Source organism: Microtus pennsylvanicus, chromosome 10 (genome assembly GCF_037038515.1).
Source record: "Microtus pennsylvanicus isolate mMicPen1 chromosome 10, mMicPen1.hap1, whole genome shotgun sequence".
Lineage (NCBI taxonomy): Eukaryota > Metazoa > Chordata > Mammalia > Rodentia > Cricetidae > Microtus > Microtus pennsylvanicus.
Genome location: NC_134588.1, coordinates 29,432,386 through 29,564,047, shown reverse-complemented (window position 1 = coordinate 29,564,047; position 131,662 = coordinate 29,432,386). Strand labels below are relative to the sequence as shown.

Below are 131,662 nucleotides of genomic sequence, written 5' to 3'. Positions count from 1 at the left end.
TCTGTACAACATTTGGTTCTGTTTGTTTTTCGAGACAGGGTTTCTCTGTGTAGCCCTGGCTGTCCTGGCACTCGCTCTGTAGACCAGGCTTCGAACTCACAGAGATCCTCCTGCCTCTGCCTCCCGAGTGCTGGGATTAAAAGTGTGTGCCACCAAGCCCTGCTAACACTTGGTTCTTAAGGATAATAAAGTGTAGTTCAAGTGGGCAGCTTTTTAGTTTTAACATAGTTTCCTTCCTGTCATATCTTCCTGATCCCAAATTGTCCTTGACGTTTAAAGGTGGTAGATGGAGACCTGATAGAAATTCTATTGAGGGCTCTATGGATTTGTCACAATAATTAATATAGATATATTGTAGTCTGGCAGTGGTGGCACACACCTTTAATCCCAGCACTTGGGAGGCAGAGGCAGGCAGATCTCTGTGAGTTCGAGGCCAGCCTGGTCTACAGAGTGCCAGGACAGGCTCAAAATCTACAAGAGAAGCCCTGTCTCGAAAAAACAAATACATATGTATTGATTTTTAAAATTTATTATGTATACATTGTTCTGCCTGAATATATTGCCTGCTTGCCAAAAGAGGGCACCAGATCTCATTCCAGATGGTTATAAGCTACAACGTGGCTGCTGGAAATTGAACTCAGGACCTCTTTAAAAGCACTTAACCTCTGAGCCATCTCTCCTGGCCTACAGAGTAACTTCCAGGACTGCAGGACTGGCTCCATAGCTACTGAGAAACCCTGTCTTTTTTTTTTTCTTCCAAGACAGGGTTTCTCTGTCTCACTATGTAGACCAGGCTGGCCTCAAACTCACAGAGATCCGCCTGCCCCTGCCTTCTGAGTGCTGGGATTAAAGGTGTGAGTCACCACCGCCCGGCGAGAACCCCTGTCTTGGAAAACAAAAAACAAAACAAAGCAAAACAAACAAAGAAAAAACCCACAAAAGTCTTCAGTGGAAGAAAAAAAACAAGCAAAAAAGTAATTTTCCCTTAGTAAAATCTTTGCCCTTTTTCTTTCATCTAGGCACATGCTTGTCTGACAAGCAGAAAAATGCAGAGTTATTCAGGAATTGTTTGAGAGCTGAGCATCACACATGTAAACCCATACTCGGAAACTAAAGCAGAAGAGAGCACATTCGAGGGCTGCCTGGCCTATATGGGAACTCTGTCCTAAAAACAGTAACAACAAAAGCTGGAAATGTAGCTAGCATGTGAGCGGCCCAGAGTGGATGGAGGTAGCGGGGTGAAGAGTGTCTTTGGGTCTTAACCGTTTATGATAATCTGAATCTCTAAGGCTTCCGGTGCAATGCAGGGCCTTGTTCTGTGTCTGTGGGGGAAAAGGGCCCCTGGTGAAAACTGCAGAGTCTGGAGTTAAAAGGATTAAGAGCCAAGACGGCAGAGTCTAAAGCATTCAGGGAAATGAGTAACAGGGCTTGTAGCTGGGATGATGCATCCAAGCTAAATATATAACAGGAAGGACAAGGCTCTGGGCCAGCGACGAGAAGCCATCTAGTCCCCCGAAGCCCTTGAGGAACAGATGTGAGACACGACTGTCCTTTCATGTGCTCTCTGCCAAGGCTGCTAATTGTAATAGACTAAAATGTAAGTAAAGATGGCTGCCAACCATAGTTCCTACCTAGGAGACTACTCAGACCACCCCATACACAAGGACCTCAGTAGGAGGTAAACTTGAAAGAGTACAGCTGCTTTGGGGGCTGTGATAGAGCTAACTCTCTGCGGTGGAACAGCTACGCATTGGTTGTGCAAATGTGGGAACAAGGAGAACATAGTCTAAGTAAGCAGCCAGCCAGACATCTGCAAGGTTGGGTCCGACCAGCTAATAGCATAAGTCAGAGACAGACCCCTAAAGGAGGGGTGCAGCTAGAGACTAGATAACATCATCTCTGGCTGGGTCTGGGGTGAGAGAGGGGCGTGCACAGAGTATGAGGGCCCTCTACTGGCCTGGTCGGTAATAGCCCATAGAATAGCTAAAGGTTTTTTTACTTTGTTTTGTGTTTTGTTTTGTATTTTGTTTCTTCCTCTCTTAGAAACCTCTCTCTGTCTTGGGAGTTTCTCTACCTTTTTCTTAGGTTCTCATTTTTACACTTTTATACAATAATTCTTTATAAAGCCTTCTTCTTTTGCATACGCCCACATGAGTCCACACCATCAGTCTCCATTTGCCTTAGACAACAAGAACACTGTCCCAGGTTGATCTCTGGTGACCATAAGTGTCCAACATCTTAGGTCACTGGGTCATGAAATTGGTCAGCGAAAGGTTCCATCATTCTAGAAAACCTGCATCATTTCTGAGGTTCTGTTTTTTTCTTAACTGAAAATGAACAGGCTGGGGTGTAGCTCAGGAGAGGGAGCATACATAGGACCCTGGATTTAACCCCTAGCATTGGCATAAACTGGTCATGGTGGCTCATGCCTGTAATTCCAGCACCTAGGAGGTAGAAACAGAAAGATGAGAAGTTCAAAGTCATCCTCAAGTTCAAGACCAGCCTAGACTACATGAGGCCCTGCCTTTGAAAATAAAATGGAAGGCCAGGCACCTTTAATTCCAGCACTCAGGAGGCAGAGACAGGCGGATCTCTGTGAATTCAAAGCCAACCTGGTCTACAGAGCAAGTTCCAGGACAGACTCAAAAACTACACAGAGAAACCCTGTCTCAAAAAAAAAAAAAACAAAATAATAAATAAAAGTAAAAAATAAAATGAATAGTGTGCTATTTGCTTTTTTCATGGCAAAATGCTTGACAAAAGTAGTTGCTAGAAGGATTTCTTTTAGCACCCAGTTTAGGGTGCTCTGTCATGGCGAGGTAGGTTTGGAAGCAGGAATGTGGAGTAGCTGATCTGTTACATCAGTATCAGGAAGTAGAGAGAGATAAAGGCAAGGTTCACCTGCTTTCTCCTTTTTATTCAGTCCTAGGTTCCAGCCCATGGGATGCTGCTTCCCATAGTCAAGGTGGGTCTTCACACCTCAGTTAAACTCTCTAGAAAAACACTCTTGACCAGACAGCCTAGAGGTTTGTTTCCTATGTGATTATAAATCCCGTGAAATTGACAGGGTTGTCACAGATGACCTATAGAGCAGATTTTTTAAAAATATTTATTTATTATGTATACAGTATTCTGTCTGTGTGTATGCCAGAAGAGGGCACCAGATCTCATTACAGATGGTTGTGAGCCACCATGTGGTTGCTGGGAATTGAACTCAGGACCTTTGGAAGAGCAAGCAATGCCCTTAACTGCTGAGCCATCTCTCCAGCCCGAGCAGATTTTTTTTTTAAACTAACCTATAGTTTGTGTCTCCTTTTCTATTTACTTGCAGGAAAGGGATAGAGTCTGATTCTTAGTGCATACTCTTGGCCTGTAAAATGATAATTTGTTCTGTTGTCATTGCCAGACTCTAGGCAGGATTTCTCTGTGTAGCCCTGTCTGTCCTGAGAGTCACTCTGTAGAGCAGACTGGTCTTGAACTCATAGGAATCCATCTGCCTCTGCTTGCAGAGATCTAGGATTAAAGGTGTGCACACCAAGCACAACCCCCATCCAATGTCATCGTTCCCTTCTATGGTGCCTACCATGTAACAAGTAATAGAGATCCAAGGATTACAAGGATGAGTAGGAAATACATAATTGGAGGAAGAAGGCCATGGTTTCTTGCTATCAGAAATTCTTATAAAAACAAACGAAGATACTCTAGTTAGAAAAGGAATTTTTAAGTGATCTGAGTTTTTTTTTAAGACAGACTGTGCTTGTGCGAGTTGGTAAGTACTGAGTGGACAGGTTAGCCAGGGAAGCCAAATAATGACTTTTGATTGTCAGACCTTGGTGCTTAGTCTCAGGCATGAGTCAGCGCCATGTTTGCCATGCTCAGGCCTGTTAGAGAGCCCTTCAAGATGACAACAAAATACCATAAAAGCTTAAAGCCAAGTTGTAGGAGGTCTGAGTACATTATGCAAGGTTTATGGGGGATGAACTTAAGGTTGATATTTGCTTGATGATTAATATTTATAAATTCATAAGGTTATAATGATCCATTCATGGTAATAAAATGTGGCTTAAAATATTTGTCTAATTAAAAGTATGTCTAATCATTTATGCCTTTCAAACTTCGTTAGGCATTAACCATTGGGAGAAAGTCATAACAAAAACAGTCCAGTTTCCCCATGAACTGTATCTATGGTTTAAAGTTTATTTTGATGCGAGAAGAGTTTCAATTCAAAAATGTAATTTTTAAGTTCAAAATCTTTTTTTTCTTCTGGTTTTTCAAGACAAGGTTTTTCTGTGTAGCCCTGGCTGTCCTGGAACTCACTATGTCAACCAGGATGTCCTGGAACTCATTCTGTAGACCAGGCTGGCCATGAACTCATGTAGATCCACTTGCCTCTGCCTCCCAAGTGCTGGGATTGAAGGTATATGCCACCATCACCCAATTAAGGCTCAAAATCTTAACAGACATAAAATGATAAAACCTAATCTTATATTTTTGGTTGTGAGCCTAGCCTTTAATGGCTGAGCCGTCTTTCCAGCCCTAAAATCCTAATCTTATGAATTAATAATTTATTGTAAACTTTTACCACAAAGATAATCAAGACATAAAAGTTAATGATTAGTTACATTATAAATGACCTGATATGTTCAATGTACTTAGAATGTATTTGTAGTCATGTTAAGCATAAATGTAACTTATTTATTTTTTATTGATATTTATTGAGCTCTACATTTTTCTCTACTCCCCTCCCTTCAGCCCTCCCCCAAGGTCCCCATGCTCTCAATTTACTCAGGAGATCTTGTCTTTTTCTACTTTCTACTTCCCATGTAGATTAGATCTATGTAAGTCTCTCTTAGTGTCCACATTGTTGTTTAAATTCTCTGGGATTGTGGTTTGTAGGCTGGCTTTCTTTGCTTTATGTTTAAAAATCACCTATGAGTGAGTACATGTGATAATTGTCTTTCTGTGTCTGAGTTACCTCACTCAAAATAATGCTTTCTAGTTCCATCCATTTTCCTGCAAAATTCAAGCTGTCGCTATTTTTTTCTACTGTGTAGTACTCCATTGTGTAAATGTACCACATTTTCCTTATCCATTCTTCGGTCAAGGGGCATTTAGGTTGTTTCCAGGTTCTGGCTATGACAAACAGTGCTGCTATGAACATAGTTGAGCACATGTTCTTGTGGCACGATTGAGCATCCTTTGGATATATACCCAAAAGTGGTATTACTGGGTCTTGAGGAACGTTGTTTCCTAATTTTCTAAGAAATTGTCACACTGACATCCAAAGGGGCCCTTTTCTCTCTGTGGACTCATGGGAAAATTAGCCGAAATACTTCTTATTGGGCTAATTGCAATAGTTCTTCAGGACTGGACTATGACACAAACGTTTACTAGCTTTGCTGTGTCTAAAAATAATAATAGGTTTATAAGAAATGACCCAATTTCCTGACTAAGCATACAAATCACAGTTAGCGCTCATAAGTGATAAATACAAAGGACGAACAATCCCTGGTTTCATCGCAGGTTCCAGGGGTCCTCTTGTGCTCCTAGGTTAATCATCAGGCCCTGCTTAATTGATTATTACACAGTGCCTCTCCTTCATGAAATTAAGGATTCCAAAGTCAAAGAAACCAGCAAATGAAGTAATGAAAGTAAGCCCATCTTGGCTGACTCCACTTCGTATCTACTTAGACGTTTTCACACTCAAACAGTCATGGCTGCCTCAGCAGCACATTGGGATTGTCTGTGATCCTAACCACGGTCCAGCTGTATTAACCAAAATAATTAATGTTTGAACAAACTAAACATAAACTAACTGACAAAGGTATGAATCAGAATTAATGGGCATGTTATGTGTGAAATGACTGCTATGTCTCACCGGATGTTGTGAGTTTACCCTGGCCCTCATCTAAGCTTGATGTAATTGTGGTCTGTGTGGTCTTTTGCCTTTAGAAATGCAATATACCCCTTGCCGGGCGGTAGTGGCACACACCTTTAACTCCAGCCCTTGGGAGGCAGAAGCAGGCAGATCTCTGAGTTTGTCAAAAAAACAAAGCAAAACAAAACAAAAAGATGTTTGGGGGCTGGGGTGAGATGGCTCAGTGGTTAAGAGCACTTGTTGCTCTTCCAGAGAACCCTGGTTTGATTCCCAGCACCCACATCGCAGCTCGCAACTGTCTGTAACGCCAGTTTCAAGAGATCGGACACCCTCACACAGACATACATGCAGGCAAAACACCAATGAAAATAAAATAAATGATTAAAAAAATACTGTACCCCCGAAGTAAGGCACCAAGAGCCTTTCTGAGGCTTTAGCTCACTCTTGGTCACTGACCAAAAATAAAGAACTAGTGTGGCCTTATATGCATGGTGTACTTTATCACTGTGTGGATCTTACACTGTGTTCCTCTCCCGTGCTCGTACGTGGGTAGCACAAACCCATGACCCTGTGGAAGGAACCACCTCTGGGTGAGACGTGAAAGAACTACTAGTTCCGAGATAGCACTTAGATCCCTCCCACACAGGAATTTCTCCAGCTAACCCAGAAGGTTGCAATTTCTAGGAAAGAAGAGATAAGAAATGGGAAACAAACTTGAAGAAGGAGCAAGCATTCCAGAGGGGGTGGGGGAACTACCCTTTGCCTCGTAATCTACATTTGCCTTTGGTATTTAGGGCAACTCAACCTGCAAATATTTGAAGAAATGCTTTGATATTCATAACTAGTTTTAATTGTTTTGTATGTAGTAAACTACAAGTCTCAGGTAATGAAACAAACTATAACGAATGTACAACCTACTTTAACTGGAATTGAAAAGGAAATAAATTATGAAACACACACACACCCATATGAATCCCTGTCCAAAAAACCCAAAAGTTTTAGAGACTGGATGCAAAAAGAGATATGGGAGCTGGGGAGATTCCTTGATGGGAAAGAACTGAGTTTGGATTCTTAGAGAGAAAAAAAAAAGAAGTTGGGAGTGGTCATACTTGGGAATAATCTCAGAACTGTAGGTGGAGGGAGAAAGGAGGATTACTGGGGCTTGCTGGCCAGCCAGCGTTGCCAGAAAAATGGTGAGCTCCAGGTTCAGTGAGAAACCTTGTTTCCATGGAATAGGGTAGAGGGTGATGGGCTAGGACACTGGCTGTTATAACTTAAAGATGTTACAGGTTTGTAGAAAGTAAGCCAGATAAATTGCTCTTCTGATAAATTTTATTAGAATTAGCTTCATGGCTGCCAGGCGGTGGTGGCACACACCTTTAATCCCAGCATTTGGGAGGTAGAGGCAGGCAGATCTCCATGAGTTCAAGGCTAGCCTGGTCTACAAGAGCTAGTGCCAGGACAGACTCCAAAGCTACACAGAGAAACCCTATCTTGAAAAAAAAAAGTTTAGCATCATGGCCATAGGCAGCCATGCTGAGGCCTTCAAAGAGAGCAGGCCATTAAAAGAGATTCATTAGCAGAAACAGTCATCATGGACAGCATTCCTGGGGTCTTAAAGAGAAATAAATAGCCTTCTATTCTTTTCAGTTTTGGGATAGTAGGAGAGTTACAGCACCACACCATAGGAGCTCAATGGGGCCCTGAATGGAGAGACAGACCCTTCAGTTCCAGGGGACAAAAGGGTTTCTTGTTCTCATAAGTTTCCTGGAGTCAACAGGGATAGGGATGTGGGGATGTTGGTAGCAAGGCACCTAGCCTACATGGTAGATGTCACAAGGCAATGATAAAAGTCAAGTTACAATTCAAGGTTGTTTTGAGTCTGGGCAGTAGTAGGGTCTGCAGCTGCGGGCAGGGGGTGGGAAGTGGGGGTAGGGATACTGGAAACTGTGAGAGCTGCAAGGTCGCAGCAAACTTACCAACTCTAGAGAGGGAGAGACTGGGGTGGGAGGTGGGAAGTGTGGTGTGATTTAGGCAGGCGAGCAACAGCTATGATCTCCTCTCCTCCTCCAGCCTCCACACACCGTGACTGTGATGGACTCAGCCTCTGAAATGGTAAGCAAGCCCCCAGCTAAATAATTGAGAGTTGCTTTGGCCCATCCAAGCAGGGGTGGAGCATGCCTTTATCCCAGCACTGGGGTGGAAGCAGGTGGATCTCTGAATTCAAGGCCAGCCTGATCTATGGAGTCAGTTCCAGAAAAGCCAGGGCTACACAGAGAAACCGTCTTGGGGAAAAAATGAAAGAAAAAAAAAAAAAGAAAATTGCCTTGGTCATGGTGCTGTCTCTTTACAGTGACCAAGACACACCCCACTAAGTAAATAGTTTTTAAAAAGCTAGAAGTTGGCCGGGCGGTGGTGGCGCACGCCTTTAATCCCAGCACTCGGGAGGCAGAGGCAGGCGGATCTCTGTGAGTTCAAGACCAGCCTGGTCTACAAGAGCTAGTTCCAGGACAGGCTCCAAAACCACAGAGAAACCCTGTCTCGGAAAAAAAAAAAAAAAGCTAGAAGTTGTATGAAACTAAAGATGGATTCTGAGAAATCTAGCTTCTCTGCTGCCGTCTGTCCTTGCCTTTCGGCTGTATCATTCCTTCACTCTTCACTAGTAATCCATAGAGAACAAAATTCCATCGGTGTTGAAAGGATCGTGTGGTTTCTTTGAAGAGGGGGAAATGCCTCTGCTAGTATCTAAATTCCTGGGGCAAAAAAAATTATGAGGTTTCCTGAGTCATATCATCACTCCGGGGGTTTGCTGATGAGTTTCTGATTACCCTGTTGACCTATAAAGTAGTATTCCCTGGGCCTGGAGAGATGGCCTGGTGGTCAAGTACACTTACTGCTCTTGCAGAGACTTAGTTTCAGTTCTCAGTACCTACATGGTAGCTACAGCTGCCTGTAACTCCAGTTCCAAGAGATCTGAAGTTGTCCTCTGACCCCCACAGGCTCCTGCACATATATACATACTGGTAAGGCACTCATAACTTACCATAACAAATCTAGAAAGTATGCTTAATAGGACATTCTGACTTGTATTAAAATTTTCCATTTGTAAAGGAATCTTCCTCTCAAGGACAAGCTCTACTGATTGGCTGCTATGTTGCTTGTGTGTGCATGCCAGGCACTGTGTTGGGTGAAGGTCAGGTGAAGGCCAGAGGTAGGAAAGAACTGACTCCCACAACTTGTCTTCTGACCTCCACACCTGTGCCGTGGCCAACCCTCACCCCTAATCTTTAAAAAATTAGAAGAGACAAACTTAAGTTTTGGGGACTCTAACTTCTTAGCTCTATTCTCATCTTTCTTTTACTCTTTTTCTCCAGTAATCCATAAACTGTCTTGAAGTCAAGTTTTCTCCTGCCATCTGGCTGGATCATGGCACTGAACTCAAGTCATCAGGCCTGACAAGCACCAACACCTACTGAGTCATTTCTCTGGCTTTGATTAGCTCCTAAAAATGGAGTCTATGTCTGCAAAACAAGCATCAGCTTTTGTCGTATGCATTTCTACTTGGTTTATACTGAGTGCTGTGATTTGATGTAATTGTATCTTAAGTTCTTTTAGTTGGTATTTGTAGAAATCGTTGACTTTTAAATAATTATTTATGTACACTGGAACTTCTGGAGCTGGAGTTACAGACAGTGGTGAGCAGCCATGTGGGCCCTGGGAATTGAACCCAGGTCCTCTGGAAAAGCAGGCAGTGCTCTTAACCACTGAGCCATCTCTCCCGTCCCTCACACTCATTTTTAAATGGCTTAACTTCATCTGTGTGAGTTGGCCAGAGGTCATTCCTGAGGGGGCACTTACCTTGTTTTCTGAGACGGGATCTCACTGGGACCTAGGGTGCCCATCTGGGCTAAGATAACTGGCTGGTGAGCCTCAGGGATCCACCTGTCTCCTGGTCCCTGCACTGGGGTTACTTCTGCAGCTCCATGTCCTACTTTTTATATGGATATTTAGGCTCAAACCAGATCCTCCTGGACTTCACCAATTAAGGTACCTTCCAAGCCCCTGCTTCATCTTTCAAGTTTTAACATAAAGGCTAGCTCATACTATCTCTTGGTATTTGTTATATGGCATGCTCACATGACAAAGTACCCTCACCCCAAAAAGATTTGATTCAAATTGACTTAAAAATATTTAAGGACTCATGTATACCTAGTCCAAATTCTCTCAGTTTGTAATGTGATAGGGATTTTAGTGCAAAATCTCCAACTGACAGCTCTTCTGAGCTTGGCCACCTGTCTCAATGTGTCAAGAGTTGGGTAACACTGAGGGCCGAAGAGGAAATTTCAATAGAGCAACGTTGGGAGGGACAAATGAAGGGGCCCAGTGGCCCCCAAGTCCACTGTGAGGTACTGATGTTTTAAATTTGAGTAGAGAAAAAGAAAAAATGGCACAAAGGTCAAGAGCTATACATGAGACAGTCTTAGTTGAGGTATGGTCTTGATCATTGTCCGAGTTCTCGTCCTGTGAGGCCCTAAGAAGTCCTCTGCTTGAGGAGACAAGCTGGTTCTCGAAGATGTCCTCTGTCCCAGGATGCAGCTGCATCTTCGTAGATAATTGCCCTCATATGGGGGACGGTTTATCCTGGGAAGCTTTGCTGTCCCTGGAATCCAAGGTGATGACAGCAGGTTTAAGATAATCATTTGCTTTCATGTTTTCATTAAAATTAGCAACTCAGCGGATTAATGTACTTATATATTAATGGCATCACATCTGAACAGGATTAGATGTTATCTGAACACCTCCTTCAGAAGGACAGAAACATCTTCCTGCTACAGAAATGTTCCTGAGAAAAGAGAATACAGAATGAGACAGATGCCACACTTTAATGCTACTTCGTTCTGCTTTGTGAACCCAAATGAGAAGTCAGTGCTTTTTAGCAAGGTCAGTTTCTGAGTGCCTGTTATCTAAGATTTAAATCTTCAACAAATTAATCTAAATTTGTTGATTTCTGATCTACCTACCTCTGAACTCCCAAGTGCTGGAATTACAAACAGCATGCTTACAGGAAACCACGCCCAGTTTATGTGGTACTGGGAATTGACCCTAGGATTTCATCCATGCTAGGCAGGCACTCTCCCACCTGAACAAACCCCATTCATGTTGACATCTTTTGCCTGTACTGCAGATCTAGATTGTTATGAAAATAAAGTAACTTTGTTAAGAAAAAACAAAACACGTTTTAAAAAATGAGTGTAGCAGTACATGCCTGTAATCCCAACATATGCCTTTTAAATAAATACACAGCAAGTTTGAGGTCAGCCTGGGTTACAGGAGACCCCAACAAAACAAGAACACTTTTGGAGAAGAAAGGTTTTTTTTTTTTAAATATTTATTTATTTATTTATTATGTATACAATATTCTGTCTGTGTGTATGCCTGCAGGCCAGAAGAGGGCACCAGATATCATTCCAGATGGTTGTGAGCCACCATGTGGTTGCTGGGAATTGAACTCAGGACCTTTGGAAGAGCAGGCAGTGCTCCTAACCTCTGAGCCATCTCTCCAGCCCCCGAGAAGAAAGGTTTTTAAAGCTGTGAACTACTTCTGTCCTAAAGAAAAGAATTTCCCCCATAGATGGAAAAGGTGAGGACAAAACTAGAAAGTCAAAGTAGACTATAAAACATTTGTGAAAGATAAAACTTATGATCCCAGCACACAGGAGGCAGAGACAGGCATATCTCTGTGAGTTCAAAGCCAGCCTGGTCCACATAGGATTTTAAGCTTGAGTTACAGTGAGACGAATTTAAAAAAAAAGGAAAAATCCCTGCTGGTACACACCTGTAATCCCAGCTACTCTTGAGGCTGCTGCAGAATTAATGGGGCAACCTGTTCAATTTAGTGACACCCTATCTCAAAATAAAGAGTAAAACAATTTTTTAGGTCAAAATTAAAAACAATGATAAAGAAGTTCAGAGTTCCACAACCAGATTGGCAGGAAGCAGAAATAGAGACACTGGGCCTGGCTTGTGCTTCTGAAGCCTCAACACCCATGTCCCCCCCCCCCTCCATTTCCTCCAACAAGGTCACACCTCCTAATCCCTGTCAAGTAGCACCATTCTCTAAGCATCAAACATCTAAATATGTGAGCCTATGGGGCCATTCCTATTCAAACCAACACAAAAGTAAAGCCCAACATTCTACTTACACTAAATAGGTATCTTTCCATTTAAAAACTGAATTGAAGAACAAGAAGTCTGTTTTGTCCCTCTCCCCATGGAGCATTCAATACCTGATGATTAAATTTTATCCAAGTATTTCCTAGATAAGGATAAAAATAGATCTCAATCTAAATTCACATGTTTTCTGATTGGGAGGAAGTCTTCCCTTGTCAGAAAAGCTATCATCAAAGCAATATGAAAAAAATATATTACAAAGAATTATTTAATTATTTATGGTGCTGGAGAGACAGCTCAGTGTTTAAAAGTGCTTGCTGCTCACTGGCTGCATCACAAAAGCATTCAACTTCAGCTTCAACCTCAAAAAAGAATAATTTTTAAAAATTGGTACTGGGAGCTGGGTGGTGGTGGCACATGCCTTTAATCCTAGCACTCAGGAGGCAGAGGCAGGCCTGGTTTACAGAGAGAGTTCCAGGACAGTCAGGGATATACAGAGAAACCATATCTCAACAAAACAAATTGGGACTTGGGGCTGGAGAGATAACTCAGCGGTTCAGAGCACTTGCTGTCCTTGCAGAGTGCTTAAGTCAGGTTCCCAGCACCCATGTGCTGGTTTTCACACATATGTAACTCCAGCTCCAGGGGATTTGACTCCCTCTCCTGGCCTCCCTAGAGACTACATGTACATGGTGCACACACAGGTAGATAAACACTCATACACATAAAATAAAATCTTAAAAAATAAATTCTCAAGGTTCCTATAGTCTAGTTAGCAAGAATTTAAAAATGCTTGTGTTGGAAAATAGATGAGCAAGTATATTAGAGCCCCATTTTCTTTTCTGATTGTAGAATGTCATGTTCACAGAACCTATAGACTCCTGTCTATACTGGTTTCCTGTCTGTATCTTTGTCACTAATATTTAGCATATAAGGAAAGAACAATTTTGTTGGGAAAAAATTAAAAATACTAAAATTAAAAACTACATTGTCTGATTTCTGTAATGTGATTATTTATTTGCTTCCTGCAACCAGAATCTGATGTTAATACCAACAGGACGAATTATTAGTCATAATCATCTGTGCATTAAAGACCAATGTTTCCTAAAATTAGAACTGGCTACTTCTCATGAAGCTCTGGTTATAGAATCCAACTGGCCATTTGAAAAACTAAAACAATAATAAATTATTTCAAATACTACAAATAGCAAATAAAGCATTTCACAGAATATAAATGACAGATAGCTAGGGGACCCACACTCTGGATAGAATATTACTTTTACAGGGTGTGGTACATGGCTGTAAACCCAGAACTCAGGAGGCAGAGGCAGGAGAATCCAGCTTGAGGCCTGACTGGGCTACGTGGTTATGCAGATCTGGCTAGAGTGAAATGGCTTCTCCTTCTGTCTTTTTTCATCTTGCTGTGTAGTCCTGGCTGACCTGGACCTCACTATGGAGACCAAGCTAGTCTCAATTGATAGCAGCCCAGCTTTTGCTGCCTCCTGGCTGTGGGAATGAAAGGCATACATCACCATGTCCCCCTCGTCCTTTTGGTTTTAATTTCTATCTCCTGGATTACCACTTGAGACTAAGAAACATTTTGTTTTTTGGTCTACATGAATTGTTTTTCTATTTTTGTTTGTTTGTTTTGTTTTGGAAACAGGAGTTATATAATCTTAGCTGTCCTGGAACTCACAAAGATCCTCCTGCTTCTGGTGTGCTGGGATTTAAAGGTATTACCTTTAATTACCACATCTGGTTAAATTGTTTATTTCAAAAGATGACTCGTCCTCAGTTGTACCAACTTTCACGTGAACACACTGTAACTTACGGCTCGGTTGGCTGCTCATTTGCTGAGAATTACCACTAGCTTACGCCACACAATGAACAGAGCCTCTTAATCAGGTTCAGTAGAATTCACAAAGGTATCAAAGACCATCAATTACCCTTTGGTGAGACAATCACATCAAATACAGTGGGCTTTTGTGGGCGGGGTATGTGTGAGGGAGTAGAGACATGCAGGCCAAATGACACCTCAGGAGTTGTTCTTCAACCATGGTCCACTTTTTTTTTTTTAAGACAGGTTCTCTAGCCTGGAAGTAGCTAAGTTAGGCTGGCTGGGAGTGCGGGCAGTGATCTACCAATCTGTCTCCTCAGTTCTGGGATTACAAGAGCATGCCACCTTTCCCTAGTTTTATATGTCAAACATTGAACTGACTGAGCTATTCTCTAGCGGGACACCTCCAGTCGGCACAGCAGTGTCTGGGTGGTGATACTGTACTAGAGATCAGAAGCTGGAACTGAATTGTGCTTATTCACTGACCACAGAGTCTGACTGTCAGGATGATTCAGATTTGTGTCTCAGTAGAAGCTGGAATCATCTCAAGCTTCAATTCTCTGGAGTTGTGAGCAAGCAGTTGAGACAATACACGTTAACTCTTTGAATGCCAAGCGTTGTCTGTACTTTCTTTTATTATCATAATAGTCTTTGAGTCAAGGTACATAGCAATGATAGCAGGTTTCTTTTTAAAGCTTAGTATTAAATATTAAATATCTTCCCCATTTTAATTTTACATTACTCTGCCAAGAAAAAAAAAAGGTTTTAAACTCAAGTTATTTGAAGCCTGGACATACTTCCATGATTAGCCGGGCTACATCAAGGCGGGGGCTTTGTTTGTCCTGCCATATAAGCAGGTCTAGGCCCTAGAAAGACGGGACCAGGTTATAATTGTTTTTGAAAAGTGTGCTACAAAAACGGATGGCCTGTTATCAGCCAGGTTACAAAGTAAGGATGGGGGTGAGGGAGGGATATTTTCTTCAAGAAAAAGCAAAACATAATTTCTGAAGAATCCCAGTTCATATTTTTTCCCCCAAAATGGCTGGAGGAATGGGTGAAATCTCAACATGAGCTTCACAGTCCTATCTTTGAAGGACCAGCAGTCCTTGCTGAGGGCTGCTGAGGAGGTGGCTCCCAGCCAGGGGATGGGAAGGGGAGGTTTATTGCCCAGTGGCTGTGACACTGAGTTGAAGCTGACTGGTACTCACTTCTCTAAGGTTTCTTCTAGAAACAGACAACTCAGACTCTCCCTCTTACTTCAGCAAAGAAGTTATTTTTAAAAGCACTTGGGAAGTTCCTCCTCCACCCTCAGTGGGAAGGCTCAGAGAAGGGAGTCGTCTGTACAGCCACCTTCCAGGCCGTAACGGAATTCCTGAAGGTTGGAGACCCCATAGAAGTGGACGAAAGCCGCTGCCACCACCAGGACGTGGAAAATCTGATGAGACTGGAACTGCGGAAGTAAACAGAGAGCCACCTTAAGGACTGAGAGGAGTGGGAGGAGCACCTGTCTCTTCTGGTCTCCCCTTAAAAACTGTCTGACATCACAGAAGTGATACTTGCTATAGAACATTACAAAAAAACTATGTGAGAGACATCAGGGTTAATTCAGGTTATCCTCTTCCTTCAGACACAACACACAGTCAAATACTTCATGACCCAAATCTCTCAGCATCTTTTACTCAGAGCTTTGGCCTTGGGTCAGTCACTCACCATCACAGGCCCTGCTAAGAGTCTTACCCATATGTCAAATTTTCCAGGAAAGAAGCGCTCAGGAATCCGAGCAGCATACAGGCCAGCTCCGGTGATGTACATCACAGCCATGAGGAAGAACCAGCCCATCTGGCCCACTGTGGTGGCCTTGACAAAGCCCTCAGCGATTGTAAAGTGCATGGTGGGTACAACCCCACTCAAGCCAAGTCCCAGGAACACGCCTGAACAGGAGAGACAGGACTGTCAAACAGGAATCACTACATGGAAGGCTGCTTCAAATCTGGAATTTATGTATTTATAAAAACTATTTTCTGATGAATATTACAAGTTTAGGGAATGCTGGCAAAGAGGACTAACAGTCAGCAGACAGCTCTTGTAGGCTGAGGGGATCCTGTGCCCTCTTTTGGCCTCCGTGGACACCTGCACACACATGGCTGACAGACTCACACATATATACAAATAAGATAAACAAGGTGGAGTGGAGCTAGCTGGTGGTGAACTCCTTTAATCCCAGAACTTGGGAGGCAGAGGAAGGTAAGATCTCTTTTAGTTCCAGGCCAGCCTATATATATATTGGGTTCTGGGCCAGCCAGGGCTACCTAGTGAGATCTTTTCTCAAAACAAAATTTGAAAACATAGACACACACTCATACCCAAGGTTCTGTCAAAATCATCTGATGGCTGACCGAGTACGGATCATAGATGGCTAGACTCAGAGGCTCCAAAGTCAGAAGAGTAGGCTTTCCAGTAAATCATAGAAGGATTTAGAGATGGCTCAGTGCGTAATAGTGTTTGCTGCTCTTCCAGAGACTTCCCAGTTTAGTTCCCAGCACTGAGGGTGGGCGACTCACAACTGCCTAGAACTCCAGCTGCAGGAGATTTGACATTCTCTTCTGGCTTCCATGGGCACAAGTACACACTAACAGAGACTTATAATCATAAATAAATGATCTTTTTTTAAAAAAAGATCATTAAAACACCTGCACAGGATCAAGCCAGTCAAATTTCAGCATGGATAGGAGAGAGGCTCCCAAGTCCCACCACGGAGAAGCTGTGACAGTTGACGGACACTGGTAAAGGCAGTCAGCTTTCTTTAAGGGGTGCAGCCACCGGAAAGTTGTCTAGGCTTCAGTGGATGGCCACATACTCATGCTCATATGGGCACAACTAACTGGACTCAACATGCCATTTGAAAAAACAAAAAGAAAGGAAAAAGAGGATGTGAAGTTGAATGGGGGACAGGATGGAGAAGGTCTGGAAGGAAGCTGGAGGGAAGAATACATAGAATCAAAATACACTATATACAAGTATGAAATTCTTAATAAAATTTACATTTTTTAAATTTGTTTTATCTTTGTTTTTTGAGACCGAGTTTCTCTGTGTAGCTCTGACTGGCCTGGAACGTACTCTGTAGACCAGGCTGGTCTCAAACTCAGATTTGCCTGCCTCTACCTCCCAAGTACTGGAATTAAAGGTGTGCATCACCACTGCCCAGCTACAATTAACATTTCTCAAAAATCATAAAAAGACTGAAGTAACCAGGTTATCTGAGCAGAGAGAAGTTCCAGATGAGCAGCTACCTGGGGCTGCAAGGACACACAAGTAACAATGAAGAATGGGCACTGTCCCCATCCTGTACACACCAGGGCGAGGACTGTCTTCTCTACTTGCAGATGCCCTTGTTTAAACAAAGAGTTGGTGCTCAATTAATATTGCTTGTAGCTGAAGATGAAAAAAACAGCATATGCTGGACAGTGGTGGTGCACGCTTTTAATCCCGGGACTTGGGGGAGGGGGGGCAAAGGCAGGCGGATCTCTGTGAGTTCAAGGACAGCCAGGTTTACAGAGAAACCCTGTCTTGAAAACTGGAAAGAGAGAGAGAGAGAGAGAGAGAGAGAGAGAGAGAGAGAGAGAGAGAGAGAGAGAGAGAGAGAGAGAGAGAGAGAGAGAAACAGACAGAGAGAGAAGGGATGGTTGTAGAGAGATCGCTCAGCAGTTAAGAGCACTGGCAGCTCTTTGAGAGGATGAGGATGTCCCAGTACCCCGCATGGTAGGTAGTCCAATCCTCTTCTGACTTCTACCAACACCAGGCATGCAAGTGGTGCATAGACATACATATGGACAAAAGAACCCTACACGTAAAATAAACTAGAAAAAAAAGTTAAGGGTTCTGAAAACTAATAGTAACGGAAAGACTCTAGATGAGGCAACATAAGGAAGATGTCTAAATGCTTGTTGCTATTATATTAGTTGCTACTAATCTTTATGCTTAAGATATTTTATTCACAATTCGTGGTAAAATGCCCCATGGTATATAAACTTTTTGTTTGTTTATTTTTTTCAGACAGGGTTTTTCTGTAGCTTTAGTGCCTGTCCTGGAACTAGCCCCCCCCCCTTTTTTTTTGCTTATTTTGAGACAGAATCTTGATCTGTATATAGCCTACACTGCCTAGGAACATATACAATCCTCCTGCTTCACCCTCCCAAATACTGGGATTATGGACATGAACACCACTCTTGGCTTGGGTATGTCAAATTTTCTTTTCTTTTCTTTTCTTTTCTTTTTTTTTTGGTTTTTCGAGACAGGGTTTCTCTGCAGTTTTGGAGCCTGTCCTGGCACTAGCTCTGTAGACCAGGCTGGTCTCGAACTCACAGAGATCCACCTGCCTCTGCCTCCCAAGTGCTGGGATTAAAGGCGTGCGCCACCACCGCCCGGCTCTCAAATTTTCATTTCCTTGTCTGAGTGCTTAGAATTCAGTCATTAAAATGACTGTGCTTGATACACATTCCAAACATCCCCCCACCCCAGGGTTTCTCTGTGTAGCCCTGGCTGTCCTGGCTTGCTTTGTAGATCAGGTTGGCCTTGGACTTCTGATCCAGGCACATCAACCTCGAGTAATTGGGGTTAGAGGGGTTACAGTAGTGTTTTTGTTTTTGTTTTTTTTTTTTTTGGTTTTTCAAGACAGGGTTTCTCTGCGGTTTTGGAGCCTGTCCTGGAACTAGCTCTTGTAGACCAGGCTGGTCTCGAAATCACAGAGATCCGCCTGCCTCTGCCTCCCAAGTGCTGGGATTAAAGGCGTGCGCCACCACCGCCCGGCTTAGAGTAGTGTTTTTCAACCTGTGGGTCAAGACCCTTTTGGGGGATGTTCAGCATTACTTTCTCATAGGTTACCTAAGACACAGATATTTATATTATATTTCATAACAGTAGCAAAATTACAGTTGTGAAGTAGTAACAAAAATCATCATCCCCCTCTCCCCCCGAGATAGCGTTTCTCTGTAGCTTTGGAGCCTGTCCTGGAACTCGCTCCTACAGAAATCTGCCTGCCTCCTGAGAGCTGGGATTAAAGGCGTGCGCCACCATCACCTAGCCACAACAAAAATCATCTTATGGTTGGGGGTCACCACACATGAGGAACTGTATTAAAGGGCTGCAGCATTAGGAAGATTGAGAAATGCTGGACTAGAGGCATGCAGCACCAAGCCCAGCTGTACTTACCCGCTCTTGTCTGCCGGTGCTTAGGAGTGGCAAACCGATCCCACTGTGCCACAATGATGGCAGAAATGCCCAGGACACAGACGATGGAGAGGTAGATGAGCCGTGGCTGTGGGGAGCAGTAGAAGGAGTAATAGAGCCAGGGGACAAAGCTCCCCATGATCAGCAGAGCAATCCCTGAATAGTCCAGTCTAAAAACAAGTAACAAAAATCAAGCACATGAACGGGGGAGATGAAGAATCCTATGGCTCATTGCATACTGTTTCCACTGCACCTAGACCAACCCTCTCCAGTCTCCACCTTCTCAACCCTACAGGGGGAACTAAACTGGACTCAACAGGTCATTTGAGGGGGGGAGAGAAGGAGGGAGGGAAGGAGAGAAGGAAGGGAGGGAGGGAAGGAGAGAAGGAGGAAGGGAGGGAGGGAGGAAGGGAGGGAGGGAGGGAGGGAGGGAGAGAGAGAGGTGTGAAGTTGGGAGAGGACCGTGGGGAAAATCTGGAAGGAAGCTGGAGGGCGGAATAGATAGAATGAAAATATACAAGTATGAAATTCTCAATAAAATTTACATTTTGTTTTTTAAGACCAGGTTTCTTTGTGTAGCCCTGACTGTCCTGGAACTCACTCTGTAGTTCCTGATTCCACAAGGTTAAGCACATTTTACTTTCCAGTAAAAAATTCCCTAAGAAAGCCAGGCATGTGGTGCACACCTGCAATCCTAGCACCTAGAAGGTGGAGGCAGAGAATGGGAGTTCAAGGCTACTCAGAGGATTTAAGGCCAGTTTGGGCTGCAAAAGACACTTCTAGAAATTCTGCCACAGCACAGCTGGTTCCCAGCATGGCACTCAAAAAGAGCTCTGGGTTATTTCCCCAGTCATAAAATCCTTAGATAAGGAACACGGGGGGATTTTTGTTGTTAGGTAGCCTATGCTGGCCTCCCATTGACTCATTCTCCTGCCTCTGCATACTGAGTGCTGACTACAGTTATGTGCCACCATGCTCGGCATAAGATACTTTTATGTTTTGTTTTGTTTTTTTGAGGCAGGATTTCTCTGAGTAGCTCTGACTGTCCTGGAACTCACTCTGTAGATCAGGCTGGCCTCAAACTCAGAGATCCACCTGCCTCTGCCTTCCAAGTGTTGCGGTCAAAGGTGTGTGTCACCTCACCCAGCTGGTGCTGATACTTTTGCCTGTCCTGTTCTTACTGACTTTTCCCTTTAAATTATTTATTTGTGTGTATGTCTGAGTATGGAGACTAGAGTTGGCTCTTACTTTCTACACGTGGGTCCCAGGACTGAACTTGGGTTATGGTGGCAAGTGCATTTATCCACTGAACCATCTGACCAACTCTCCTTTGGAGTGAGTCTTGCTCTCTATCCCCGGCTGACCTGAAATTCATGATGTAGCCTGAGCTGGCCTGAAACTCCCAGCATTTTCCTGCCTTAGCCTCCTGAGGCTCCTTTAGAGGAGTTCAGGCTTGTCTCAAATTTCTGTGCTCTCATGGTCCTCCTGTCTCAGCTCACTGAGTGAGAACAATCCCACTTTGCTTGGCACTGACCTAGTGTTACTAAGAGAAACAAAATAATCACTAAGAAAGCATGAACAACCACCACTACTCAAGTAAACAGAACCCCATGCTGAGTTGGGGACAGTGACTGAGCCTGACAGGCAGCAGATCTGATGTGTCTAGCAATGCCTGGCCAGCAAAGATAAGCTTTTCGGGGGGGGGGGGGCACTAGTAGTATGAAGCACAGACTGCCTGCCACACACCACAGGCTGAGCCAAAGATAAGCTAGTGTTATGTACACGGTCTTGAGAGCAACCCAGCGACACCTCAAGTTTCACAAAATACAGCACTGTTTCAGTAGAAAACCTATCCCAGGACTGGTTTCCATCTGCTGGGGATGTTGTGGGAAGTTTATCATGAAGTTTTTACAAGAAAAACTTCATCATCTTGTCATAACAACAGACGAGGAAACTTCACTTCCTTGGGCACAATAGGGATTCATTAAGAGTTTGTTACGGAGGCTCCAAGTACCTGCTCAGCACGGGGACAAGATGTGACAATAATGCACATGGTTTTCACTACTGCTCTTTCAACTTACTTAGAAAAAGTCCGTGAGACTTTCTCTGAGTGACAATAGACGGTGTGGAAGAGCCAGGAGAAGCTGAGGCAGAGCACCGCGCCGAGGAAGAACATCCCGAACACCACCTTCTCCTGCAGAGGAGCCATGAAGTACATATTCGGTCTGAGCATGGTCAAGATTCCCAAAAAGAGGAAGAGCACGAAACCTGCACAAGGGAAAAGGAAAAACAAACCTGAGGAAAAGTGGAACACAGCAGCATGACAGCTGATGTGTCTATAGTAAACAGCAGCATCAGCCTCGAGAACTGCCGTCAGGACAAACACAGCTCATTTTTATTTTCATGTGGTTTTTTGAGACAAGGTTTCTCTGTGTAACCATGGATATCCTCAAACTCAGAGATCCACCTGCCTCTGTCTCCCGAGTGCTGGGATTAAAGATGTGGGCCACCTGGCAAGACATTTTATCTTTGAGAGAGGGTCTTGTGTAACCGTGGCCGGCCTCCAACTCCTTATGTAGCTAAGGATGCTCTTTCTCATCTTCCTGTCTCCAACTCCGAGTACTGGGATTACCAGCATGTACCACCATGCCCAGTGTACTTGGTGCTAGGAATCAAACCCAGGGCTTTTTGAGGCCAGGCATACCATCAGCTAGCATACGTTCTCAGGTCACGAAAATACCATTCTGTGAGATGTTGGCATTTTGTTTTTACAGTGGCAAGTTAGAAAAGAGGAGTTCTCACCACAAGAACGTTTTACCAGGAATCCAATAGAACATACAGTATCATTTTCTCCTGTTTTGGCCCTTCTACCCTGTTGTAAAGATCAGCAATCAAATGTCAATTAAGGTCAACGGTAATTTAAAGGCAAGGCTCCTGATATCAATTATTCAGAGAAACTTTATTCTCTCCTCGTGGACAAACACTACAGAATTCCTTGGCACGTAATACTTTTTTAGTTGTTTTTTTGTTTTGAGACAGGGTATAGTGGTTTGGAAGAAAATGGCCACACTGGCTCTCAAGGAATGACACTATGAGGCAGTGTGGCCTTGTTGGTGGAGTCTCAGATGCTCAAGCCAGGCCCAGTCATGCTCACAATCTCTTCCTGCTGTCTGTCTACCCAGATGTAGAACTTTTGGCTCCTTCGCCAGCATCATATCTGCCTGTGTGCTGCCATGCTTCCCACTATGATGACAATGGATTAAACCTCTGTACTGTAAGCCAGTTCCAATTAAATGTTTCCCTTTATAAGAGTTGCTGCAGCCGGGCAGTGGTGGTGCATGCCTTTAATCCCAGCACTCGGGAGGCAGAGGCAGGCAGATCTCTGTGAGTGAGGCCAGCCTGGTCTACAAGAGCTAGTTCCAGGACAGGAACCAAAAAGCTACGGAAAAACCCTGTCTCGAAAATAAAAAAAAAAAAAAGAGTTGCTGCAGTCATGCTTTCTGCTCACAGCAATAGAAACCCCAACTAAGACACACATCCGTAATCCCAGCACTTTAGTTTCTGTGAGTTTGAGTCCAGCCTGATTTACATAGGGGTTTTAGGCTGACCAGAGTCACATGGTGAGACTCTGTGTCTTAGTTACGGTTTCTATTGCTGTGAAGATATACCATGATCACAGCAACTCTTATAAAGCAAACGTTTAATTGGGTGATTTACAGTTCAAAAGTTCAGCCTATTATCACCATGGTAGTAAGCATAGCAGCACACAGGCAGACATGGCGCTGGAGAAGGACCCGAAAGTTCTACATCTGGATAGGCAGGAAGAAAAGAGAATGTGACAAAGGGCCTTGCTTGAGCATCTAAGACCTCTAAGCCCACCCCCAGGGATATATTTCCTCCAACAAAACCACACCTACTCCAAAAAGGCCACACCTCCTAACAGTGCCACTTCCTGGGAGTCTGTGGGGCCATTTTTTAAACCACTACAGTATGCACCACCACCAATATAAGACTAGAGTTCTTGCTGAGAATGTTGCTCAGTGGTACAGCACTTGTCAATAAAAATTGGATTTTTTTCCCTCATCTGAATCACTCACCAAGCAGATGGGTCCAGATGTTGCCAGTTTCTGTGTGGATGCGGAAGATGCTCTTGAAGCAAGCCCTAAAGGAGGGCATAGGTGGTCTGTGGCCGTGTAACAGGTAGTCATTGTCTTTCAGCCAGTCGGGAAGCACATCATACGGGATGACTCTCCAGCGCCCCTCCCAGACCTGTAACACACACGGCACCTTTAGATGGGCCACAGGGAAGGCTGGGCTTTCTGAGAATACCACACTGCAGAAGAACACGTCTAGGAGGCTGTCACTCAGGCTTCCGATGGTCCCACGTCACAATAAAATAAGCCTGGACTTGGAGATCCCGAAGATGGACAAAACACTACTAGCAGGGTACTGATTCATATTTTGACCAGTTTATGGTGAACCCCCTTTAGGCCTCTTGAATTTTCAAAATTATTATAATGGGAGAAAACAAAGAAACTATAGACATGGTTTTCATAAACACAAATCCTCCCTCTGATGTTTTCCCAGAGAGTAGTCCCTTGGTCTTCTGCTCCTCTGTCCCCGTTTATATTCTAAGTTCTTGCAGGCTAATAATACATCCTATAAAGCAGGAATTCTTTTGTTTGTTTGTTTTTTGAGACAGAGTTTCTCTGTAGCTTTGGAGCCTGTTCTGGAACTAGCTCTTGTAGACCAGACTGGCCTTGAACCCAAAGACATCTGTCAAAGCAGGAATTCTTTCTTCTTTCAATAATGTATTTAATTTGTATGTATGTATGAGGGCATACACGTTCAAGAGTGTACATGTGAAGATCAGAGGACAACTTGTGGGACTGAACTAAGGTCAGCAAGCAAATGTCCTTCAGCCCAGATAAGCTTGCCTGTTAGAACCATCCCAGACAAGCCTGATCCCCGTTTCCCTTCCCAGGTCTAGGCTGCACCTTATATACGAACTCCTCCATCTTCTCCATGGCATGGTGGGCTTGCAGAGGAAGTGTTAGTACCCGCACCTCCTCCTCCTCTTCCTGAGGCACTGGGCATGTCTGTTCTTCTTCAGCCTAAGGACGACAAACACACAATCTAGACATCGTCTCTGAACCTGAACAATTTCTGAGGAGGTCCAGAGCAGCTCAAACTCAAGGCATTCCACCCAGCCTCTTTGTAAAGCCAAGGCTTCCTCTCCCAAACATGACACTGCCTGAGACTCTTACTTCGTCAATACTAGAGTGTAAGCTCTATCTGGCACAGACAGAGACTGGCCTTGGAAGGACACAGGCTTAGTGCACTAGCCCTAGATTGTATTCATCTTAATTTAATCTCATTACTTAAACATTATTTCAGGTACATGTTGCCTTAGATATATCTGTTCTCTTAAAATATATTTTTTTATTTTAGTGTGTGTGTATGTACACATGTCAAGGCATACAGAACTCAAGACAACTGAGGGAGTTGATTCTTTCCTTCTGCCATTTACGTTCCAGGGGTCAAACGATCAAACTCAGTTCATCAGGCTTAGGAACAAGCACCTTTACAGAGCCATCTTCCAGCCCCCATTCTCTCCGAGGACAAGTGGTCCACAACTTTCCCTAATTTCCCAAATAGTCTTATCTTCCAATCTACTAATAATTTATCTATCTATCTATCTATCTATCTATCTATCTATCTATCTATCTATCTATCTCTCCTTTTCTTTCTTTCTCTCTCTCTCTCTCTCTCTCTCTCTCTCTCTCTCTCTCTCTCTCTCTCTCTCTCTGATAGGGTTTCTTTCACTATGTTGTCCTGGCTGGCTTGGAACTCATTGTATAGGCCAGGTTGGCCCCTCAACCCAGGGTGATCCACCTGCCTTTGCTCCTAAGAGCTGGAATTGAAAGTGTACACAATCATGTTCAGCTCCAGTCCACTGACTTTCAAAACAAAACAAAAAAAGATGCCTTAGTGATTACGTTGACAATCTTATTTGTTGCTCTCCGATCACTTACTCTGGGACTGCTCTCATGACAACTGTGGCCAACTGTGACAGCATATACTTTGAATCCCAGAACAGGGAGAGGATCACTGTGGTTCGGAGGCCAGTCTAGTCTACAAGGTAAATCAGTAAGCTCCAGGCCAGTAAGAGCTACATAAAACAACAACAACAAAACCAATAAAATAAAAAGGGGAAATGGCTCAGTGGTTAAGAAAACTTAATTGCTCTTCCAGAGGACTGGAGTGCAGTTTCCTGGCATGGCAGCTCACAAGTCCTGTAACTCCAGTTCTAGGGGATCTGATACCCTCTTCAAGCCCCCAGTTTCTTGCATGCATGTGGTGTGTGTACGACACACCCACCCACATAAAATACATATTTTCTTAAAAAGTCAAAGTGTCAACCATTTTGAACCCAAAGCAACTCCCAGGCATGTGGGGCCTCGGATCTGGTCCACTCATTCCTGGGCCAGCCAAGCGCACCCAACACAGCAAACTTTACTTACTTACTTACTTATTTAAGGCAGGGTCTATGTAGCCCAAGCTGTCCTGGAGCTCACAAAGATTGTCCATCTCTGCCTTCTAAGTGCTGGGATTAAAGGATTAAAGGGATGAGCCATACACCTGCACAGCAATTTTTGTTGCTGAGGCTATTTTTGAGAAAAGGTCTATATAGCCCAGGCTAGGCTCAATTTGCAATCCACCTGCCTCAGTCTACCAAATTTTAAAATTACCAGCATATGTTACCATGCCTGGCTCCCAGGATAGTACCTGCCTTTAAAAAAAAAAAAAGCCCACCAGTATTCAGGAGGCAGACGCAGGCAGACCTCTGGGTTCGAGGCCAGACTGGTCTACAGAACAAGTTTCAGGACAGATAGGGAAACAGAGAAACCCTGTCTCAAAAACAACAACAACAACGGAGTGAGAAAGGGAGAGGGAGACATTGATGGGGTCTGGCTGCTCACCCTCTGGGATGTCCTCACTTTCCCTGTGTGAAGACCCTAATCCCTCTTAGATTCTACTGTGCAGATTACAGCCTGCTCACCCCAACATCCATTTTCCTCTTCTCCTAAGGAAGAAAACCCCTAGGTTAAAGGGTGGCAATCCCCCTAAGACACGTCCCAGCCCTCCCATGAAGAACATAACTGAGGTCTGCCTGGAGGGCCACAAGGTCTTTCCCCTTATTCTTTTTTTTTCTTTCAGGTTTGCTTTTTGAGACAGGGTTTCTCTACGTAGCTAGCCCTGGCTGTCCTGAAACTCACTTTGTAGATCAGACTGGCCTCTAACTCATAGAGACCCCATTTGCCTCTGCCCCCCCTCCCCCGAGTGCTGGGATTAAAGGCCTGTGCCACCACTGCCTGGCTCCTTACTCATTTAAAGAGGAAGGAATAGAGCCATTCCTCTCACTCCCCTTTCCTCCTTCATGATGCAGGAATGTTCATGTGAAGGGAGACACTAAGAATTAGGACTGATCTGGCAGTGGTGGCACACGCCTTTAATTCCAGCACTTGGACAGCAGAGGCAGGAGATTCTCTGTGAGATCAAGGCCAGTTTGGTCTACAGAGCGAGTTCCAGGACTAGGAAGAGGAGAGGGATGTGATGGGGAGCCTCCCCATCAGCTCTGGACTGGTTACTTCCAGGATCCTTCTACCCGAAAAAGTTCCACTAGTCAAGCTTGACCCATGTTCACTTAGTGATTATTTTATTTCAGTTCTGCTGGACATTGGGTTTACAAAGGTACAGGGTGCTCTTCTGGGAAATTAACTCCCCAAAGTTCACAGTGAAATAAAAATATCTATAAGTGAGCACAACAAGGCTTGCACGGAGCTATTCCCAGGGTGCTGTGGTTACTGTAGAAGTAAGGTGAGATCTTAAACGATAGGCTGATGAGGCTCAGGAGGGCGCTGGGCAAGGCAACAACTCTGGAAGCAGCCTACCTTTGCTGGGCTGGTGGCTGCCCGCTTGCCTTTCTCCTCCAGCAGGGGTCCCAGTTCAGCCAGTTCCACCGTGTCAGTTTCTCTGTTACCAGAAGGAGCCCCATTGCCCTGTGCCACCGCAGGCCCTTTGTGGGAAGACATCTGGCTGGTACCTCAATACCCTGCAGCTTCAGCTTGAGGAGAGGTTTGGGTCTCTCAGCCCCAGGGGGCAGAGATCTTCCTGTGATGGTAGACACTGCAAACACAAACATGAGGGGTGTTGGCAGCATGGAATTCATTTCTGTAATTAATTCTACACTGAATATGACACAGCTAATCAGCGTAGCTACACTAATTGTAAGGCTAGCTCGCTGTTTAAATGAAATCTGCTGTCTGCTTTAGAATATTATGCTTCACCAGGAACGGTAATCTCAGATCTACACATATATAAAATCTCATATACATTTATAATCTCATTATATACATAGTTTTCTTTCCCTTCACAGGTTTTATTGTTACTATACCAAACTGTCACCAACACAAAATGGGTACCCACCCTGAAAGGCTCTCCCATAGGAACAGCGCACATTTAAAGAGAAAAGAAATGCCCACCACTGCTCAAATTCTTTCTCCCCATGAAAGGGCTAGATGTGAAATCAACAACAAAAATAGAGATTTGCCGTAGACTATACCCGTTACTGTCTAACTGGTTGTTTCATTGCAATGTACTCAATAAATCCATTTTCTTCTTTTGGGGGTGGGGGGCTTGAGATCAGCCTCCCTGTGTAGCCCCAGTTAACCTGGAACTTGATATGTAAACCAGGCCAGTTTCAAACACAGAGATCCACCTACCCTTGCCTCTGGAGTGCTGAGATAAAGGTGTTTGCCACCATGTCTACTTTTTTTCTCTTTTATGTGAAATACACATCTGGCTACAATTATTAAAAGCTCACACAGGTTTGGTAATGGATTAAATGCCAAGTGAACGCCTTTGGCCTTTACATACACCTGCACAAGTGTGCCGTGCGTGGCTGTACTCAGGATATGCTCACTGGTTGGTTCTTCTGCAAAATCTACTAATGTTTAAGGTTACAGTCAGGTTCCAGGCTCTAATAACAAGCTTTCATCACACTTCTCTAACAGCAAACAATGACTTACCTGGAAGCAGGAAGCCGAAGACGAGGAGGCACCCCAAGTTCACCCTCTGCCACACACATACCTAATCACCAGCTCTGCAAGAGCGTGTCCCGATCACCAGAGCCCATAAACTTAAGCCCCACTCAAATGACTTTTTTATAAACTAGATACAGCATTCAAGATCATTTAAGGAAATCAGAACTCAGTCTTCCCAGAAAACTCAAACATCGTAGGATTTTCTGCACTGGACTTGCAGTGTTTTCAAATTAGGCTTCAGGGAGATATAAATGATATAAAAACGGAAAGGAATGTTTCCAAAGATTCCTACTATGTTGTAAATTACCAAGCCTTCCTTCTTCCAGAGACAAGGGCCCTTGTTACTCATAGCAACAGCCCTAGTCAGAATAATAATACAGGACAATGTAGAAAAAACAGAGTGGGTTGTATGATGAGAGAGGAATTTAAACTTAAGAGCCTGACTCTTTCATGTTGAGACATAAACATGACTATTCCCCAAAGACACACTGCTTCACCCATGGCAGCTCACTATATAAACAAACATCTTTGGCATCTGTATTAGTTTTTACCCAAGAGTAATCTCAGCTCCCTCCCAGAGATTATAATTAGGTATATGTAGGGTATGGTAATTCTTAGGTATCAACGACTAGATTAAGAAGCATCCAGATAGTTGGCAAAGCATTCTTTGGGGTGCTGGGTTTCAGAAAGACACTGCCATTGAATTTAGTGACCCAAGAAAGGAAGACCTGCTCTCACCCTTGGAAGGGAACATCATCCAACTGGCTGCCCCTAGGCAGAACAAAACAGAAGAAAAGTGACCTTTTGAAGGGGTATGGTGCCTTTAATTCAGCACTCGGGAGGCAGAGGCAGAGGCAGGAGGATCTGGGTGAACTCAAGACCAGCCTGGTCTACATAGAGTTCCAGGCCAGCCAGAGTTACACAGTTACACTCTCTTAGATAAATAAATAAACAAATAAATTTAAAGTGTTCTCCTTTAAGTGATGGAAGCTTCCTGTAGGCAGTCAGAACTCCAGGCTGGCCTTTGGACTCTGGGACAAGCAGCCTCGGCCTCCAGCATTCAGCCTTCATTTGGTAATCACACCACTGCATTCCCTGGTTCTCTAGCTTGCAGATGGTCTATTTGGAGAGTTAATCTCCACGCTCAAATGTCTGTACCTAACTACCTGCCTACGTGCTTCCTATTGGTTCTGGAGATGTCTGACTAATATTTTAATCTGCCCTCAGGTGAAGGCATCCTCCGAACTCATGTATCATCCTATGCTTAACACACACACAAAGCTGAAAGAGTCAAATCTAGTTACAGTAAGACACAAACAATAACTCACTATATAGCACACCTTTATGTCAACACAGCCAGTTCCTCCCCCTTAAAGTGTGCAAGACTGTGACAAGACATTTGCCAACATACACACAATCGCAATCAACACTTGAGCTCAAGAGGAACAGGAAACTGGAGGCCCCTGGAAACCTCAGTGGATAAGCAACTCACATGAAAAGAAATATTGGGAAATCGTAACTGCTGATCTCAAAATATACTTCTTCAAAGGGAAGTCCTACGGAATAAACAGTTCTCAGAGATCAACTCATAACACTGAGTAGCAAACAACAAACAGCTTCAGTCATCTTTGAGAAGTCTGAAAAACAGGGCACACGAAACTACCAGTTACAGCAGGCAACCAGGGAAGAAATTAAAACAAAAGAGCCCACATTCTGGAACACAATAATACATGGGCCCTAAAATGATCCAATTTTTTTCTGAATCTGTATTTCAAAATGAATGAAGGGGGTACAATACAGCCAACCAACATGTGCTTTACCACCATACCACTGGTCAAGGTTCGTGCCTTTTTTCTCTATTGTGGGGCTGGCTTCCTCTCATCCTCTTCCCCAGAGTAAGCCTTCTCATTCACTGAATACTTAACAAACTTATTTAGTAGGACAAGGTCCTGTGTAAAACAGAAATTGAACAGGTTCTATCACTGTCTTTGGTATAATCAGATGGCTTAAGTTAACTTGTGACATGTCCACATTAAGTGACATGATCTCACCGCTCGAGAACAATGGTCACACACTTAATTCAGTTGAGTGCTGTTTAAATCTTCCACAAGAGGCACAAGGATAATACAAACTTTAAGTTGTACAGTAAAAGTCCAAAGATCAGAAACAGAATCCAACTTGGTGGTTTTACTAGTTTCTTTAATAGACCATAAAAAGTTTTGTGGCTTCAAATCCTTTGGACAAAATGTTATTATCTTTTCGTTTCAAATCACTTGATTCTACTGATCCTGTCCAGCTCCTCTGTCACTAGCCGCTAGCCCCTTCCATCTTCTTAGTCTTGAAACCTGACAGCCATCCCAGTGAGCTCACAATGAAGCCCTCAGCCACAACTCATCATACAAAATATATCATCATACATTAATGTACATACAATGAAGGTCAATGGAGATCATGTCAGCATAGTGAGAAAAGTCCATTGTCCAGTTTGGTCTTCTAAACTGTAGCAACACAGAGACAGGTAAGGAAGAGAGGGATCTGAGGTCTGGCAAGAAAAGAGAGCAGTAACACTACGCCTTGAAAATAACATTGCTGTATGGTGGACCAGTCACCAACAACAGGGAATTAGAAGTGTTTTAGTCTGTTAATTTAAATTCAACACAAACCCCTAAGGTGCTAAGACTGATTCCAGGAGACTTAGGAGAACCAAGATGCAGTTCAACTATCTGTCTGCACTCTATGTCCCTTTGCATTTTAGAGGAAACACCTTTCCTCTCAAATGGGCCACACCCAACACAGCAAATTATAATTGAGCCAAACTTAAGAGTGCATTTTTGTTGGGATTTCTTCAACTCAAGCTAATAAACTTTACCACTAAGCTTCCCAACTGGGTAAACGTAAGCTATTATAGAGTAAAGCTGTGGAGGAGAGGCATTTGTGCTCCTACGAACAGGATAATCCTGCACCAAACTTGGGAGAAAAAGTTGAGTTTTAATCACCGGCCAATTAGCTGGAGAGTTTCCCTTAGAGATTTGACAATAATTCTCTGAAGGCAACTTCCAAGTTTTCTAAGCTATGACACACACTTTCCCTGCAGCCAAAGGCTCAGGGGAGCCAGGAGATTTGACCTAAGGTTCTAGAAGACCAGCCTAGCAGTCCAGCCAGAGACCCATTTCTCCTCTAAGTCGTCTTTGTTAGGGAGGTTAGTAGTATCATAGCTCTACTGGGGAGAAATGAGTCAAGGCGAAGGTCAATGCTTTGCATTACCAACCACAGTAATGGGGCCTGCTCTTCATTTGATGCCAAGTGTCACTGACTCAGAATCCGAAGGGGAAGCAAGTCACAATCTAACTTCCTCTGTAGCTCTGCCAGTTAAAGCTACCCCAACGGAAGAAAACAGGTCTTTTAAATCTCAGAGACAGGTAAACTTTCCCAAATCCAGCTCCAACCAAAGGAGGAGGAGGAGGACCAGCTGGGGGATTTTCATGTCACCACCCCAACTCTTTTGAGACAGGGTCTTGCTAAGCAATCCTGGCTGGCTTGGGACATCCTATGTAACCTAGAGTCTAGGTCTAGAAACACTGGTAATCCTCTTGCCTCAGCCTCCTAGATGCTGGGATTACTTACAGGTATGTACCCATGCTCGGCCAGGTGCTGTTTTAGAATCAAGCACATTCCAAGTATTTGGTTAATACAGTTGCACAAGATAGCACGCACTCTAACCTGTGCACCCGCAAATTCACTTTAAACAGTGCACCCCTAAAAACCCACTGAAGCACAAGGAAACTGGTTGGCACTTGCTACCACTCATCACCTGGAACTGGTTTGGCTAGAGAGTATCTCAAGATCTCTGCGATTCAAGACAGCTACAAACTTCATAAACATTAGTCACACCCTCAACATTTCTGAGCAGCAAAAATGGGACCAAGTTCAGCATGGTAATCTGATGAGCAGATTGGGGACAAAGGGACATTAAGGACAAAATGTAACAAGTTTGATGAGAACCAGCACCAGACAAGAAAAACATCATGTTACTTAATAAAGCTCCTAGATATGAAGATGACACAGCCCCTGAGAGTGACAAGTCGATGGGCGGATAGAGCAGCAGGGCTGTGCCAGAGTTCCAGCCCAGCTTTCCACTCCTCCCTACAGAAGCAGAGAACTACTCACTGGCCTACAGCAAAGGGTAAGTTCCGTCCTGTAGTCTGAGAATATCTCCTGAGCACTCCGGAATGCACAGTTCTGGCAGCAGAGAGAAGGCAAAGCAGAGTAACGAACTTGGGATGGTTGCTGACCGCCTCTAATGAGGAGTTACCGTGTTGCAAGCCAAGTTAGAGTCAGCTTGGTGGTTAATAGCACTTGTTGCTTTCCAGAGGACCCTGGCTTAATACCCAGCATTCACATGCCGGCTCAGTTCTGAGGGATCTGATTCATCTTCTGTGCACATCAGGCGTGCACATGGGCACACACATACATGTAGACCAAACAGTTGTACACATAACATCTTTTAAATTAAAAAAAAATTAGCAGGGCATAGTAGCACACGCCTATGATCCCAGCATCCAGGAGGCAGAGGCAGGTGGATCTCTTGTGAGTTAGAGGCTGAGGCCAGCCTGGTCTACAGAGTTCCAGGACAGCCAGGGCTGTTACACAGACAAACCCTGTCTCGAACCACCCCTAAAAGAGGAGGGTGTTAATCAAATAATTTTCTAATAGCATTATTATTAGCTATCACTAAAGCTAACAAGTGCTGGAGAAACTGAGATGCATCACTTTAGTTGAAATGATGAAGAAAGCTTTGTAGAAGTAGTTTAAGATTTGATAGGTACAGATAGTAGCAGGGCATCCTGGGAAGGCACAGGAATCTAATCGAGGACGTGGAGAAGCAAGGCACCCAGAGCAGTGAATAATCCATTTTTCTATCAGGGAGTCTTAGAAAAACAAAACGAGTCACCCCGAAGAGACAGAAGTTAGCCTAACACCCTATTGAAGGTGGCATACTATGTCGACAGGCAGTGGGGGCCAATTAGCTCAAGGCTGCTTCCTAGGATTCTCTCTGACATGCAGCTAGTAGTCACTCATTTACTTCTTCCCCAGGAATCGTGTGATTTCTGGGCTACGGTGAACACAACCCGAGATTCTGCTCCGCAAGTAGGAGCAGCTTTGTGAAGGTCCACACCAAAGTCCAATGCTTCACAGATAACACCAGCATTTTAAGACTGCTTTCTCAAGGACCCATCACTAAACAGAACACAGAAACCACTTCTGGAATAAAGAAATGTAGTGGCTGCAAGCCGGGAACCCTGACATTGCAATCTATTCAGCGCCATCCTATCTGAATGCCTGCAGCAAAGTGCTGCTGTAACCCCCAGGAACAGCGGATGCACCATCACCGTCTGCCCGGCACTATGAGAAGGCAAAGGCAGTAAACACATCCCAACACCACTTTGGTTAGGAAAAGAATCAGCCATTCCCATCTTCGTTTGATTTACCACGGCACTGCAATTGCTGGGTTCTTTGGCCCGTCTGCTAAATACTCGAGGGAAATAATCTGATTAATATATCAGATCCCAGGGCCTCTTAGTGCTCCGCTGACATCCGAAACTGTGTAAACGGAAATTCGTCCAGCTTCTTCTTCACCCACGTAGCACCAGAAACCGAGGGACAGCCACTTTATTTTCTTAAAAGCAAGTACTAGAAGACCCAAATTCTCAAACAAAAAAACCATCTCTCAACCCTAGATTTCTGAGATGAAATCTGGTTCTTTCCCAACACTCTCAGCATCTGTTTACATTCTAGCTGAGTATTACCTTAGGCCTGTCGACTGTCCATCAACTTCCCCTCCAACTCTATCCAGGAGGGATCCCCGTCACGTTTGACCTGCGGATGGCTGTGGGGCCTTAGGGTTCCCGACCACCCGGGGCCGGTGCTCCCACACCCAACTCGGCAGGCTCAACTCCGGGGGTCGCCAGCAGGGCTGGAACGCGGCCGTCTCCCGCGCGGCTGCGAAGGCAGCACTCCGGGACTGCTGGGCTCCGACCGCGGCGAGCAGCCCCCCGAACGGAGGCGGCGCGCGGTGGGAGGGGCCGGAAATGTTTACCGCGGACTTGACAGAGGGCCGGGCGGTGAGCAGCGATCCAGGGGCGGGCCACTCCCGGGCAGTCCCCTCCAGAGCATGCGGGGCCCGCGCCCCGCCCACCCGCCGGACACTTACGGCCTGGCTGGCTGCTCTGCTGGGGGTCGCGGGCCCGGGCGCTACATCCCGCGGCGTTGGAGGTGGCCTGCGGCCGAGGGGCGCCCGATCCTCAGCGCCCTGCCCGCGCCGGAAGGGCCGCGCGACCTCACGGCGTCACCTCCGCAGCCGCGTCACCTTCCCGGCGCTACCTCGCCCCTCCGAGCCAGGCATTCCTGCGCGTGCCAATCACCCGCGAGCTCCCGCGCACGCCCCGCCTCGCCTCTGTTCTAACGAATAGCTCGCCCGGGCTGTCGCAGCTTCGCCTCACATTGGCCAACCGCAAAAGCTGCTTCTCCGACCACACACACACTGGGCGCGTGACGGAAAAGGGAGCCGGGAGGATTAGAGCGGACCCTGGGAAGGAATGCTGAATTTCCCACCCTACTTCCTGGCTTTTCAGCTCGGAACACTTTTTTTTCTTCCCTCGGTTTTGGGAATTGAATCTCTGAGCAAGCCCTGTACCATTGAACTACATCTCTAGCACCGAAACACTTCATTTTTGTTTTAAGAAAAGATTTAATTCTGCCACCCAGGTTGGGCTCGTACTCGCGGCAATCCTCCTGTCTCAGACTCTCAAATGCTGGGATTACAAACGTGCGCCACCATACACAGCCCCGAAACTCTTCATTTTTATATCCATTTTCCTAATCCCTCCCTTTCTTCCTTCTGTATGTTATTTATGGAATAACTACCATAAGTATGGCATTCAGCTGGTTTGAGTTTTGGTTCCTGTTATTTCTCAGAAAGGGAGAAGTTGTTTCAAACAAGCCTAGCTTGACGATTTTCAGCTCCAACCCATGTTCCCATGTGACCCAGAGGGCACACCTGGAAAACAAGATAGGGTGTATTTCTCTGCCGCAAGTAAACAACATAGAATTTAGGGACTGTCCATTTTCCTTCACTCCAAAGAATGATGCACCTCTAGTACGGTTCTAGATGCTGGGAAAGGTATGGATGCTAGGTGGATGTCCCAGGAGAGCGAAGTCGATTTTGTTCTGGTTAAAAGCATGGGCTCCGGGTTCACGTACACCCCGTTTCCTTTCCTAGCCAGCCTTCTCTTTCACTTCGGCTTCTGTACCGGATCCTTCAATGCACCGCCCTTCCCTCACCACCTTCCAAAAGATCCAAGCAGTTTACAATGCTCAGTTCTAGGTTTGGCTTTGGTGGCAGATAATCCCAAATTCAGTTTCAGGCTCTGCCATCTACTGACCGGCTGTATTTCCTTTAGCAAATCCTTAATCTTCAACTCACAGGATTAGCATGAGGATTATATTGTGCAACGTAGGCGGAATTCTTAGCATGGCACCTGGTACATGTCTGTTACAACAAGATGTGAAGATCTTCCTCCTCTGGCTCTTTCTCCGCTCCTTCCTCTGTGGACCCTATACTTCTGCAGTGGTGTCGATCACTCTGTTGAGATGATCTGCCACTTGTCTGTTTAGACTTGGAGGAGTTTGGGGGAGAAAATCTACCACCATCCACTCTTGGTCATGGCTGTAACCTCAGGATACTTTGAGTGCTCACATAATGGGTCCTTAATAGATGTTTGCAGTCATTTCTGCACAAAACAAGGACTAGTAAGCTTCCATGCAGGAAGCTCTTTGCTGGGCTGCTTCACTAAGATCATCATCCTAAGCAAGAATTTCCTTTCCGAAGGTGAGGTAGCTCACAGAACAGTGGTGCATACATACTGTCTAATCAAGATATATTAGATGGAATATCACCAATAGGATTTACCGAAGAAATCTGTTCTCTTGCCACTAGGGTGTGTGAGCAAGTGTGTTTTGTGTGTGTGTGTGTGTGAATTCGGAGGGTCTCATAAATCTTCTACCAGAAGTGTAAGAGACAGATACCCAGTTACATGCAGAAAAACAATGTTGCAAGACTGGAAAGATGGCTCAGCCATTAAGATCACTGACTGCTCTCCCAGAGGACCTGGGTTCAATTCCCAGCACCCACAGTTCTCAAAAGTGTGTAACTTCAGTTCCATGGGATCTATGCTGTCTTCTAGCATTCTTTGGTACTGCATGCATGCAGGGCATAGACATGCATATAGGCCAACATCCACACATACACAATAAAATGGAAAAAAACCAAACCAAAACTGACCTTCCTACTGAATCCCAACCATTGTTTTCTCCCAATGAGACTAATAAGGAAGCCACAGTGCTGCCTTAGTCCTACCCTGGGAGAAGTGAAGAGATTGAATCTTGAGTTCTCAAGCATAGAAGGCTATTTAGGACTGATGGGCCTGGGAGAGGCCAACTCTGTCCAGTCACCAAATCTGTTCAGAGCTGGTGATGTCAGGTTACTTTTTAAAGGGGCAGATGTCCCTTCCAAATGGAAAGACAATACTTTGTTTTGTATGCTGGGCACTCTGAAGGATAAATAGCGTGAAGGCAGGCCCACAGAAAGAGGGGAAGACTGACCAAATTAAAGGACCTCTGGGAAGGCTATCCACACTCTAAAAGTCCCCTCTAACTGTGTTTTCTCCCACCACCCCCCGTCTCTAAAGCCTCCAGGGAGGACTTGGACTCTGGCTTTGCAGGACAGTGGCAGGAATAAGCCCTGGGTCTGGTGGCAGCTCACATTTCCACACACGGCACAGCTCCTCAGAAGCTCTGTAAAACACCCAGGAGAGCCTGTGCTGGGAGCCCTTCCCTTCCAGTGTCCTCAGGCATCGGGAGACAAAGAGCCCAGACACAATGACTCCTTGAGATCATCAGGGCTTCAGCTCCATTTATTTGAACAACCAGAGATTCCTTGTACAAGCAGCAATCTTAAATTGTGGGTAAACATTTCACTCGAGCCCAGGCAGGGACTGAAAGATACACATGCAAATATATAGTAAGACCGTATCTCTGAGGGTTAGAATTCTGGGAAATAATTTCATTCCTTCAGTTTCCGTAGGACTACGTCTATAAGCCCACTCAACCTGGACTCGCATAAATAGTAGGTGAAGTGCTGAATATTGAGCAAAATGTCCATTTCCCATTCCTTTCATCACAGACACTAAGAAGGTGAGCCCATGGTGGTCTCAGGAACTAGCCAGCTTTATGGCAATTGTGCACGCTCCCTTCTTCCTGGCCCTACAGAAGATACTGCTCCTTGTGAGCTTCATCTAGACCTTTTATCACATGGAGATTAGGGTAAGGGAGGCTTCCTGGAAGTGACTCAGCCTTAGCTAGAGGAGTGTCATTTCCGCAAGCAGCCAGGTTCCAGGATGAGACGCGAAAGGCTGATGCTCTTAGCAAAGGCACTAGGTCTCATGGCGGTCAAGAACTGACTAGGGACCACTGCACACATGGGGTCAGGGAGGCTTCGATATGCTCAGTAGGTGAATCGCATCTTTTGGGAATAGCCGAGCTTATCCAAGTTCGGGTGGCAGGCCAGCTGTACCATTGGCGGTGGCCCACAGAGCAGCAGCAGCACGTCGTCTGCGGGAGCGGGCAGGTGCTCCTGGATCATGTCAGCCGTCACAAAGCCCTTGCTGTAGGGCCAACCTGGGGTAGAGGGAGAGGAGAACAGATACTTCCGATCCACGTCAGCAATAGGCTGTGGCGCTTCCGGGACAGACCCCTGAGAAGACCCAGAGGGGCTCCTGAGAAGGTCTCAGTTTACAGCAGCAACTATAGCCACATCCCTGCCATTCACCTGAGAAACAGGAGCCCGAAGGAAAGGACCAGGAGATCATTTGTCCGTGCACACAGATTTAGGATTCTGGCAGTGCCAGGATGGTCTGTTTTACTCAAACCAGAACTCACAGAGGGGCAGGGATGTGGCTTGTTTAGATAATAAGGGACTAGCTAGATATTCAGAAATGACAAGATACCTTCTGGAGGATGGTCCAGAGTGAACCAGAGCTTAAAGCGGTTAGGATATTGGGCCTGCAGTTCCTCTAGGTCTTCCCGCAAGATTATGTCCTTTTCAGTCTGAAATGCAAAGAGTCTTTGAAACCTCAGGCCCACATCAGAAAAGTACTTTGCTATGACAACCTTCCATCCAAGAAGGAAAGGGAATACTAAAGGCATGCTCGAGTTCTAGGAAGAGTCAAGGCTTGGCAGTACTTTTAGGTGCTAAGGATCAGGAAGTGACCTTCATTTACACATTACAAAGGGATATTTGACCAAGAAGGTCCAAGTTCCTATGCTCAGCGTGAGACACCTCCATCTTCTCGTTTCCCTGGGGGCCAGAGATGAAACTGGCTTAATACTAGGCACCTTTTTTCTTTCTTTTATACAGTCATTATTTTTATTTTATGAGTGTTTTGCCTGCATGAATGTAAGTGCATTGCATTGGCACCCATAGCCCCTGGAGCCCAGGAGAGAGTGTCAGATCCTGTAGAGCTGGAGATAGAGAAAGTTGTAAGCTGCCTTGTGGGGACTATAAACTCAATCTGCATCCTCATCTATCTAGTCCTCCTCTTTCTTTCTTATTGTGATGGAGGCCCCTGTATTCACAGAAGGGCTTCTGGACAGAGACTAGAATAGGCACCGAGCCAGTTTCCTCTCTCAGCCCCGTCTATCCACACAGCCAACCTTAGAGTCCTGGGACTGAGAAAAGCAAACCAACCTGGTTGGCAAAAAGCAGAAAGCACTGGGTTGGATCTTCAGGGACTTTCAAGATGGCCCGGATCAGCTGCAGCATTGGAGTAATTCCTGCATGAGGATAATCCCATGGTGAGATGTGCCGGCTGGAGAGACGTGTTCTCTCTGCTTTGTCCAGACTTCTTCGCTGACCAACTGTCATCTCAAAGCCTATCGTTTACACCCTGATGTTTTCCTGCTGTATCTAATCCTCTGACCTCCACCTGTATATTCACCAGGACCTACATTTCTGGAGCTTAATATTCACATAAGAACATAGTGTAAACTGGGCGGTGGCAGCACATGCCTTTAATCCCAGCACTTGGAAGGCGGATCTCTGTGAATCTGAGACCAGTCTGGTCTACAGAGTTCCAAGACAGCCAAAGCTACATAAACTCTGTCTCAAGTCCTTCTAAGGAGTCAATCTAAGACACTTGCCCTGAAAGTCCCTTGGAGGTAGGAGTGCAAGCACTATAGATTAGGCCCGACACAGATGGTAGCACAAATCTTTACCTCCCAGCACTCAGTCTCGTATCCACGAGGACAGAGTGGGTTCTGGGCCAACTGGAGCTACATAACATAAGATCCCATCAAAAAAAAAAGTCCTAGGTCACTACGGTCCCTTCTGTTTCCGTGATAAGAGTTATGGAACACTGCTTATAGAGGGTAAGAATAAGTTCTTTGGAATCAGGCAAAGTCAGATTTTAATCCTGTCTGTGACCATTACTAACTAAACCTGTGGTAGCCAGGTAGTAGTGGTGCATTAATCCCAGCATTTGGGAGGCAGAAGCCAGCCTGGTCTACAGAATGAGTTCCAGGTCAGCCAGGGCTACACAGTGAAACCCTGACTCTAAAAACTAAAACCAACCAACCAACCAAACAAACAAACAAAAACTATGGAAACCTAAGCTCTAGGAATCTCTAATTCCTCATTTGTAGACGAGAAAGGCTCACAGTTACCCACGTACAGATAGCAGGTATCTAAGAGTGGTACTCTACAGCACTCTTGTTTTTCTTTGGAGATATAGAGGCTTGGATCTAGGACGGTGAGCATGCTAGGTGGTCACTAAACTGTCCAGGCTTGGCTAGAACTCTGTATTTATGGATGTAGCCTAGGCAGACTCTCAACTTTGTGAGCCTCTTGATTCAAATTCCAAGTATCTAGAGCTTCAGACCTGAAGGGCCAGGCCTGGTCTTTTCCTCCCCTATTCTCACTTACCTGTTTTTCTCAAAGTCATTAAACCCACTCAGTTTGTGGAGAACGCTCCTGGTTTATTGCTCTCATTCTGTGATTTTTTTTTTGTTTCTCCTTGCTTATGATTTAAGCTACTGGGGAAGTCTAGGCAGTGATGGGGGGTGTGAATGATGATGGTCCCTTGATTAGACAGTGATGAAGGGGTGAATGATGTCGGTCCCTTGATTAATAGCTAGTCCTCTATTACAAAGCCTGAGATCACGTCGGAATCTGCAAAGCAAGCCCAACAACGCTAAGCAAAACTGTCCCCCCCAAGGGATACAGACCTGTCCCTCCGGCAATCATTCCTAATTTCTTTGCCACTCGCAGTTCAGGTGGAGATTTTTTGTTGGGCTGAATGTGAAAATTCCCTGAGAAGTCAAGTGAAGGGTTAGAGTCAGTTCAAAACAAGAACTAAATAAACAAATGCAGAATTGAAAATATGCCCTAGGCTGTTTTAGCAGCTGCTATGGAATCTGATCCTGGGACTTGTCAGCCTGCCCTGACAATGATGTGGGAAGAACAAAGGGGCTGGGCTGTCTGCCTACCAGTCAGTTCACATAGTGGGGGCACAGAAGTCACACTCCAAAGAAACCCAGTGGTACCCACAGCCTGGAAGATTCAGAGCCAAGTGAGGGCAAGAGAAGGGGTGTGAGGCAAAGACCCTCTGGAAGAGAACTGCTCCCTGATGAGGCGGTAGGCACGGGGCCAGGGTGAATTTACTTTCCCTAGTGGTCCAGAACATTCACCAGGAGTATGGCACAGCACCCAGCTGTTCCCTTGGGAAGGGCTAAAAGCTTTCTCCTTCCGTTCTTAGCCAGAAGGAAGAATCTTTGAGGGAGGGGAGGAGGAGCACAGGTGTACTTTGATAATCTCCACAGCTGTCCACCACAGCTGGTGAGCAAGGCGAAACCTGCCTTTCTGTAGCAGAGGTGTTTTAGGAGACCTTACCTAGGTACACACGTGCACATATGCACACTGTACCGAGGGACTGTAGGGACAGAAGTGAGACAGTAGGAGGGAAAAGACAGATACTCACCTTTTCCACCATAACTGAGCAACCCACTTGGCCCCCGGAACTCCACCACATCCCCAATCTTCAGGCTATCCAGATACTGAGACATCTTCCCTCCTTCAGGAAATTTGGGGTGCACACCTTTCAGATAAACCTGATGAAGCATAGAGGAAGAAAATGTGTGTACGCATATATATGTGTGCGTATGTACACATGTAACGTGTATGTATGCATGCATGTAACGTGTATGTATGCGTGTGTGTGCATTCGTGCGCGCGTGTGTACACCTGCCACAGCAAATGCAGAGACGTCAGAGAACAACCTCAGATGTTGGTTTGTGTCTTTCATCTTGTTTGAGACAGGATCTTATCTTTCTTGTTCTTGGAAGGCTACCTGGCCCCCAAACTCTGAGTTTATGGGAATTCTCAGGTATCCACCTCCCATTTCCCAGTAGAGGCATGCTGGGAATTCAGAGGCATGGGCTACTGTGTCCAGCTTTGCATGGGTGCTGGGGAATTCAAACTCTTTACCTAAAGACCAGGTCATCTCCCCAGCCCCGAGATTTCCTTTCTCTACGCTTACCTTGATGACAAGATCCACATAGCCTTGGTCTTCATCACTGGTGACAGGAGTGTAAGGCCTGATGACCAGACTGCCATCAATTCGGGCCGAGAGGTAGACATGCTTGCCTGGGAACCATGGGGAGGGTTACATAAGCTGCGGTGGATGGTGCTAAGTCCCTGTCACCTTTCCAAAACATTCAGATTTAAGAGAAAAGAATATTTTGCTTCTTGGTGTGGGTCCAAGGAACGTGCCTCAGGGAAAGTCCCTCTGCAGCCGTTCTTGCCTCCTCCCACCTGAGAAACTCCCTCAGCTACAGTCAGGACGTTAGCAGCAGGTGGGAAGTTTTTGCTGGGGTGGGAGGGAGCTTATGACAAGTCCCACAGGATACAGGAAGGAGTACCGGAGGTTAGAGATGACTAGGGGCACAGATGCCACACCCTAAAGGAGTGGTCCCTTATAAACGAATGGACTCGAAGCCAAGTGAGGAAAGAGGTACGATGTGTACAGGGAAAATAGCTAAGTAGTGACTCGCTGTCGTTGTAGGATGCCAAGGAGAGAAGCCTACTCCCTTTTCCTTACCCACAGGCAGTCCCAGAATGTGGTGGGCGGTAGGCAGGGCAAAGCGGAACCTCCTGGTGTTGAGGCCCACAGTCTAGAGGATGAACGAGAAGATGTTTCATCAAGCAGGTCTGGTCTGCCAAGTCCCTTGGAGCAATCTAACTGAAGTGGATGCTATCCCTCAAAACAGGAGAACTTCGGTTCCCTCTCTTCCCTACCCCTCTTCTTCACAACTTACCGTCTTGTCTAGCAATCGCAGCAGGTACTTCTCATCCGGGTTCTGGAGAGTGACCTGCGGCCGGCGGGATCTTCGAACCACATAGGCACCCACAGCCAGTCCGAGTAGAGTAAGCAGCCCCACCCCCAGAGAGGCTAGCAGGACCGGGTTCTACGGGTAGAGGAGGAAGCATGATCGCCACGTTTGAAGAAGAGCCAGGAGGTGGGTGGGGGACCAGGGGAGGTGATCATGAGCTCCAGTGAGAAAGAATGCCAAAGCCGCAGGAGTGAGCGGAGTAGCGACCCCAGCCCGCAGCTGGTGCAGCGAAACCCCGGCATCCAGGGCTGGCACAGTCCAGTCCCGCGGTACCAACTGCCCAGAATCAGCTGGGGCGGAGACCCCGGGTCCGGGGCACCGAGCGAGAGTCTTACCGGCTGGATCCCCATGACCTAGCGCCGCGTCCCGCTCCAGTGGGGCTGACAGATCCCACAATGCGCCGCGGGGCGGGCCCGGGGGCGGAGCTCTCCAGGGCGTGGTCTAGGGAGGAGGGCCGGCGTGGCTCGCCTCTTCCCTATGGACTGGGTGGTCCAAGGATGCGGCTAGCTAGGCAGTCTCAGCTCTCTTCCTTCTAGCTTTCGGGTCTCCGCCACTTACAAGTACCCCGAAGGGAAGGGATGACAATTCCGTCTAACATGGAGCCAGGCTAATTCGCGTGATAAGTATCTTCTAGTTTAAAAGCCTCATGGAAAGTGGAATGTTGAGCCAGAGACAGGCTTAAAGTAGAACAGGAAGTCATCAGATGGCAATTCTTGTTGTTGTTGTTTTTTCCCAACAGGTTGCCTTGCCAGACAATTGTACTGACAGGCTGATGTTTGTTTCAGGAAGAGTGACTGGGCAACTTCATTTCCTAGTCCTTCAAACAAAACAACTGATTTTGCTCACAATATCAGTTCATCAGTATCAGTCAGGAGGGCCTTTGTAGTTAAGAGCTCACCTCTCTTGTGGAGGACCCTGTCTGCGTTTCCAGCACTTATATTGAGACAACCATCTGTCACTCTAATTCTAGGGGTTCTGGTGCCCTCTTCTGACATCCTCAGGGACTATATGCACGGTATATACTATGTTTGTATGTACATACAAACATACGTACATAAAGGCAGACACTCATATGCAAAACAAAAATAAATAATAAATCAATATCTTTTAAAAATCAAGGGCTTCCTTTTGGTTCAAGTCAAGCTTCCCACCAAGTATGGGTCCTCAGCACTACACAAGAACAATGCCTCTAGCCCCTAGTGGCCCTGTGACCTTGGACAACTTACTCCATTCCTCTGTGTTTCTTCATCAATAGATGAATATACTTAACGATCTTTGAGTAATTGGCTCATAGACTATTCTGAGGCCTAGTGAGATGTGCTTGTTTTTAATGTAATGTTTGTCAGAGGGCAAAATGCTAAATGGATAGCAGCTCATTTACTCTACTACTATACTATATAATTATTATAGTATACGATACTATACTATACTATACTATACCATACTATACTATACCTCAGAAGACGGCCCCAAGACTCCCTTAGGGCTTAGGACTCAGCTCTATTGACAGAACAAGCATGGAACAAAAACTAGAAAGAGACGCCAGAAGCCGCTGGGGCTGCACATTTGCCATGGCCATGCTTTCTCAGACATGTTTCCCAAAGTGGCACTTGCTCTTTGAGATACAGTGATGGATGAATGGTCCACACATGACACTACTGACATCAGAAATGAATACCTTAGGGACATGAGGGACAATGAAGCCTTGGTTTTCAGTCAACTCTGAGTGTCCCAAGGACGGTTTTGATTTTTTTCCCCCTCTGGGGTGGCTGAAGATGTCACTCAGAATTTTGAGTGCAGCTAGAATGTCTGCTCTGAAACATTGTTTAAACACAGTTCAGAAACACCGACTAAAGGAACGTGTGCCCGGGTATGGTAAAGTGCCCACCAGTGTAGGAAGCTGAAGGGGGGAGAGGATGGAGTCATACTTTCTAATTTTTAAAAATAATTCCTCATTTTGTCTTGTGTGTCTGAATATTTTGCCGGTGTGTATGTATGTATGTTTGTATGTGCATTTCTTATGCCCAAATAAGTCAGGAAAACTGACTGGGGTTGCAGATGATTGTGAACCACCGGGGCCTCGAATCCGTGATCCTCCTGCTTCTGCCTCTTCAGCATATCCTATGTCATGTACCACCACAACCAGCCCTTTCTTTCTTTTTTGTTCTAGGAGACCCATGGGATTACGTTCTGGAGCGTCTGACTTGCTAATGCTCAGAGATCACCACCGCTGACCTTTTTACTGCCGGGTTCGGTTCCAGGTCCTCCTCCTTTTCCTGGGTGGGATGTGGCAGGGAGGGAGAGGTGCAGAACAAGAGGAGAGCATGGCAGCCAAAGGGGCACACAGTTAGAGTGCATTTCTGGGAACTACTGGGTCAGGTGAGATGGCTTATCCTGGGTACTGTGTGCTCTCAACCGTCATGTTGCACAGGCAGGGAAACAGGCCTTTCAGGTAAGTAGGCCATGGCCACAAAGGGCTGACAAGACCATGCCCAGCCTCCATGCCTTTCAATAGTAGCAGCCTCACAATGTCACATATTAACAGCCCTGTATGCCTCACAGGCCATTCCGCAGGTCACATATTAACCAGGCTCATTACCCTGACGGTGGAACACCACTCCCCTTTTCTACCTCCTCTGAAGGAGCCTTAAAACAAGAGACCTTGTTTTGCATGGAAGGGGGAACTAAAGTTTTACTTCAATTCCACCCCCAACATCACTCTATTGGCTTAAACAAGGATTTGATTCAGCACCTCATGAATCCCCTCTTCCTGAAAACCTAAAATTAAGTAAATCTCTGGGGGCCAGGCAGTGGTGGCACATGCCTTTAATCCTAGCAGTAGGGAGATAAAGGCAGGTGGTTCTCTGTGAGTTCGAGACCAGCCTGGTCTACACAGAGATCCAGGCGCCTCTGATTTTCAAGTGCTGGGATTAGAGTGTTCACCACTATACCCAACTGCTACCATATCTTTTGAGACAAGGTCAGTCACTGAACCTGGAGCTCTTTGATTGCCTATACCCACTGACTGGCCTGTAAACTGCAAATCATCTCATCTCCACTGCCTGGACCTGGGATTAGAGTTACACACCACCACATCTATCTTTTCTCATGGGCACTGGTGAAAAACACAAGTTCTCATGCCTGTGCATCAGGCACTTCGCTCACTGGGCAATTCAATTTGCTCATCCCTTCTAGTATGATTTTGAAGCGAATCTTATTGTATTTTTTTTCACTCTTTGGGACTCCATCACCCAGATTAAAGACTTATTCTTGCTTATGAATGCCTGGCCTTAGCTTCGCTTGTTTCTAGTCAGCTTTTCTTTCTTTCTTTTTCCTTAGGATTAACAATTATAGCCAGCTTTTCTAACTTAAATTATCCCGTTTCTCTTTTTAAAAGTCTCTGGGCTTTTTTTTAAACCTTTCTTTATTCTATATATCTTTCTTTATTCTATATATTTTTTTTCCTTCTTGCTCCATGACTGGCTGTGTGGTTAGAGGGCTGGCCCCTGGCATCCTCTTCTCCTTCTCTCACTCCTAGAGCTCCTCTCTTTTTTATTCTCTCTGCCTGCTAGCCCCGCCTATCCTTTCTCCTGCCTTCCATCTCTTTATTAGACCAATCAGGTGTTTTAGACAGGCAAAGTAATACAGCTTCACGGAGGTAAACAAATACAACAAACATAAAAGAATACAGCACATCTTTGCATCATTAAACAAATATTCCACACCATAAGTGCAAATGTAACACATCCTAAACTAATATTCCATAACACCTCATGTTTCATGTAATTTGCTCTTAAATATTTTTAGCGTATACCTTGAAAAGATAAGGCCTTAAGAAGAATCATTGCCACTGTTGCAATATAATAATTGCAAATTGTTATACATTGAAGTAGGCTTCTGGTGTATTGTTCTATGAATTTTAAAGCATGTATAGATTTGTGTAATCACCACAATCAAGATATAGGATAATTTTTACCTCCAAAGCTCCCTTGTGCTTTTTTGTTTTACAGTCTCAATTCTTTGTTTTTCAAACAAAAATAAGAACTTTGTAAGGTGAAGTACATGTTAGTGAGAGCTATTCAAATATATATGTATATAAATATATTACATTGTATATGACTTTATTTTCTCTGTCAATTGAAAAATCCATTTTGTTGCTTGCTCCTTTTCTCAAACCCTCAACCAGTCTTCACTAATCTTGGTCAATCTTAAATATGTTCAACATTTAACCAAGTCTCACCACCTGCTGTTGCTTTGGCTGAAGCACCACCATCTTTTCTGCGGATTCCTGTAGTTACATCCTACCTAGTGTCGTTTCCATATCTTTCCTCCTTCAGTTACTTTAATTGTAATTAATGTATTAAATTGATTCACTTTTTTAGAGTGGGTGTCACTATGTAGTCCTGGCTGGCCTTGAACTCACAGAGTTCTGCCTGCTTCTTCCTGGAGTGCTCTGGCTGGCTTCTTTCTATCACTTTAGCATACTGTGCCGCTCTGCTGAGAGAAAACCTCTGCAGCTCCTCTGGAACACACTCATGTATCTATCTAATGTTTCTGCTCTCTTCCATGCACAGGCCCCTGGGGGAAACAGTCTCTGTTTACTAAGTACCTTGAACAGTATGAATAATAAAGTAAGAAAGGGTTCTAGGAAAAACACACAAAGCAAAATGTAATCAGAGAGCTGGAGAGATGGTTCAGCGGTTAAGAGCACTGGCTGCTCTTCCAGAGGTCCTGAGTTCAATTCCCAGCAACTACAGGGTGGCTCACAACCATCCAATATGAGATCTGGTGCCCTCTTCTGGCATGTAGGTATACATGCAGGAGGAGTACTGAATATATTATAAATAAATCAATCTTTGTAAAAGGAAGAAAATATAATCACTGCCAGGAAGATAGCTTTCCCAGGGACATGCCAGACTTCCCTGGTGATGCAGACACTATAGACTTCATGTGGCCATAATTCCCCTTGCCCTCCAGTTCCAGGGGGAACCTAGTGTGGGATGATTCACCACGGCTTGCATGGATACTGCGCACATGGAGGATCTGCACCTTGGCTGAGACGTGCTAACCTAAGGAAAGGTCTGGTTTTGTACAGAGAAGGATCACTGTCAAACTCGCCGCAGGGGGAGACATTATCTTTATTATTCTGATTAGGAGACAAACTGATCTTCTCTAGGGAGGAAGGAGAATTCTCAGAGCTTTCACATCGCAGGAGAGGCAGCCTCTAAATCTCTGTACAGGGAGTCACTGTCTTTATAAACAAACCTGCCCTGTGCCCTGGAGGAAGACATTAAGTTCTAGGGCTGTTTTTAGCCTAGGTTTAAAAAGGGGGGAGGGCTGGGGATGGCTCAGTGGTTAAGAGTGTGACCTGCTCTTGTAGAGGACCCAAGTTGAAGATCTGGTTCCTAGTACCCTTGTCAGGTGACTCATTAATGCCTATAACTCAGCTCCAGGGGGGATCTGATGCCTCTGACCTCTGCAGGGACATGCACTCATGTGAACATACTGACACCAATACACAGACACATACGTACAGACACAGGATTAAAAATGATTTTTTAAAATCTAAAAAGGTGGGGTGGGATGGTGGTGGTGGTGCACACTTTTAATCCAGCACTAGGAGGCAGAGGCTGGAGGATCTCTGTGAGTTCAAGGACAGCCTGGTGCAGAGAGTTCCAGAACAACCAGAGCTATACAGAGAATCCCTGTCTTGAACCTCCCCATCTCCACACATAAAATCTAAATAAAAAAGTAAAATTAAAAAAAATCCAGAGGGTGTGAAAGATGGATGCCTTTCCAGAGTACCTGAGTTCAATTCCTGGTGGCTCATAACCACCTGTGACTTCAGTTCCAAGGGATAGATGCCTTCTTCTGGCCCTGTGGGCACCGTGCATGCATGTAGTTCACAGGCATACATGTAGACAAAACACCCATATAAAAGTAATAAGCCAGCAAAGTGATACATGACTTTAATATTATCACTGGAGGGCTGGCACGGGGGACAGAGGCAGGTGGATCTCTGTGAGCTCAAGGTCATAGCCTTCCTGGGTACACAGTCAGACACATCTAAAAAAAAATAATGTAAGTATATTGTTTATTATTTATTTTTGAGACAGGAACTCACTATGTAACGATGGCTAGCCTGGAACTCTGCAACTCACTATATAGACCAGACCAGCTTTGAGCTCACACAGATCCTCGTGCCTCTGACTCCCAAGTGCGGGAACTATAGGTGCTACCATGCATGGCTGAATTATGTTCTTTTTAAAGATGTGCACATGGTCTTTCATGACATTCTGTTTTTGTTTGTTCATTTGTTTTTTTTTAAATATTTATTTATTATGTATACAATATTTTGTCTGTGTGTATGCCTGCAGGCCAGAAGAGGGCACCAGACCTCATTACAGATGGTTGTGAGCCACCATGTGGTTGCTGGGAATTGAACTCAGGACCTTTGGAAGAGCAGGCAATGCTCTTAACCTCTGAGCCATCTCTCCAGCCCTGTTCATTTGTTTTGAAAAAGAGAAAAACAGAGAATATGCAAATGTTTATGCATGCGCGTGTGTGCATGTGTGTTTGTGCATGCGTGTGTGTGTGTGTGTGTGTGTGTGGCAAAGGACAACTTGCAGGAATTAGCTCTCTTCTTTCACCATGTGGGTTCCAGGAGTTGAACTCAGGTCAACAGGCTTGGTAGCAAGCTTTACCCACCTTGCTGGCCCAACATCTCCCTCCTTTCCTCTTTCCTTCCTTTCTTCCCCCTTCCCCCCCCTTCCCCTTCCTCCTCTTTCCCTTACCCTTTCTCTCCCCCTCCCCCTCCCTTCTTCCCTCCCTCCCTCTCTCCTTCCCTCCCTCCCTCCCTTCCTCCTCCTCCTCTTCCTCCTCCTCCTTCTTCTCCTCTTTTCAAGGACTACACAGGGTTTCTCTGAGTAATCCTGGCTGTTCTGGAACTCACATTGTAGACCAGGGTAGCCTCGAACTCAGAAATCAATTTGCCTGTCTCCTGGGTGCTGGGATTAAAGGCGTGTGCCACCGAACCTGGCCCAACATTCTTTTTCTACTGCAAAGAAGAATAAACATTGCAGTGAAAAGCAATTGGCTATGTGGAGTCTTCATTTCTCTAGCTTTTGGAACGTGTGAAAAACAGTAGACAAAGAGACAGGAAGATCGCAAAGACTGCCAGAGGGCATGGAGGACACCAGGGAAGCAGCCTTCCGGACAACAGGACTGACACACGCGTGAACTCAGAGACTCTGGCAGCACGCACAGGACCTGCACAGGTCTAAGACAGTCGGGGCCCTTGCACTGAGAGGGGAAGTGGATAGGCGTTTCCTTCCCCAGTCCAGAAGCTGTCTCCATTTGACAACTACTCAAAAAGGAAAAAAATAGTTCTCTTCAATGCAGTCTCACTGGGTATACAAACCACACCAAAGGGAGGCCCCATGCCCAGCACAGATGGCCAACATAAAACAAACTTAATGGCACTTTTGGAGATGTTTCGTTTCATAATGGCTTTGTTTGATCTTTTTGTTTCTTTGGTTAGCTTTTTTTTTTTTTTTTGAGACAGGATTTTTTTCTGTGTAGCCCTGGCTGTCCTGGAACTTGCTCTGTAGTTTAGGTTGGCCTTGAACGAACAGCTCTGTTGCAAGCTTTCTTGTTGGACTTTTTTGGGCCACCAGCCCACAGAGACTTATTATTAATTATGAAAACTTGGCCTTTAGTTTAGGCTTATCCGCAACTAGTTCTTATAACTTTTTTTTTTCGAGACAGGGTTTCTCTGTGGCTTTGGAGCCTGTCCTGGAACTAGCTCTGTAGACAAGGCTGGTCTCGAACTCACAGAGAGAGATCTGCCTGCCTCTGCCTCCCGAGTGCTGGGATTAAAGGCGTGCGCCATCACCGCCTGGCTAGTTCTTATAACTTAATTAGCTTGTTATTAATCTACATTCTGCCACATGACTTTTTCTTTTCCTCAGTACAGCACTTGCTCCCCATCTTGCTGGTTTCTCTCTGTCCCTCTCTCCCCAGAAATCCTGCCTATTCTCATCTGTCATTCAGATCTTTTTTCTTTTCTTTTCTTTTAAGATTTTTTATTTATATTTTATGTATGAGTGTACTGCTTGTATCCCTACATTCCACTATAGATGGTTGTGAGCCACCATGTGGTTGCTGGGAATTGAACTCAGGACCTCTGGAAGAGCAGCCAGTGCTCTTTACCTCTGAGCCATCTCAGCCCCCTGCCATTCAGATCTTTATTAAACCAATTAGAAAGCACCTTGGCAAAGATACATCTTCACAATATATAAATATTCTGCAACAGAGATTTGCCCACCTCTGCTTCCTTAGTATTGAGATTAAAGGCTTGTGCCACCACTACCCTGCTGTTTGGTCATTGTTCACCATACTTGTCTTTTGCTTATAGATTATGGTCTCTGTTTTTGCGTTTTTATGGGTTTTGTGTGTGTATCTGCATGTACATGTTTTTGCACTTTTCCTTTTTGTCTGTTTTATTCTGGGTTGTTTGTTTATTTGGCTCCTTGTTTTCTAATGAGAGAGAGGAAGAAGGCATGGAGTTGGACTGCTGGGGTTACATAGGGAAGTGGGAGGATCTGGAAGGATATGAGGGGAAGAAAACCATGATAGAGTATTCTGTATGAAAAAATACTTTAAAATGAAAAAGTAGACAATGTAAAAACACTCTCATTTGTATTTTTATTGAAGTTCATCTCTTCTCCATTAGAGAATCAACATCTATGTCATTTTTCCCCCTTCTTTCTTTCTTCCTTCCTTTCTTTTTTTTTTTTTTTTTGAAATAGTCTATGTAACTTTGGTTATCTTGAAACTAGCTCTGTAGACCAGGCTGACCTTGAACTCACAGAGATCTTCCTGCCTCTGTCTCCCTGTGCTGGGATTAAAGGCGTGTGCCACTACATCTAGCTCCTTTTTTTTTTAAAGAAAGGGTCTCATGTAATAGTCCTTCTAGTATTGAGGTAACTGAGAATTTTTGAGCCCCCACACCCTAATTGCTGTGATTCTGGGCATGGGCCATGACATCTGACTTCCTAGCAGAGCTTGTGTGTGTGTGTGTGTGTGTGTGTGTGTACGTGCGCAGGAGGCCAGAAAGTGATGATGTTGAGCTCACTTTTGTGTGTTTAAGACATCAAACACTAATTCAGAAAACACCCACACACGCTTGCCCACGGGCCAGCGTTACAGGAGCACTTTCTCTCAGATGTGTCTAGGTTTGTGTCAAGTTTACAAGAACCAACTGCATAGGATCTCACTTCAGAGAATAAATTACATAATCACTGTATTCACGAGGAGGAGAAATTCTTGGTCAATTGATGCATTTATTTCTCTCTTCCTAGAGCCAGTCTTTCTCTAAGTCTCCTCTTCCTCAACCTCTGTCCAGACCCTGATCTGTAGGATCTTGATGGCGGAGTCATGAGATACTGTCACCAGAAGTTTTATACAGCTAATCTCCTTCACAGCATCTTCCTCATAAAATACCATCTGGTCCAACTGCCCTCTCACCACAGGTCCTACCAAGGTATAGTGAGCACAGCGTTTGGGGTAGTCCATGAGGTTATAGCCCAGCAGTATCTGTCCCTGTTGTAAGAAGTTCATCTTACTGTGAGCAGAGCCCGTCAGCACTGCTACCCGGATGACTTTTTGTGGCTTATCCAGAACCACTAGCAAGTAGTTACCTTCCAAAGGGTTCATGACCCATAAGCAGTCATCGTTGAGAATGTAGGCATATTGTGGGATGGTATTCCAAAACGAGAGCATGTCTGTGAAGACAGTAGCGGCAGGGTTGTCTGGTTCCCCCAAGTCCTTGTCCTGCTCCTCAGGAAAGCACGTGTCTTCAAACTCAGAGTAATTGCCCATGTGGTAGAAGATGGAGGAACTGAAGCGAATTGGAACATTTTGAGACAAGAGAAGACTGAATTCAGAGAGAAGCAAGTGAGTGGGAACGTCCTTGGGGAAGAGGAGCAGGAAGGAGGTCAGGCGGGGGAGGTCTCTAGTGTGGAAGACCTTCCCAGAGATCTTCATGCCTGAGAAGTCCAGGATCACCCAAGGGAGCTCTTTCCAGGCTGACACCGCCCAGTAGATGTTAGACACGAACCTAGGGGCATACCTCACATTATCTCCTAGCAACAGGAAGTAGTCAGAGAGGTTGCTGGCAAAATTCATGAGGAGGACAGAACTTGTTTTCTGCCTAGCATAAAGCTCTCCACAGGGTGAGCTATGATTTCTGCTCTTTGCCAGGGAGCCACCAAGCAGACCGTGGACCACCGCCAGCCTCCCGGATTCAATGTGTGACGTGAAGAGACCTGAAATGTTGGCAACTATTTGGTTGAGCCATGTGGGGTCAGTGTCTGACAGGAGGACCAATACCAGCATATATTTCAGGTCCTGTTCTGAGGAAGCTTGGAAAAGAGACTTCAGGGTGTCCAAGAGGTAACTCCCATGGGTTCGCTGCACTGAGGAGATCCCCACGGTCAGCAGCCCTGAGAAACACAGGAATACCCTCAGTACTTCAGCAAGATAGTTGGTTCCCAGGACTTCCTTCCCAGCCTCTCACCTAAGCCAAGCTCACATCTTCTTCTCCGGGGAGTATAGGTCTGTGGGAGGTGAATACCTGCTCAACAGTATAAAGTCTCACTTGCTCGTTCAATACTTTGAAAGGCTAATGGGAGAAGCTTCACAGAGGATAAGGCTTTCTTTGGTATGAAACTAGGTAGCTACTGCCACGTAAGCAAAAGATCTTTGCCTGGACTTGACCTTCAGAGTTATCTCAACTACTGTGGTTTACCCAGTCCTGGACTAGAGCATCCTCAGTTCCCTTTAAATCCGCATGGTTGGCCAGGCCAGTCCAGTTCCCTGGGCTGTGCCGTTCAGTGGACCATAAGTTCACACTCCCTTCTTTTTTGTCTACCAGCTTCTTCCTCCACCCATGTCCCAAGTCCCCCTGGTTCCTCTTCCATCCATCCATCCTTTTCCTGGAAGCCTGGCATGAATGAGTGTCACCACAGGCTCCCTCACAGTGTTACTCTGGCCTTTAGGTCCTGCTGGGCATTCGAGAGGGATGGGGGGAGGCAAATGAACCTAAGTGGAACCTGTCTTAGCTAGTCCTCACTCAGAGTACTTGCTTCCCTCAAGCTGCCAGCTCCGTCCTTCAGACCCCACTCTCCTTTTCTGGATGAAAGACTTTGCCTGGCTGTCTCCAAGTCTAATGGCTCTTCCCACAGACTCACACTTTCCCTGGGGAGAGGTTCCAGCCAGAAGTGTGTAGCTGGCATGCTGGAGTACTTGGGAATTTTCCTGCATCTTGGTGAAGTATTTCATATGGCTCTTGACTTCAGAGCTGATCTGTTCCTGAGCGATCTGCTGTATTATTTTTTTCTTTTCATTCTGAATATAAGACGGTATATTATCAGTCCCAAGGGCAAGTCTTAGGATCCTCTGGAGACAACTGGCACACGGCCTCTCCCAGGAGTCATTACAGCTTTCTGCCATCCCCACCTGGTCATGAGTCCCACACAGAACTTTCCAGCCACAGCCATGTGGCCTTGGAGTCCTATAGAATGAGAACCTGCCCGCCAAGCCGCTGCCCATGTGTCATTGCGGACAAACATGGTCTAACTTGGCTCAGGCCTCTGCTGGGTTCTGAGAGACAGAGCCTGGCCATCTTTAACGTCCACCCCACGCTGCCTCAGCCTGAAAGCCCTTTACTTGCTCAGTCTCACCTCACACAGCTCTGCTGCCCAAAGCCTCAGCTGCCCTGTGTGTGCGCTGAGGTTTACACTGTAGGACGTACTTCATAGGAGAAAGACTAGCATCTGCCTTGGCGTGTCTGCTGACACCTCCTGGTCAGTACCTCCACCTCCTATGGTGGCTGTGCTTCACCTTATGTCTGGAATGCCTGATCCTCTTCCTGCCCTCCCCCCACCCTATCTGTCTCGAGTTCAGTTCCAAGGTAACCTCCTCTCTGGCATGTCTGGATGCCTCAGATGCACCCCTTTAGGGTGCCCATGATGAGCTTAGAGGCTTTAACCCTTTCCTGTGAAGGGAGAAGCTTCTAGGTCTGGTACTCACCAGTGATGCGTTGGACTTATTTTCCCCACTGAAGAACCCCAGGATGACTAAGGATGCCAGGACTCCGATGCATCTCCACAGGCAACCTCGCATGGTGTGGAGCGGCTGCGGAAGGAAGGTGAGCAGAGTAGATCCCGAGGGCCTCCTATTCAGAGAGCAGGGATGCCCTGCCCGCCTGGCATGCCATGTCCTGAGCCCACCCTTCCTGGACTGAGCTTTCTCAGACAACCCTCCCCCAACCCTATCTGTCTCAAGTTCAGTTCCAAGGTAACCTCCTCTCTGGCATGTCTGGATGCCTCAGATGCACCCCTTTAGGGTGCCCATGATGAGCTTAGAGGCTTTAATCCTTTCCTGTGAAGGGTTATTGTCTTAACCTTTTCTGTCCAAATTTTCTCTTGCCCCTGCTTTTAGCCATCTCAAGAAAATCAACAAACAAAGGTTTCATTCTGTGGAGCTCCTGCCTTCTCCATGCTCCCAGGTGAACTGTGGAGGGCATGTTGCCAAGAAGGGGAAATGGAGGCTGTAGAGATGGCTCCATAGCTAAAGGCGCTTACTATCAAGCCTGATGACCTAAGTTCTACCCTGCGATCTACATGGTGGAAGGAGAGGACCGACTCCTGGAAATTGTCCTCTGACCTCCACATGGATGCTGTCATGTGCACGTGCCTACATATGTGTACACAATACTTAAATTAAGTGAATACTTGACTTTCTGACACTATCCTGCCATGTGAACTCTGTTCCCATATAACTTTGTTTACTCCCTTGGGAGGAATGCCCTGAGCAAGGTGTTTCCTCTCTCCTTCTCAGCAGTGCAGCTTAGTGTGCTCTAGGCATTGTGTAAACAGCCCCATTTCACCATGAGACGGTCTGTATCCTGCCGATGGTGATGAGAACCACTCAGTATGTTTATCGCTGTTTCTCTGTGAGCTCGCTGGGATAAAAGTTTCACAGAATTCTGGTAAAGGCACTAGCCTAGAGTCCTCTGGTTCTGTTCAATCTCAAATTCAACTTCCTTGGCAACGATCACTGGCAGGTTGTGATAGTAATACACTTTTTTTAAAAAAAAACTGTGTAAATATAGGTATTTCCCCTGTAGGTATGTCTGTGTGCCATATGTGTATTTGGTGCATACAGGGGCCAGAAGAGGATGTCGAATCCCTTGGAACTGGAGTTACAGATGGTTGTGAGTCACTGTGTGGGTGCTGGGAACCTGAGTTCTTTGGAAGAACAGCCATAGCTCATGACCACTGAGTCTAACCCCCATAATAATTTTCTAAATGGATGGGGTGGTGGTGGTGCACACCGTTAATCCCAGAACTCAGGAGGCCGAGGCAGATGGATCTCTGAGTTCGAGCCTAGCCTGGTCTAACAGTGTGAGTTCCAGGACAGCCAGAGCTACACAGAGAAACCCTGTCTCGGAAGAAAACAAAAACAAAACAAAATTTAAATGGAGAGGAAATTTAAGGTTAAGTGTTAGTTATATTCCTGCCCAAGTATCAAATTCAGACCAACATTTTCCAGTAGGGATTAGTGATAAATACATTAGTTCTCATCTCTCAACTCCATACTTACTTTTGGACCTGATCCTTTCCAGGACTGTGTCAAGCAGACAGACAAGGTTTTGCGAGAAGTCAGTAGGACGTGGTGTATCTACTCCATGGTGGACTGCAGGGATCCATACAAACCTGGAAGAAACCAGAAATTTCCACCCAGGACCACATCTTCACCAGGTTTTGGGTGCAATATCCATTGAAGTCTTTCTGCCAGCAGGAAATGCTGCTTGAGGGTTAACTGGATCAGGATTTTCTCTGAAACCAAGAATAAAAATAAACTTAATGCTGAAGGATGTAGTCCCAGAGTGACTTCTCTGAGGTTGCTGAAGCTGGTTACCCCCGCCAGGAAACCCCACCTGACAACCATTGTTCAGCCTGAATGGTGCTGTGTGTCAATCTGGCTTTACATCAGGTGCCTGCTTCTGGGTGAGGTAGGGACATAGTTTTCAAACTTTTCACTCTTGAGACTTGAAATTGGAATATTACCTGTTAGTTTGCGTCAACAAGTGTAGATTCTGAGTTATTCCTTTTTTATCAGAGGGCCCCACGAGCTGGTCAGCATTGCCTGTGTTCTCACCTGCTGGCTGTGCTAGCTGGTGGATTACCACACAATTGTTCTCAAATATCTAGCTCTCCTTTGGTCTTAGAAGTATCCAGTGGCCCTCTGAAGTTTCCTTTTATATCTCTTTATCTGTTCTTTTTCACTGTGGGGACTCTGCATTTTCAATGCTATTGCCCCTCCCACCCCGTGGAGGTATGAATGAGAATAGGTTCATGTTTGAATACTTGGTCCCCAGTTGGTGGAACTGTTTGGGAAGGAAAAAGGTGTGGCCTTGATGGAGGAGGTGGGTCACTGGAGGTGGGCTTTGAGGTTTCAAAAGTCTGGTGCCACTCTCCTTGTCTCTCTACCTCGTGGTTATGTCTCAAGACGTGAGAGCTGCCTGGATACCTACTGATATGCTCTCCACCATGGGCATGGCCTCCAACCCTCTGAAATGCTAGGCCCCAAATAAATCCTTTCTTGCAAAGTTGCTTTGATCATCGTGTCTTATGACAGCAATAGAAAAGTAACAAAGGTGTTCCTCCTCCTCCCCCCTTCCTTTTCCTTGTCCCCATTGTCCTCTCTATCTACAGGAAACTATGAAGGATGAGCTATGTCCTCATTGCTATAGTTGGTGCCTGGGCTACAACTTGATTCCTATTTTAAGTTCCTTTTTCTATCACCTCAGCAGGTCTTGGTCTGGTGATATGATTCAAGCCTACATCCCAAAGAGTCTGAATTGTTGTCAATGACCTCTTTGAACTGGGTTTGCTGCATGTATCTGTACCTTCACAGAGTGTAAAAATATCCCTCAACATTGAACTTCAGTACTTCGATAGGTGGACCTCGGTGGTGGTAGTACATGCCTTTAATCCCAGAACTTGGGAGGCAGAGACAGGTTGAGTTCTGTGAGTTCGAGGCCAGACTGGTCTACAGATCGAGTTCTAGGCCAGTCAAAACTACACAAAGAAACCCTGCCTTAAAAAAACAAAATAAAATAAAAAACCCCAAAATATGTGAGTGGAAACATCAGGTAGGAAGGTTATGGCAAAGCAGGGCCATCTCAGCCCTAGTCTCAGATGCTATCTGACAGCGTTCTAGCCTTCTGATTGGTGGAAGCCAGGGGTCTCTCTGTATATGCCTAGGGATACCTAAGTCATTCAGAGGTAGCTAGTAAATGGCTGGCAAGTGGTGAGAATAGCACTGGATTATTCATAGTTAGGCCTGGACCTATCACATTGCAGCCTCTGTGAAATCATCGACGTTCTAATCAGTCTGTGATCAAGCCAGTATGTCTTCCTCCCAGAGACTTCCAGGCACCATTGCAATGGCCATGCTACAATCTTGTGCTCCCACAGCCAAGCTGCGTTTGGAGACCAGAGGACAAGCCTGTGGATTCCAGGGAGAGAACTCATGCCATGGGGTTGGCATAGGGTTGGCAGCAAGGGCGTGTACTCACTAAGGCATCTTGCTGGCTGTACACAGACTGTTTTCTTTTAAAGAGCTGTTTGCCTTTACTCTATGTGTGTTTGCATCATGAGTGTGCCTGGGACCTGTGGAGACTAGACAAAGGGTGTTGAGTCCCCCGGAACTGAAGCTGCAGGTGGTTGTGGGCCACTTGATGTGGGTGCTAGAAACTAAATCAGGGTCTTTTTTATAAAAGAGCAGAAAGGGCTCTTAACCACTGAGTCATCTTTCCAGCCCACATACTGTTCAATATATTAAACAGAATGTATTTCTTTGGCAGAACAATATATGGAGAAACAGCTGTTGGAAGCTTCTTGGACTTCACATGGTGGGCTACATCATCCAGAGATGAGCATCATCAGCTATCTGGGGAAAAATGTAAACCAAAAGCCAGGAGGCACACGCCTTCAATCCCAGCACTCGGAAGGCTGAGGCTGGATGTATCTGTGAGCTGGCTATCAGTCAGGGCTCATGGGAGACCATTTCAAAAAACAAACACAAGCAAATGTTAGCATTACCACATCGATTTTACTTTTGGTACGTGCCCAAGAGAACTGAAGTATAGGCTCACCCCAAATTTTCCCATGAATGTTCCAGAAGCATTGTGCAAAATAGCTCAATGCCCAGCCCAGTATGGTGGTGCAGATCTGTAATCCCTATACTTGGGAAGTGGAGGCAGGAGGATCAGGAGTTCAAGACCACACTAAAGTACATAGTAAATTTGAGGTCAGCTTGGGCTACATGAGACTAGTCTCAGAAAACCACTGACAACAAAAATAGTCCAAAATAGAAACAATTCAAATATCTACCAACTGATAAATATATAAACAAATATGATATTCATTTGATGATGTGCCACGCAATGCATTTGCATTGCTGTTACCACATACCTGACATGAAGAACTTAAAGGAAGGTAAAATTGGGGGGCCGTGCAAACAGAGAGTCTGGTGGCAGCATCATCCCTGTCGCTCTGGGCCTGTGGGGAGGCAGAGCCTCATGCTGTGCATTGCATGACTATGATAGTGGGTACACACAGCGTGGCTGACTACAGGAAGCGGCCAGAGCAAAGCCGGATCCCCAAGGACAACCTCGAAGTGACCTAATTCCTCCAGCTAGGTCCCACCCATTTTTCACCACCTCCTAGCAATAACATCATATTTATTAATCCAACAAGTGGCTATGCTACTGTCTAGACCAGTCAGCTCCTCAGGATTCAGTCACCTCCCCAAAGCTCATCCTTTGACAACTAAACCTGTAGGGACATTCCATATTCAAAATCAAAACATTCTGCATTTGTCCCCGAAATGCTCATGGATATCTTAAAATGGAGTAAAAAAAACCCTTTAGTTTATCTCCAAGAGTTTCTGAAATCTTAAACAGTTCCAACATTATTCAAAATTGTAAGTACAACATTTCTTTGTGTCTTAAAGAAGCTAGACATTGTGGGGTGCAAGCCTTTAATCAAAGCCCTTGAGAGGTAGAGGCAGGCATATCTCTGAGTTTGAGTTCAGCCTGGTTGACAGAGTGAGTTTCAGGACAGCTGGGGCGACACAGAGAAACCTTGTCTCAACAAACCAAAAAACAAACAAACAAAACACGAAACAAAAACAAGAAATAAGTTATGTAACTCCAATGGTACAGCGGAAATAGTCCTATTCTAAAGGGGTATTGAAGAAAGGAAGACTGGGACCAAAGCAAGGAAACCCATCAGGGCAAGCATGAGATCCTGTAGGTTCTGGAATCTGGGGCACACGGCACTGTCTGAGCCCCAGTGGTGTAGCCAGCTCCACCAGCGTCACTTCCCACTTGCCGTGCACACTGCCTGGTGGCCAGGGACTCTCTTCAGCTTATGTCTCACACATCTGGCATTTCCAACATCCTGGAGATACCACTGAAGCTTACACTTTACCGTCCTAGCTTCAAAAATCTCCTTTCTAGGGCTGGAGAGATGATGGCTCAATGGCTATGAGCACTAGCTGTTCCTCTAGAGGACCCAGTTCAATTCCCAGGAACTTAACGGTGGCTCACAACCATCTATAACTTGTTTCAGGAGATCTGATCCCCCCCTTCTGGCTTTCTCAGGAACTGCAGTCACACTGTAAGCATATATGTAGGCAAAATACATATACACAGGAAAGTAAACAAATCTTAATAAGAAAGAAAGAAAAAAATTCCTTTTCACAGCTCCCTGCAGAAATCCTGACCTTGCTACACATGATCAATCTGATCTCCCAGGCTTTGAACTCTTGGTGCAAGCCTCCATGAGCTGTAACTCTTGTATTCTGTTTGTCTGCAGACTCAGTATGGTGAATGACACCAGGGTTTGCTGCCAGATCAAGTGCACACCTCTAATCCTAGCACTCAGGAGGCAGAGGCAAGCTGGTCTCTGTGAGTTCTAGGCCAACCTTGTCTACATAGTGAGTTCCAGCACAGTCAGGGATATGTAGAGAGATACCCTGTCTAAAAAGCAAACAAATTAAAAAATAAAATAAAATAAAAAACAAAACCTATATTTTCAGATTTTTTTTTAGTGGATGAAGTTCCAATATTGTGTGACTTTATTCTTGGGGAGATATGAAGAAATGTCTGCTCCCCTCAGATAGGGCACCGATGACAGGCCAAAATAAGGATACCACCAAAGTCCGTGAGCATGAATCCATTGGTTTTTATTGGGGTTACTACTAGGATATGGGTGAGGGGCTAATTGTAGGACCAGGATGACTCAAAAGCAGCTGCAGCACTAAAAGACCACCGCAGCAGGGGTGACATCCCAGGACAGCTGGGAACCACAAAAGCTCACCACACAATTACCGGCAGCTTCACAGGCCGGAGATCTCTTTCAGGCAGTCAGTTGGTCTGGGCCTTTTCCAGGCAGCTGGTCTGGTCTCTGTCTTCCTGGCTGCTTGGCTGATGTCTCTCAGCAGTCTCTCAGTCCTTACTGTTTATAAAGCCTTGGGAAGGGAAGGGCCTAGAACATTTGGTCAGTTTCAGGGACATCCTAAGAGTTCTGAGTTGTTAATTTCCTGGGGTTTAAGCCCCTCCCTTTAGAACTTCTTGAGTCTTAATGGGCTGCTTTCCAAGATGAAAGGATTTTTAATTCAGAGGAAATTGCTATGCCACAAATAAGTTTTAGATTTAAATATTCATAAACATACATATGGAATACAGAGTAGAGTAGGTATAAAATAAGACAATAATAATGCCTACTTAGCTGACTGGTGGTGGCGCTCACCTTTAATTTCCAGCACAAGAGGGGCAGCGGCAAGCAGATCTCTGAGTTCTGTAGTTGGTGTGCTTAGTTTTGCAGCCAGATTTCATGAAGTCCTAACATTTCAATCCTCCAATGAGGCTCTACTGCCCCCATGTGGTGCAGACTGCCCAAACGTCTCTGTAAAGGGATAAACGGTATATTTTAGACTTCTAGGGCTTGAGGTTCTTAGTGCTCTTGTAGAGTGAAAGTAGCCACAGATGATTCATTGAGGAAGATGTGGTTACAGCTGCAGCGGAGTTCTGGTCTGTCTGTCAGCTTCTGCAGATTCGCAGGTGTGGTTTTTTTTTTTTTGGTTTTTCGAAACAGGGTTTCTCTGTAGCTTTGGAGCCTGTCCTGGAACTAGCTCTTGTAGACCAGGCTGGTCTCGAACTCACAGAGATCCGCCTGCCTCTGCCTCCCAAGTGCTGGGATTAAAGGCGTGCGCCACCATTGCCCGGCTGCAGGTGTGGTTTTAAAAAGAGTGGAAAGACACCAGGGGAAGTAGACTCAGCGAAGTCTTAGAATTAGGGTCACCCTCAGTAGTCATAGGGAAAGCCACAGACAGGGATGTGTACTGTTTGCATTAGAAGTCAAGTGAAAGGAACACTTTGGATCCAATCAAGATCTATGGCTCCTTGAGAGAAACTCATTGGGATGAAGGTTCAATGACGCTGGAGAATCCAAGATGACCCACATGAGAACCAGAGAAGAAGTAACCAGCAGCTCTGACACTGTCTCTCTGAGTTAATTACAAAGGGAGAAAGTAAACATAGATCAAACAGATGTGTTCCAATAAAACTTTATGCAGTTAGGGGTCAGATTGGACTTGCAGTCTTTCCTTGGTTTGCTGGCCTGGAGATGAGATTTTAAATGAAAGGAAAGATGCTGTGGGATAATGCTCTTGTACACTGTAAATATTTGTCACTGATATTGGTTTAATAAAACACTGATTGGCCAGTAGCCAGGCAGGAAGTATAAGCAGGGCAACCAGTTTAGGAGAATTCTGGGAAGAGGAAAGGCAGAGATGCAGTCACCAGCAAGACACAGAGGAAGCAAGATAAAACTGCCTTATTAAGAAAAGGTATTAAGCCACGTGGCTAAACATAGAAAAGAATTATGAACTAATTTAAGTTGTAAGAGCTAGTTAGTAATAAGCCTGAGCAATAGGTCAACCAGTTTATAATTGATATAAGACTCTGTGTATTTATTTGGGACTAAACAGCTGCAGGACTGGGCAAGACAGAAACTTCCACTAACAAAATGCTTTACTTTAAGTCTGGAAATGTTTTGCCTTCTTGTGTGTCTGTTCACCATGTGCATTTTTGGTGCCTGGTGGTGGTCTTAGAGGCTGTCAGACACTCTGAAACTGGAATTATGGATAGTTGTGATTACCATGTGGGTGCTGGGAACTGAACCTGTTCAGCCCCTGGAGATGAGATTTTAAATTTTTAGGTGCCTAGAATCATTGGTGTAGGGCAGATCAATTGTCTGTTATAAAACTTCACCAAGGAGTCTATTGTGAGAATGTTAATTCAAATACTATGTCTCTGCTTATAATTAATGGTAGTTGACATATATTGAGTACATACTCTATAATAAACTAAGCTAAGAGCTTCCTGTATACTTTCTCACTTAACCTTTACAAATCTATGAATTGGGTACTATGATTCTGCCCATTTTACATATTTAGAGGGTGAGATGATGAAATTTAATTATGATAAATCACTGTTAACAGGAAGGACAATGGTTCAATATCATGGTATATTATTTGTGTTTTAATAAATAATGCTTGCCTCAAGATCAGAGTGCGAAACTAGCCACATTAGTCAGCCATATAGGCCAGCAGTGGTGGCACTCACCTTTAATCCCAGCAGCCACACTAGCTAGCCATAGAGGTCTGGTGGTGGCGGTGTATGCCTTTAATCCCAGCACTAGAGAGGAATGTAAGATGGGAGGAGACAGGAGCTCAGGATCTCAGTCTGCAGTCTGAGCTTTGGTGGAGAGCATTGCAGTCTGCAGTCACATTGAGGACAAGACCGTCCCTTTGTCTGAACCCTAGAAGAGATAAGAACTCTCTAATGACTTGGCTGCTTTGCTTTTCTGATCTTCAGCTTGAACTCCAATATCTGTCTCTGGGTTTTTATTATTCGTGCTACAGTTCAAACCCAGAAAATAGCCCTAAGGCCCCTTCACTCAGCTACTCTTTTTTTTTTAAACTGGGAAACACTTCAGCATCTAAACTTAACGATATAAGCTATTTTTAAAAACTATAAAGTTTAAATAAGGCTTACAAAGCTAGGCACAAGCACTTTTAGCTAGACTTAATTAATAAACTTTCTCTGAAGCCACCGAACTCTTACTCAGAACTGAATTCTTCTTAGACCATGTCCATTCGACAGATAACGGGAATGTGTTAAGTGACCTTGCCATTTGCTTTCTGCCTTACGGATTCTCTCAATGATGTCACCATCTGGCTCTATAGCTGCATGGTAAATTGATTTTTTTTTAGGTTATTAATGTTCATTGTCAAGGTGACAAAGCATACTGGCTTTAGATATGGGCTTGGGACACAGTCTTCTGTTTGAAACCTAATCTTGCCACTTGCAGGCTAGGACTCAACAAACACCAGCTAGTCTGTTAGCATTTTAATCTGCTGGAATGGACAGTCTCAACTATGACTCAGCTTTGTGGTCTGTCTTCATGAAGCAGAGGCAAAGAGTCATCAGGCAGGATGGAAAGCACCCACGGAGACATCTCAGCCCATTAGGTGTCGTTAAATAACAGCAGCCACAACTCAACTGTCATTACCGCTACCATAATAGCAATAGCTGATGTTTATTGGGCCCTTGCCATATGCTATTTTAAGTGCTTCTTTGTGAGTTAATGTAATCATTTTATAATTCTGTCAAGCAGGTGATATTACCTGCACAGTGTAGGGATAAAGTTACATGTATAACACGTGGCAGAGGCTTTTTTTTTCAGCCCTGAGGATCAAACCCAGGGCCATATGCTAAGCAAGTGTTCTGCCATTGAGTCCCAGCTCCAGCCCTTGGCTTTTTGAGACAAGGTCCCATGCAGACTGGCCTTAAACTCATGACCTTCTGCCTCAGAAATGCTGGGGTTACAGGGATGTACTATACCTGTAGATTTTTGACGCAAGCAAGTCTAACTTCATGACTGACACTCTGTTTAAACTTATTTTTATTTTTGAGAAGGGTCTTGTTAAGTTCTAGCCTTGAACTTGCTATGTAGAACAGGTTCCTAGAGCTCACAGAGATCCCTTGCCTCTGCCTGCTGAGTGCTAGGACTGAAGACGTGTGCCACCACTCCTCAATATACTCTTCCTTCTGAAAAGTAGGACATCGGAGGAAACAATCTGCATTTCTTTAGATTTTCATGTTACTGATGTGCCGCCAATAGAAGTTGTGCTTTGGTGGATGTCTTCAAGAACAGTTGTAGGGCCGGGCGGTGGTGGCCCATGCCTTTAATCCCAGCACTCAGGAGACAGAAGCAGGTGGATCTCTGTGAGTTTGAGGCCAGGCTGGTCTACAAGAGCTAGTTCCAGGACAGGCTCCAAAGCTACAGAGAAACCCTGTCTCGAAAAACCAAAAAAAAAAAAAAAAAAAAAAAAAGAAAGAAAGGAAGGAAGGAAGGAAGGAAGGAAGAAAAAAAGAAAGGGCCTTAAAGATACCCACATCACTATTTACTGTTAACACAAAATAAAGCACATTGCAATGCCAGGAGTATTGTGGACATATTTAGGAATACAGTACATATTAATACTTCACCTATTCACATATTGTCCTTACATTTCCTGTCTGGGTGAGAAAGACCTACTCTTCCCCTAAAAGCAGTTTAAACAACTCCCCTTAAATAGCATCTTGAGTAACTTTACAGTGTATCTTTCTAGAAAGAACCTGTAAATTTGAGTCTGACAATTAATACTAATAATCAAGGTTTGTTGCTCAAATGTGTGTGTGTGTGGGGAGGTTGGCCAGGAAACCCCAGGGATTAGCCTGTCTCTGCCTTCCCCGTGAGCCCCCATTGCCACCACCATAACCACAACCACCGCTGCTTTTTACACGGGGTTGCAGAGATGGTTCAGTTGGTAAAGTTCTTGCCAAGCACCTTTCGTGGCAAGTCATTTCCCCAGTCACCAGCTGTTGCTTTTTAATGAAAGGAGGAATAGAAGACCCAGGGAGCCTTAGTTTCTCTGAAGTGGTTAAACGAGCCTGAGGAACCTTAAGATTTTTCTCAGTCAAATTTTGAAAAAGAAAATGTGAGGGGAGTTAGAATTTCTTTCATTCCAAAGTATTAAAATGAGAGAACATTGGGACATTTCAGCTAAAATTTTGCAGTGAAAGTCTCTTGCATCTTTGATTCCCTCCAGACTCCCGGATGTGAGTTTTCAAGAGCGTCACATGAGCAGAGATCTACACGCATGAAAGCGTCATTAATTTTTAACTGGTAATGTGAGAAGAGAGGGCTCAGTACTGGCCAGCTGCATTTTGAACTCAACTACAGGCATTAATTATGTATACACGGAAAATTATTTGAAACAACTTTAGTCTATCATACCCTTGCTTTCTGTTAGAATTTTAGATAGAGTATATTATAATTATAACCAATTATTTTGTTTCAATTACCATTTCTAATTGATCCAAGCATTAACACATGATCCCTGGTGGTAGTCTGTGTCTTAATTTTGTTAAGAAGCCAGTGATTTGCTCTTAATGAACTTTTGATCAGTACTATTTAATTAAAGTGGAGTCCCCTTTGAAGTGTCTTAGAGGACGCTTTCTGGACGGATCTAGCCAGTTGGATGCGTGGGTCAAAGGATTGCTTTGTTTTTGTGAGACAGGGTTTCTCTGTGTAGCCCTGGCTGTCCTGGAACTCACTCTGTAGACCAGGCTGGTCTTGAACTAACAGAGATCCACCTGCCTCCACTTCCCGAGTGTTAGGATTAAAGGCCTGCTCCATCACCGCCCTGAAAAGGACTGTTTTTTGAGCCAGGGACTGCTACACTTTGGGAGCAGGAAGGAAATTAGAAGGATAATGACACAATTCACGACTTTACTTTTAATATAAAGGAAATATGATACTTTTTTCATCTACCCTAGAATTTGCTTGGATGATAGTGATGTAAAAACCTTTTACGAATCCCCTCTACTTTGACAATTCTGACATTTATTTACTTATTTTTTGATACAGAATCTCACGTAGCCCAGCAGGCTACGAACTGAGGATGACCTTGAACTTCCGATCTTCCCTCCTCCGCCTGCGACGTGTTGAGATTACTGGCGTTAGCCACAGGTCTTTTTTTTTTTTTTGGTTTTTTGAGACAGGGTTTCTCTGTGGCTTTGGAGCCTGTCCTGGAACTAGCGCTGTAGACCAGGCTGGTCTCGAACTCACAGAGATCCGCCTGCCTCTGCCTCCCAAGTGCTGGGATTAAAGGCGTGCGCCACCACCGCCCGGCCAGCCACAGGTCTTGATGGAGAATTTCAAAGCTTTTGTAAAAGAAATTAGAGAGAACACTTTGATATTTCCGTTCAGGTTACCTGGCATAAGTGGGAAAGAGAGAATTAAGATAACAATGTATATGCAATCTAGACGTCGAAGTGGACCTGAAGTGTAGATAAGAATCATTAGCAGGAATAATTTGATGGTTCTAATTAACGCCGGTTGGAGGAGGATCGAGTCTAGCACATCAATCTCCCAGAAAAGACTTTGAGGAACACACCCAGTTTAACTGCCCGCCTTTAGGGAATCAGCCTCAGCTATAACTGAGGGCGCCCGCCGATGACGTATCCGGGCCCGGAGGCGATTGGCTCCCCGAGATGGGAGTCGGCAGCCAACCGGGCCCAGAACCCTCGCTTATCATCGCGATAGCTGCCACCTCAGTGCGGGATGGCCGCGGAGCCGGGTGGAAGTGCTCCGCGGCTCCGGGAGCCGGCTCTCGGGGCCGAGACATGGCCTGGGGCCCCTGCCAGCTAAGCCGGCCTCACCCGGACAGTGTCGCCATGCCCAAGAGAGGAAAGCGGCTCAAGTTCCGGGCCCACGACGCCTGCTCGGGCCGAGGTGGGCGAGGGGCGGGGTCGGGCGGCAGAGGGGGTTGGGCGGCAGAGGGGGTTGGGCAGCAGGGTCGGACAGGCGAAGACTGCACCGGGAGGGGCTGGGGAGACTTTGCCCGAAGTCTGAGGTGGCCTTGGCGCTGTGCTCTGTTTCAGTGACCGTGGCGGATTATGCCAACTCGGATCCGGCGGTGGTGAGGTCTGGACGGGTCAAGAAAGCCGTGGCCAACGCTGTTCAGCAGGAAGGTAGGTTTTCGCGGATCTTTTTGGTCCCACGCCCTTAAGACAACATTAGGTGTTCTATTTTCCTTGAATTTTGCCCCGGTGTTTTTCCTGCAGCCCTTTGGGCATCTGGCCATGAGCGTGTTTGCTCTTTTCACTGTTTACTTTCTCGTGTTGAGGGTGGGATGGGTGTGTGTAGCCCTGATAGGCAGGTTCTAGAGCTGAGATATTTTATTTCCTCTTTGTATTAAAAGACAACTTTGTGACCAGGTAGGGTAGGCATTTCTTTAATCTCAGCATTGGGGAGACAGGTGAATCTCTGTGAGTTCAAGGCTAGCCTGGTTTACACAGCAGTCTATATAGTGAGATCCAGTCTCAAAAAAAAACAAAAAAACAAAAACAGCCAACCCAAAACCAACAGAATTCCACACAACATTGTGTACTCATTCTTCTTTCCCAGTTTTTGTAATTTATGTATATTTTACCATGCATGCAATTGACATCCATTACTTTGGCATATTATTTTCTTTTTGCCATGTTCGTCTAGCTTTCAAGATTTTTGCAGTTGGATTTCTGTGACATAAAACACAAATCTCCAGTGCAGGGGCAGGCCTGAATTGGATCCTGTTTCTCTTAAGCCATTGCTCCTCAGAGTGAGGTGCATGAGAATAGACTTGACCTTTTGCTTTTATTGTCTGCAGGGCTCTCAGTGTGTGAATTTTGCACCCTCCCCCGCCGAAGTGCCTGCAACTTTAGAGACAGTTTGCCGATTGCTTTCCATTTTTTTAATTATTAAAATGCTACAATTTTGCTTCAGCTTTTGTTAAAGTCCTCAGCACCCTTCCTCATTGCCTCCCTCCTCCGTGGTTGCTGAGTGTTTTTGGATGGGACCAGTGCATTTAATTCTTTCCTTTATTTCTCCTAGTGAAATCTCTTTGTGGCTTGGAAGCCTCCCAGGTTCCTGCAGAGGAGGCTCTTTCCGGGGTGGGTGAGCCGTGTGACATCATGGACAGCAGTGATGAGATGGACGTTCAGGGGGAAAGCACTCATGAAAGATCAGTCTCCAGAAAAAAGAAAAGCAAGAGACACAAAGGTATGGGCTTGCTTTCCAGAGGATTCTGAGTTCTGTCTGTGGTGTCTGATGCTGCCTTTTTCCAATGTAAGGGGAGCTCTAAGAGATGATAGTGGTATTGTACCAGTTATTGTCAGTGATAGCCCTCTTTTTCAGGATTCTAAAATTGATAGCAACGTTTATAATACTTTATTCTTTCTTAATTCTTCTAGGGAAACACACACACACATACACACGCATATACATACATATATATACATATTTCATTATATATGTATACATATGTGTGCATATGTGTACATTCTTCAGAAATTTTCCAACTTATGCTTTAAAAGGATTTTTTGGATACTTAATATGAGTGTTTGTCTACATGTATATGTATCATGTATTTTAAAGTATATAATTGAGTAGTTTTACTATTTTCTCAATTGTTCTGCTGTCTTTGAACTAAGTATAGAACATTTCCATCACTCCAGAAAGAATTGTCAAGGCTTTAGCGTCAGTGCTCCCTGCCCCCTCTAATTTCATTCTCTGTAGATGTACCTGCTGTGGACATTCCATACACATGGAATGATAACATCTTCCTTTAGGTCTGATTTCTTTCACATGGCTTAATTTGTTTAAGGTTCCCAAGTGCTGGGGTTAAAGGTGTGTGCTACCACTGCCAGGCCTAATGGTTTATTTTTACTGCCTTATGTTTGACTGTTTTGCATTATAAAGCAACTTTAGGTGAAGTTTTGGGTGGGTAAATACTTTCATTTCTAAATCGTAGTAAGTAGTCGTGCTGTTTTGGTATCTCTAGCAGCAGCATGCCAACATTGTATTAGCTCCACATTCTTGCCAACACTTACTATTTTACTTGTGAAATTATAATGGATATGAAGTAGTATCTTTAAAAAAGTAGTATCTTTATTTTTATTTACATGTATGTGTTTTAGTGAATATTTGTTGTGTATATATGCCTGCAGAGACAAGAATAGGGAGTTAGATTCCCTGTCTCTAAATTTATAGGTAGTCGTGAGTGGCCTGATGGGCACTGGGAACCAAATGGGAAGAGCAGCAAGTGTTCTTAACTGCTGAGCTATCTCTCCAGCCCCTTCATTTAAAAAAAAAAAAAGGATGTATGTGTGTACATCTATGTCTGTATTCTGGCCCATGGAGGCCAGAATGGGTGTCAGGTTCCTTGGAGCTGGGATTTCAGGCATTTGTCAGTTGCTTGATGTGATAATACCACACTGGTCCCCTGAAAGAGCAGTGTCCTGATTGAGCTTTTGTTGGTTTGTTTTTGTCAGTCTGACCCAAGGTAGAGTTATTTGGCAAGAGAGAACCCCAGTTGAGAAAATGTCCCTACCTGATTGCCCCGTGGGCAAGCCTATGGTGTGTTTTCTTGATTGATGATTAACATGGGAAGGCCTGACCCACTGTGCGTGGTGCTACCTGTCGGATGGTCCTGGCTGATGAAATGGTTCAGCTGGGAAAGGTACTTGTCCCATGCTATCTGAGTTTAGTCCCTGGGACCCACATCAGGAAGGAGAGAAGTGACACCCGTAGGTTGTCTCTGATCTCAACACATATGCTGTGACACTTGTGCCCTCACAGATACACACAGTCTGTGGCATAAATAATTAAAATGTGATTTAAAAAGCCAGGTTCATGGGATAAAACTGGACTCTCTGAACATGACGAACAATGAGGGCTGATGAGACGCCAAGGACAATGGCACGCGGTTTTGATCCAACGCAATGTACTGGCTTGGTGGGAGCCTAGCCAGTTTGGATGTTCACCTTCCTAGATATGGACGGAGGGGGGAGGACCTAAGACTTACCACAGGGCAGGGAACCCTGACTGCTCTTTGGACTGGAGAGGGAGGGGGAGAAAAGTGGGGGGAAAGGGAGAGGGGTGGGAGGAGGGGGAGAAGAATGGGAGGAGGGGGAGGGAAATGGGAGGCTGGGAGGAGGTGGAAATTTGTGTTTTTTTTTCTTTCTTTTCTTTATTCTCCTTTTATCAATAAAAAAAAAGAATCTAACAAAAAAAAAAAAAAGCCAGGTTCAGCAAGCCATGAGAAGCAAACCACTGAATAGCTCTTCTTCATGGCTTCTGTTTCTCTTCATTCTCTGACTTCCATTAGTGGCGAGCTGTGGCCTGAGAGCTGTAAGAAGAAGTGAGCCAGTTCTCTTCATGCTGCTTTGGTCATGGTGTTTACCACAGCAATGGAAACCCTGAGATGAGCAATAAGTGCTCTTCAGCTCCAGTATCTGTTTCTCTCTCTCTCTTTCTTTCTTTTTTTTTTTTTTGGACAGGGTTTCTCTGTGGCTTGGCAGCCTGTCCTGGAACTAGCTATTGTAGACCAGGCTGGCCTCGAACTCACAGAGATCTGCCTGCCTCTGCCTCCCAACTGCCTGGCTAAAACCCTTTTCTTAAATGTACAAGCTACGAGAAAATTGGAATGAATGCCTTTAGGTATATGTGTATAGTAAAACACAGAATATTGTTCTTTTTTCTGTTTCAGAAGACCTGGATGGGGCTGGAGAAGAGTATCCTATGGATATTTGGCTGTTGCTGGCTTCCTATATCCGTCCTGAGGACATTGTGAATTTTTCCCTGATTTGTAAGAATGCTTGGACTGTCACTTGCACTGCTGCCTTTTGGACCAGGTTGTACCGAAGGTGCGACCACAGACTGCCAGTGTGTTCTCTGTAGTTGATTTCATTGCTATTTGTGATTTGGAGCTGTGCCCAAGATGATGGGCTCTTTTCACTTTCTTTACCCTATGCCTTGGCATGACCCTAGCTTTGGACTTCTTGATTTCTAAGTCTTATGTTACTGATTCATGCAAGTGTTTGTCTTTCCAATGGCTACCACCATACCCTGGCTAGTGTCTGTTATTTTTTGCAAGCAGTATTACTTCAGGCCCAGAAAGAACTTAGGTTTTCCCTCAGAGGTTTATCTTATTACATGGTCAGTGAAAGTGCTGGATTTTAATGTGGGCTACAGAGCTTAGGGACCTTTCTGAACTGTTTAGCTGTGGCAGGGACGGGTGCTAAGTTATCAGGGAATAGAGAACTTCCTGAGATGTCTGACAGGGAGCCCAGTGGCTCTTCTCCAGGACAAGCTCTCTTTGAGCAACTAAAGTATATTACACTGTCTTCAGTTCAGAGGCTTGTAATTTTGAAGAGCTTGAAATAGTCCAAATTTAACCACAAAAGGTGAGAACTACAGGGTCACAAGATGAAGAAACAAAAGTCATCAATAATTTAAGGAAATGGTTGGTGATGATGATGGTATTTGTGAGAACTTGGCAAGCTAGTACCTAGCAGTGGAGTAGAACAGAGTTCCCATGGAAACCAGCGTCCCGGGGGACTGAGCAGGAGAGACAGGTTACATATTGGTAGGAGTCATGTGTCATGTTTCAGGCACTACTCGCTGGATGCTTCTCTGCCCTTGCGGCTGCGCCCAGAGTCCATGGAGAAGCTGCGCTGTCTCCGGGCATGTGTGATCCGATCTCTGTACCATATGTACGAACCATTTGCTGCTCGAATCTCCAAGAATCCAGCCATTCCGGAAAGCACTCCCAGCACACTGAAGAATTCCAAAGTAGGTGAAAATTGCTGTTGGGGTTTGGCTAATGGACTCTTGTGTGGTGGTCCTGTTCTATGGCTTGTTTGTAGCTTCCTGATGGGGAGGGCTGTTGGTCCTAACCCATTAGGGGTTAGTGTAAACTTGGAGGGTTCAGAAGTTTTGTTTCTCCTAACACATCTCTGCTGTCCTGGGCTGGTTTATGGTGTCTTTAGAACTTCCTTGTGCTTTTAGAGTATTTCTTAGTCTCGTTAGCTTATTTTTATGCACAGCACATTTGACCAGTAGATAGGTAGTTTGGCTAGGAAGAGTAGAACTTGAATGGTAGGTGTCTACTACAGTTTTCCCAGAGTGACTCAGATAGCATGAGGGACTCAACTGATTTTCTGTTTTTAATATAACCTTGGCATCTGAGATTCCACGTCATTCTTGACTTCCTTTAAGGATTCTGGTATAGACATCTTTACCTGGTAAGCCCCATGCCAGGTGCTTGCCAGGCAGGCTCTGTGGTAATTTGTTTCAGAGACTATAAAGTACTCCAATTTGTAGTTCTTAGGATTCCAAAATCTTCTGTTTCAGTCTGCTTTTATCTTAGGATACTCTGCATAGTTTATATTCATACACTGTATTCAAGTTTCTGGTTTTCTGAATAATAAGTAGGTCTATTAGTTCTTGGCCCATTTTCTCCTCCCTTTACCAAGCTAGATGAGTGTTAGTCTTTATGGTTATTTAGGCCAGTTGATGTCTTAGCCAGCTGATATTGTATAATTTTCTTATCTTTTTAATTTATTGGTAATTATCCCGACTCCATTCTGCCCACTCTAGTCCATCGCATAGCACTTCCTGTTCTCTTGTACTTTGCCTTTATGCTCATAGACATCGTATAATTCTCCTCTCCTAGTTGAGCTCTAAGCGTCTACTAATTCCAGGAATTAAAGCATTTTATTGATTTCAGGGTAACCAAGATCCCCCCTGCAACACTTATGGAGGTTTTCAGGCCCTTTGACCTAACTCTTTAGTTATAATGCTAGCTGATGGATTTAGGGCAGGAGTGTGCTGCGTGAGTAGAGTGTTACCCTGAAACGGCTTCTACTGTAATGTGAGTGGACGGTTCCCACCTCACATTTACAGTGTCTTCCTCCCTATCCGATTACCAAGGAAGGTGGTAGTCCTTACAGAGTTAACCATGCCAGGTGTGGCGCAGGGAAGCATTGATTGGGCAAACTCCTCATGCTTGACACATCTTAGCGGCTCCAGTGCACAATGCAAGGGCTACTGCTTAAATTCTAAAGTATCCATAGCTTTATATTCTTATTACTGTGTCTTTTTTTTTTAAAGTAGATTATGAAGCCAAAGTGGATTGAAAATTAACTTTTAATTCAGGTAGTGAGCACAGGCTACCTGGCCACCTCTTTTTATATTATTAAAGATCCTCTGAAGAGGACGTGGTCCTGGAGAGTGGCAGGTGCCTGGTGTATGGCCTCACCACTTAGATGCCTGTAATTGCATGGCACTCAGTTGCCACCATGCCTAAAGGAAGTTGTCCCGTTTCCCGGACACCAGCTTTTTGTATTTGATCCCCTTTCTCTCTTTTCAGTAGCATAGCTTGTGTGGGACACTGGAGCCGTTGTGATGGCAGCAGAAGTGTTTTCCCCTAAAAGCCAAGCTCATTATTTTTGATGGAGCAACAGGACGTACAGGGCATGTCTGAAGGCAGGACAGCTGGCACGGCGGACGACCCACCCCTTGTCCCCTGGGAGGTACTTCACTTCTTGTGCTTAACCCTAGCTATAGTCTGACTTCACTGAGGGGCTTGCTTTGGACTGAATTCAGCTTAGCTCATTGGTTTCCATAACAGCTGTCTGTTCCCAGAAGGTCCTGAGTGGCTTGTTCCTGTCACAGGGCTAGCCCTCCTTGCCTGCTTTGTGGCCTTGTTAACCATCTTGCCTGGTGGCTACTTGACTGCCTTTATATTTTAATGTAGAGCAGTGGCTGCTAATTCAGAGAAAATGCCCCACACTGTAGTTACATATTTTTGTCTTTAAAGATGAGAACATAGGGGTTGATCTTAGTAAGCTTCTGAGGTTGACTTGTATTGGTCCCTCTTCTTCCTGAATAGCATTGTGACTGTCTTCATGGTGCACCAGTGGCAAGTGTGGGTCTGTGGGTACCAAAGTAAACCCTCTGCATCGCAACTGTAGTTGGCTTTAGAGCTCTCAGAGATTTTTTTGCTTATTAATTTTGTTACTTAATAATGCATTTTAATGTTAGTCCCATAGTTTATTTTTGCTCTTCTTACAGTGCTTACTTTTCTGGTGCAGAAAGATTGTTGGAAACAGACAAGAACCAATGTGGGAGTTCAACTTCAAGTTCAAAAAACAGGCATGTGTCCTTTTTGTCTCTATGTTTCTCTAAATTTAATTTTATTTTTTTAAGATTGTTTATTTGGAGAGCTAGATGGCTTGGAGGGTAAGAGAGTACTGCATTTATAAAGGACCCAAGTTCTAGAGCATCTAGTACCCTCTTCTGGCCTTTTAGGGGACTGCACTTAAATGTTCAAACCACTATCTACACCCACCTTAAAACTATCCTGAAACTTGGCCGTGTATATCAGACTGGCCTCAAACTAACAGGAATCTGCCTGCATCTGTCTCTCAAGTGCACCATATCTGCCTTGTCTATCGAGTGTTTGCGTGCATGTATCCATGTGCGCCATGTGTATGCCTTGTACTTGTGTTGGCCAGAAGAAGGTGTTAGATTCCCTGGAATTGGAGTTATGGACAGTTAGCCACTATATGGGTGCTGGGAACCAAACCTGAGACCTCTTCAACAATAGCGAGGGCTCTTAACTGCTGAGGCATCTCTACGTCCTTCAGATATCTTATTTAATGAGTTTCCCTATGTCTTAGTCCTTTTGTGCTGCCGTAACAAAGTACTAGAGATTGGGTTATTTATAAAGAACAGAAATTAGTTTTCTCATGGTTCTGGGGGCCAGGAAATCCAAGATCAAGGTACTTGCATGTTCTGTGATGAGGCTCTAGTCCTTCTGTTTTCAGGATGGTGCCTTACTGAACCGTGTGTATTCTCGCATAGCTGTGGTGGAGAGCTAAAAGGGGCTGAATCCCTTTTAAAGTCCCTTACCCCCACCCTTTTGAGAAAAGGTTTCTCTGTGTGGCTCTGACTGTCCTAGAACTCACTCTGTAGATCAGACTGGCCTCAAACTCACAGAAATCTGCCTGCATCTGCCTCCTGAGTGCTGGGATTAAAGGTGTGCGCCACCACCACCTGGTTTAAAGCCCCTATTTTAATAAGAGTCTTCATCCCATTCACGAGAGAGGAGTCCTTATGATATTATCGCCTTCTAAAGGCTCCATCTCTTATGTGACAGTAGGTTAAATTTCAAAATAAATTTTGGAGGGAGTTATTTTATTTCCTTTTTTTTTTTTTTTTTTTTTTTGAGACAGGGTTTTTCTGTGTAACCTTGACTGTCCTGGAACTCACTTTGTAGATAAGGCTGTTCTCAAATCAGAGATCCACTTGCCTCTATTCCTGAATGCGGGGATTAAAGTGTTTGCCACTGTACCTGGCAGGAACTATTTTATATTGGAGGAAAAAAAATGAGCAACTTTAGGTTTTTATCCAAGATAAGCCTTGACAGATTTCCAGATTAGAGAACAGAGCTATAAAAGGTGTGTGTGTGTGTGTGTGTGGTGTCTGTTTATATGTGTGTCTGGTGTCTATGTATATATATGTCTGGTGTCTGTGTGTATATGTGTGTGTATCTGGTGTGTATGTGTGTGTGTGTCTGGTATCTGTGTATGTGTGTGTCTGGTGTGTATGTGTGTGTGTGTCTGGTGTCTGTGTGTGTATGTGTGTGTCTGGTGTCTCTGTGTATGTGTGTTTGGTGTCTATGTGTGTATATATATATATATGTCTGGTGTCTGGAATGTATGTGTGTCTGGTGTCTGTATATGTGTGTGTGTGTGTGTGTCTGGTATCTGTGTGTGTGTCTGGTGTCTGTATATGTGTGTCTGGTGTGTATGTGTGTGTGTCTGATGTCTGTATATATGTGTCTGGTGTGTATGTGTGTGTGTCTGGTGTCTGTATATGTATGTTTGGTGTCTCTGTGTGTATGTGTGTTTGGTGTCTGTGTATATGTAGTTTTGGCTCAGGAGATAAAATACCTGTTACAAGCATGAGGATCTGAATTGGCTACCCAAGCCCATAAAAAAACTGATGTGGCCATATGCTTTTGTAAACCCAGTGCTGGGCAGATAGAAATGGACAGAGTGCTGGAGCTCACTGGCTTTCAGATGCACTTACACACACATCTACCCTCACACATCCACCCCCACTCACGTTTTGTGGGCAGCTAAGGAAAATTAAATATGCATAATAACTTAGTCACTGTTCTATTGCTGTGAAGAGACACCATGACATTGCAGTTCTTATAAACAAAAGCATTTACTTGGGGCTGGCTTACAGGTCAAAAGTTTAGTCCATTATTATTATGGTGGAAAGCATGCTAGCATGCAGGCAGACATAATGCTGGAGAAGTAATGTGCGAGTTCTCCATCTGGATCTCAGGCAGCAGGGAGAGAGACACTAAGCTTGGCTTGGGCTTTTGAAACCTCAAAGCCCACCCCCCAATGCCTTAGTTAGGATTTTTATTTCTGTGATGAGCATGACCACAGCAACTCTTATAAAGAAAACATTTAATTGGGGTGGCTTGCTTACAATTTCAGAGGTTCAGTCCATTAATATGACAGGGAACATGGCAGTTTGTAGGCAGATATGGTACTAAGCTGAGAGTACTACATCTTGTAGGCAACAGGAAGTTGACTGATTCCCCTGGCAGTATCTTGAGCATAGGAAACCTCAAAGTCTACCCCCCCACAGTGACACACTTCCTCCAACAAGGCCATACTCACTGTAACAAAGCCACACCTCCTAGTAATGCTACTCTGTGAGATTATGGGGGCCAGTTGCATTCCAACTACCACACCCAGTGACACACTTCCTCCAACAGCGCCATATCTACTCCAGTAAAAGCACACCTCCTAATCCCTCCCAAGTAGTGCTGATGACCTTCCCTGATGACCAAGCCTCCCAAGTTCTGGGATTAAGGACATGTGTAATTAATTATAATTTATAAAACAAACAAACAAATAAAAAACCCAAAACAAAATGAGAGGAAGGAAAGAAGGTAAATCATGGCAGAATATTCAGTGGTAGAGCCTTTTATGTGTATACTAGTAATGTACTGAAATTATTTACAGACCCTTTTGGTTAAATACTTAAGATATCTGGGCTAGAGAGATGGGTCAGCAGGTAAAAAGGCACCTGTCACCAAGCCTGATGACCTGGTTCATTCCTAAGACCTCCATGATGAAACGAGAGAGCTGACTTCCATGAATCACACTCCGACCTCCATACACTGTTGCACATGTTCACCCACATACGTTGAGACAAACACACATGAATTAAAATGCTTTTTAAATTTGAACAATAATCATACATTGTTTTGCATCTGAGGTAATTTGGAAACACATTGCCAAATATGTGTTTATTCTGTCTACTATTGCTTGACTCTGCCTGTGATCTGGGTCACAGTAAAAATCTGTTTCTGTTTTTTTTTTTTTTCCTGTCAAACTTGTCTCTACTTAACTCACTGATGAGATGTGTATAGTTACTTATCATCTCTCTCTCTCTTTTTCTCTTTTGGTTTTCAAGACAGGGTTTCTCTACTGGGAGATGGTGGTGCACACCTTTAATCCCAACACTTGGGAGGCAGAGGCAGGCAGATCTCTGTGAGTTCGAGACCAGCCTGGTCTACAAGAGCTAGTTCCAGGACAGGCTCCAAAGCTACAGAGAAACCCTGTCTCGAAAAATCAAAAAAACAAAACAAAACGTGGTTCTCATGAAGAAATTTGGCTTTCATGAAAGTGTTTATAAGAAACTTGCAGTCTGTAATATCAATTAGATGCCTTTTTCCACTCAGGGTAAGCCCTGGCAGCAGAGAAATGGGACAGGAGACCAGAATTACTGCAGGAAATTGAATGCTGAGAGTTCCTTTAGTCCTGAGGCTGATGAATCCTGTTTTGTGGTTCCTGGAATTTGGAGGTTGATTCTGCATCTGTCCCTTCTCTGCAGCAGATATTCTTTGAAGTCTGACAAATTACATGGAATTTTGCAGTCTTTCAAACAATGGCGAGTGGCTGCAGAGCCATTTACTGTAGATGGCGGAAGTACTGTCTAAATGAAACATAAACTCATTGCTATATTCACTAATCTAAACATGCTCTTATCCTTTTTTTTTCTTTAAAAGATTTATTTATTATGTATACAGTGTTCTTCCTGCGTATATGCCTGCAATGCAGGCCAGAAGGATGCATTGTAGATGGTTGTGAGCCACCATGTCATTGCTGGAAATTGTATGTAGGACCTCTGGAAGAGCAGCCAGTGCTCTTAACCTCTGAGCCATTTCTCCAGCCCCTTTCCCTTTTCTTAATAGGTATATTGTCTTTGATCTCTGCATAGAAACTAGTATGTATAATAAGGAAGTGACAGAAAATTTTATCTCACTAACTTTAGTTTACTTAAAGAGTATACATATTTTCTCTAAGCCACTAGATTAATACTTAAGCTGCCTTAGTCCCCTAGATTAAAGAGCAAGTGTATGGAACGGCTGCAGCCACCCATTCAATATGAGGATGTTCATACCAACCCTGACCAGGACTGCTGCCTGCTACAGGTTACCACCCTCAATTTCATCTTTGTTCCTATTGTCATGGGAATGATATTTACCTTGGTAAGTGGGGATTCAGCTCTTTTATAGATTTGCATTGTATTTGTAGTTTGGAAAAGGATTTGTAGATTTAACTGTTGGGAAGAAATCTCTGAAGAATAATAAAGCCAGAAATTAAAACCAGAATAATACACAGGTATTCTTCCCCTTCAAGTGACTGTACACATACCAAAACCAAAGTAAAACTCACAAAAGAAAAAAAACCCAAACACTTCCCAGATAAAAACAAAACAAAAAGTCTGAAATCAGATTTGCATATTACAAAGACAAATATGGAGAGAAGCTAATTATATCTAAGGGTGTTTTGCCTGTCTTCTGTAAGAGAGGGAAGGATTTCCCATCTTCCTGGATGTGCAGTGATCATAATGGTTGAGAAATGATATCTTGAAGGAGCATTGAGAAACACATACGAGCACTGTCAGTACCTTGGGCGTTCATGTGCTTCCTTAATGGAATATTAAAATAGAGAACTAACTTCGTCCTTGTGATGCTCTGATTCTTTAGAACGTGGCCAAAGTTAGAGGAGTAAATCCTGTAGCTTATACTTTGCGTGTTTTAAAAATGGGGCCAGAAAGTTCATTTTATTTGCCGTTTGTCTTCTATGTGACTTATCATCAGAGATGTATGGAGTTCTTCTCTATGATGAAAAAGCTTAATTTTTTTAATGATAGGTATTATATATCATGAAGAATTTAACTAATACATAAATTTATTGGAAAGTAGATGTGACTTAGACTGCCACTCTCCTATAACCACAGTTGACCTTCTGGGGATGTTTCTAAAGTGTGTCTGTTTATATGTTCAAGTATGCATCTTCTTGTAGCCCTTTTCCCTCCTTTCATGGTAAGCCACATTGATGACCTCACTGTTAACTCATATTCTGTATATGCTGCACTAGTTCTGTATAAACTTGCATATAACTACTTGGAGGTCTTTTGGTGTATTTTCCAAAAAAAATGAGGTCAGGCTGAGGTTTCATGTATTAGGTTTCACGCTTGACTTTTTCATCAGTATCTTACCAGAATGCCATCTTTATCCTATATGTATAACACATTAAATGGCTTTGTGGTAGAATGTGTGCATATATCTTAAGTTTTTTTATCTGTAAGGCCCTTTAACACAAAGAATAAAAACCCTCATAAAAATCATCCTGAACCTTTTATATCATTACAAATGTATTGATATCATAAAAGAGATGAACCTTGAGACTGAACCAAGGTGTATTGTGTGTAGACCAAATTAAGGAGAGCCCAAAAGAAACCAAGGGTTAATTAGATACTAACCATATTTTAATTTCATTAGATGCTGACTGTGCCTTTTTCTCGTAGTTTACTATTAATGTGAGTACAGACATGCGGCATCATCGAGTGAGATTGGTGTTCCAAGATTCTCCTGTTCGTGGTGGTCAGAGTCTGCGCAGTGAACAGGGTGTGCAAGTCGTCCTGGACCCAGTACACAGTGTTCGGCTCTTTGACTGGTGGCATCCGCAGTATCCATTCTCCCTGAGAGCATAGTTACTGCTTCCCATCCCTTGGGACAGCTCCCAGTCTAGTCCGAGTCTGTAATCAGATTCTGTTGGAGGGGCAGCTGGATTGTATATCTGATTAGTGATGCACATGCTGTTGGGATCCTGGGACTCCTGTTACAGGAGGTGGAAAGGTTGAATCAAGAGGAAAAACACCTATGATTTATAAACATTTTCATGTAAAATTTGCATATTTGAAAGGAGAAACCCGGCCTCATTTTCCGTGTTAAACCCCAGTTGGTGCTGTTGAGCTTGTTCTTTATTTCATCTCAACAAAAATGGATGAGCTTGCGCCAGGGAAAAATTAGACACTTAACTTTTCAAGCAAGGAAATTTTCCCTTGTGGATTGCAGGAACCCAGAGGTTTAAAATGGTTGCTCCATTGTTGCTGCTCCTGAAATTCAAGTGAATATTTTTTCTTTTCCCTTTACCCTTCTCCAGAAATAAAGCAGGCGACAGGGTTGTCAGAATCTTACAAGACTGACTTGTGCATCTTTTAAAAAAATGTTTTTTGGATATTTATTACATGAATATTGATTGTTTTGCTGATTTTGTATTTTGGGTTTTTGCTTTACTGCATGAGACTGATAGTGATGGTAATGATTATGTGCCCCTGGTACTGTCCTAAGAGCTTTATATATTGTGTCTCTAATCCTTGTGTCTTGCAAGGTAATTGAAATCCTTCCCATGTTATGGTTGAGAAGCTGAATCATTTGAATCATTGACTTACCCAAGGCCAGAACTGCTTATCCCTGCAGAGTGAGGATTCTGACCCATGTCTTTTTTTGCTATGCCACAACTCCAAAGGCTAACCATTTTTCTTGTGGTACATAGTGTTAAAAGGGAGTGGGCAGAATGTGATAAATAAAAAAGTAAAGAATGAGTTAGTTTGACTCTTTCAGATAGACATGCATTAGCTGAAAGGTAAAACACAGTTTAGGAAGAATTGTGGTGTTTGCATTAAACTATTAGAAAGCCTTTATGCTAAAGGTCATTTTCAAAAAAAAAGCATTGCATGTTGAAACCAGCCTTAAACTAGAAGCAATTAGTGGCTTTTCTCTGCCCTGTCTGGTACTTTGCAACCTTTGTTTTTGTTTTAAAACCATCCTGTGTGCTTTCAGGAGCCTGGTCTTCTGTCTGTATGGGAACATTGGCATTCTCCTTTGGTCAGTCTCTTGCTGTCACTGGTATGCTCTGAGAAAAGGATCATGGGTGGGTTTTTGTTTATTCTTTTGCTAAGAAGAGAACCTTGTTTCCTTTTCCCACCTTGATTTGGCAGGAGGTAGGCAGTAAGACAATATCCTTACACTCAAAATTCTGAGTTAAACCCCTTGCACAGCAGTCCAGCCTCCCTGCCCCACAAAAAGGAGACTTCTTGAGACAGGGTCTTGCTACGTAGCCCAGGCTGGCCTTGAATTTAATCCTTTTACGATAGCTTCCTGGAATATTGGGAAGACAATATTCTTTAAACATAAAATTATTGTGGGGTGAAACTACTGTGAGCTAAACTGCTAAGTGAGTGTGTTGTTTTTATCACTCCCACCCATGCTCGGTAAAGAACTTTCTTAAGAAGCATCTGTTTAAGACTGCTTCTGACAGCTAGCCTTACCCCACACTGAGGTTCGGGAATACTAACGTTGGTTGATCAGAAAGTGAGCCTGGGTCAGTAAAAAAGACAACCAGAATTTGGGTACTTAACAAAAACAAACAGAAACCCAAGGGCAATGAGCCCTTTACAGATCTCTGCGATCAAAAGTTGTCTCTTTAAAGCAGAAAAAAAAAAGAAGCACAGTCTGGAGTCCTTGAAAAAAACGATGCCCTGGACAGGGGGATGTTGTCCTTGTGGGTGTGTGTCTCCCATTTAGGTTTACTTCAGGGGTAAAATAAATGTGGCTTAATAATTGTTGTCTGGCTCAACTTCTGAGTTCTTGTGCCAAACTCCATAGTATGATCATAGATACTATATTCTGCCTTTGAAGTTACTGCCTCTGCTGTTTTCATAACACATTGCCAACACTTGGTAAAGTGATTTTTCATGGTTGCCATAGCTTCAGCCTTCTCAGCATTGACTGAGTTGCCTTTTCTGGCATTGTTCATGTTTTGTTAATTACAGGATCTGAAGAGTCTCAAGGATTGCCTTTTGGTAAGCACTAGACCACCAGGAGGACAATTGAAACTTTGTAGACTCTAGGTCTAAAAACTAATAATTTTTGCTTCTTGAAATATGTATATATTTATATACATATGTTATAGATGTACATATATAGATGTATATACAAATATGCTATATATGTACATACATATACACATGTATGATATATACATGTTGTCTATATATATGTTCTTGTTCAAAGGGTCAAAAAAAGAATACAAGTTTAGCTTCTCCCAAACCCCATCGGAATTATATTTCCTTGCCTTTCTTTAAAGATGCAAAGACTATGTTGAATATATTGGGAGAAAGTGAATGAAAGGCTGTTAACTGATCCCAGCTACAGCCTTTATAGACATTGCTGTTGCAGGATGTGCATAGATCTGTAACTGCACATTGCATGTATACAGCGGTTCGTCACTGCTGGGCCCTGGTTGCTCACGCCAGCACTTGGGAGGTGGAGGTACAGACAGGTGGATCTGAGTTTGGGTCAGCCTGGTCTACAGAGTGAGTTCCAGGACAACCAGGCTATACCGGTTTACAGAGTGAGAGGGCTGCACAGAACCCTGTCTCGAACCTCCCACCCCCCAAAAAAACCAAAACCAAACAAACCCCACACCCACGACCAGTACTTCACACTTATAACAGTGCTTATGGGGTATTTGTAAAGGATTTGAGTAGGCACTGTAAGGAAACTTCACAAACCAGATGGGAAAGATACATTAATAGCCACGGGGGCAGGGAAAGGGAACAATTCAGGAAAATCGGTTTAGCTAAAATCAGAATTTTGGCATATGAGCGTGTTTTCATAGGATGTATGTATCATAGACAACACTTCATTTTATAGTAACAGTGCTAGGACAGTCACATGCCTAAAAGCAAGTCATAATTTACTGCAGCACATACTATAAGAGTAGCTGGGTTTCCAGTGTCTCCATTTAAAGACGTGTGGGAGAGAACAGGTGTGAAAGGTGACAAACGGCTGGCCATTTAGGGAAGAGGTTAGACTTGGGAAGGTGGATTCAGGGGTTAGAAGCCGTAGGCTGTGCTCTGCATTCTCAGTCCTGAGGCCTAAACACCTAGCAGATAAAATGCTGGCCCTGCCCTCTCAGGCCCAACCAAGATGGCGCACAGCATCAAAGCAGCGCCCTCGTCACGTGTGAACCCGGTCTAGGCAGCGCCCGGGTGTGGGGGGGCGTGGCCTTGGGAGAGGCGGCCAGGCTCCGCCCTTAGGGGGTGGGTCCGGGGTATCCACGGAGGAAGGGGGCGGGTCCTAGAGGCCGGGTACTAGGCGGCGGAGGCTGCAGCTACCTTTGCGCGCTTGCCTCTAGGACGCCTGGCGCTGCCGAGGTCGGGGGCGGCGCCCTGCTGCCGCTGGGCCTTCCGCGATTCCACGCAGGTGAGCGTCCACAGCCCACTCCGCGGGAAAGGATTCCCCTTTCCCCAGCTCCAGCTCCCCTGCACAGTTTGAGGAGGAGTCTCTGTTAGTGCGCCTTAGGAAACAGCCTCTTCTGGTCTGGATGTGTCTCTGCGGGGCGCGGGTTTCGTCGCCCCTCGCCTTTCCTGTGCCCTGTGCCCTTGGGGATGAGGATGGGGGTCGATGCCCATTTTGCAGGGAGGGCGTGGAGTTCTTCCTCAGCTCCATCGGCTTCCTGGGAGGGGGCAGCCGGGTAGACTGCGCCCCCACATCCTCTCCAGGAGTCAGAGCAAAAGCGCGTCTGGGCTTGGGGGCCAACTCTGCTCCTTTGGGCGAGCGCTTGTGAGGCTGAGGTCTTCTTCGTTCCTCCCGGGGGTCTTCATCCTCCCTGCGTGCCTCTTTACGCCCTTGGTAACTATTGTCAGCTCTGCATTCCTGGAACTGTCAGGGTGTCAGCCCGTACCAGAGATGCCCCCCATCTCCGCAGTGCTGGGGCGGTGGGGTGGAAGGAATGGCCAGCCCGAGGCCAGGGTGGGGGTGGGGATAAGGGTGGGCGCAACAGGAAGAGACATTCGTAATAGAGATTCCTAAACTGGTGTGGGTTGGGGGTGAGGGGCTGGTTAGTGAACACAGTAGGGGTATTTCCCAGCAAGCTTATTGAAGCTTTTATGGCGGGTAGGAAGGGATGTCGGGCTGGAGGACCTGGATATGTGTTGTAGGTGGTTTCTTTGAGAAGGAGGAGGGATCTAGGACTAAGTGCCAGTAGGTGCTGATGTCACCTTTGAAGAGAGATGTGTTGGAGAGGAGGGAGAGTTGAGGCAGCTCTTCAGTACTTGTTCGTGGAGAGCAAGTGGTTAAGGGGGCTGTGCTTAGCCTGATGATTCCCTCCTGGTGTGAGCTGGAGGAGGCTGCCCCTGGAGCCAGGTTTCAGGGACTCCCTGCAGCCCTTTCCAGAGTTGGGATTGGCACTTGGCACTTTGTTCAATATCGAGTAAACATTTATTGGGCACCTACTATGTGCCAGACACCTTGCTAACTACTTGGTCATCCAAAGCAGTTTAGGACCATGGAGCAAGTGAATGATAGCCGAAGTAGCACAAGTATTAGGCACTATCCTCCCGTGTATAATTTAGTTACACTGCTAATTGACAGGGAAAACAAAACAAAACAAAAAACCACCACCCCTACAGCAAAAAGACCCCAACTGGATTTCAACCCGCAGAACCCCTATCACCACGTTAGCTGGTCATATAGTCTTAAGTAAAAAAAAGCTTGAATGATTTTCATTGGCTATTTTCTTAGATTTTGTGCTAAGGTTTGAGGAGGCTTCCCGAGATAAATGATGTCTCAAAGTAATGAGATGAGGGACAGCACATTGGTTATTAGGGCTGTGAGGGCCTAGACACTGTGCAGTAGGAGACACTGTCTCCGGAAAATGCGTGGGTATGGGCGATTGCCATGAGGGGAGTTCTCATCTGGAGGTGTTTGGGTCTGTGCTGCTGAGTATGACATGATGGAAGTATATGGGCTCTGCCCAGCGACTGGCTTGTGAAGGAAGGATCAGAGGGACAGAGTAGGGGCAGGCGGGCTCTTGGGTCCCTTCTGAGTTGATGGCTGAAATCTTAGCACTGGAAGGAGTTTATGAGGTTTGCTGTGGGATCTTTCTGAGCCTCCGAGGATAGTAAGATGGGATAGATAGCTGGGGAGAAGATGGGTAGTTGGCCTGGGAGGTTGAAGGCTCAGAAGGGCCAGGCAGCTGGGTACCAAAGGAGCTCTAAGAGATAGGATAGTTAGCAAGGCCTTGCTACGCCAGAAAGACTCTCCCCGGGCCTCAGAGAGCTGTGTTGTATGAAGTTGGTAGAGGATTTGCTTTATGAACAAGGTGTGCCATGCTGACTGAGCAGCGCAGAGAGGCTGTGTGTGTGTTCACCTGCCTGGTGTGCATGTGTGTGCTTGTGCAGATGTATGTGCTGGAAATGAGGAGTAAGGAAGACGGAGAGAGAAAAATCCGCCAGAGTCCCACATGTGGGTCCTACATAAGAAACCGGAAGAAATGGAGAAGAGGGAGTGGGGTCAGACAGAGGGAGAGACAAGTGTGTATTGCAACCACGTAAGTCACCATCTGTCCCCCTACCCCCGCCCCCCCCCCTCCCCCCCCGCCTGCTAGCTCACTGATCTATAATTAGCTCTGGAGGGCATACGGTGCTGGCTCACAGGAGTGTGGCACTTGGGGTGGCCAGCAGAGTAAAGAACCCTCACTCAGAGGGGCTGTGGTCCTGTGCTGAGGACCGCGACCTGTCCGAATTCTTCAGTCTGAGAAGGGCTCCGTATTGCTGAAGTGGGAAGGGGCCTTAAGGAACTGAGAATGTCAGTGAGGTAGAACTGGTAGGGGAACAGTGCTGGCACAAGGGCTCTAAGGGAGAATTATATGAGAGTTGAGGCCGCTTCTAGCCCAGGGCAGCAGCGTGCCTTTCAGTTAGGGACTGAGAGGCCTCGGCTTCGGGTCACTTTCTCTGAGACCTTCAGTTGCTCCTCCTACTCCAGAGGTGATGCTCAGCGCTGACCCCAGGCTAGACCCCAAGCTGCTCAAATGCTACCCTGTATGGGATTCTCCCAAGAAGCCTGTGATGGACCTTATGCGTTTTCTCTACCTGTAACAGTACTCTTTGAGTGAGTATTGAATTGAAGTCATCCGTCGTCTGGTCCCCTGGGTTCTGTGAAGCAGGATCTCCTTGCAATTAAGATATTTAACTTGCAGCAGAGAAGTGTTGGGATGCAGTACCACACTGTTACATTTCGTTGGGCGAATTGGCAGTAGATGACATGGAAATTCCTAAATCTGTCATAAAGCAGAATATTTAGGTTTGGGTTCATGACCTTGAATGATACAACAAATGTATAGATATGGTGCAACTTATATATGCATATTTTATTAATTATTGAACTGTGTAACATGTTGTTGTATGGCAATTTAAAAAAGCACTCAAATAATTTTTAAAAGTTTAAAAAATTTAAATTTATTGTGTGTGGGTGCTTTGCTTGTATGATATAACTATGTACCAGGTGTCCCTGGTGCCTGTGGAAGCAGAAGGTGGCATTGGATACCCCAGAACTGGAGTATAGATAGTTGTTAGCCGCATGTAGATGAGATCCACCTGCTTCTGTCTCCTGAGCGCTGAGATCAAAGGTATGTGCCACCATGCCCAGTTTTGAAATAATGTTTTAATTGTCAGATAAAGTAGCTGGTTTGTATTTAGAGGCCTTTATTGCTATCTTGTCCAGCCAGTGAGTTGAAGTCTTATAAATTATGAGTGCATGTGTGTTTAATAGGGTTTCATGTAGCACAGACTAGCCTTAAACTTTGCTGTGCAGTTGGGAAAAACCTTGAATTTTTGACCTTTCTGCCCTCATACTCAAGTGCCAGTATTGCAGCTGTGCAGTTGTGTGCACATCGATGTACCTCCATAACCATTGTTTTCACATAGACTATCGTCTTTCCAGAGGGGAAATAGGTTTCCATCCACTTTTAAGAAAAACTTGCACAAAACGATGGAAGTTCCCTCGTGTGGCACTGAGTTCCTATTCCTAAGTAAGATGTGAAGAGAACACAGGATGGGGAGTGTGTGGCTACAGGTGGTGGGGTGGCGGTGGTGGTAGGGTGGAAGGTGATGGGTACCATGGACCATGGTGGCTGCTTTGGAAGAGCGCTTTTCCATGTTTGGCTCAGAAGAGCAGGGCTGATGGACAGCTGGGAAGCCTGCTGTCTGATATTGACTAAGGCTGGCCCATGCTAATTGACATTCTGAGAGGTAACATGGGGTGAACCAGCCTTCTCTCATGGACACAGAGACCCGTGCTTAGAGACCCTGCAATGCATCCCCAATAGATCGAAGTAGTCAAAGGGAGGGTTGGGCCCATTTCTATGACCTCAGCTCACACAAGGCCAGTGTGGTGTGTCTCAATCTTTTGGCCCTATAAGGGGCAGAACACTGGAACAAATAGAATTGTTTATTTTTCATCCCCCACCCCTCTCTCCTTTCCCTCTCAGATATTCTCACGTAGGTTCAATTAGACTCTTTCATGACCAACAGTGAACATTTATGATCATACATGTAAACGTGAGCTTTCATGGCCCCACTGCGCTTTTAGGAGTATACAAGATTTCTTGCCTCCTAGATTCCTATGTCTGTCTTTACCACACATACTCATTCTCATGACTGTGCACGTGCTCACACACCATCGCATAGAGTCACGAGCCTTGACGTAGAATTATAACCACAATGTTTATGACTCACAGTTTATGTTTGTGAATGTTTATATACTCACTGGCTTTTGTGCACATACTCAGGCCCTGATCGTCATGACCATACTTTCCCCCCCCCTGAGACAGGGTTTCTCTGTATAATAGCCCTGACTGTCCTAGAACTTGCTCTGTAGACCAGGCTGACCTCAAACTCACAGAGATCCACTTGCCTCTGCCTCCTGAGTGCTGGGATTACAGGCGTGTGTTGTACTCTTACCACATTCTCATTCTCTCCTAACTCTTACGTGGCTACGCATATATACCGAGCATTCTCATGACTACATGTTCACATATCTGACTGCATAAAGACACATGACGCCCTCATTCTTTGTTTCATAAACACTTGTACACATGCTGCTTTTGTCCATGAAGGCATGCATGTGCGCGCGCACACACACACGCACGCACGCACACACACACACACACACGCACACGTGCATACACGTGCACACACACACGTGCACACACACGTGCACACACACATGCGCGCGCACACGTGTGCACACACACACACCCCTTTTACAGTGCTTGCGTTTCTCAGTAGTTCTGTACTCTGTGCCTCATCCTGACACCTGTCAGCACTCTGACCAGTACGGTCGGCTGCAATGTGATCGCTCCCTAATCTTAAGATTGACTCACTACTAATACAGTGACCTCTGAGCATTTATTTTTTTCCCCTGTCAGAGAACCCTGTTGAACATTTGTCGGGCGCAGATCCCTGGCTTTGAAAGATTTTTTTATGTTCCAAATATACCATCCACATTGCTTTGTGTCTTCTTTTTAAAACTGTTTGAGAACACTCTGATTCGTCTGAGGTGCCTAGAATGATTGTTGTCAGTGATGAGCACTGGAGAGGCAGAGGGCTGTGTTCAGTGCTGCATTCTTATGTCTTGGCTTGGGGAATATACGCTCTCTAGGAGATGGCTGGAGTGTGGAAAATGGTTGACAGACCCTAGTGTCAGCTTTGTAGCTGTCCCAGGTCTAGTGTTCTGTTGCACCGACATTCTGGCTGTCTGGTTGAAACATAAGAATTATACTTAGTATCTTCATAGACAGTACTTCAGTGAGGTAAGTTAACACACCGTATGTATGTGTATGGCCAGGAAACGGTGTTTACACTTCCTGGATGGTGACCTCTGCCAGCAGTCTGAAGTGGGGCTGCTAGCTGACACTCCCATCTCACAGAGGGAGTCTGAGGCTCAGAGAGAAGAAGTGCCTTCCCAGGGTCTCATGAACAGCCTGCTCCAGACTCTGCTTTCAGTAGAGGAGTGGCCCCAGGGTGCTGGTGAGAGACTGTAGCTTTCAGGGGGCGAGTTACATGACCATAATTCTGGGCCAGGATTTCCTCCTTGGAGTTCTTTGAAGTCTATCAGGTATGAATGTCTAGAAATCTCCCCAACTATCCCATGTGTGTTCAGTTTCTTCCCATGAAGACTTGCTGTTGGAGCTTCCAAAGCTGCCTAGGGTTCTTACGTAGGGTCTGCCCACTTGGGTGATGTAAAGGAAGGCCAGCGCCAGTAAGAGGTATATATACAAGTCTCTAAATGGTACCCCTCTCCGTTGCTAGGGGATCAGACAAGGCTCTATGGGGGAAGTATGGGATGAGCTTGGGCAATCCAAGTTCATTAGAAGATACAGGTCAGGCAAGGTCTTGGGGTGATGAGCTGGACAGAGGAGGAGAAGCTCTGACTGACAAGGAAGGACAGGGGAGCAGTCTGACGGTGTGAGCAGATGTTGTTGGTGCCACTGGGGTTAAGGGATTCTATGACTCAGAAAAATGTGTGTGGTTAGAGTGTGCATGCAGGTGAGTTGGTGGTGGGTGACAGAAGGGGAGGCTTCTAACTCTGTGTGGAGCCACCTGAGGGATTTGGGTGTGTGGGTGGGGCTCTGGAGACAGGTCATGCTAGCCGGGAAATGGCCACCTTTGTGAGTGTGATGGCACAGGCTTGAGGAGAATGTCAGAGGAACCAAGCTAGGTCTCTACAGGTCACCAGCCACCCTGATGGGCGTGGCAGGGCATTCTCAGGGACGACAAGATGCCTGGAAGACCCACCCCCTTTGGTGTTAGCTGCGCCACTTTCCCTGGTTTTCCCTTTACCTGTGAGCCCAAGTCCCAGTTATCATATCCGAGACATGGGAAGAGGGATTGTGTCTTCCTGTAAGGGACGGTGAGGGTGAAAGTAATGCTGTTCTGGCATGTGATAAATGCTTACACACCACCGTGGCAACCGCCTTTGCCATTTTTCTGGTTCACCTCTTCCATGTCCTTAGACCCCCATCCTCCCTTAGTCTAGGGCATGTGAGACCCCCCTCCCATTCCTTTGGCTTTAGAGAGGCTCCTGCCCTGATGCTCCTTCTCTGTCCAGATCGTGGTCTACTCAGGCGTGAGCATAGTTCCGAGCAGCTTGGCTGTATTCTTTGCTAAGCTAGGCAAGTGGTGGGACCTGCCATCTGTTAGGACAGTAGGGAGTCAGGCCAGTGTGAAAATATAGCTAGCCAGGGCATCAGACTGGAGTGTCCAGCCCTCCTGTTTGCTAGGGGAAAATGGGGGTGCCTTTAATGTTTCTAAAGCCAGAGGCCTACTTTCCAGGCACCCCTCCCTCCTCAACACACTCTCACACCCACTCACTCCTGAGCCTTCTTCTGCTGTTCACAGCCTACCCCACACCCTTCCTGGCAAAGCCCCTTGCAAATGCTGGCTTTGGGGACTGGCACTTTCTCTTCTGAATCAAGACCTGTGAGTTTGGGAGTTGCAGCTTCTGCTAAGCTGAGATGATAATTGCACTATTTAAAGCTGGCCCCGGAGCCAGAGAAACCAGGTGTCCCCATGCGGCTAGTCTGAAGTTTCTTCTGCTCACCCACTGTGTAATAAGGACTGGGGTGGGTGGGAGGTCCTGCGAGGTCCTCTAGGGCTTTCTGCCTGGCACCTTTCTCTGGGCTCATCTCTAGCCAGCTCTGTATGCCATTTCACCAGAGGAAGCGGAGTTGCCACCTGGCACCTGGTTTGCAGGAAGGCTGGGAAAAGGTTCCTGTCTCCAAAGTTGGCTTGTCAGTTGTCAGAGTGGCCAAGAGGATTTGGGGAGGCTGGGTTGGACCAAATAGCGAGCGGCTTCCAGTGTTCACTCTGGTCTCACCTGAAACTTTTCGGATGAGAAGGGGTGGCATCCCGGGACATGGTCGTGAACAGAAGAGCTTTACAACTTCCACCCTCAGGCGTTCCTTAGCCCAATATGAAGGCAGGTCCTTCTCTGCCATGGTAGGGTGCTTTCTCCTCAAAGCCAGGCAAAACAAGGGGTGCAGGTTCCTTCTTACAGCCCAGGCCTCAGGAGTGGTACCATGCCCAAGTTCATCCAGCTGGCAGAACTGCACCTATATTTCCTAAGGTCTGGCTCTGGACTTCCTTGGTGCTGTCCTGCAGGATCTCTAGGAATCTGGCCCTGAAGCCATCTGCAGGGTGCCAAGCTTCTGGGAATATTCTCCCTTTCCCCCATCTCTCTCCCTTTCTCTCCTGCCATGCCGCTCTAGTGACCAAGGCCAGGCAGGGCCTTGCACATGGTAGGTAACCCCTGTATCACTGAGGTGCACCCCAAGCTGCCCTTGTCCATAGGACTACGTCTAAGGGGCTCTCACCTAGCCTTCTCTCCTCTTTCAAGCTTTCCAGAAACACTTGGAAAATAAAATAAAATGAAGAGGTGGTGTGGGGCTACAGAGAGAATGTGATTCTGCTGTAGTTAAGTCTGGAGAGGGAAGATGGGCCGGAGCCTGTCAGTCTCAGGGCCTGGAGCACTCAGGGTGAAGGGCTCTGAAGCCCTGGGTGGGAGGAATTGCCCTTGTTAGCATTCCCTAGGGCAGCTTATCAGAGTGGAGTGGCCTTCCATCTCCCGTGTTCCCAGCTGCCCTGGGGTGGAGTAGAGAGGGAGCATGAGCTGCCTGACCACAACTTTCCACTTTGGTCCAGCTGACGAAAAGGATCCCCATGAGAAGAGTTCATGGCTGTTTTTCCATCTGGGAGGATGTGTATGTGATCCCTCCTACTGTGTGTGTATGCGTGTGTGTGTGTGCATGCATGGTGCATGTATGTGTGCGTGTTTGTGTGTGTTTGTGCACATGCATGGTGCGTATATGTGTGCGTGTGTTTGTGTGTGTGTGATGCATGTATGTGTGTGTGTGTGTGTGTGTGCATGGGTGTGGTGCTGGCTTAAGCTGTGGCTCCTCTGGAAATGGCTGTGAGCTCTGGGGTTTTCTAGCTGCCTCTCGGTCTCTTCCTTATCTGCTCCCATCCTCCCCATCTTTGATGGACTCAGCTCAGCCGGAAGCCCGTGTCTGATCTCGCACTCATACTGGATTTTTGACCTCCAAGCTGCCTGTCTCTATCTGTTGAAGTATACATCAGCTGCCCCATGTCTTTAGAAAGGGGGTGGGTGAGGCAGGAAGGACGGCACCACTTATGTAGGTCTCCAGTGTACCCATTGTGGTCTTGGGGCCTTTACATGGGCCACCTGAAGATACTCCCTCTGAGAACTGATGAAGCCAGTGGCCTAGCCCCTGGCAGGGAGGTTGAAAATGATGGTAGGTAGAGGAATTCCCAGCTGTATCCCAACTTCCATGTCCGGTCTTCTTTTGCTGTGAACGCTGGGCCCCTGGGCTGTGCATATGCTCCTGACCTGGCTGGTGACTTCCGCTAGCACCTGCAGTAGGTAATTACCTCTGCCAAGGGAGTAGATTCCTAGCCATGAGCACGCAGCCTCGCACAAGGTCTCCCTCTGGAAGCATCACCTGCATTCCCATCCCCATGTAGACCTGGGCCTTCTCTGTCACTCCCCAACAAAGAGCTGGAGGCTGTGAATCCACTAGGTTTGCACAAACTCGCGCTGGCAGACTTCAGAAGTGGGTGATGACAAGCCCGCCTCATCCCTGAATTATGAGCATCCTAGCAGGTCAGGGCTCTCTGCCTGCCCCAGTGCCCAGCCTGTGCCTCTCCAAGACTTCAGCCATGTCGTGGGAGTCCAGCCTCCGTGGGACTTCCACTCTCTAAGCCTTTTAACCCCTTGTGTACCTGCCTTGGCTTGAATGTAGGAGAGGACGCTATGGGGGGAGGCCAGAGACCCCATTCCTCGCTTCCCACCTTCAGGTCTCAGGAGGACTCTGGGCAGCCTGCCCGCTGCTCCCCTACCGCTGACTGAATCATTTCTATATTTGGCCAGCAAGCCACGTGGGTGGGGAACCACTGCGGCTGCACTTGTGACAGCTGCAGGGGGTGGGGGGCAGGGGCTGCAGGCACAGAGGCTAGGCAGGAGGCATGTGCACTCTTTGGGAAAACCAGTGCCACCAAGGTAAGTAAGCCCTGAGAGGGGGCATGTGCCAGCACCCCCAGCCTCTCCCTCTCTGGTTCGGGGCCTGCCTCCTCTGCCCCTCCCCAGATGCCCTTCTCTCTTTAGCTGGTCCTCACAGCACTCTCTTCTCCCACAGACCACACCGCCCTCCAGAAACCATGGGTGTTGCTAGACCCAGCTGGGATTCTGCCAAGCTCTGGTGCTCAGTCTAAGACAAGGGCTGCCTCCCAGCCCGGCTCGCTCAGCCTGTCATGGCCACACTCCGCTGCCTCCCGCTTGTGTGGGGACACAGGGCACCCAGCCCCAGCCCTGAAAGGTTAAGCCAGGCCTTCTGGCTCCATTCCACAGGGACACTACAGGCCCTAGGCTTCTTTCAGAGCAAGAGCAACTGATGCCATGGGAGCAACCCCTACCCACCTGTCTACTTGCCTGGCACTGCCTGTTCTGAGACCCATGCCCTGGGTCCTTCTGCAGGTGCCAACCCTGTGAGCTCTCCCCATCCCCTGAACTGACGCTGAGAGGCTCTGTCCATCCCCATCATGTGTGAGGTGATGCCCACAATCAATGAGGGGGACCCCCTGGGGCCCCCCCATGGTGCCGATGCCGACGCCAACTTTGAGCAACTGATGGTGAACATGCTGGATGAGCGAGAGAAGTTGCTGGAGTCCCTTCGGGAGAGTCAGGAAACTTTGGTAGCCACCCAGAGCCGGCTCCAGGATGCCCTTCATGAGCGAGACCAGCTCCAGCGCCACCTGAACTCCGCCCTCCCCCAGGTAAGAATGCAGACTCTCCCTCCCCAGCTCCTTTGAATTCAGCACCTTCGGGCCTCAGTCCTTCATCTGTTTGCGTGTCGGGTAGTGGAGTTCACAGAGTGTTTTTATCTCCGTGTTCCTGCATAAACCCTTTCCCTAAGTGCCACTGCCTACATTGGCTTTACCTGGAGAATGCAGAAAGAAAATCCTGTGCTGACCGCCAACGGTAGGGAGCCCAGACTGCCAGTAGGTGGCACACTAGACTGGAAGGAAACCCCATTTCTAACAGCTTCTCACCAGAGACCAAGAGTTGCCAGGAGCGGGAACCAAGGAAAGCAGAGATGGGAGAGGCCTTGGTGACTATGTTTTCCACTGTCCTTCCTGCACAGATGAAAGCGAGATCTCACACAGATAGTTGTAGGCTGAGCTGAACCTTGAAGCCAGGTGTCCTGCATGCCAGTTCATGGTCCTCAGCAACACCTCCAGTAGCTACAACTTAGTAACCATTTGCTGTGCACCTTCTGTGGCTAGGCATCTGTAGAGATTATCTCAGCAGACTCTCACCGTGGAGCCAGTGCCGACAGCGATGAAACCGAAGCCTAGGGCGATCAGTCAGTTGCACATTGCTTTGCAGGGAGTAAGTGGTAGCTTGAGGGTTGTGTACCCCCAGACCCCAAAGACATTGTCTTGTTCTATTTTATTTCTACTTCACCACATGGGCTCTGGAAATCCAAGTTGCTTCCTGCTTAGTACCCATTGGGTGGATGTTCTGGGGTTGGGGTAGGGTGGGGATGCGTAGAGGCCCGAGACAGGAACAGGAACATGAGTTACATGTTGTGTAACTCTCTTGCAGCTTGTGGGAGAAGCTGTGGTCTGCCAGGTCACCAGGTTCAGGGAGGCTGGGATTTGTCTGTCAGACTGTACAGTACTTACATAGTCTACTTGGTCACCCTGCTCTCTCAGGACAGAGGTGGCTTTGGATGCATGGCACAGACCGCCCTGAGCCAGTGGGGGTGCTGCTTGGATTAGGGGAGGTGGCCTGGAGATGCCAGATAACCTAAGCCTCAGCTGTAGGTCCTTTCTCCAAATTCAGGGAGAACCAGGGCTGGGCCTGGATTTCTGAGGTTCAACTTAGGGGTTCAGAGTCTTGTAATGGTTTCTCTCTAAGAATCTGGACCCTGCTGGAGAGGAGTGGTGGGCATGTGGTCTGCTCCTACCTTGTCCATCACAAGCCCTGGGCATTATGTGCAAGGCTGCATAGCTAACTGTGGGAGAGCTGAAATGGATTTGATTCCAGGTCTTCCCAGCCTTTTACATTTGAAGCTTCCAAGGAGAGGGGTCGTGCCTCTCGTCACCTACCCCCAGTGATTGACAAGGAGCTGATGGTTTTCAGGGAGGAATGTTTCCACTGGGGAGTCTGGGGAGCCTATGAGCCGGATGAACCCTGCACAGATAGTCTTTGGTATTTTGTCTTTTTTTTTTTTTTCTGAAGCTGAGGACCAAACCCAGGGCCTTGCGCTTGCTAGGCAAGCGCTCTCCCACTGAGCTAAATCCCAACCCCACAGATAGTCTTTGGAAGTAGAGTGTGACCTCCTTAGGGGCGGGAGAGGGGTGAGCTGTGTAGGGGAGCCCTAGTCAGTGGAGGTGTGGCTCTTAGAAGTTTCGTGGTGTTTGGAGATAGTAACTCACACAGGTGGGCTAGGTCTTAGAGTACACAGAAAAAGACAGGAAAGAAGAGTTTGAAACTAGGAGGAGTTTGTGCTTAACTTTCTAAACAGTATTGTTCTTTGGGGGATTCTCCTGGCAGATGAATGGCTATCAGATGAATTGGCTAGAAAGGGAGGACACAGCTTCCTAGGGTAGGGAAAGAAGGTCGCTGCCTAGTTTGGGGCAGAGAAGAGGACAGCATTATAGCCCATTAGGGATGGGATGGTATCATGAGGTGTGGGCATGCCTTCAAGTCCTGTCTCTAGGTGGTGTGTGTGTGTACGTGTGTGTTTGTGTAAGCTGAGGGGCAAAGCAACATCAGGCCCCAGTCTCAGCTTCCAGATAATGAGACATTTAACTTCCCTGCACTTTGGCTGTGGCCTTGGTAGAAAGGCAGTAATCAAGGAACAGGGCTCAGTTTTTCCTGCTCTGCTCTCTGGGCCCTGGTCACTTCCTTCTGCTGCTTTTTGCCTGGTCTGCAGGGATAAGGGGATACTGCTTTGAGAATTTGTCCTGTGGTTATGAATTCTTGGTGTTTAAAGGGGGCTGCAGAGGAGAGGTGGGGTCCAGCCTCTACAGTAATGTTTAGACTCTGTGGCCACAGGGAACAGCTACTCATCTGAGAATTTTTTTGGGAGGGGGCTGGTATGATGTCATCAAACCAGTGGGATGTGATGAGCCTGTAACTCTAAGGCCATACACTCTTCCTTAGCTGCTTATCCTCATAGAAGAGCAGGATTGGGAGAGCTTCCCCTAGGCAGGGACAGTTAGTATATGCCTTCAGATGCTGGATTGTAAGCCTGGCTGGACTGAACGGGGCTCCCAGAAGCCAGGACTGCATCACAGAGCTGCATGACCGTGTACTCTCAACCCGTGTGTTATACCGGGCATCTGCAGCTTGCACAGTCCTGGGAAGGGGGTGGCAGAGAGCTTCCTGGGAAGCATGCACGTGTGAGCTTTATAGCACCCTTCTTTTCTCTTCCTAACTCTTGTCAGTCTCTGTATGGGCCTCCTTCCACCAGACACACAGTGGCCCTGCCCTCCATGATTCCAAAGGAGCCGGCTACTGAGCTGCTGGAGGATTACAAAGACAGAGTGGGAGGGAGCGTGTCACTGATGGCTGGAGAGGCAGGCCTTGCAGGGCCGACTTGGTGACTTAATCATTTCTGTGTGCAGTCCTGTTCACTGGAATCCTAATATGTGCTTCCCCTTGGGAAGCTCGCACTAGCTGCAGGCTTCCTGCCCTGCAACGGCGACAGGCCGGGATTTGAGGGACATGGGCAGATAGAAGTAAGGGGCGAATGAGAAAAGCCTGCCATATATTTGAGTGTTCAGGGCACCAGTTGGAGGGGAATCCCAAGCACTGTGGGTTTTGGGGGCTTTCAGGAATTTGCCACTTTAACTCGGGAGCTGAGCATGTGTCGGGAGCAGCTTCTGGAACGGGAGGAAGAGATATCTGAGCTGAAAGCAGAACGGAATAATACAAGGGTAAGTAAGGGGTGTTCTGTGTGTGTGTGTCTGTGTGTGTGCGTGCACCCTGACCAAACACCTTGGCTTGATGGGTTCTGCCTCCCATCCTGGGGTCATGGGAAAACTACTTAGTCCCCAATACTGGGTTTTTATTTGTGGTTCCTTAGTCTCAGCAGGGTTGAAGTTCTGTGGAAGAGGCCAGGGCAGCCCGGCTGGGGTCTGGGTCTGGTGTTCATTGAGAGTGTTGTACTTTGTGACTCTGTGGGCCCTGCCTTGTAGCTCCCGGGGCCCAAGTCCATTGTCTTCCCTCCTGCCCTCCCCTGCTCTCTGCCAGCTGCTTCTGGAACATCTGGAATGTCTGGTGTCCCGCCATGAGCGGTCCCTGCGGATGACGGTGGTAAAGCGCCAGGCCCAGTCCCCTTCGGGTGTCTCCAGTGAGGTGGAGGTGCTGAAGGCCCTTAAGTCATTATTTGAGCATCACAAGGCCCTGGATGAGAAGGTACCCACCTACTCTCCCCTTCTCACAGTCCATCCAGGCTTCCCCGAGTCTCCTGTGCTCCTTCCTGGGATCTCCACACTTGGTGTCAGGGAACTTGTCCCCAGCCCCAGGACCTCTCCTACCACTGGCCTAGTTTCCAGCCCTACTAGGTTCTCTCCGGGGCCTTTGCCTCTCCACAGGCCCTCCGTGTTTTCCCATGCCTGACAGAGGCAGACGGAGCCCCAGAGTAAGTTCTGTGGGGGCCAAGCTTTCTCCCTCCATCTCTCCTTCCCCTGGGCAGGTACGAGAACGGCTCCGGGCAGCTCTAGAGCGGGTCACCACCTTAGAGGAGCAGCTGGCAGGAGCTCATCAGCAGGTAAGCTGCCCGACTGGGTCTGCCCTGTAGTTCTGAGAAATCCGGCTGGCTGCCTACCCTCTCTGTTTCACCGTGCTCCTCAGATCTCTGCCTGCTGTGGCTGGGTGCCGGTAGCTGAAGCTAGACCAGGCATGTCTTCCCAGGAGGTGTGGAATGTGCAGGAAGTCTCTTCTTTGACTTATTATCTTTTGGGGGTGGTGGTGGTTGCTGTGTTTTCTAGGTATCTGCCCTGCAGCAGGGGGTAGGAGTTCGAGATGGAGTGGCAGAAGAAGAAGGGGCCATGGAGCTGGGACCAAAACGCCTGTGGAAAGTGGGTAATGGGGAGTTGTTCAGAAGGAGCCTGGAGTCCCCAAGACAGGAATGGGAGGTTCTGCATGCCTAGGTTCAGTAGGATACTGCTTGAGTTAGACTTGAGGCTCTTCATGATATTCCTGCTTTTCTTTCTCCTCCTCACTTCCTAGCAAAGTAGCAAAGTAATCTATAGATTTTCAGTTTAGTGCTGATGCGTATAGTGCACACGTCCACACATCTTCTCTGTGTGTAGAAATCAGGCAGGGTTCCTTCTGTCTCTGAGCCTTTCTTCCTTTAATCTGTCCCTTCCTGGGTTACAAGAGGCAGAGCTAAAAGGAAAAACTAGGAGCTAGAGATAGCATAGAAGAGCGAGGGTGTTTGCCCATTATCAGGAGTGAGCTTCTTGGTTCAGAGGGAAGAAAGTATATCTGGACCTGAGCTCTAATGTGTGGACAGAGCTGTGACCTGTGGGCATGTGCTCCTTCCTCCCAGCCTCCCTGGGATGGAGCAGGGTAGGGTGTGGGATTCTCTGGCTCCTTGGCTGATGGTCCACTGTCCCTGGAGGATGACACTGGCCGGGTGGAAGAGCTACAAGGACTCTTGGAGAAGCAGAACTACGAATTGAGCCAGGCCCGTGAGCGACTGGTCACCCTGAGTGCAACTGTGACTGAGCTTGAGGAGGACCTGGGCACAGCCCGCCGAGACCTCATAAAGTCTGAGGAGCTGAGCAGCAAGCATCAGCGGGACCTCCGAGAGGTGGGCAAGGGCCCAGGCCTGCTCCCAGCAACTGCGTCTGGCTGGGTACAGGTGTTGGCACTCAGGAGGGTGTGAACAGAGGTCCAGGCGACAGCTGAGCAGGGTTAGACTGAGCCCTTGGCAGGTTCCACTGTGAGGAAGAAGATGGGAGGGTGGGGTCAAGGCCAGAAACTGAAAGGTGAGTACAGATCACGGCCCTTTCTGGGCTATGGCCATCAGCTGCAGTCGGGGAGGTGCAGCTATGTGATGGGCAGAGAAAAACGGGTGACCCTCCTCCTTATACCCTCCGCTCCACCAGGCTCTCGCTCAGAAGGAGGACATGGAAGAGCGGATCACCACACTGGAGAAGCGCTACTTGGCTGCCCAGCGAGAAGCCACATCCATTCATGACCTCAATGACAAACTAGAGAATGAGCTGGCTAACAAGGAGTCCCTGCACCGCCAGGTAACTCCACTAGATGGAGTCGGGTGACATTGTATCTGACCCTAGGGGTCCTGATGGTCCTGGGGAAACTATTCCTTGGTGGCCAGGAGCCCCTGGGATTCTGCAAGTTCACTTGGGGAAGAGGAAGTCTGGCGCCTTGGACAGGAAAGAACCAAGATTCTTTTGGTGGCCACCTGCTCTCTGTTGTGACTGGGGTGGAGGAGGGGACCTGGCATTCTTTCTTGACTTGTTTTCCTCTCTGTACTACCAGTGTGAGGAGAAGGCCCGGCACCTGCAGGAGCTCCTGGAAGTGGCTGAGCAGAAGCTGCAGCAGACAATGCGTAAGGCAGAGACTCTGCCAGAGGTGGAGGCTGAGCTGGCTCAGAGGATTGCGGCCCTCACCAAGGCAAGTGGGCCAGGGGTTTGAGATCTTCACCATCTCCTGTGTCTGAGGCTCTTGCGGAGCCAGGCAGACTATGAGGAGAGAGGGAGGCATATCAGGCTGGGCCAGGCCAGGCCAGGCCAGGCCAGGGAGTTGCTCCCCAATGTGAGCATCATCTGTATTTTTCCAGCTGATACATCTTTTTGTTTGGGGTTATAGGATTTTCATCTGGAAAGATGAAACCCCAGAGGAGATACCATTAAAATTTGCATATCCCTGAAGGGGCAGCAGGTAGAATTTTAGGCTGAGTGCATCTTTCTTTACCAAACTGAAACATTCTAGACACAGAGGCCAGCTCTGGTTGCCTGAAAAGCTGTAGCTGTAGGATGAATTAAAGGTGGATATAATTCTACCTAACAGAGAGGTAGCTTTCTGTGGCAATAGTCTCCGAGAGGTATGCAGGCTAGAAACAGTGGACTCTGGAAGAGAGGAGTAAGTGCATGGACCTAGAGATATGGTATTGTAATCAAGAAATTTAGGAGTCCTAACTGGCGGGAAGCTTCCGGAGGTGGTGCTAATGTGTGATCACCGCAGCTACCTCCAGACCCTGGAGCCTGACCCAGAGCTTGACGTTTAGAGACTTCTAGTGTGGCAGATGGCTGCCCCAAGGACTGGACGTACAGCTTTGCTTACGGCCTTGACTGTGCCTCTGAAGACCCAGGGCCACGTCTGCTCCTGCTCTGACTGGCTCTGTGACCTGAGAGAAGTTAACGTCTCCCTAGCTGGGCCTCAGTTTCCTGACTTCTGATGGTGGAGTTGGCTAGGGTAGTCAGTGCAGTCTTTTCAGACCTCCAATTGGGCGCCAGATTTAAATTACAGTCGAAGATGCTGTGTGTGGGATGCTGAGCAAAAACTGAGAAGAAGGGGTGGGCTGCGGGATTAATGTTTTCCAGTGAGTCATAGCAGTGGGATCTTAAGGAAGGGTTTTCTGACTGTAAGGGATGCAAAGTTCTGGGGACCTTGTAAGCAGAACATGACAGGGCCTCCATCTCTGGAAATAGTAGCCAGGAAGGGAGAAGCTTCACCTGGGCTTCTTTAGTAGTATAGGTAATAGCCATCGTGAGGCTAGCATCATGGCATGCTTCTTGTACTTCCACGTTTACCAGGGATGTTTCCTTTAGTCCTTGCGAGGGTCCGATGGGCATACATTTTAAGGTTAGCTCTGAGCAGGAAGGAGATGGGCAAAGGTGACAATGGGCCTGCTCCAAGATGGCAGGATGGAGCTTGGTTTCTGTGGCACCTGAGACCCTGATCCCCAAGACCGCCTTGACACCAGGGTATGTGGCCTATGGGGCTTGAGCAGAAGGAACAAAGATCTCCAAGGTGGCTGGCTGACTGTCCCTGCACCTAGGCTGAGGAACGCCATGGTAACATTGAGGAACACCTGCGACAGCTGGAAGGGCAGCTGGAAGAGAAGAACCAGGAGCTGGCAAGGGTGAGGGCACCAGTCAGTCATCTTGGCCTCCTCTGTCTCCAGGGCAGGATATGGGATGGTCTGTGGAGGGACACAGAAGAAGGGATGGCCAGGGAAAGAGCTTGCATGGGGCAAGAGGTGGCTCACAGTTAGGGAGGAGCTGGTTGGAAGAACTGAAGAGTCCCTGGGGGCAGATAAGGGGACAGTGATAGGCATAGAACCCGGGTGGAAATGGATAGTTCTGGAGGTGGGTGGTGACAAAGTCTTGAGGTGGCCTAGCACAAGATGATGGGTGGGCTGCGCAGGTGCGTCAGCGGGAGAAGATGAACGAAGACCACAACAAGCGACTGTCAGACACCGTGGACCGTCTGCTCAGTGAGTCCAATGAGCGCCTGCAGCTCCACCTCAAGGAACGAATGGCTGCCCTGGAGGAGAAGGTGAGGGGGTTTGGGTATGCTGGGTGGGCAGGGTGAGCATGGGGCTATGGCTGCCTGAAAGGACCGAGTCAAGATGGAGCCCAGCTGGCTAGAAGAGTAGGCTTGGGATGTGGCAGTGTGTGACGAGGGGGCAGGGATTATAAAGGACAGCAGTAAAGGTCAGCTGGGCCACAGCTGGGGAAAGGAGGAGCGTTTCCGGTCAGGGAAGGTCATGCTGTCCTGGAGGGGTGGGCTTGGAGAGGTGACTGAGAGCAGGGTCACTGGCCAGTCAGGGCTCCCAGTTCACAGCTGCTCTCCCTCAGAACACGTTGGTACAGGAGTTGGAGAGCTCCCAGCAGGACATAGGAGAGCTGCACTACCACAGGGTACCTAGCTGCTGGCTAGCCCTGCCCGCGTGGGAGGGCCCCAGGCACGATGCCTGGTGTTCGCGCAGCTGCTCGATGCTGGCTTCTCTTAGTTCATGCACACATCATACCATCGCCCTCCACTGTTGTCCAACACAGAAGCTACTGACTGTGCATACGCTTTATCCATGCAGAGGCTGGAGAAACGGAGGTCATTGATATCCGCCATGGGGTTGGCTGTACTCTGGACAGAGTCCTACATGCTGGGAGCTGCAGCCACTGGCCTTAGCAGTGTGTGCCACAAAAGCCTGGTCCCCTCTGCTGCCCGGCTCCATTTGCCTTGCATTTGTCTGGCACTGAGGGGTCAACTGGCTGTAGACGTCTTCTCTAGGCAGGGTCCGTTTCTGGCCTGGCCCCTCTGTCAATCCCCTGCTCATTTTCCAGTCACGCTTCTTTCTTTGTTGTCATCTGGGCCCCGTGTGGAGCCCTTGACTTTGGACTTTGCAGGGCATTCTTCTACTTTCCACAACTCTAGTGCCCTCTTTGCCCCTCCCTGACTTCCACTCTTCCCTCTCTGCCCCTCCCTGGCCCCGTTCCACCCTGGATCTGCCTGGCACAGGGTCGCCTGTCTGAAGAGATTGAGAAGCTGCGCCAAGAGGTGGACCAACTGAAGGGCCGAGGGGGGCCGTTTGTGGATGGCATCCACTCCAGGTACTAGAGTGTGGGACTCAGTGCATGCTGGGTACTGGTCCTGGGTGGACCTTGAGAAAGGAGATTCCCTCACCAAAACACTGCCCAGGACCTCAGAGTCTCTATTCAGGATGGGACACTGGGGCTCAGAGCTCTTGGCCAGTCCTTCAGCTCATGTGGACACTTAGGAGGGGAGCACATATCCTCCAGGGGGCGCTGAAAGGCAAGGAATTAATGGTGCTGCTTCTCAGCTGTGGGAGTAGTGTGTGCTTCTGGGATCTTTGCCAGAGGTCACCCCCCTCTCCCCATCCCACAGGGCCCTCTGTAGAGTTTACTTCTCACTGGAGTTCTTGAGACACCATTTTTAGGATTGCTGTTTGAGAGCCAAGGACCACCCAAGTTCAAGTAGGAGCCAGCGGACAGAGAGACATGGGGGGGGGGGGTGAAATGGAGCCGCAAACACTCCTTCCTGTCGGAAGTTGAGATGCTGGGTTACTTCTGTGGCCACGGCATCCCTTTACCCAAAAGCACTGTAAGACGTGCTGAGTGGGGCTTGCAGCCGTACTGTGTGAAGCAGTTGGCACTGAACTCAGTTCTCAGTTCAGCGAGGTAGGCTGAGGAGCAAGATGACTGGATGCTACTGCTGAATGTTCTCGGTTCCTGGTTGTCTCTGTAAATCAGAGTCTCTTAGACATGCCATTCCCTTCATCCCGTGCTCTGATGCGTCAGGGAAGTGGACATTAGCTATTAGGAAGGTGACTAAGCCTACATGTATGTGTGTGGATGGACAGAGCTTCGGTGAGGGAAAAGGATGCTGGACTGGAGGTGAGAGGCTCTGGAGGTCTGAGCTGGTAGACATGGAAGTTCACCAGGAATTCTACTCTTGTGTCAGGAGGGGGATGAAGAGAAGGGAGCTGGGATTGTTCCAATTTCTCCTTTCCTGTTGGTTGACCAGATGGAGAAGGCTCTCAATGAGAGAACTACCCAGAGCTCACCAAGCCTTTGCTACTGCTTGCTTTCCTTGCTGACTAGGAGTTCTTGGCTTTGTCCATAGAGTCACTGACTCTTCACAGAACTGAGGTGGGGGAGCTGGGTAGGAGCTCCCTCTTCCCAGCTGCACGGTATGGATTGTAGGCTCCATTGCTTCTCTGTACTGGGCTCCATCAAGGCTTCTGAGCTGAGAAGACAGAGTGGAAGTGTCGCAGAGGGGCCTTCTAGATACCTCAGACATTATCCCTGGGACCCTAAAATCTGTGCCTGGAACAGACATCTGGGGAAGGCAGAATGGATTCTCTAGCCTGTACCTGTGATGTTGCTACAAGGTTCTCCAGGGTTTCCTGGGGATGCAAATGACACATCTGGGTTGAATTTTATCCAGGTGTTCAGTTCAGATTGTCAGGAGGCCTGGAGAGGGTTGCTAGAGAGAACACCAGAAGTGAAGAGCCTCAGAGTTAAAAGGCCCCAAGAGCTCATCTCTTTGGATTCCTCTTTGTCCCCCAGGCCAAAAGCCGTCCTGCATGGCTGCTGTCACAAAGCTTGAGGTCCTCCACTTGAATGCTTCTCTGACAGGGAGCTCAACTTTTTGAAAGCATCCTAATCCACTTCTTGTCAGGAGGAATCCTGCTTATGCAGAATGGACCACTGCTCCCTACAGCTTTTTCCCCTGGGTCAATTTGATCCCTGAGCTCCAGGGCGTAAGTGGAGCCTTGGGCTTCCATGGCAGCTCTTCTGATGTTTGAGACAGCTGTGTTCCAGGTTGCTTCTCTCCAAACTGGCCATTCCCCAGTCGTGGGGCCCTCTGAGTGTAAACTGGGGCTGTCAGTCTTCAGGGCTCATCTTTTCCCTCCTGCCACTCAAGGTCACACGTGGGCAGTGCATCAGACGTGCGGTTCTCTCCGAGTGCAGCCACACACGCACCCCCGGGTCTGCATCGGCGCTATGCGGTGCTGAGGGAAGAGTCTGCCAAGGTAAGGGGTGGAGGGACGTGTGTGTGGGTCTCCCTGGGGAGTTTGGGGTTAGTTCGGCCGTGTGTCTGGCTCCAGTTACACAGACGACTGGCGTGTGGTGCAAAGCCTTGCCCGGCCTTCTCCCCTGTCAATGACAGCTGCAGCCTTAGGGTTGGGGCTCTTGTCAGCTGCAACAGCTGTCGCCCCCCCTTTCCTCAACCTCCTGGTGGGCGAGAGGTAGGGGTGGAAGACCGCCAGTGGTCCCTGAGGCCCCACTACAGCTTGTGCGCGTGTGCCTGGGTGTGCATTGTTCATTTCTGGTGACCAAGAGAGGGTTGCAGGGGCAAAATGGAATTAACAAGCTTCCTGGAACAAAAGCGTGGCTTATAGTGGAAAGGAGGGAGCGATGACAGATTAGCTGGCCTTGGGGAATGGCACCTGAGAAGCAGCTGCCAGTTTCTGAGTTGCCCCAGGGAGGTGGCGGGGAGGCGGGATGACAACAGTGAGAGAAGCTAAGGAGCAGACAAGAGCCACTGCCCTCCAGTTGTTAATCCTCACACGTCCTGGGGTTCCAGGAAGTGTGGGCGGAGAAGGAGGGAACACTAATCTGATGGGGGAAGATTTATCTTCCTTCACCTCTGAGAATTACCTGGGCTGAGTTTGGTGAGTAGGTGTATTAGCATACTTGGAAAACTGAGGCAGGAGAATTGTGAGCCAGTTGGGGCAACATGGCAAGTCCCCAGAAAGAAAGAAAAAGGAAGGAAGGAAGGCAGAATAAAGAAAAAGCAAGCAAATAGGCATGTAGGGAGGCAGGCATGTAGGGAGGAGACAGGCATGTAGGGAGGAGGCAGGCATGTAGGGAGGAGACTGGCATGTAGGGAGGAGGCAGGCATGTAGGGAGGAGGCAGGCATGTAGGGAGGAGGCAGGCATGTAGGGAGGAGGCAGGCATGTAGGGAGGAGGCAGGCATGTAGGGAGGAGGCAGGCATGTAGGGAGGAGGCAGGCATGTAGGGAGGAGGCAGGCATGTAGGGAGGAGGCAGGCATGTAGGGAGGAGGCAGGCATGTAGGGAGGAGGCAGGCATGTAGGGAGGAGGCAGGCATGTAGGGAGGAGGCAGGCATGTAGGGAGGAGGCAGGCATGTAGGGAGGCAGGCATGTAGGAAGCAGGTGAGTCTGATCACAGTCTGAGGCCTCTCCTTTTCTACCTCTCCTGGCTCTTTGCTGTTTACAAGAACACAGCAGTCACCCAGGAGCTCCGCATAAAGTAGGCAGTGATTAGAACATAGCCCCAAGGGGGACCCTGGGATCCTGGATCAGAGAGGCTGTGTTAGAGCCCTTCTCTGGCCCATTTTTCAGCTGGCTTCCAGAGATGCTGATGCCGTGGGATGAAGGTAGCGTGTCCTACTGCCTAGCTATTCGGGGATCTTATTGCTGCTCCTTTTGTTTGCTAAGGACTGGAAGGCATCACCACTGCCAGGGGTGTTGGCCACCACTACCACCCCTGCCTTTGACAGTGACCCTGAGATCTCTGATGTGGATGAGGATGAACCTGGGGGCTTGGTGGGCACTCAAGTTGATGTCGTCTCACCTGGTGGCCACTCTGATGCCCAGACCCTGGCCATGATGCTGCAGGAGCAGCTGGATGCCATCAACCAGGAAATCAGGTGGGGTAGGGGTGAAGTTTGCAAGGTGCCTGGGAGGTGGGGCTCTCTGTGTTGGGGCATACAGTTAAAGTATTGGCTTCTGTCCTGTCTTACAGTTTAGGACCACAATCCTGGGATGCTTTATAGGCATCAGACAAGGGTTTGGACTAATACTGATCCCAGAGGGTCAGGGCTACAGATGACTCTTGGTGATGTCTTTCCTCTCCAGGCTGGGAGATGGCAGGGCTTGGGAAGATAGAGCTGCCTGTGCTCCTGGCATTCAGTGCAACTGTGACAAAGCCAGCTAAGGGTGGGAGCTTCGTCAGTGTTACAGTCAGTGCTCAAAGCCACACGATAAGTGGCTGAGTCAGGATCCAAGCTCAGGTAGAAATGCCCCAGTGGCATGCGTTTCATCTCTAAGGAGATGTCAGATAGAAGCAGAGACAGGGAAGTTGTCGAAACCCTTACCTTATCCTGCCCTTCTTAGTGAGCTTATTTATGTCACTGTCATGCAGTGAGGTAAAATGGACAGGCTGCTGAGGTCAGACTTCCAAATTTGAGAAATCAGCATCAAGACACACATGTTAAAACAAGACTCCAGTGTTAACTCTACAGAGTAATCTGTAGGGCTAGGTCCATCATCACGCCTGTAGGCATAGCTGCCGTCCATCATCACAGCTGTAGGCATAGCTGCCGTCCATCATCACAGCCGTAGGCATAGCTGCCGTCCATCATCACAGCTGTAGGCATAGCTCCTGTCCATCATCACAGCCGTAGGCATAGCTGCCGTCCATCATCACAGCTGTAGGCATAGCTCCTGTCCATCATCACAGCCGTAGGCATAGCTGCCGTCCATCATCACAGCCGTAGGCATAGCTGCTGTCCATCATCACAGTCGTAGGCATAGCTGCCGTCCATCATCACAGTCGTAGGCATAGCTCCCGTCCATCATCACAGCCGTAGGCATAGCTGCCGTCCATCATCACAGCCGTAGGCATAGCTGCTGTCCATCATCACAGCCGTAGGCATAGCTGCTGTCCATCATCACAGCCGTAGGCATAGCTCCTGTCCATCATCACAGCCGTAGGCATAGCTCCCGTCCATCATCACAGTCGTAGGCATAGCTCCCGTCCATCATCACAGCCGTAGGGAGAGCTCCTGTCTATCATCACAGCCGTAGGCATAGCTCCTGTCCATCATCACAGCCGTAGGCATAGCTGCCGTCCATCATCACAGCCGTAGGGAGAGCTGTTCATCATCACAGCCATAGGCATAGCTCTTGTTCAGCACCACAACCATCCCCCCCCCCCCAAAGAAAAGGCATTTAAATGGCTTCGGAGTGGGAGAGGAGTCATCTCAGAGTAAGGACATATTCCTCTCTTTGAAGCACAGCTGTGGCCTTTGCTTCAGTGTGTGTAAATGTGCATATACCCCTCTCTCTGCGCACCCCTCAGGCACAACACACCATCTCCCTGTGTCTCTCATTCTCAGTGGAACAGAGGAAATATCACTAGGAGCTGGCATTAATTAAAAAAACAAAAAAAACCCAAAAAACCAACTCTGCTTGCGCATTCCTGACAAAGATGAGCCCAAATATGGCATCTGTTGAGAAGCTGAGATATAAGAGAGCAAAGAGCCAGCTCAGGGTCACTCCTGTGGCCAGGGCAGGCCAGGGATTCCCACTGAGATGATTTATAGTTCATTGACAAACATGCCTCTTTCTAGAAATGGCTTTCGTTCAGCTGGGAAGGTGGCTAGCCAGAGAGACCATGGAAACCCGGTGGTGCCTTAGGTTTTTACCCACCTTTGGTACTAGGGTGATGAGTACAAGCAACTAGAACCATCTCCTGCCTGGTCTTCTGGACTAATGGCCAGATCTGGTTTGCTGACCTGCAGGATGATCCAGGAGGAGAAAGAGTCCACTGAGCTTCGTGCTGAGGAGATTGAGACCCGTGTGACTAGCGGCAGCATGGAGGCCCTCAACCTGACACAGCTGCGCAAGCGCGGCTCTATTCCCACCTCTCTGACCGCCCTCTCCCTGGCCAGTGCATCTCCTCCACTCAGTGGCCGCTCCACACCCAAGCTCACCTCTCGAAGTGCTGCCCAGGATCTGGACCGAATGGGGGTCATGACCCTGGTGAGTCTGTGCTGTGTTTGAGAGGCCTGGGAACCGTAAGCCTGTACTGGGGAGTTTACACGGGAGGCCTGGTCTCTCTCCATCACGCTGGCATGCTTTCCCCCATGACATGACATACGAGGTCAGCAGCATGGCTTTCTGGGTAGGAAAGGGTTTGTAACATCTTCCCTGCTCCCTCCTTGGATGATGACAGAAGGCTTAGAGCCATGCCCATTGTCCAGCTGCTCTCTTCCTCAAGGGAGCCATGATTTATCCTTCCAGGTGCTCTGTTCTGCTGTGGTACTTTCCCCAGGCTGGTGTGAGTCCCTGGCTCCTCTGCTGCCACCTTAAGCAGGCTCGCCCTCTTCTCTTTCTCTTTTTCAGCCCAGCGACCTAAGAAAACATAGGAGGAAGCTGCTGGTGAGTGCTTTCTTTCACCCAGGCACTAGAGGGTTACCAGCTCCCAGGCCCTTCTCTTTGGGCTTCTGCCCCCAGCCCTGGGGTCCGAGTTTTACCTTGAGAGGCCACAGGGCCCCTCTGCTGCGTTCTCCGGTTCTCTGATCCTCTGCCTTGTCTGGGCTGGGTAGGCAGGCCCCCAGCTCTTTTCCTCTACCCCCTGACAACCTCACTGTCTGTTCAGTCGCCAGTGTCTCGGGAAGAGAACCGAGAGGATAAAGCCACCATAAAATGTGAGACTTCTCCTCCTTCCTCACCCAGGACGCTGCGACTAGAGAAACTTGGCCACCCAGCCCTGAGTCAAGAAGAAGGCAAGAGGTAAGTGGAGCAGACTGCAGATGCAGTCTCGGGCCCACAGCCTCCGCGGGGCTGCGTCTCACCTGCCTTAGGTGCTTGACTGCTTCATTTCTCTTTGGGACACCATCAAGGATGGATGTTCCCACATTTTCCTTGGTCTCCTGCTTTGGCCACACCCCACACCCCTACCCCAGCACTGATGCTCAACCCATTCCTGAGCTCTGACTTCCACCTCTCTTGCTGTCATTGAAGTATATTTCTACTTACTCACCCCCTCCTGCCTGTCATCCTGTAGTGCCTTGGAGGGTCAGGACAGCAATCCCAGCAGCAGCAACAGCAGCCAAGACTCGCTGCACAAAGGTGCCAAGCGCAAGGGCATCAAGTCATCCATTGGCCGTCTGTTTGGGAAGAAGGAGAAGGGCAGGCTGATCCAGCTGAGCCGGGATGCCACAGGCCATGGTCTCTGCCCCCTTCCCAGCAGAGGGCTGGGTGGGCACTGGGGCTTCAGCAGTGGAAGGATCTGCTCTGTCCGGCCTTGTTTGCCTGTCTCTCGGGCTTTTGGATATGAACCAAACACCAACAACTTTTGACTGGAGAGACGGAGGTTTTCTTAGAGCTGTGTCATGCTGGGCTGGGTTACCTCAGGAGGTGGTGGGTTCCTGTGCCTAAAAGTGCCAGGCAGTGGCTGGTGGCCACTGACCTGGCATTCCACAGTGGGGAGTCTGTATGGAGTCAACGTTGGCTCCCTGCAGATGCTTCCACCCTAGAACTTTCCTGACGTGCATTTTAGGACCTGCAGGGCAACTGTCCTAGCTCCTAAGAGTTGGATCTCCATTAGAACTTGCTTCTAAGCACATCTGGTTTCCACAGGACTCAGGATGAAATCTGCTATGTTTGTTTATTTCATGACAAGGGATTGAATTCAGGGCCTCCCAAATAGTAGGCAAGTGATCTGCCATTGGGCTATCTCCCTTAGCCCTTTGTTTATTTTAAGACTGGGTTTCACTATGTTGTCCCAGCTGGCCTTGAAATTCACTCTGTAGTCCATACTAGCCTTGAACTTATGATCCTTCTGCTTCAGTTTCTCAATGGCTGGGATTATAGGCCTGAGCTATCAGACTGGGTTCTAATTATAGCTTAATGTATTTGTTGTTGTTTTTTGTTTATTTGCTTGTGTGTGTGTGTGTGTGTGTGTGTGTGTGTGTGTGTGTGCGTGCGTGCATGTGAATGTATGAGATAGAGTCTTGCTATGTAGCCTTCATTGGCCTGGTACTTACTATATAGCCTAAGGTGGCCTTAAACTCGTGGTAATCCTCCTGCCTCTGCATCCTGAGTCTTGGGATTCTCAGGCCTAGTAGCGTTTTTCCTGGAGAAAGTGGTTGAGCAGGGGTGACTCTTCTGTCACCATATGGTGGCGCAAAGCTTCAGTCATGCTTGGCGTATGGGAGGCACACCAGAAACGTTTGCTTTCTCCTTTCCTTTTCCACTGCTTCTTTCCTTTCTTCCCCTTTCTCTCCCTCCTCTTCTTTCCATCATTTCCCCAGCCATTGTTCACACACTGAGTAACCCCAGCTCAGCACAGTACAAGGGGTGGCACCATATCTCTCCAGGGGCCCTGGCAGTTGATAAAAAGGGGAAAACAGGAGATTATTCCATAACACTGTGATAGTAGAGATGGCCTAGATGCTTCAGCACCCAGCAGTAGCTGTCTGTGGAGGATCTGGGGATGATGACAGGTTTTATTCCCTGGGCAGCTCTTGAGCTGAGGCTTATGGATTTACAGAATTTAGCTAAGGTGAGAAGGGGATATTGTGGGAGGGTGCAGCTTGAGGAAGGGAAAGATGTGGGGAAGAGGCCTGTGTGTGCCACTGTCTTTGAGTAGAGGAGGAAGAGGTGGAAAGGTGGGAGCAGAGGAATGATGGCTAGCCCAGACCAGCTCCTGAGTCCCCCAGAGCAGTGGGGGAGGGACTTGATCAGAAGGAAGGAACCTTTGGACCTAAGTGCATAATAGACCTTCCCTGACTTCACATCCCCGGGAAGGCAAGGCGTGAATCAGAACACAGCTATCTGAGTGAAGAGGAGGATTGGGAGGGTGGGTGTTGCTGCTAAGCAGGCAAGAAGGGCATGCAGAGCCAGCCTGAGGAAGTCTGCTTGGTGGCAGAGGCGCCTTGTGAGAAGCTGTGTGATTTCTTTCTCCCTGCACAGCGCTGACACTTAAGCTTGTCAGTGTCTTGGAGTAGTTTCTGCCCTCTCCACGTCCGCTGCCGTGTGATCCAGAGCGGCCAGGCCTGCAGTGACATCAGTAACAATGCCCTCTCTCAGGAATTCTCCAGGGTTTCATCATGAATCTGGGAGACTGTCCATAGGAGAGAGTGGCGAGTGTTCCCCTTTGTAGTCTGTGCAAGTGGATGCACCTGGAGAAAGAGGCTGGTGTGCAAGAGCACACTCAGTGTGTGTGCATGTGCGTGTGCGTGTGCGTGTGTGTGTGTGTGTGTGTGTGCAGTGAGTATACGTAGAGCGAGACTGCTATGAAATGAATGTGTGGAGGCGCGAGGAGAGACGGAAAGGCAGAGGGAGACAGATACACACGGGAGGGCGGCGGTGGGGAGAGAGGGAGAGGGAGAGAAAGAGGGGTGTGCATTGTGTATAGCCCAGGAGTTTATCAAGTCAGGGTAGTTATTCCTGAAATCTTGTCCGTGTCTATTCATATTTACCCGGGGTGTGTTTCACACCCTGACTTAGAGAAGTCAGGGGCTCTGTCTAGGATTCTAGAGTGGGACAACTCTGGCCCATCCCTCTAGACAGCACTTCCTAGGGCTGAGGATCCCCAGGGGATAAACCAACTGGTGTCACTCTGGGGCTGCCTGTAGTGCAAAGACTTTGGGAGACAGCCCAGGGAATGAGTGGGGACCCTTCAGACTTGGTTGGGGTGCTCTGTGCCGAGGAGGCATCTGTTGTTGCTTCCCTGCTTTCTTGGTCCAGGCTGAGGCAGAAGCAAAATGGCTGTTGACATGTCCATGTCTTCCTTTCAGTTCTGCTCACAGACTCCGAGCTCAGTCTTCAGGAACCACTGGTACCTGCCAAGCTTGGGACCCAGGCAGAGAAGGACCGGCGACTGAAGAAGAAGTAAGAGCCTCAGGCCACCTCAGGTGGCTCAGGCACCCAGCTGCTTTCCTTCCCATGTCTTGTCATAGATTGATCTCAGAGAGACAGAGCCCGGCAAGGCTTGGTCCATGTGGGCATATCTGAGCGGCCCTGAGTTGAGAACAGGGTCTTAGGATGATCCTAGGGAACAGGAAGCAAGGAGGGCTGTTGAAGAGTAATCTGGGACCCGTGGTTCTCTTCCAGGGCACATGGAGATGGCTAAGTCAGTGTGTGTGAGGTGTGAGAGCACTGTGGGCATGAAGGGTGTTCCTGCCCCACTTCGAAGTTTCAGATTGCTTCAGGCATAGAGCAGAAGAATTCAAGGGTGGGGAGCTGGGGAAGTACGAATGCCAGCTCTTGGCCCAGCCTGGAGTGGTCCCCAGGAGTCAGCCTGGTTGAGAGAAAAAAAGACTAGTGAGCCTGTTGTTCCTCCCCCCAAGACACCAGCTGCTTGAAGATGCTCGCCGAAAAGGAATGCCCTTTGCTCAATGGGATGGCCCCACGGTGGTCTCCTGGCTGGAGGTGAGCCTGGGCAGGGGAGATGCTCGGGGGTCTCGGGGGAAGACCATGTGTGGTCTCCCCATCCCCACCCAAGTCTAGATGGTCCTCTCTGAGCTTAAGTCTCTTGTGTCTGCTCTTGGGGTTTGCTTTGCACCTTTGTTTGGTGGGATGAGGACTCCTGAGCAGCAGACATGATGTCCCTATACCTTTACCAGAGTGTTTCTCCCAGATAGACACGTATGTGTCATACCAAGAATAAGGGAGCAGCTTATAGAGGCATCAGTCTTTCACAGGCTGACTGACTCTTCCATCAGGCTGCCCTAGGAGTAACCATCCTAGTGATGCTAAGTTGCTCCCCTGTGCTCCCACGTCTGCAGCTCTGGGTAGGAATGCCTGCCTGGTATGTGGCGGCCTGCCGGGCCAATGTCAAGAGTGGTGCCATCATGTCTGCCCTGTCGGACACAGAGATCCAGCGGGAAATCGGCATCAGCAATGCCCTGCACCGGCTCAAGCTCCGCTTGGCCATCCAGGAGATGGTGTCACTGACTAGCCCCTCAGCCCCGCCTACCTCCAGGACTGTGAGTAGCCTCCTTCACCCTCAAATTTACAGAGGTCCTGACGGTGTTTATACAGTCTCCTGTTGATCTCCAGGAAGAGGGGACATTGAACTCCGCCTTAACTTCCCATCTCCACAGAAGGCTCTCTTTGGTCTTCAGGAGAGTTGATTCTAGGGGGCTCCCATGGCCTCCCTATCTCCATGCCTACCTGACAATAGTTGCAGGTCTCTGGGTCGTTTCTAGGATGGACTGCTTAGAACTGGACTGTGGGAAACCATGGGTGGAGTCAGGGGAAGGGAGAGTTGTACCTGGGGCCTTCTGCTGTGGAGCTCTGGGTGGGGGCAGGGCACATCCAGGACCAGGATGCTTTCTTCTTTGCCTGCAGTCTTCAGGGAATGTCTGGGTGACCCATGAAGAGATGGAAACTCTGGCAACATCTACCAAAACAGTGAGTCTGCCCCTTGGCCCAGGAACTAGTGACAGCCCTGAAGATGAAGTGAGGAATGTGGGAAGCCAGAGGGGCTGGCAGAGACTTAACATCCCTGATTGTGGGAGGCTCTGCGCCAGGGGTCATAAGACCTTGACATCTTTGGGCTACAGGGGGCGCTACCCCGTTATGGGCCTGAGTCACAAGCTCCCTGTTCTTGGCTCGGTCCTTGGAGGAGAAGGAGGGAAGAATGGGAGTTTCTGGCATCGTGCTAACCCCCAGTCAAGCCTGGGAACCATGGAAGCATGGTTTGGCCGCACCAATTTGTTACCCCCACCACAAGCATGCACGTATGTGCCAGCTTTCTCAACTGCCCCAGCAAGCTTACCCTGGTCACCCATGAGCTACCGGGGTGGCTTTCCCCTCTTTTGGGGGAGCCTGGGTGGAGGCTCCGGGTTTCTTGACTTTTGTGTCTTCCCTGACATGCGGCACTGGCTCCTGCTAGGACAGTGAGGAGGGCAGCTGGGCCCAGGTAAGACGCCTCCCTCCCTCACCAGAACTCCTCTCAGGTCAGGGCAGCATCCTTCCACAAGGCTCCCTGGACGGTCCAGCTGGCCGAGTCCAGTGTGTGCATGTCCTTGTCACACGTGGAGGCCTGGATAAAGTTTCTTCTTTTTGTCCCCAAACTCCATTTTCATTCCTTCTCTGCTTTCTTGGGATGGCAGGTGAGGAGCAGTGGGGGGCTGGGCCCCCAGCATGCCAGACACTTCACAGTTTGACTCTCTCCTCATGAACGATGAGACTTAGATTCTTACAATCTTCTTCCATTCCTTATCCTGCTAAAGGGCACTCTGGCGAATGAACCTTTCATTCATCATTCATTCGTTCGTGCTTACCTCGTTAGCACATCTTTATTGAGCATCTACAAGATCAGACGTTCTAAACTTTCTAAATGAGTAAAGGAATAACATCAATGAGCAGTTTAAATGGGATCTAAGGACAGTGTTGACGAACACAGGGACAGTCTGGGATAGTTGTTGCAGTGGTGGAGAATGAGGCAGGGCAGCCATGCCTGCACTCGCTGGGCACACTGGTGACAGACAGCACGTTCTCATGATACAACACTAGAGGAATCAGAAATGTAAAGTTAAGGAAAAAATGTTGATCCTGATGGCTTGATGAACTTGATAAAATCACACACACACACACACACACACACACACACACACACACACACACACACACAGCTAATGTATTGTTTAGCAGATGTGTCCCCTGGTAAGTGTAAAACCCTTCCTCTTAGAGTAGAAGAACGGTGGGAAATAGAGTATAGCAGTCTTGTGCGGAGAAAGCGTGGGAGCGGGGTCCAGGGAAAGGCAGAGGCTGTACTAGTTCTGGACTTGGATGCTGACCACGGAGGGTTTCTTCATTCGTGTGCTTGGTAAGAAACATATGTGACATGCAGTTTTACACATATCAGCATGTAAAATTTCCTTTTAAAGTGGAGCTTTTCAGTCTGGAAACATCTAGCAGGTAAGGGAGAGGTGCTGGGGGGGGGGGATTGCTCTCGAAACTGAGCCTCTCTGAAGCTGAGTGGTCAAGGAGCCCGTTTGCTCTCGGCCAGAGGTAACGCCACGTAGTGCAGGCACCGTGGGACGAGTGGCCGTGGGAGTGGGAGCACCAACAAAAGGCCCGGAGGACTCCCGGAGTGCTGAGCAGGCCATAGGGAAGCAGACCGACTGTTCAGGCTCAGGCTACTGTCCCTTGCTTTGTTTTCTGTCTTCGGCTAACATTTAATCATTCCCTGGACTGTGGAGCTAGCCATTCCGCAGAGCCAGGCTGTCATGCTTTACAGGCCCACTGAACCTGGCCTCTCTCCTGCCTCTGAGACTAGCTGACATAAGGGAGGCATGTCGTCCACACACCACTACACATGCAGATGTGGCAGGAAGGACTGTTTTCTACTCCATGAGCAGTCGCTCCTTCGCTGGCGTAGACAGTTGCTACCTGAGCAGAACTGGGTCATTTTGAGATCCTGAAATACTTCTATCGCTTCTCACAAATAAGCTAAAGTATTGGTGAGCAGCCTGCCCTTCTCATGTCCCCAGACCCTGGCCTATGGAGACATGAATCACGAGTGGATTGGAAATGAATGGCTGCCCAGCCTGGGGCTCCCTCAGTACCGCAGTTACTTCATGGAGTGCCTGGTGGATGCACGCATGCTGGATCACCTCACCAAGAAGGACCTGCGGGTCCACCTCAAGATGGTGGACAGTTTTCATCGGTGAGCCAGGCTGGAGCTGGGGCTACCTCCTTGGTGTGGCATCTTCCCAAGCCCTGGGGCTCTGTCCTCAGAAATGGAGGGGCCCTTTGTCTCTTTCCAGGGCCCACTCTGGGTAGTAATAGGTTTCCCTTGTTATGGAACTCTCCCATGTTCTTCTCTCGTTCTGCGGTTTGTGAATTTGATCCTGTCCCTTTTAAACCCACAGAGCACAAGTTGTTTTCATTAACATCTTCTTTGAGAGTTTCCTCTGGACTCTGAATTTCCTTGCTTGTGTTTTGGTTTGCTGAATTCTCTGTGTTCACCAAGGAGCCTTACAGTGGCTCTGACACTGAGGAACTGTATGTCTCTAGGTTATAAGATATCCTGTCTAAAGCAACCGAGAGAAGGGAGGGCTTATTCTGGCTCTCGGTTGTGGGGTACAGTCCATCATGACGGAGCAGTGAAGACGGCAGCTGGCCGCTCTTCTCCAGCAGTCAGGAAGAAGAGGGAGATGCCCGTGATGCTCACTGGCTTTCTCCTTTACTTATCGTCTAGGACCCCAGCCCAGGGAAAGGTGCTGCCCACTTTTAGGCAAAACTTCATATCTCAATTAACCCAATCAAGATAATCCCTCAAAGACAGGCTAGAGGATAATCTAATCAATTAATTCCTCCCAGGGCCCTGGGGATCATTTTTTAGACAATTGCAGATACCCTTACATTGATAACCAGCATTGAGCATCTGTATTGTTTTTTTTTTCCTGCCGCTGTGATAAAAATACCTTGACTAAACAACTTAGTGGAGAAAGGATTTATTTCGGGCTATAGTTCCAGACCATTATGGTAGGAAGGACATGGCAGTAGGCAGGGGGAGCACAGCACAGGAGCAGGAAGCTGGCTGATTAGATCACATTTGCACCCAGGAAATGGAGAAAGAACAGTGAGACCAGACTGTAAGCCTTCCAAAGCACCCCCACGACTTATTTCTCCTACTGAGGCTTTACCGCCTGAGAGTCCCGTGACGTTTCCAACAGCACTACTATCTGGAGACTAAGTGTGCAAACACACGAGGGACCGTGCACCGTCATGGGGGCAATGGGCTCGTGACACTTTTGTGTCGCCGATGTGAGTCCCTCAGCTTTGTCCCTTTATGCAGAGTGACATCTAATCCTTGTCTTCTTTAGACTGAGAAGATCTGTACAAACCTGTCATGGCAGAGGTCCAAAGCTGGCAGCCTGTGAGCAGAATTTGGCTTAGAGATACATTTTATTTAGCCTCCATGTTTTTTAAAAATCATGAATTTAGTTGGCATTATTTTGTTTTTGTTTTAATTTTTATTATTTTTGTGTATGAGTGGTCTACCTGCATGTATGTCTGTGAACCACACGTGTGCCTATTGCCTGTGGAGGCCAGATGGGGACATCAGATCCTCTGGAGCTGACATGAGTCACCGTGTGGGTGCTGGGAATTGAACCAAGGTCTTCTGGAAGAGCGGCCAGTGTTCTTAACCACTGAGCCATCTCTCCAGCTGCCAATGTTTTAACAGTAATTTCTATCTAGATGTCTGGAATTCTGGTTTCTTTGGAAAGGTGGGCAGCTCCGTGGCCACACTGCCACCTGGACATGACAGCCCCTCCAGCCTGCTTCCCAGCTAGCTCATGAACAACAAGCAATATGCCAGCCTGATCCCTCCCTGCCAGCACTGCAGAGTGAGGCTGGTGGGCACAGCCACTTAAACTAGGGCTTTGCCTCAAGTAGAGAGTAAGATGGCAGGTGGCGCCCGGTGTTTGTGGCTTTTCAAGTTCCGTCAGGACTTTGTGGACATCTTCCAGTTGACACACTGTAGAGATTTAAATCTGGACGGGATCTGGTTAACTTCCTCATGGACGAGGAAACCGAGGCCTAGGAAGGAGCAGTACGTTAGGGATGGAGACAGAGCACAGGCGGAACGAAGTCTGAGGACTCAGGTTCAGTCCTGCACCCCTTGCCTTTCTGACCCCACAGCGACTTGTGAGGGCTGCAGGGAAGCTGTGTCTTCTCTGCCCAGCACCCCTTGCTGAAAGGGAGTCTTTTGTCTTTGCCTGGGTGGCTGCCAGCTGCACCTGTCTTCTCCCATGTGATTGATAGGCAGGGAGATGTGCCGCTCCTCTGCCCGCCTGATGTGTGCCTGGACTGCTGGAGAAGGCCCACCTGTCTTAGCAGGAGAGCCGGAGCCCTCCTGCACGCAGCCCCACTGTGAGGAGCAGGGAGAAAGCCAGCCTGCCAGGGGCTATAGAGCAGCTCTGAAGCATGGGTGCTTCAGGCTTCTGAGGTGTCACCACACTTTGCCTCTGCCATTCGCTCTGGGTTATTCTGCTCAACATTCCAATAGCACTTTCTTTTCTTCTTTCTTTCTTTCTTTCTTTCTTCCTTCCTTCCTTCCTTCCTTCCTTCCTTCCTTCCTTCCTTCCTTCCTTTCTTTCTTTCTTTCTTTCTTTCTTTCTTTCTTTCTTTCTTTCTTTCTTCTTGGAGTTTGGGGACAAGCACTCACTCTGCAGCTTATGCTGGCCTCAAACTCACAGCCCTTCCACCTCATCCTCCAGATATTGGGATTAGAGGCGTGAGCCCTCATTTCTGGCCTCAAAAGCATGTTCTTGGCTATTCCTTTCCCCAGCCCCCCTTCCTGCTTTTGAAACAGGGACCCATGTAACCCAGGATGGCCTTAAACTTTCTGATCCTCCAGCCTTTACTTCCACGCGTAGGGATTATAGGCACGCCCCACTGTGCCTGGCCTCCATGTCCTTTTTTTGTATTTTGAGACAGGTTCTCACTAAGTTGTCTGGTCTTAAACTTACTCTGTAATAACTCTTGAATTTGGGGTCCTCTTGCCTCAGCCTCCTGAATAGCTTGGATTAAAGACTTGTACCACCAAGTCATTTTTGGAGACGTTCATGTAAGTCACTATTTTTATGACAAGAAAGGGATGTTTACATCTTACTCTACCAACAGGCAGCAAATCAAGGAGAGGTTGTTTGTACCTGCTCCCTTGGCCAGGTCGGGCTGATGCCCTCATCTTTTGGCATCCCGCCCAGTGCTTCTCCTTGGAGAGGGGTAGTCTGTTGAGTATTGCTGTTTGGGTCGATCCCACTCCACACATATATCAATCACACCTACCTGTTTCTGAGTCCCCGAGATGTGTTGAGTCCTTCCATTCATGGTCGCTTTTAATCCTCACCACAAACCTGAGAAGTGGGACTCCATCTTACAGATGCCTGGTGTCCTCAGGGAGAATGTGGCAGAGCTGGCATTCAGACATGTCTTGACCTAACTATAAGGACTTTATGGTTTTGCTGTGTTGTCTGACAGCCTTGAAAGCCATAGGAACTGTGTAAAGGTTTACAGCGAGACTTCATGTCAGGGGCGTAGCCCATCACGGGTTGTGTGAGCTGATGCCTCTTGATAGCCATCCAGAACTTAAGACAGCAGCTTGCACCCTAAATACAGGCCGCCTAGAAATGTGTCTCTGAGCATGAGTGTTCCAGGCAGAAGGCCTTCGGGAGCAGTCTGTATAATTTAATCTCAAAGCCGCTGGAGCTGGATGGGCCTTCTGTTCCGTTGCTCTGTGTAAAGGAGAACCCAGAAAGGGAAAGGATGAGGTAGTGGTCTAGTCAAGCTGGGACCCTTACATTTGTCCCAGTGTGAATCACTGGGGGGGGGGAGGGGTTCTGGTGTTGCTCAGCCACTGTGGAAGTGCTGAAGGGTGGATGAGTCCTAGATTCGGGGGAGCCCAGATTAAAGGCTGTGGGGTCCTTTCTAACCCAAGGTTCTCTGCCCGAGTTATTGTCCCCTCACTGCTATTGTGACCTGCAACATTTATTTATTTGGTACAGTTAATAAGTTGTGTAAATTGTGTCATTTTCATCGTTAAGCACTTCAGAGCACCTATGATGCCCTAGAGATTTGTGACCAGTAAGTTAAATGGTCCCCTGTCCTCTGAAGTGTACATTTTGACTTGGCGAGACAAGATGGTTAAGGAGCTAGGAGAATAATTGGACCTCGTTAGTGTGGGGTGGAGGTGGTGATGGTATAGTGTAAGTCTGCTTTAGGTGGCTTCTGAGTTGGGCTGAGCAGGAGACGTGTGAAGAAAGACTTAAAGGTGAAGAAAGAGCGAACTGTTTAGAAAAGTGGGGGTTGGATGCTCTGGGTGGCAAGCAGTGCAAAGGCCCTGAGGCCCCCAGGCCTTGGACGCCTGCTATCCGAGGAGCAGCGTTGTGTCTGTGTGGCTGCAGCACAGACAGCAGGCTGGACAGGTAAGGGAACACCTGTGGCATCTTGTAGGCCACTGAAAGGCCTGAGGGAACTAGCAATATTAAGGAGTATCTTAGATTTCCTTTTACTTTGATTGTGAGTGGTTGTTAGTCTTTGTCATCCCAACGCTACAAAGAAGGGGCTTGCTAATTTCCTCCAAAGCCCTTCCACCAGGCAGGCCCTTTGTTGGTTTCTGATTGCTGTAACAGAATATCTGACACACCCTGGGAGAGAAAGGATTTGGTTTTGCTCCTGGTTTGAGCCCATTGTGAAGGGCGGAGCAGAGAGAATGTCTCGGCCTTTAGGCTGTCTCCGTCCCCCCTTTTATTCCATCTGGTTCCCAGCCTGTGAAATGGAGTTGTCCATATTCAGGATGGGTCTTACCACCTCCCTAATCACCTCTGGAAATGCCCTTGAAGACACCTAATCTGCTAGGCTAGGTGGTGCAGTCCAACCAAGGTGACTGACAAGATCAGCCTTCAAGGCCCTACCTGCCTGAAGGGGACGGGCTGTAAGCAGCCGGAGGTGGAAGTAGCCTTGAATCAGGTGCAGCCCAGGCAGCAGGAGCCTGAAGGGACCAGGGTGTGTTCTGTGCAGGGTGCAGTGGGTTGGTACAGAATGGGGGCCGTGTAGCCAGGAATGTGGTTACACCAGAGCCCTGGCTCAGCTGCTGTGTGCCTACAGAACCAGTCTTCAGTATGGCATCATGTGTCTGAAGAGGCTGAATTATGACCGGAAGGAGCTGGAGAAGAGGCGGGAGGAGAGTCAGCATGAGATCAAGGGTAAGCTGGAAGGGTCTGGGGAAGCTTGCTTCGACCCCCATCCTGGGGCCCAGTGAGCCTCAGGAAAGACTCAGAGCTGAGAGGTGGCTACAACCCCAGCTTGTCCGATGGAACAGAAATATTCCATGTCCACTCAGATGTGATTCCACTTCCCTCAGACAGTGGCCACCATCCACACTGACGAGACCTCTGGTATGGTGCTGTAGACTGATGTGCTCACCGAAGTTGGTGACCTGGTGGTGGGGGAGGAGAGGGCTGGATGGGGAAGAGGCAGGTTTTAGATAAGACCCTGAAAGTAGAAAGAATAAGGCCACTTTGGCCTGGGGTGGGGGGACGACCCAAGCTGGGACCCCAGGGGAAGAAGTGGCAGAGATGCAGTGAGGTGGAGCTGGCCCTGCGGGAACCCAGATGCCAGGGAGGAAGCTCGGGATGGAGTGGGAGCTAGAGAGAGGGGTAGCCGGGGCTCTGCGGGTAGGAAATGCCTTCTGTGCCTGGAAGAGCCTGGGCCTGCCATGTTTCTTTTTTGTCCGTTTCTTCCTCTGCCCTCCAGATGTGCTGGTCTGGACCAATGACCAGGTTGTTCACTGGGTCCAGTCTATCGGGCTGAGGGACTATGCAGGAAATCTGCATGAGAGTGGTGTGCACGGTGCTCTGCTGGCCCTGGATGAGAACTTCGATCACAACACCCTGGCCTTGGTTCTGCAAATCCCCACACAGAACACCCAGGTAGGCCTCCAGTCCGCCAGTACCCACCTCCCCCTACTGTGTGTGTGTGCGTGCGTGTGTGTGCATGTGTACACATGTGTGAGTGTGTGTGTGTGCGTGCGCACGCATGCATGCTGTCTGTCCCAACAGGGTGAGTGGTCCCTGTGCATTGCCAAAGCCCCTGGGGAATGTGTGTCTTTCACATTCAGTTACATTTCTTGTGGCCACACAGCTGTGGGTCACTCCAGCTCTTCCCAAGCTGAGGCCTGGTGCTTTCCTTTTCCTTAAGTTGCTTCTCTGACCCAACTTTTCATAGGGAAGAACAAGTGCTGGGCCTTGCAGGGACCGTAGAGCCTGTACCTACCCTAGGGATCTGCTCCTGAGCTCCTAGGCTTTAACAGACTAAATATACCAGTGGGCACAGCCCAGAGACACTCCATACCAGGGCTTTGTCTTCCTGTCAGCAGCTCAAAAGATTAGACATCTCCTTCAATTACATTTCGTAATTATTGTTACAATGATTATCTAGGAATATATCTTAAGTCTCTTGACCCTATTTATATTTTTGGCCCATCTGACTTCCTGTGGGTAATGGAGTCTAAATGCACTCGCACTTGGGTAAAGTACTTCCTGATTTTAGTTGTCCTGAATCTGCCTCTGCCAGGCTGCCCCCCTGGGGAAAGATCCACCTCTTCCTTACAGTTTAGCTTGATGAGGATGTTTGTATGTGACCCGTTCTCTCCTTTTGTAAGAACTGTGAATTTCATAAACTCTGATTATGTTGCCTCTGGGCCCAAGCCTTTGTTTTTCCAGACAGAATGGTCTTAATTCTTTTAGCTGTCCCTTGTGTAGACTAGCTGCTGCCCCTGATCATTTTAGCTGCCCTTGTCTGAACTGTTCGCAGCTGTCAGATTGCTTTTGAAATTCAGCCACTAGCTGTGCTGGCTATTCTGGGAACAGACACTTTTTGGCTTGACCGAGGGTGGGGCTGTGTTGTCTCTCGGTTCTGGGTAGCGCTGGCCTTGGGGGCAACGGCAGCATTCAGGGCCAATGTGATTGTAGACCGTCTGCTGTGACACCCACTGACCAGTCAAAACACATAGCATGGAACCTTTCCTTTCTAGTAAGAGTTTGGATTTCCTCCAAATGCAATTTCTCTATACTTGCCCACCTCTAAGTTCATTTGCAGGTTTCCTGCCTGCTCGGGGCTCTGCAGCTGATGCACATCCTTTTAACCTCTCACTTCCCAGAATATCTGAAACGTTACAACCGTTTTCCTCTCTGATCACTTGTAAGACATGCCGCTTCCATTCTTACAAACACTATCCTGAAAGAACTCTGGGCTTCATACTCCCCCCAGAAATGGGCTTTCTCTTTCCCCTTCTCTCCTCCTTCTCCTCCTCCTCCTCTTCCTCCTCCTCCTCCTCCTCCTCCTCCTCCTCCTCCTCCTCCTCCTCCTCCTCCTCCTCCTCCTCCTCCTCCTCCTCCTCCTCCTCCTTCTGTAGACCAGTCTGGCCTTGAATGCAGAGATCCACCTGCCTCTGCCTCCTGGGATTTAAGGCATCCACTACCAACACCTGGCATTTTCTTGACCTATTTGTGTGACAGTTTGGAATCCTTTATGGACCATGGTTGAAAATGTCTGGTGACAGACAGTTATGAAAACATCCCTGTTTCTTTCTTTTGATTAATTTATTTCTTATTGTGTGTGTGTGTTTATGTGTACCATATGCATGCAGGTGTTGCAGAGGCCAGAAGAGGGCTTCTGGTTCCCTGGAACTGTAGTTATGGGCAGTTGTCAGTCACCTGATACGGGTGCTAGAAACTGAATCTGGATCCTCTGCAAGAGCCGCAAGTGCTCTTAACTGCTGAGCCGCCTCTGCACCCACGCGGGTAGTTTCCTTACTGAGTTAATTCTGAGGAGGTCCAGAAAAGTGTCTCAGGGCTCCCACTATCTGTGACTGGGGATTCTTTTAGTCTGAGTTTGCAATGTGTGTCCTGCCAAATGAACTTACTTATTCCCGGGCAGTTTTGCTCACCCAAGTGTGCGTGCTTACTGTTCTTTCTCCTGCCCTCACCAATGGGTGCTCAGCCATGTTTTCCCATTAGAGACAAAATAGAGGCTTAAAATTTTTTTTATTTATGCATAGAAAATCGGGTATATTTGTACAATTTGTTTTGATCATCTTTGTCTACTATCACCTCCCTCCAATTCCCACTAGTGCCTCCGTTCTCCCTCACTCTCCCTGTGCTCTTTCTTTTTGTTATTGAAAACTCTGTGAGTCTAATTAGTGAAAATAGTTTTTTTTCCAATAGATAAAGCCTGTCTACTCATGTACTCTGTAACCCAGCTTTATTTGTTTTGTTTTGTTTTTTTATTTTCGAGACAGGGTTTCTCCGTAGCTTTTGGTTCCTGTCCTGGAACTAGCTCTTGTAGACCAGGCTGGCCTCGAACTTGTAACCCAGCTTTAAAAATGACATTTGCTCCTAATTTGTCTGATAACCTGAGTTTGATCCCTGGGACCCGCATGGTGAAAAGAGAGAAACAATTCTTGCACATTCTCTTCTAACCTCCACAGTGCATAGTCACAATTGCCCACATGTGTGTGCGTGCATACACATACACACGTACATACACGCACACACAGACACATAATAATAAAAACTGAATTAATGTAAAATTTTAAAAGAGAAAGATACCATAAATGTTATTAACTAGAGCCTCTCTTTCTTCCTCTCACCCTGTGGGTTTCAGGCCCGTCAAGTGATGGAGAGAGAGTTCAATAACCTGTTGGCTTTGGGCACAGACAGGAAGTTGGATGATGTGAGTACTTGGATATGAATTTAGGGCCTTGGTCATTGTAGGCTGATTGGATTGAGGGTCATGAGATCTCCCACCCTAGGGCTGATGAGTGGTGGCTAGCCTAAGGGAGGAGAGCCAGCAGGGATGGGGAATGGCAAGGGGCGGGGAGGGATGTGGTTGGTTGTGCAGCAGGCTGTGGGGAAGTCTCTGAAAATCATTTGTGGTATAAAACCCAAAACCCGTGTTATACTTCTAGCATCTTCCACCTCAAAACTCAGCCTTCTCGGCCATGCAGGGTCAAAGGTCTTCCCCAGAGGCCGTCTCTGTGGGTGACTTTTCTGTTTCTGTGTCTCTCCATGCTGGGCGGGATTGCAGCCTGCCCTCCAGTTGTGTGGTGTCTGAGGACAGACGCTCTGCTGAGGTGCTGAGTGACAGCTCCGCTCTCTGCTCCTCAGGGTAGTTGGCACACTGCTAAACAAAAACCCAAGCTGACACCCCAGATCTTGCTGTAGCTTCACTCTGCAGCCCTTCTGGTCTGTAGAAGTAGCCTTTGACCTTCATTTCATCAGGCCTTCCCTTGGGGTTCAGGGAAGACTGGAGGGCCCTGCCAGCCCTCCCTGCTCCACCTCTTGACCTGTTTCCCTGTCACCAACCTTCCTTGAATGTGCCAGTCTGTCTGCCTTACCCGACTGTGCTTAAGCAAGTTAAAAAAGAGCCCGGGACTGACGGGACGGCACAGGAAGGAAAGCTCTGGCCATATAAGCCAGATGACCTGAGCTTGGTCTCTGGAACCTATAGAAAGGTAGGAAGAGACAACCAGCTCCCCAGTGTTGTCCTCCGACTTCCACAGATGTCCCGTGGCGTGTGTGAACACACCCCACACACAGTTATTTCTAGGTTCTCCATCTTTAGACCTTGCTAAATTAAGGAATGGGCCTCCAATTATCCATTCATCAACAGTTACTGAGGCAGACAGCATTCCACGACATCACTCAGGATCAGGGAATGCATTCTTTGGAACAACAATCATTCATTGCTCCACAGAGCATAGAACATGATAGAGAAAGGAGAAGAAAACGGAAGGAGTAGAAGGTGAAGGGACTGGGGGGAGCAGGGGGGGATGAGGGGAAGAAAAAGTAATGGAGTACTCTTGTAGATGCTCCTGGGACAGGTCTTAGGGCAGGTTTAGAGGTGATTAAAGCATGTATCATTCCAAGAGCACAGATTACAAACCCCAGTGGGAGGGATCGTTGAGGCAGTGGCCCTGTTCCTGCTCACTCTGCCCATACTGGGTGCTCTGCACAGTTCTGAAAACACAAAGGTGGAAGAGGAGGTTTGGCCACAAGGCAGTGAGCCGGTGCTCCAAAGGGTAGGGTGGGTGGCCTGTGTCCTTTGGAGTAGCCTGATTCCAGAGGCTCATCTGTCTGGCCCCATCACTGTCTGTGTGTTCTGGTTCCACTGGAGAAGGTAGCCTGAGACATAAATAGGTGAGGCAGATGTTGGACTTTCCATTTGACAGATAAGAAAACTGAAGCCGGGGGAGTCCTGTTGCTAGTCACGCAACTGAACCAAGAACGGCAACCTAGAACTCATGATCTCTGGCAGTGTGTTCCTAGCAACCTGGGTAGTATCTTTGTTGAGGCCCCAGGACAGGATAGCAGGACTGGGGCTGACCAGTGAGTGACCTCCCGCAGGGAGCCTAGGACTAGAAATACTTTGAAAAAGCAGTGGGCTCTCCAGCTCAGTTGGGAAGGTTGGGGTGGCAACTCCAATATGTCCCTTGGTGCAGGGGGAAGAGAAGGTGTTCCGTCGAGCACCCTCCTGGAGGAAACGCTTCCGGCCACGGGATCACCACAGTGGTGGCATGCTGGGCACCTCCGCAGAGACCCTCCCAGTGGGCTTCCGTGTATCCACGCTGGGTCCGCTGCAGCCCCCACCCCCTCCGCCCAAGAAGATCATGCCGGAAGGTGAGTGCGGGGACTGGCCGCGGGCTCCCTCCCGCAGCCTGGGGCCAAGCGGGTTGGAGAGGGGCGAGGCCGAGGCTGCGCTGCACTAACGCTGCGGTGAGGCGCGCACTAACCCGCGCTCTGTGTGTTCTCCCGCCGCTGCTGACTCCTGCCAGCCGGGACGGCGGGGGCGCAGAGACTGGAGCCCTCCACGGTCCGGACCTACTCCTGCTGACCCCCCCACCCTCCCGCCCCGGGTCTGACGGGGGTGTGCCCCCGGCTCGGGGTAAGTGGGCCTGGCCGTGGCTGCGCTCGCCCGCTTTGCCTCCGCCCCGGCCCGCCCTGCCGCCGCACCCTCGCCGCAGCACCGTCCGGCTTGCCCTTCCCGCTTCGCTTTGCGCTTGGCCGCATGTTGCACCTACCTGCTGCCCTTCCGGGGACCACCTCCACTTACAGAGCTTGTCTCTCTCTTCTCTCTTAGCTCACTCCCACTATCTCTACGGACACATGCTCTCCGCCTTCCGGGACTAGCCACGGCCCCCAGGGTGGGTGCCCTGGTTTCACAGGCTCAGCCGGCCCTGACCCCTCCTGCTCGTTCCCTTTCTCCCTTGGCTCCCAGCCTCTCCTCTGTGACTTTACAGTTGCCCGGGATCTCAGAATATGCTCATATACTCCCTTGGCATCCCACTATCTGAGTCCTACTTCGTGCCCCTTTTGTAAGTCTCTGGTGGATGTGGCCAAGGTTTCCTGTGTGTGGCGGCACCCAGGTTGATGGTGCTTGGGATTCTGTGGGAGGGAGAAAAGGGTAACACTGAGTGAGTGTCACCACCTTTCCTCTTCTGGACCTAGTTTGGTCTGGACTCTGGGTTCATCAGGCTCATGATCCCAAGCCAAGGACTGAGATGGCCCTTCCAATAAAAGGCCATTTCGGACTCTGTCCTGCTTGGACTAATTGGCCTTCTGGTCCCCTCCACTCTGGCTGTGCCAAATGGTCGGAGTGGTTTTGTACCCCCTTTCACAGTATCACCCCTGCCCCTTCCCCAAATCGGTCCACAGTGTCTGTAGCTCCTGCCTCCTGGTCGTGCTTGGGGGCAATGAGGGGTGAGTACCCGAGTCCCTCCAGGATACGCCAGGAAGGAAACTGAGGAAGGCTAAGGTGGAAACTCTGAGTCCCAGCTGATGCAGAATCCCAAATATGTGGGAGAAATGGACCCCAGAGCTTTGGACTAAGGGCGAAGGCAAGGGAAAATCTTCAACTCCTTGCTCAGTAGAAGGTAAAGTCAGGGAAACTAGAAGGAAAACAGATGGCCTTACTACCTAAGCCCAAAGGGCAGTGGGAATGGTTCAGCCCCAGCCACAGTGGAGTCTGCTACAGGGCTGAGTGGGTCAGATCGTGAGCTGTTATGTCTGCCCTGAAAGGGAGGGGGGGTCCCTTTAGGGAACCATGTCCCAGGTCCAGGATATCTAATGTGGATTGAGGCAGTCTTCCTTCTGTGTCCTCATGCCGTCCAGTCCTCCATTAGTGTTCTTTGGGGGTCAGCTATCTACTCCAGAAATTGTTGATCCCCTCTCTCCCCACTATTTTAATTGCTTTTTCTGGCAGCATGGTGGGGCAGGACAGATTGTGAGGAATGCCATTTACCTCCTCTTCCAGACCCATTCCTTAGCCTTAGGAAATCTCAGGACCTCATATCAGGGTGGGTCGATAGAAGCTGATACTTAACGGGAGAGGAAAAGACGTGCCTGGGTTGTGTTTGTTGGAGGCAGGCAGGACAGTACCCTCCTGCCCTCCTGTAGGCAAGTGGAGTAACTGGCTTGCCATCTCATTCACTAGGATTCTGAGCAGGGGCTAGGCTGGCAGGTGGAGAAATGAGCCAGAACTCCCTGCTTCCCAGTAGGGAAAAGCTTGGCTAATGGGGTGACTGAATGGGCTCCCCTGGGCAGGGCAGGAAACTACCTGTCCTTGATCCCATTGTTTCTGCATCCCTACCAGTCAGGCTGCTGGGGATGAAGATGAGAAACAATTGAGTAGAATATGAATTAGTTAGAGTGCGAGAAAGCCCGATCCTGATCGCTGGAGTTACACAGAAGTACCAGCATCCTGAGATGGAAGGAGTTGAGCTTGACAACCCCATCTAACTCCTTCTGGGAACTCTCTATGGGCTAGCTGTGTGAGAGAGTCAGCCCTGCCCCTCCTCTACCATGTAATCCTGTCATGGTTTTCGATGTCATAGGTAGCAACTGGGGATCCAGGTGTTTTCAGGGTCAGCAGGGAGGATGGACTGGGACTCTGCATGCAGTGATGGAAGGCTGCTGTCATGGTGTACCCTTTGCCTCACAGTTAAAGTATTATATGCATATTTTTTTTTCTGGAGAGTAACCAGTGGCCCAAGCCCTCCTTGCCAGCCTCCTGTGTCTCACCGGGTCCCTTCTCAGTACTGTATTGGCTCAGTGCTTCAGGAGTGGGTGTGCGAGTGTGTGTGGGTGTGTGTGGGCGTGAGTGGGTGTTTATGTACCAATAAACAACCTGGTTTTAAGACAATGTACAAATGGCCTCCGTTTCTTTATTGAACACTCAGCTCACCCGATGTGTCCAGATTCCTTCACAGACCTCCAGGTTGCTGTGCTCTGGGAAGGAGGTATCAGAGTTTTGAAGCATATGAACAACACATTTCTGTTTATTATGCACACACAGGATGATGGGAAAGGTAGCGTTCGGGTGGCGTGTACCAAGTGTTTAGAGCAAGGTGAAGGGATGAGAAGCCTGCTCTCAGACTTGGCCGGGTTCCTGTTTCACCTTTATTCTTCCAGGTCTACTCTACCTGGATCCTTTCACACTGAGCCTGGAGTCACTGCTGCTGCCCAGCCTCCTCTGGGCATCTCTGCATCCCAGGAGCTGTCTTAATTACCTTTTGGTTGCTGTGATAAGATACCATGACCAGTGTAACTTATGAAGAAAATCATTTACTTGGGTGCTCACTTACAGTTCCAGAGAGTTAGAGTCTATGACCATCATGGCAGGGAGGATGGCAGCAGGGTGGTAGGCAAGCGGGCAGATAGACAAGGCACTGGAGAAGTAGCTGAGAGCTTACATACTGATACAACAACCAAAAGGCAGAGAGAGAGAGAGAGAGAGCTAACGGGGATGGCACGAGCTTTTAAAACTTCAAAGCCCTTGCCCAGTGACTCACCTTCTCCACCCGATCCTTCCCAAACAGTTCCGCCAACTGGGGACCAAACATTCATGTGAGCCTATGGGAGTGATTCATTCGTTTGTTTTTTGTTTTTTGAAGCAGGGTTTCTCTGTGTAGCAGCTCTGGATGTCCTGGAACTTTCTAGAGCAGGCTGACTTCAAACTCACAGAAATCTGCCTGCCTTTGCCTGGGAATAAAGGTGTGTGCTGCCTGTGCTACCTCCTCTAACACCACCACCGCTGTGCTGGGACCATTCTAATTTAAACCACCACAGTCTCCACTGCTTCAGTTCAGGGCCCAGCTCCTCCATGGCCTTAAGAAGCAGTTCATGACTTGGATCCCTGGCCCTCTCCTCTTCCCACTAGCTTGAATCTGCCTAATCAGAAATGTTCTGTCCACCAGTGCCTCTTACAGAAGACAGCTCAGTGGCTCTTTTCTTTGCCTTGGTAGTTTTGACCCTTCAACTCCTCTCCTTTCTAAGTCTCTCATGGGACGCAATGGCTGGCACTGCAGTAGAGTTAGGTAACCAGCATCCTTCAGTTTCGTGAACATGCTATAAATGTTGAACAGGTGTCTGTGTTGTCTCCTTGACTGTCTACTGCCCTGGGCTGTGAGGGCATACCTTAGGTCAGTCTCTTTGATCTCTATATTGATGGACCTCATCTTGAAGAATCGTTGAAAGGATTAATATTAACAAAAGCCAACAAATCCCTAAGCACTGCTGGGTGCCAGACTCTTGCCTGGTCTAGCTGCTATTACAAAACAACCTTACACAGGTCATTTTTAATCAACAGAAATGTGTTTGAGAAGTCCAAGAGCAAGCTACCGGCAGATTTAATCTCCAGTGAGGGCTTAGTTTTTAGAAATGGTACTTTGTCAAGGTGTTCTCATACACTAGAAAGGTTGAAGG

General features: G+C 47.4%; 5 protein-coding genes across 14 annotated transcripts; 2 read left to right on the top strand and 3 right to left on the bottom strand.

Moving 5' to 3' along the window:
• Positions 1–14,485: 14,485 nt before the first annotated feature.
• On the bottom strand, positions 14,486–34,570 carry Adipor1 (adiponectin receptor 1). Of its 2 annotated transcripts, none has more exons than XM_075988031.1 (8): positions 34,431–34,570; positions 27,068–27,302; positions 24,110–24,226; positions 23,210–23,381; positions 21,194–21,380; positions 19,095–19,282; positions 15,624–15,817; positions 14,486–15,336 (listed from the first exon to the last, which is right to left on the bottom strand). In XM_075988031.1, the coding sequence occupies exons 2-8, from the start codon at positions 27,206–27,208 to the stop codon at positions 15,208–15,210; spliced, it is 1,128 nt and encodes a 375-aa protein (XP_075844146.1). In that variant the 5' UTR covers positions 27,209–27,302; positions 34,431–34,570; the 3' UTR covers positions 14,486–15,207. The 2 variants fall into 2 exon arrangements, with proteins under 2 accessions (XP_075844146.1, XP_075844147.1); XM_075988032.1 differs by having other exon boundaries at positions 34,027–34,531.
• Positions 34,571–37,164: 2,594 nt separating this feature from the next.
• Positions 37,165–43,131, bottom strand: Cyb5r1 (cytochrome b5 reductase 1). Its single transcript, XM_075988033.1, has 9 exons — positions 43,057–43,131; positions 42,647–42,796; positions 42,430–42,502; positions 41,869–41,975; positions 41,311–41,440; positions 40,559–40,642; positions 39,024–39,109; positions 38,284–38,383; positions 37,165–37,954 (listed from the first exon to the last, which is right to left on the bottom strand). Exons 1-9 carry the CDS (start codon positions 43,069–43,071, stop codon positions 37,782–37,784), a joined length of 918 nt encoding a protein of 305 aa, XP_075844148.1. The 5' UTR covers positions 43,072–43,131; the 3' UTR covers positions 37,165–37,781.
• Positions 43,132–51,956: 8,825 nt separating this feature from the next.
• On the bottom strand, positions 51,957–56,467 carry LOC142858233 (alpha-1,3-mannosyl-glycoprotein 4-beta-N-acetylglucosaminyltransferase-like protein MGAT4E). The gene is made up of 4 exons (XM_075987415.1): positions 56,390–56,467; positions 54,831–54,919; positions 53,974–54,170; positions 51,957–53,226 (listed from the first exon to the last, which is right to left on the bottom strand). Exons 2-4 carry the CDS (start codon positions 54,905–54,907, stop codon positions 52,097–52,099), a joined length of 1,404 nt encoding a protein of 467 aa, XP_075843530.1. The 5' UTR covers positions 54,908–54,919; positions 56,390–56,467; the 3' UTR covers positions 51,957–52,096.
• Positions 56,468–67,433: 10,966 nt separating this feature from the next.
• On the top strand, positions 67,434–82,806 carry Tmem183a (transmembrane protein 183A). 2 transcript variants are annotated; one of them, XM_075988029.1, is made up of 8 exons: positions 67,434–67,707; positions 67,857–67,946; positions 68,848–69,015; positions 71,504–71,660; positions 72,408–72,588; positions 74,872–74,952; positions 79,226–79,381; positions 80,707–82,806. In XM_075988029.1, exons 1-8 carry the CDS (start codon positions 67,467–67,469, stop codon positions 80,890–80,892), a joined length of 1,260 nt encoding a protein of 419 aa, XP_075844144.1. In that variant the 5' UTR covers positions 67,434–67,466; the 3' UTR covers positions 80,893–82,806. The 2 variants fall into 2 exon arrangements, with proteins under 2 accessions (XP_075844144.1, XP_075844145.1); XM_075988030.1 differs by having other exon boundaries at positions 67,506–67,707; positions 71,507–71,660.
• Positions 82,807–84,290: 1,484 nt separating this feature from the next.
• Positions 84,291–130,108, top strand: Ppfia4 (PPFI scaffold protein A4). Of its 8 annotated transcripts, none has more exons than XR_012912051.1 (30): positions 84,291–84,451; positions 94,242–94,878; positions 97,951–98,052; positions 98,369–98,533; positions 98,814–98,888; positions 99,109–99,198; positions 99,744–99,935; positions 100,234–100,380; positions 100,631–100,765; positions 102,153–102,236; positions 102,521–102,652; positions 103,616–103,707; positions 105,545–105,653; positions 107,085–107,296; positions 109,172–109,412; positions 109,776–109,811; positions 110,032–110,165; positions 110,440–110,603; positions 113,177–113,270; positions 113,729–113,810; positions 114,167–114,367; positions 114,732–114,794; positions 115,279–115,305; positions 116,882–117,057; positions 122,007–122,104; positions 122,655–122,830; positions 125,565–125,633; positions 127,402–127,579; positions 127,735–127,844; positions 128,040–130,108. XR_012912051.1 is itself a non-coding variant. In XM_075988024.1 (29 exons), the coding sequence occupies exons 2-29, from the start codon at positions 94,645–94,647 to the stop codon at positions 128,087–128,089; spliced, it is 3,558 nt and encodes a 1,185-aa protein (XP_075844139.1). In that variant the 5' UTR covers positions 84,291–84,451; positions 94,242–94,644; the 3' UTR covers positions 128,090–130,108. The 8 variants fall into 8 exon arrangements, 4 of the variants coding, with proteins under 4 accessions (XP_075844139.1, XP_075844142.1, XP_075844141.1 ...); XR_012912053.1 differs by having other exon boundaries at positions 84,329–84,451; positions 94,580–94,878; XR_012912052.1 differs by lacking the exon at positions 84,291–84,451 and adding an exon at positions 84,732–84,880.
• Positions 130,109–131,662: the final 1,554 nt, after the last annotated feature.

Excerpts from the sequence above, each read along its gene's own strand:
- Adipor1 (XM_075988031.1), bottom strand. The coding sequence starts at position 27,208 with ATGTCTTCCCACAAAGGGCCTGCGGTGGCACAGGGCAATGGGGCTCCT. Across the intron at positions 23,382-24,109 it reads TGGAGGAGTTCGTATATAAG|GTCTGGGAGGGGCGCTGGAG; the intron begins GTGCAGCCTAGA and ends TGTGTGTTACAG. Across the intron at positions 15,337-15,623 it reads CTGGAAAATTTGACATATGG|TTCCAGTCTCATCAGATTTT; the intron begins GTAAGACTCTTA and ends TTACTTCCGCAG.
- Cyb5r1 (XM_075988033.1), bottom strand. Across the intron at positions 41,441-41,868 it reads ATGTGGATCTTGTCATCAAG|GTTTATCTGAAAGGTGTGCA; the intron begins GTAAGCGTAGAG and ends ATGCTTCATCAG. Across the intron at positions 39,110-40,558 it reads AATGATTGCCGGAGGGACAG|GAATTACTCCAATGCTGCAG; the intron begins GTCTGTATCCCT and ends ATCCTCATGCAG.
- LOC142858233 (XM_075987415.1), bottom strand. The coding sequence starts at position 54,907 with ATGCGAGGTTGCCTGTGGAGATGCATCGGAGTCCTGGCATCCTTAGTC. Across the intron at positions 54,171-54,830 it reads TTCTTCAGTGGGGAAAATAA|ACTTGCCCTTGGGACTGATA; the intron begins GTCCAACGCATC and ends GAGGATCCTAAG. Across the intron at positions 53,227-53,973 it reads AACCTCTCCCCAGGGAAAGT|GGCTGCTGACCGTGGGGATC; the intron begins GTGAGTCTGTGG and ends TGTGTTTCTCAG.
- Tmem183a (XM_075988029.1), top strand. The coding sequence starts at position 67,467 with ATGGGAGTCGGCAGCCAACCGGGCCCAGAACCCTCGCTTATCATCGCG. Across the intron at positions 67,947-68,847 it reads CAACGCTGTTCAGCAGGAAG|TGAAATCTCTTTGTGGCTTG; the intron begins GTAGGTTTTCGC and ends TATTTCTCCTAG. Across the intron at positions 69,016-71,503 it reads GAAAAGCAAGAGACACAAAG|AAGACCTGGATGGGGCTGGA; the intron begins GTATGGGCTTGC and ends TTTCTGTTTCAG.
- Ppfia4 (XM_075988024.1), top strand. The coding sequence starts at position 94,645 with ATGTGTGAGGTGATGCCCACAATCAATGAGGGGGACCCCCTGGGGCCC. Across the intron at positions 98,889-99,108 it reads TGGCAGGAGCTCATCAGCAG|GTATCTGCCCTGCAGCAGGG; the intron begins GTAAGCTGCCCG and ends TGTGTTTTCTAG. Across the intron at positions 99,936-100,233 it reads ATCAGCGGGACCTCCGAGAG|GCTCTCGCTCAGAAGGAGGA; the intron begins GTGGGCAAGGGC and ends CCGCTCCACCAG.